This window comes from Aedes aegypti, chromosome 1, assembly GCF_002204515.2.
Source record: "Aedes aegypti strain LVP_AGWG chromosome 1, AaegL5.0 Primary Assembly, whole genome shotgun sequence".
Lineage (NCBI taxonomy): Eukaryota > Metazoa > Arthropoda > Insecta > Diptera > Culicidae > Aedes > Aedes aegypti.
This window is the reverse complement of record NC_035107.1, coordinates 34264015-34408193: the sequence shown is the minus strand read 5'-3', so window position 1 is coordinate 34408193 and position 144179 is coordinate 34264015. Positions and strand designations below refer to the sequence as shown.

The 144179-nt window shown below is 36.4% G+C and overlaps 3 protein-coding genes across 5 annotated transcripts; all 3 read left to right on the top strand.

The window, feature by feature from the left end:
- The first annotated feature begins 23235 nt into the window (after positions 1-23235).
- LOC110674854 lies at positions 23236-24985 on the top strand. The gene is made up of 3 exons (XM_021839367.1): positions 23236-23472; positions 23540-23742; positions 23804-24985. Exons 2-3 carry the CDS (start codon positions 23592-23594, stop codon positions 24700-24702), a joined length of 1050 nt encoding a protein of 349 aa, XP_021695059.1. The 5' UTR covers positions 23236-23472; positions 23540-23591; the 3' UTR covers positions 24703-24985.
- A 16447-nt stretch (positions 24986-41432) lies between these two features.
- Positions 41433-130617, top strand: LOC110674852. Of its 3 annotated transcripts, XM_021839365.1 has the most exons (4): positions 75143-75501; positions 124665-128456; positions 128511-129552; positions 129850-130617. In XM_021839365.1, the coding sequence occupies exons 1-4, from the start codon at positions 75497-75499 to the stop codon at positions 130588-130590; spliced, it is 5580 nt and encodes a 1859-aa protein (XP_021695057.1). In that variant the 5' UTR covers positions 75143-75496; the 3' UTR covers positions 130591-130617. The 3 variants fall into 3 exon arrangements, with proteins under 3 accessions (XP_021695056.1, XP_021695057.1, XP_021695055.1); XM_021839364.1 differs by lacking the exon at positions 75143-75501 and adding an exon at positions 41433-41681 and having other exon boundaries at positions 124665-129552; XM_021839363.1 differs by having other exon boundaries at positions 124665-129552.
- Positions 61142-63160, top strand: LOC110674853 (putative ankyrin repeat protein RF_0381; the record flags this gene model as incomplete). The annotated part of the gene is made up of 1 exon (XM_021839366.1): positions 61142-63160. A coding segment is annotated over exon 1 (2004 nt), but the record flags the coding sequence as incomplete, so codon positions are not given.
- Positions 130618-144179: the final 13562 nt, after the last annotated feature.

The following is a 144179-nucleotide window of genomic DNA, read 5'->3' as shown; positions in this document are numbered from 1 at the left end:
TTGAAAAAAATTTTACGGCCATTTTGAATTTGGCCGCCATCTTGAATTTTGTTAGAAAAATCGATTTTTCACCATTAGCGCATCGCTAGTTTTGAATTCTGGGATCACCATCAGAAAGCTGAGCAAAAATTGCGTGAGATAGGCTACAAAAACTAGGTGAGCAATGGTATTTACCCTATCAAATGAACGATTTTCTAAATCATGTTATACGATTTTGACGTATATGGCGAGTGCAATCAATAAAAACATCATTTTTTGTCAAGTTTCCAACCTTTGGTGTTTTATTCGAGTCGAGTAAAGAATAAGAATATTATTTTTAGTGAAAAAATCTGGCGGCCATCTTGGATTTTGACGCCATCTTGATTTTAGGTAGTAGAATTAATTTTTCACCTTGATAGCACTCAGCATGTCGAATTTAGAGGCTACCAATAAAAAAAGGTTACGTATACTCTTCTTCTTATTATTCTTCATTTTACTAACGTTACGTCCCTACTGGAATCGAGCCTGACACTCAGCTTTATTAGTTATAAATCCAGGTTATTAAACAGGAATTTTCTTTTTAATGCGATTTCTGACAACAGAATAATTCTTCGACATATCTATGATTTCAGTAATAATGAATAAATAAATTCAATAAATGAAAACCGTCAAAAAACATTGATTGTATTAAACAAACATTTTTCTACCCTATGCATTGTTGTTCATTGTATGAAATTTATAGATTGCGTATCGGGACATTAGTAAGCCTTGTGGTAATATTTGTAGCTCTAACGTAACACATTGACAAAAGTGCATTAATTTATAATGAAAGTCTTAAATTTTGAAGCAAAAAACATCCTGGATTTTCTAAGTCATAAGGTATCGTTTTTAGTACCGCTCAACATGCATGTGAAAAATAGCGAAATTGAATGATGAGAAGCAGGTTTTGTTCTAATGTGGACGTAATGCCGAAAGGCAGGTGTATTATTTCGAGGGCAGAAAAACTGACGGCCATCTTGGCTTCCGACGCCATCTTGGTTTTTAGCAGTTGCATGATTTTTTACCATCTCAGTGCTCATCATGTTGAATTATAAGGCCTCCGTTAAAAAAACAATCAGATTCTATCTTTCTTATCTTATCTCAGCTGTTCAACTGATTGTTCATTTGTATCAATGGTTTTAGACCAAATAAATGAAAGAAAAAATGCTATTTTACAACTCGAAGATATGCAGAAGAATCATTCAGGTAGCAAATAAGCGTTAAAAATATCCTATTTGATAATTTGTTTTTAAAACTAGTTAAGCTGAAGGGCTGGCTCTGTTCCAGTAGGAACGTAACGTGAGGAAAAAGAAGAACAAGAAGAAGAATAAGTGTAACGGTAGCATTGAAATTCGACATGCTGAGTGCTAACAAGGTGAAAACTCATTCTACTACTTAAAACCAAGATGGCGTCAAAATCCAAGATGGCCGCCAGATTTTTTCACTCAAATCAATACTCCTATTCTTCATCTGTCTCAAATAATACACCAACGATTGAAAACTTTTTTCTTTGTTGTACAAAAAAATATGTTTGCATTGATTGCACTCGTCATATACGTCAAAATAGTAAAACATGATTTAGAAAATCGTTCATATCATAGGGTAAATACCTTTGCTCACCTAGTTTCTGTAGCCTATCTTACGCAATTTTTGCTCAGCTTTCTGATGGTGATCTCAGAATTCAAAACTAGCGGTGCGCTAATGGTGAAAAATCGATTTTTCTAACAAAATTCAAGATGGCGGCAAAATTCAAAATGGCCGCCAATTTTTTTTCAATTTTAATTGAAAGATATATTCTTTCTCTATACGATGCCACTAAGTTTGCTTAGTGTTCCAAGCGAAATATGCGACATATCCCGTGAAGAAATACCCAAGATTTATCAAAAAATGGGCTTTTTCGCAAACTGTTCAGCTAGCTGGCGTACGAGGGGTCCACCAATTTGAGAAAACAGAAAGGACCACCCTTAAGTTTTATCGGAAACTAGCGATCAGTGACATAAAATAGGAATTCTAACGATGGGTGCCGATGGCGGCCTGGTTTCAGCGAGAATTGCTCATTGGAAGGTCTCGAGTTCGAATCCAGTATCCAGACGATTTTTACATATGGTTGTTATATCATGAAAATTGTGTACACTACATTTGAAGCGCCTGGAAAAATATTGTTTTGTTTTTAATTTGTTTCTAACTAATTATTTTTGGACCAGTCATATAAAAGCTGAACTTAATGCTTGTAAAACGTTTTAAAAACTGAAAAATTCAAAGTTTCTCCAAATTTGTGTGAACAACGCTGAACAAAGGTTGGCCATGAAAATTATTAAAATGTTATTAAACATGATGTTGAATAAATCTGCCATAATGGTGTATGTTAAATGAGTGAATGTTAGTTGGTAGGTCCCCCTCTCGGCACGGTCATTTCGGTATCGTCCTGGGCCGTGCCGATTACGACAATGAAGGAAGACGCCTATTCACCGAAACCATTCCAGCAATGCCCGCTGGATGCAGCCAATCCGCCTTTTCACCAATCCCGAGCAGCCTCGCTGCGAGTTTCTGGCCACACGGTAGTGCAGGAGCAGCCGTGTGGGCCAACGCGAAGAAGGAGTATTCGGTAGCTGCAGCAGTGAGTACAGTATGTCTCAATTAATCTCGCTTACACGCCACACAAAATGTCATACCCACACCCACATGTCACACAAGGCCCAATAAATGTTAGAATTGTGAATATTCTTTGGTTTTCATACGTTGTTCGCGAAGCCCCTCCGATTACCCAGTAAAATGCCGACCCTGCGACCGGGAGTTTACCGGGAGTGGTTGGAAGCCATGAGCTCCCAAGGGAGTCCTCGGGGGGTTATAATTGGCGATCGACGTAAAATTCGTGAAAGGTAATCGGAGGATCGCGTAGAGTATGAAAACCAGAGGATTTTCCAACGGGACGTGGCAGGGATTCGTGCTTAGCACGAATGTCTGAAACCACACGTTAAAAGCGAACCCCATTAGGATTTTTAAAAGTTCGATTGGTTTACATTTACAAAAAAGAGGTCCTGAACGAGAGGACATCTTCTTCGTTCAAACTTTTTAATTTATTCGTGATCGTCTTATTGAAATTTGATTTTAAAATCATAATTTTACTACATACCATGAATACTCAATCCTGTGATCAAGCTTCAATAGCAGCTTACCTGTGATATTTTACCAAATTATTCAAAAACAGCACACTTATACTTACCTGTCACTAATTGACAGATAGATTGACATATTTCTTTCAAAATCTATTGCATTATTTTGCCCAGACCAGAAGGGTCTTGCGGCGTTAAAACTATACTAAATTGCTTTTATTTCATTGTATAGAGTTACCATAAACGTTTTGGAATCGACAGTAGATGTATAGGCAGGAAACCGGGAGTCATCCGTTTTGGTCCTCGGAACTCAGTGCGTAGATTCCACCCAACTCCCACCGCTGGAATCACTACCAACGAGCGAAGAAATTGTTGCGGTATCATTCTGTAATGAAAAAAGAAAGCATTATTAGTAATGTAAACGTTGTCATTCAAATTTTCGTGGAAAATTTATGGGACAATTTTCCACTTGTAGGAGAATAACACTCATTTGGCTTTGATTGTGGATCAATGAATGATCACAATCAATGGTTTCGATGAATGGAATCGGGGAGTTAGACCAGCACTCATGATGGTAAGACTGCTAAACAAACCTCCACTAGTCAACCAAAGTTGACCCATTAGCCAATTTTGCGTTCACTGATTGTGATCGATAACGTTTTAATTTGATTGTAAAGTGCACTTTCATTACTCACCTGCAGTGCATCTCGTTTATTCAAGATGGCTTGCATGGTAATCCTGGGAGTTTGTGGGTTTTCTGCAGGCAAATCTTCGGCGTGAAGATCATTGCACTGGCAGCAAAACAGCCCGACTGTCTTGGAGATCATCCCATCTCCGACACCAATACACCTACAAGAAAAAAAAGATCGAATCATGTTCGATATGTTTAATCGATTTATTACTTACCCTACTCTTTGGATGAAAATTTGGCCGCTTTTCGTCGAAAACATGATCAGTGATCAATTCCAACACATATCTGCATGATCATGTAAACATATATTACGGTTCTTTTGAAAATTTTCCGTTCTGCGGTAGCCGCCAAGTTCTACCGCAGCTGTCAAAGTTCTACCGCAGGTTTGAAAATCATTGAATCATTAAACGAAACCATAATCAAAGTATGCTAGTAGAGTCCAAAGTTTGTAATAACAACAGAAAACAACAGTCATTTGCGTGGTTTCCAAGGTATCATCGCTGCCGATCGAGAATGCTTTGTGAAAATCAGTAATGTGACAGCTGCAGTAGCTCTCTGTTCAACCGTAGAACGGAAAGCAGTCTTCAAAGAGCATCCTTCTACTCCAGGATTCAAACAAGCACACTTTGAATAAATCCCAACAAGTGGGATCGTTTCGAATCCTGATTTTTCAATCTCAGTGAGCGTAATTTTGCTAGGGATTCAATCCCAGGATTGAATCCTTACTCATGAAATGTCATCATTTTATCTCTGTAAGGGAGATGTTTGTTTAAATTTAATGTGGAGTTCTGACAGTTACCCATCTTTTTGCGAACGCTCATGGCCGCCACAAGTGAGCACTCTTCCTGCTAGGAATCAAACGATCTGATATTTGGCTTTGGTTGTTTGAAAACCAAAAGTTTGATGATCGATCCTAAACGACCCAGACCCATCCAGAAAAAGAGCTTACTTGTGGCGGCCATCGACGCTCTTTAAAAACTTAATTGGTCTTGTTTTTATTACTTTTATGAAGTGATAAAAAGGTATTCCTACTAGTTTCTAGATTCTGCTAATTTGAAAAGGTTGAAATGCCTCAGAATCTATGAACTTCTGGGGGTTTTAGTCTTGAGTCTGGCTTTCAAGTTAAGTAAGGGAATAAGATACAATGCTTCAACGTCATTCTTTACAAAATTGTTTAATAATAATAATTTTATTTTTGACATATTCCATTTATTACTTAATATTTTTGGTTACGAATTTTTCAGCGATTAGCACATCTTTCTTAAGGATTCCAACTGCATTCTTGAAAAATATTAGAGTCAGTTTTATTTAAATTCCTGAATAAATGACCTTTGCAAACAGCAAGTTGCTTGGAAGGAAGAGCAAACGATCTAATGCATCCCGTAAGTCTCCGAGCAACGATTCGCTATTTCATTTCAACTATTGATCCATTGTTAATCATAAACACAGGCCCATGACAACCATATATCGATACACAGTGTTTTTCGTAGCCAGGATGTCCCGGGCGATAAATGAATATCGCCTACTGTCAGTTGTGACAACTGTGAAAATAAAGACCATTGCTTTGTTTAATTGTTTGTTATGGTTTGATTATCAATTTTTGATATTGTTAAATCAGCTAATAAAGTGCCAAAAAGTTGAAGCACATTCAACATTTCGATGGTTTTGGAAGGAGAGCAAACATTAAAAGGCATCCTGCAAGCCTCGAAGCAAGCAATCAGTGATTTGATTGCGACACTTGCTCGAGTATGGATCATAAACATTAAACAAAACTTTGCATTCTGATTGCACTCTCGATTCAAATTACCCGAAAATGAGTAAACACATGGAGATGTTGACTACGCTAAAAGTCGTCGCGTGCCATGGGCCTGCATAAACATAAAACAAAACAACACGTTATGATTACACTCTTGATCCAATCTACTCAAAAATGAGTAATTTACATAAAGATGTTGACTACGCTTTAAATGATCCCGTGCCATGGGCCTACATTGATCATGCCGATATGTCGTGATGATTGATCGTTTACCGATGAATGACGTTTCGCGATCTGTCACTGATGATCAATCGAGTGACAGTTTGCCCGCCGATGAATCCCGGCTGCACGAGGGTTACACCGAAGCAAAAGATCGAAAATGATCTGAATGTATAAAATAGAAATATTGCGTAGTTCCCACCTTATTGGACCCCGCACTTCAGAAGTGCGGGCGGGTTCATAAGTGCGGAAACGTCAAACCCTTTGTTTTCGCCGTTAGCGGGCAAGAAAAGGTTGCAGTGAATCGGTTTCGCGCCAACGAAAGTTTTAGCAAAAGCATGTGCTCTCAGCAGGGTTGCTACACAGCAAAAAAAGTTGTTGAATATTACATCGAAACTGCTGCAACCAAGTCATTCTCTCGGTTGTGTAATATTACACAGCCCGACGTACACGCGGGCTATTGGTGTAATAAATGCGACCGATGTAATTTTTCCGATGTAATAGATGCAACGTACCGTCAAACGGGGTAACTTGCAACAATTTTCAACTTCAAAGCTATATGGACGAAAAAATTGAGGATTCAGATGAGACAAAAACCATCTGGTACCCTAATCGCTACGTAAAGAATATCACGTGGTATTAATTTTATCAGTATTTAGTTTTCTGGAATCAGGAGAGACGAAAAATATGCATTTTTAATGCTACCCCTGATGTGGGGTAACATGCAACACATAATGGTACCTGAAGTACACTATTAAAAATTTATCCTAAATTGTGTTATTATGGTCATTTAATAATTGTCTACAGTAAAAGCATGACAATTATCAGAAACAGGCTGCTTTTCTCTTAGAAAAATAATTATTATCGATTGTATTATGAGTATTGAATCAATTTGATTGAAAGCCTAATTGGCATTGCATAGGGTGTCCACACTGGAAAATTCAAGCATATTATAAGTCTTGACAGTTATTGGAAAGCCATCAAAACGTTTTATTGAAACTTTTTTACAAATACAATGGTATTTTAGGCTTTACTTCATATAACTTATTTTTTAGACATATTTAAATCAAAGCAACGTATAACATATTGATATGTAAAATTGGTTTGACATAACTTTCATCATATTTCATGCAGAGTTCCCAATGACTGATCTGTAAGTTAATTTTTTTGTAGATTTTATAAATTATTCTTTATTTTCATGAAAAAAATAAGACTAAATCTAATAATAATACGATTGATTTAAATTTTACAAAAACTAATACAAACAGTGTATTGAATTGATTGATGTACAAACATTTTAATGTTACTGTACAAATATATGTTCAATTTTGCCTTCTCATGTGTTTTCGATGACAAACGGCAGGAAATATCAAACAATTGAGATCAAAATTGCTGTTGCAAGTTACCCCACAAGGGTAGTCAAAAACGTTTTTGAATTTTTATAGTGTTTAAGAAAAAAAATATCAAAACTTTTATGTTGTCAATTTGTACACTACTAAGTACTGTATCTGATAGCAGATGCCTCGAATGACATATTTCTACCGTTTGTGTGGTACGAAGAACGTTTTTCAAGATTAGTTTTATACTATCCAAATTTTAATATGATTTTCACCTCCAGCAAACTCACCAAAAAAGAAACGATACCCAAACCCTTGTCAAAACCTTCTGTTGTATACCTAAGGTCAATAAACGGCGGAATAAATCATAATAATTCAACTCAATGCTGAACGAAACGACTATTCGGTTACATGTCGAAGTGTTGCAAGTTTCACCCCTGTTGCAAGATACCCCGTTTGACGGTACCCAATACGATGTAATCGATGCGATGTAATATAGAAACTGTGTAATCCATGCTATTTCAGAGAAACCCCGATCACAAATCAGCAAAATCAATGGTTGATTAAATTGCTTTCTAATCCTTTTCCGCTCTTAAATCGAATATATGATGTGAATTCGAGTTTTAATTATATTGAATTATCGAGTGTAATATTTTTGAAATTGATGAAAGCAATTTATTCAACCATTGAAAAGAATTTGATGGTGAGAAGATATGATATGTTTAAAAATACAAGAACAAAAACAAAATGAAGTTTAAATTATTTATTTATTTTTTATTATTATTATAGTTATTACATAATGGCTGGGAGGCTCCAGGCTCGGCTTTAGATGACAAATTTAAGGAACCGCAGTAGGACCTTTCAGAACCTGAAGGCACTTGAGGCGGTGTTTGAATTCTCTCAGCAAACAGAGCTCGTTCGAGTTTTTCGTCCCGATCTAAAAAAAGAAAAGAAAATTTAGGATTTTAGTATTTTAGTATTATAGTATATACTTTACAGGAACATCAGTTTCCAAGATTTTAAATTCTTTCTTTGTTTTTGGGGAATTCATATATGCACTGATTGCTACAAACCCACCTGCAAGAAAATAGCCCTGAAATTTTGACAAATTTTGGCCCTTGAGAATTTTAGGTTAATTTGCTCTTGCTTGAAAAGTATTTCAGGAATTCCATCAAAAATTCTACTACAGGTTCAAGTTCCGCAAAAAAATATATTTAGTTTAATGAATTGGAAATTTGCACAATAATTATTGAAATAATTTTATACACTTTTGTTTTGTTATCCAACGAAACTAGTGATACAATTGTAGAACCAGAAACGAATAGACACATAGTAGTCGGGTTCAAATTGGTACCCAAGTTGTACAGATCGCAGTACACTTTTCATGGCATTCTAATTTTTCTCCATTACCTTATGTGCCATAACATTTTGGGCAACTCCATAGAACATGGAGGTTTTTATTTCATCTTTGATAGAACTATTGACTAATCAATCAAATCAGTACCGTTAAGTTACCAGTCACCGTGCGGCCTCCATTCACCGTGCACATATACAAATTGCTACAGAATATTCATACAATATTCACAAATGATGCTTTTGTAAGCAAAATAAGATAAAACTGATGAAATGAAGTACTTTTTGTCACAAAGCATTTTGAAAAACCTAGTTTATGTAATCAAAATCATGTGAATTCTGTTTGATAATGAGATTTTTCAACACTCATCGTATGAGCAATGAGATTTTATGAAAATTAGATATTTTATTGTGTCTTAGTCGAAACCCAAATGCACGGTGAATGGAACCTTTTCCATACATATATATGGTTCCTATTACCATGTATTAGTGTAAAAGGCATGACATTATTCGGTAATATTAGGTTTATTGTTGTGTCGTGGTTTAACTACTTCATATTAAGTTTTTAAGTGAATATGGAATGGTTTGGACAATACAGTCAAACCTACTATAACGATTTTAGTGAAAAAATAATTATTTAGCCAATTTTTAAACTGTTTATGTTTTATTGTAAATGATGATTTGAATACTCTTAAAAATGAGTGCGCACACTACTAGCAACATAGTTGCTCTATCAACAACGTTTCTTTCAAATACGAAATAAAATCATGACGAAAGCTGTACGCACGGTAAATGGTAACATAGAACGGTACGAGGCGACCTTAACATGACATTTTCAAACATAATTTTTAAGTATTTTTTTTTTGTTATGCATCACTAGTTTTAGATTTTTCCCTGAATTATGATATAATTGCACGCTACGTAGTGGTATTCTAGTACGCTTCAAATAATTTGGAAAAGTTATACAATTTTTTTTAAATGCACGGTGAATTGTAGCTTGACGGTATTTATAATAAAAAAGAGTAATTAAAAAAATATATATTTTAGAATTTTTGGCACAAAAAAACAAACAAACCAATTTTTACATAAAAAAGTGCAATTGTGATATATTAAGTAAAGGTAGCGGATGGGCATACGTTTTTTTTTTTTTTAATTTGGCATGTTTTTTATCAAATGCGCGGAATCAGGCAATGCGCTGAATTAGGACTTCAAGAATCCCATAAAGCTCTTTAAGGATACAGAACTTCTCAAACAGGTCATGGAATCTTTGAAGTCTATTTTTGATTTTCCACAACATTTGTGGAAATCCTGTTTGATATTTTTCAAATATTCTTAAATCATCTTAATGTTTATTTTTTCTTTATATTTAAGACTGGTTTGCTGCTGACAAAGATAGTAATCGCCTATTTCGATGCGTGAAAATTGTTTTCTTGAGCTAAACAGCATACTTAGCTTTATTTGGATAAAATATTACAATACTATTTATGCTCAGAAAATGTAGAAACTTATTTTTTTAATTTCAACAACAATCCAAAAATACAGATACTGATATGACCCAAACACATATACCCCTTTAAATCAGCGAAATGAGAACTTACTTCCACCAATTTCTCTAGAAATCACTTAAGGAGCTCCTTTCTAAATTTGTTCTACCAATTCTCATGAACTCAGAGCCGAAAATTTAGAAACAAAATGTTGAGACGGGGTTGGTGGTCTGATGGCTACCGCTTCTGCTTCATATGCAGTAGGTCATGGGTTCAATCCCAGGCCCGTCCTTTTCCTCGTACTTTGTAGTTGTATATCTCTCACTTGCTTCTATCTTCCATTCTAAATATATCACACTCAAACTATTCGTTCATAGCAAACGCTAGAACCAGAGACGGACAAGAAACCGTTTCCCTAACGCTTCCTACTTCCACGCGCACGCCTTTCTTACGCCTGATACATAGGCAGTCTGCTAACCACAAAAGCAAACCTCTCTGCCATGCCTTTCCCCCAATCCATATACACTTCCGCATGAACTGGCGTGGATGCAGTGGAATATACGGTCTACGTGGGAGCCAGTTCAATGCATCATCAATTCCTCCCCCTTCCCCTCATTGGTCTGCATTTTGACGTCGCAGGTGCCATTGTTGCCTAAAAATAGAAGATCACCAGCACTTATATACTGAGGATGCCTGTTAGTCCCAAGCAGTCATTCGGTTGGTTCCTTGTGTAAGTGCAGCTGATCTGGCGATACTGGAGTGCATCCACGGGCGGCCAATCAAGCTCAAGCTTCAGAGCCGAAAATTTAGAAACAAAATGTTGGTATGAGACGACAAGAAAACTGAAAAAAATTCGGCTGAGCCGCCTTGAATAGCACATTTTACTATTAATAAAATATTATTCACCCCCATAACATATATATATATATATATATATATATATATATATATATATATATATATATATATATATATATATATATATATATATATATATATATATATATATATATATATATATATATATATATATATATATATATATATATATATATATATATATATATATATATATATATATATATATATATATATATATATATCGGAAAATTACAGTTGCCTCCATATTTTGTAAAGATAAATATCAGGCAATGTTTGCAACAGGTGTGAAAGCAACAAATAGAGTCTCATTTTTGTAGATGGCAGTATGGATGACAGTATAGCTACAAGTTTGATAGTTATCTTTAGATTATAGAGAACTTTTTCTCAAGGAATCTTGAAAATGATCAATAAGAAGTAGACCGCTTTGCAAGTACGACACAAATTCAAGCGGTACTATTATTTAAGAATATTGGTGTAATGTTATTTTAAAACATCTAAAATAATATTTTTTTTTTTTAGTTTTTCCTAGTTGTATTTTAGAAAAAAAAAAACATTCGAAGTGTAGACTAGACGGGGTTATATTGGAATAATGGGTCTCTCACAAAGACCATTTATTATTTAACCGAACTTCAGATAATTGCATCTTTATAACTACTCGTATTTGCAATAAAGTTTTACGTTTCAATTTCAAATATTCTATGTTTTAGAGTAAACTTCAATGAGTATCACTCACATATTATAATATAAGAGAGCTCTTAAACACTTGATCATCTGATTTTTATTATGATTAGTTATCGTTCGAATTGAACACTCTTCTTAGTTTCTTAGTAAGCATATAACCTTAATTATTTTGAACCTTGTTTCTCAAGAGAAAAAAATAATTTCAATTGAAATTCGGACTAAAATTATTTGCAAAAACTATTTGCTGATTAACCCTCTAATACCCAAATTTTTATTTTCGATCTAAATATCATTTTTAGTTATCTAAAATCGTTCTAACCACGTTTTGGGCAATGATTTATTTTTATTCGCAAATCTATGAATTTTGGTTTTTGATTTTTATAATTTTTATTTTTGAACATCCCTATCCTTTTTCATTTTTTCTTGAAGCCTCTTCTAGTTACTGATTTTTGGCAACAATAAAAATTCAAGTTTTCACGATACTTTTAAAAATAATAAATTTCAAATATTTTTCTGACAATATTTTTATTTTCCGTGTAATTAACGGAAACACAGGTTTGGAATTATTTTAATACCACCAAGCCCTTCTTCTGTTATAGGTTAATAGTAGAAAAATATAAAAGGTACGATTTTTTATATTACACGTTAAATAAACCCCAGGCATTTGTAGGTTATATAAGAATACAATTTTTCAAACAATTTTCAAAAATACAAAAAAGTTTCAAAAGTCATAAAAAACTTTTCTCATATGCGTGTTATGAGTCAAGGTTTAAGCCAAAAATAAAATCATTTTGATTTCCGAGCTACGAAAAAATACACAAAATTCCAAAGTGTACCCCGTCTAAAGGCGGGGTTGGGTATAAGAGGGTTAATATTTGTTAAGACCTTAACAAAAGATTATTCACATATTTTTTCTTGCGCACAAACCATCACAAACTCATATCAATGAGTTAAATTGTGTGTATTTTCAAACAAGTTTAAACCGTATAAGGAATCCATAAATTAAATAAATTTATCATAACTTGTTTGATAAACAAAGTTAAAGCGTTACAAAGTTACCGGAGCAAACATTGATCAGATTTTGAATCTTAAATATTGTATTTCTTAAATTAAACATGGTATCTCTAATATTTTTCAAACAAGTGTTGTTTGAATCAAATTGGTACTATAGAAAGTTTTTTGCATTCTAGAGGACGGGAACATGTTAAAAATGTTTTGGGTTAGAAATAAATGTTGATTTTTTTGTAACTATTAAGTTCTCTATTTCAAAGATTTCTATTTTACATTTTTTTACAACAAGCTTTGGTATCTTAGCTTTCGATTGTAGTTGATAGATTGCATTAAGATCGTTTTGAAAAGATTTATATTTTTTATACAATAGAAAATCGGTTTACTGTTTTGGTGTAACTTTGATAAAGGGTGTGAAAACACATGAAAATCCACAACTAAACTACTGTATGACGTCATTGCAATTGGCACTGAATGGACCTGCTTTGCCCCTGTTCACAGTTAATCAGCACACGTTTTCTCGTTATATTTTGTATGGAGAAAGGCATCTAACGTCAAATTTCTCGTAAATGGAAGCGTTAATCGAAAACATATTTGGTAGACGTGATAGTCATTATCATCACGTACAACCAGCATCAAATATTTTTTTTCGTAAATAGTTTCCAATTTTGAGAAATAATTCGTTAGTAGCATTTCGCCATACAAATATTTTCCGCATTGCCTCTTAGCGATTTTTCGTGCATAGACACTAGTGCATGTGCGTTACTATGTGGCGAGTAGCGAATCAGGGCATGCATGTAACCATTTGGAGAATGTTATAAAGAACGTCGAATACATTTTGAGCAATAACATACATAATTTATAAAAAAAAAACATCTTCAAAAATATTAAACTTAAAATAAATATGCAAAACATTACTTTTGATCTAAATGAGTTTGTACATCATTAAATTTGAGAATGACAAATAATCGATTCCCATTTTTTTTTCACAAAAAAATCAACAGAAATGAATCGATTTTTGAATTCAAATAGGTAAGGACTGTTCATTTTATGAAGTGGACACTTTTTCTATGCTATATCTTTTTAATTAACTGATAAAATCGTAATTCGTTTTCTGTTTCTCGTTCAACTATTATTACACAATGCTACGAAAATATAAAATCCTACAAAATGCTTTTGGTTTGAAAACTAAATAGTTTCTCCAAAAACTCATAAGAAAAACTATTCATCAAAGTTAAGCATCATTTTTCGCATAACAAATATTCTTATTTGTGTGTTGGTATCCTGTACTATTCTAATATAGGTAAAGCTTAAAAATCAATGACCATTCTCACTAAATCGCTCTAGGGGTTTATCCTTCATAGCCAAATTTGATGGAAACCCAGGCGCAGCGGACACGGTTACACTACCGTTCGACCGGATAATATCCGTCCCGGGGTTCGCGTGATAAACAGCAAAGAAAGATTACACGGGATGTAAGTTTTTAAACAACTTTACTTTCTTGCGGACTAGTACGGACTACAATAATAATAAACATTAATATCACACATTTACAATTATGCTACGTCAAACTTCTACATACACATACATATTCAGACACAATGTCATCGTTAACTGTCATCATCATCCAAGGTACTGACACATCTCAATGATTGCTCATCTTACCAGGGGGCTGTCACTACTCTACTCCAACACTCCTCCTTAGTACAGCCCACTGCTCTTCACCTGACTCCTCCTGGATTAAAAATCTACTGCACAAGGTAGTACACACCATCCTTCTTAACACCAACAGCTATTACAGTTTCAGCATCCATAATATGGCAATCCTTCGGACCAAACTTGACATAATAACCTTCATCAGTGATCCGGCTCACTGATAGCACATTCGCTGACAGTCCAGGTACAAACAACAACTCTCTCACTTTTATATCAACGGATTCACCTCCTAATCCGCGACCAACAATTTTTCCTTGACCACTTCCTTTTGCTGTTACTGTTCTTCCATCTGCCAAGGACACTTCTTCAGCACAAGGATTCCACCAACCCAAGCTCGCCGTAGAACTGGTCATGTGCTTTGAACTACCTGTATCGATAATCCACTTTTCGTCGACAGACTCATCACTTTTAGTCGTTATCGTAAAACACACCCCTCTATCACTTCTACTGCCTGAATCCGGATGCTGAACCGCCATCGACTTCTCTTGATCCTGCTGTCTCTTCACTTTTGTTCTTTCTTTTAGGTAGGCAGGACAGTACCACTGAATATGACCTTCTTTCTCACAGTAGTAGCATTTTCGAGAAATTCTCCGATTTTCTGGCAACACTGACGTCTTCATTACTTGTTCTTCACTCGTTTCTTGTCTTCGGTCTACACACCTTCTCCGCCATTCATCCAGAAGCTTCCCCTTCACATAGTCTAATTTGAGATCCTCTTCTGGACGACCTTCAAGAGCGATAACAAGCGGATTGTAGGATTCCGGCAAACTCGACAAAAGAATCGCTACAACCAAATGCTCCTTCAACGACTCTCCCATCCGTTGCAAGCGGTGGACCAACTCCGTAGCTTTCACTAAATGATCGGACATGCTTCCGTTTTCATCAAGTCGCATTGAACACAGTCGACGTAGAACATGGATCTTGTTCGACAACAATCCTCGCTCATGATAGCCCTTGAGCTTCTCCCACATCTCATTAGCACTCACAGCATCCAAAATGTGGCTCAACTGGCTATCTTCCAAAGCCAATCCAATCATCGCTCGAGCTTTCTCATCTTTTCTCGTCCACGCTGATGTTATATCCACTGACTCTGGTTTGGTATCTTTAACAGTCGACCACAAGTCTTCTCTCATCAGCATCAGCTCCATCCGGAATCTCCATGTTCCCCAGTTCGATTCATTAAGCCGATCGAATACAATTTTTGCCTCACTCATTTTCGGTCACTTTTTAACTTTTTCGTTTCGTCTCAAAAAACCTTCCTTATGGACCACTGTGCAACGTTCTTTCTTATTCCACAACAAACTACTTCTTTTTATCAACACCACAATAATCCAATACTAGTCCATGTAGTTGTCCAGACAAACAAAACACAACAAAACGCACAATCCAAGAAACAAAATGGAACAACTACGTAAAGTTTCCGCACAACTATTGGCGCAACAGCAAATCTCGCTCCTCCTCGAACATAAAACAATCACAAATGTCCGTACTAATCCGTAGACGACACTTTTTCCAACATAACTTTCTGCAGTTGCATCATCCGGGATAAAAGAGACGATTCCTCAGATCGTCGATAAAACGCACAACAAACAATATCGCTTCTCGCTACAAACACTTTTTCATCCCACTTTCTTCGCGCATTCTGAGCCCATTACCTGATGGAAACCCAGGCGCAGCGGACACGGTTACACTACCGTTCGACCGGATAATATCCGTCCCGGGGTTCGCGTGATAAACAGCAAAGAAAGATTACACGGGATGTAAGTTTTTAAACAACTTTACTTTCTTGCGGACTAGTACGGACTACAATAATAATAAACATTAATATCACACATTTACAATTATGCTACGTCAAACTTCTACATACACATACATATTCAGACACAATGTCATCGTTAACTGTCATCATCATCCAAGGTACTGACACATCTCAATGATTGCTCATCTTACCAGGGGGCTGTCACTACTCTACTCCAACAAAATTTGCTGATATACCATCCTTTTACTCCAAGAAAAAAAAACATTGAAGCGAAAAGCGTGTTGAAAATTAGTTTAGATTATTAAAGAAACAATAATTGTATAAATGAGAGCCAAATCGGGAGTTTTATCCGCGTTCTTGAGTGTAAATTTTACTCTTTATGGACGTTTTCACATACATACAATCTCATACTTTCAAAATCATTTACGCATATTTTTAGATCTACACAATTTACTGTCTAAGAACAGTATTTTTTTATGAATTGCTTCTGGAATTCCTCCAAAATTTATATATGAGGGGGTTAGAATTATAGTGACAAAAAACTGCAAACATGTGTTTTAAGTTTTCTCAACAATTTTTCATTCCATATATTTAAATTGAATGGAAGAAAAAAAAACATTTTCATTTTGCAGCGTTTGGTGGGGCAATAAGAGCGCAAGTCAATCCAAAGCCGATGATAGGAGGGGTAATGGCTGAATAGTCTATGCTGACCACGCAAACGCCATGGGAGAGGGAAAACAGGATGAGGTTGGGTGTTAGGTAAATGGCATTGACACATCAATGCTGATAATGCTTCAAAATATAATGAGTTTGTAGGCCATCAATGGAATTGATTATTTTGAAACCTACGAGCTAAGTAATTTAATGTTGAAATAATATTTTGAACACATGAACAAGAAAAATCAATATTAAAAAAATGAATAAATAAATTTATGAAAACAACTGATCGAAACAAATAAATTCAAAAATTATCTTAGAATAGCAGCATGAAAATTGTGAAATAAAAACATCTACTTATGTCAAAAAACAAGTAGTAAAGCAACTAATGAAAGTTTAAACTATTTATTAAAACTGAGTGTATTAAAGTTTTGTTGAACTTGCTTCAAAAGTTCACAATGGATTTACTACAAGAAATGAAAGTTTTGTTTGGGATTCTTCCAAGATTTCCCTATTGAAATACTTTCAGATGTTCCTAGAAATTGCTATGGGGATTTTTTGACTGATTTTAAAGTTTCTTTATTTTTTGTAATTGCTGCTGTAGTTCCTACTGGGATTCCTCTACAAAAATAAATTGCTTCCTAAGGAAATCAAACATTTCTTTCAGAAATTGCTCCTGGAATTCGTTCAGCTTTAAGAATTTCAACGTTTGAATTGTGAATTTTGGCTGATGGTGGCCATAAGAATTTAGACCAGAAATTGTCTAATTTATTGAGGAATTTCTGGAAGAATTTTCAATAGATTTCCTAAAATAATCCCTGGAGGATTTTTTAAGCTTTTCATGGCAGAAACCTATTAAACTTCTAAGGAACTTCGTTATGTAAATAGGGGGAAAATAACTGAAAAAATCGGCTTAGGAACTCCTGAAGAATATCATATACGAAAATTGGAGGAAGAATAATCCTTAGGAAAATGTTTAAAAGTAATATCTGTGGAAATTACTAAAAGTAGCGTATAAATGTTTAAATATTACTCGGAGCAACCCTTGATGAATAACTCGAAGAATTGCTGAAGGAAAGCTTGAAGAATGTTTGAAGAACCTGTTGAATAGTTATATGGCTTCCCATTCGGTTTTTCAGGAATTTCTTTACTTTTCTTGAGCAAAACAACATACTTAGCTTTAAGCTAACTAAAACAAAATATTTAACTTAATCAAGCTGATTCATTATCTGCTACTACCTTTCTTTAATGTGTTTAATTTATAGGAAAATACTCAAGGAGTCTCAATTTAGAATTAATAATTTCTTGCAAATATTTTGTGAAAATTCTCAACTTTTTCCTATTAACATTAACATATTAAAAACATAATTTCTAATGAAGTTTTAAAATTTTACAGTATAATTCGAAGAATTCAGGACTAAGTTAAAAATCCGGACGAAATACCAAAGATCTTTGGCAGAAGTCTGTTTTTTAGTTGGACTAAAAGGGTAAAGGCCACACTGGATACGCCCACGTATTTAACTGACCGAAAGTTCCTGCCTGGATTAACAGACATTATAGGTTACAGCCACCGAATAAAGATAATAATAATAATATTCATTTAAAGTTTTATCAATGCGAGGAGTTTGCTAAAAAAAAACTGATATGAAACTCAAAAGAAAATGCCAAACATCTGTTATGTTATCCTGAAATGAATTCTATGATAACTATTATTATCTCACATTTTTTTATGGGAAGTAGCTTGATTTTCTCTATCGATTCCTCAGAAATATTTCAAGATGTATGTTTTTTCTTCCTTTTTTTCCAGAAGTTTATCGTTAATTCAGGGCTGGTAGCAAAAATTGGTACCGAAAAAAGTTATTTTAGTGACCAGATTTGAGAAAAAAGTGACTAAAAAGTGACTTTCCATTCTCGAAAAAGTGACTAAAAGTGACTTGAAAATCCAACCGAAATCAGTATTTCAATTCTAATATACTGTTTTACGATCAATATCCAATAGATTGGGAATATTCAATATGATCTTCTGCAGGTAGTAAGTCTAGTTGAGTACCATATTTGGAAATGTTTATTGTACTTCCAAAATTTTAAGATATTCCCAACAATTTTTCAAACAGAAAAGTTTACTTTTACATAAATATTCCTTTTATAGCAAATTTTCAATCTTTTCAAAATGTTGTGTCTAAGTATCACCAAAGTATTTTATTTTGTAAATTTCAAAACGATTTGGAACATTTGAAAAAATAAAATTTTTGTCGTTTCACATTTCCATCCAAACTCTCCTACCTAATAAGGTTAATATTTTATGTAACCAGATCAAGACTACGGAAAATGTTATACTTGGGCATTAATCAATATTTCAAATAAAAATGATGATAGAAGATCGAATATGATTGAAATACTTAAAACCGCGTCCTTCAAACGCCGACTTAAAAAGAACAAATGGTTGATATAAGTGACATTGGAATTTTCCATCAGTAAGTTTAATGGGAGGTACGTTTGGCTGAATGGACATTTAGCATAAAGACGATAGGTTTAACAGGCTGTTCTTTTGAGTTATTCTTTTAAAGTAGTTAATAGCACTAATCTTCTAATATTTCAATCAAAATTACTTGGACACTTTCATGATTCACTTGACATTGGGGGTTATAGTTGGTCGAATTGGAATAAAAAATACTTCAATACCGCGCATATTATTGTCAAATATAAACTCTGTGGCTTTCAAAAACCTCCTGCCGAAGTGAATCAAAAAAAACCAAGAAGAGGACGCCCCACATTTCTTTGAAGAATGCATGCAAGATTTCATGAACGATTCAATGAAAACGATAAATTGACGATAAATTAATAGTCGAAAAACACGAGTCTTTTTTACGTCGTTTTTAAAAACAACTCGGTTTTACGCCGTTTTTTGAAACAACGCGTTTTTTTTACGCGGGACGTCGACCGACGTAAAAAAAACCTTAGGATATGCTCTAGCTTAGATCTATCCACCCATTTTTAAAGGTATGGTTTGCAAATAAAGTCTATCCTAGGATGCATGATAAGTTTTTACTCTCAAATAGAACATTAAATAATTATTCTTTGTTATTAATATCTGCGATAAAATAACTTAAATATAATCATTTTTTTTATTTACATGATGCAATGGCGTAGCCAGAAATTATTTGTAGGAATATTAGGAGTCTTGAGAAGAAAATAGAAAAATACACTAAAAATAACCTTCTTAAAACACTCTTTTTTACCTACGTTCAAAACAGCTAAACTGTTCATATTGTTTATTGTAATACTAAATTATCTCAAATGCATGTGCATAAAAACTGAACACTAAGAATGTAAAAAACATACTCCGGATAATCGAGTCACCGAATAATCGAATCTCCGGATATTCGAGTCCGACCTGCATTACAAGTTACGTGGAACTCAATGAAAGATTAACTTTTTTACAATTTTTTTTCACATGGAAACCATGAACCACTATTTTGATACCGACAAGAAGATGTTCTGGTGATGACCTAACTTAAAACTTAGCCTAAATTAAAAAAAGGCCGGTGCATTATTTTCTCCCGAAAATTTAGCTCAAAATAGTTGAAAAAAGTGACTTTTTGACGTAAAAAGTGACTTTAGTTGAAATAGCTTCAAAAAAGAGACTTTAAAGTGACTGGCCTCAAAAAAGTGACCAAGTCACTAAAAAGTGACTCGCTACCAGCCTTGTAAGAGTGGCTACGGATCGTTCTGGTTTGCAAAATGCAAACTGATCGTCGCCAACAGTATTAATGTCCACTTCGAATAGATTAATTATTTGAAATGGGCATCAATGCTATCAACGACGCGTCTATGCCATATAAATTATGACGCGGCTTTAAGCAAAAATGCCAAAATTTGATACCACCACTACAGGTTACACCTTTGGTTTCCATCTAATGGGCTAATAGTTTATGCCCTCCCATCGCGGCAAGGTCGCATAAGCAATGAGAGGGATATTATCCTAGCAATTTTTACAATTAGATTGATTGGATTTCTTCAAGGAAATTAGCAAAAAAAAAACAAATCTTCAAATAAAAGAAGGAAAGTTCAGGAATATTCCCTGTATATTTTTCAAAGCATTCCTTCTCGTTTTGATCAAGGAATTACCATTTCAGGTAAAAAAAATATAATGGTTTTTGCAAGAATTTCTTCAGTCATTACTCTGGGATTCCATCTGAGATTTGTCCAAGAATTGTATCTAGAAATTATCCCTGGAGTTATTTTCGAGATTTCTAAAAAAGTTTATCAAAAGTTATATAGACATTTCCCTAATTTGTCCTCAAGAAATTAACCAGAAGCACAAACAAACAAACAAAGTTTATCTAAAACATCTAGCATTGGTTTCTCCTATCAATAAATCCTACGTTTTTATTATAAAGTATTTTTTTCTCAAAATTTCTTTCGAGGATACATTACAAAAAGTTCGGATTAGTTTTTTAGGACTTCATCCAATTCTTCATTCGAATTTTATATATATAATTATAGTTTATAATATCTCTCGGAAAATTACCAACAAATTTTCTGCAGCATCAAAAGGAAATTTCTCAAGACTATCTACCTTAGATTCCATAAATTTTGCAAGGGATATTCTTAGGAAAAATCCGCGATAAATCTGTGTTCGTCCTGAAAGAATTATTGCCGCAGCATTTTTATAAAAAAAAACCTAAAGAAACTTAAAGACGGATTTTCTTGGATTTTTTTAGAAAATGTTTGTAGAAATCTTTAGATAAAATTGAAGATAAATTGGAGGAATCTTTTAAATTATTCTTGAGAAATTTCAGACGGAATCCTCAATACACCCGATTCTGTTTTTGCACGGATTTTTTTTTTACACGGCCGTGCAAAAAAAGTGTCCATACATTTTTTTCCACCAAAACCTTATTTTTGCATGAAACGTCGAGAAACGGTGTTACTTTTTTTGCACGGTTTTTGAAATTTTGAACTGAAAACTTTTTTTGCACGGTACGCATCCCCCGTGTAAAAACAGAATCGGGTGTACTGCGAAAAACAACTTTATGAATGCTTGTAATAATTCGAAAATTATTTTTGGAAGATATGTTGGTTCGGAATCTATCTTAGGAAACCTTGAAGTAGGTAACAGCTAGGACAGGACTTGTCAGGTACTAGTGCAAATTTGAAACCATTTGCCTGTCAAAAAAGACCACTTCTGATTGGTCGTTTTGGCAAAGGCCTACTTTCACATCGTTAAGTTGGATTGCAACAGGGCACTTTGTTGCTAGCCTGGCCGTGTTGCTAGTTCATAAGTTAGAGTTTTTAATTGAAAGTTTGAAAATGTTTCATGAAATCTTTTTGCTACAAATTAATCTATATTCGATGTTTGGTTTACCGCATGTGCTCCTACAATACTAAAATAAATCAAAAATACTTGATTGAGTGCAGTTTAATAGAAATTGTATCAATTTTCTCTAAAAATATCGCCGGTTTTGAATCTAACCTATTTTAAAAATGAAGCTAGCATTCGCTATTGCGCTAAATGAATGAAGCATGCAAGAAACAACCAAATTGTGAGCCTTGATACTTGAATTTGTTCAACTGATTTGCTTAAAAAGGATACTGGTAGCACTGGCAATTGTATCATCAAGGTTATCGATTGAAAAACAACGGGGCAGTCCTTGTTGAGCTGTCACGTCCTGTCCTAGGGTAACAGTATAAACTTATGTTAGACTTTCAACCGGGAGCTGGTTCGTCTCTGTATAAACTTGTTATATCTAGTGTAATAAGCTACCAAGGTCGTTAATGGACATGTACTCAGAAAAGAAAATGAACCAAGACGGTGTTTCGACGACTTTCGTGAATGAAGCGACCTTAAAAGTCGCTCAGTAGTTTAATTTCTCATCATTATTAATTCAGGTACACGAAGTACCGATGGTACACGATAGCCCACTCTTTACCGCGCCATTAGAAAAAGTATATACAGTATTAATATAAATAGTTACCTGCAAAAATCTTTAGGACTTTTACGAAGCTCTATTAAACCAACTAAGGTCTGTTTCTCCCTCTCATTACATCCTGGCTGTAACTGATAACCGGACGTCGTAAATCGAACCTCCAGTTCCAGCAAGTCCTCCAGCTCTAGCTCCAGTTGATTCTCTTCAATCACGAAATGGTCATCATCGTAATTTTCCTCGCCATCCGATTGACTGTCAAGCGCAAAACTCAAGACGATCGAAGCGCCATCTCCGTTTTGACATATGAACTATGTTGGAGGGGATCTTTGTTTATTTCGTACCAAGTGCATATCAGTAGTGAAAAGTATTTTCATTTTTATTAACGAATTACGGAGATAACATCGATAATGCAGCAATCAGGTAATGATAAAAAACATGTTTTATCGATTAGTTCAAACATTCTTTGTTTGTATGTAGTTTTCACCCATATATTTGAGATCCGGATTCAAATCGTGAATAAGAGGTTATGAATTATACTTTCAGATTTGAAAAAGTGCGCCCCGGATGTCGAGCTTGAAGTAACCATAGTGGATATTCTGGATTATGTGGGCGAATCTGTGCGCCCGATCAAAGAAGGTTATGCTGTATATGCCGCAAATCATGTAATCTGCATCGGGTACCGCCAGCAAGATGCAGTAAATACGGAAGTCACTGGTTACGTGACTCAGACCTCGCATCCTGGATTGGCTCCACATGAAGTGTTCTTGAAGCTGCAACAGGACATTTCTAAATGGACACTGAAATGTTCTTGCAAAGCTGGAACAGCTAAATGCAAGCATATTGTTGCATGTTTGCTCCATATAGAGAAGTAAGTACCGTTGTGGGATACAATTAAAACGCCTTCATATAACTAATCAATTTCAAATCCTTAACAGACACCCAAAACTCGAATACCTTTCATGTACAGACGTGAAACAAGCATGGGGTATGACCAAATCGAGGAAACCGGTGCCTTGGAGGGCAAAGCGAATCAAGGACCTATGCTGCGTGACTCAACCATATGGCCTTCCTTGCTCTGTTTCAAACAGTCAAACCGAGGAGGAAATTTTGTCCACGTCGTTCAACCGAATTTTATCAGGTAAAAACAAATGTAGTAAATTACTCAAAATGTATACTGATATCATCTAAATGTGTTTCAGTTTCGAAACAATCAGCAATCTTCAAACATATTGAAGGGCGTTTTTTGAACGAGCTCAAAACGTATCCTAATCGAGCCTTGCAGAATTCAGTTGAAGGTGACGAATTGAATATCTACATCACTGAAGAAGAACTCACACGATGCCTGAACCTGAACTTGTCCAAAATTTATGTTCAGGATTGTAATATGAGTTCATTCGAACAATCGGAATATTATAAAAATTACGTTAATGTTGATATCACTAAGGTAATAAGAATTGCATTGGAAACACGTGACCAATCAACCAATGACTGGAAAATTCACCGTACCAAGAGAATTACGGCAAGTTCGGCTTACAAATTATTCACCTATCTTAAAAATAAAAACCCAGATTGGGGTAAAAAAATTGAGCAATATTGGGATATAAAAGGAATAAATGTTAAAGCCACTAAGTATGGAAAGGACACCGAACAACTTGCATATGACTGCTACAAGAAAAATCGTAATCCTCTTGTGAAAAAATGTGGCTTGGTGGTTCACCCCAATGAGTGTTGGATAGCTGGCTCTCCAGATGGCGTCGACGTTTATTCTCAGGTGCTGCTTGAAATCAAATGTCCAGGCAACGAAGAAATGTCGTTAGCGGACCTCTTGGACTCTGCTGCTGTTAGACGATATATCAAAAATTCTACCACATCAGATATTAAATTGTCCGAGCAGCATATGTACTATTGTCAAATTCAGATAAACATGTGGATATTGAATTGTATTACATGCGACTTCATCATATACTCTAAAAAAGATGATGATTTTATAGTAATCGAAGTTCCGTTTGACAAAAGCTTCACACAAAATATGATAAATGAATTGAAAAAACTGTACTTTAACCGTATGCTGTCACAATTAGTTAAGAATAATGTTTAAATTATGCTGAGAGTAAATATGGTTTGTTTTGCGAATAACTTATTTCTAAAATAAAGAAATCATCAACTAATGGAAATCTTTATTAAGTTTCAGTATTTATAGTGATGGTAAAGAATACAATTGACAATTATATATGTTTATAATGTATATTTTTTATGACAAGGACCTAACCAGGATTGATCTTCTTGGCATACTTTCCTATTTATCTCAAATTCGGTGTAAATATTTCGCTCACTTCTTGATTTTATTTGGTTCTTCACTTGGTTTATGTTTAATTATTCAAATTTTTACAGTATTATTCCCAGTAATACATACATACAGAGCTGGTAGGCAAATATCTCTATTCTTAATGAGGACTCTAAAGTAACTTTTCTCCTCGGTGCAAAAATAACTTCTCCTTGGTGCAAAATTATAGAAACTCTAGAGGTACGCATCTCTCATGTGATAAAAGTAAACAGACCCTTAAGGGACTTTTTTCAGATGTAGTAGGTTCCCGGTGACCACAGTGACCAAATTCGGATCTCCCTTAGTGTTTCTATAACTAGATAGGTGTGTCTTTCATTTAAGCGAAACAGAAATGAAAACGGTTAACCCACTAGTTTTTGCTACTTTTTAAAATTTACGATTTCAATTTGTAACTTTTCGTTAGGGACTAAGTAAGGCGAGGGTGGCAATAGAAGCCACACCTTAAATTTTCAAGGACAGAAATATGGAGTACCAGACAACCGTTCATGCTGAAAACATGGTCGATTGGTCACTCACTAGAGTTGACCAATTGATCAAATTCAGTGCGAACGGATATGGTTCTCCAGATTTGTACTTTTGAAAATTTGAGGCTTTGCTTCGATCCATCTTTGACTTAAGTCTTTATAGTTTTACTAGAATTTATTTATTTTTATTTATAGTGTTACAGCTCATCGAGTTATGGAGAATTGAGTGCAGATGCATTCAATTGAAGTGTTCTCGGTTGTCAAATATTAACTCAGCATCAGAGACTATATAAGTGGGTCGCTGTTCAGGTTAATCTACAGTAAATCTAAGATAAACATTTTTATATGGAGAGGTTTGCTGATGAAAAAAACAATGGTTGAAATTTTAGAAATGGTTTTATTTAAGGAAAATGTCGGATACATGATAATCGCTTTTGACGGTTTCAAATTTTTGGACATCCTGTGCATATTCATATTTATGTTCTACTAAAACTTGCATAAGTCAAAAACGAAACATAATTGAAACCTGATGCATAGTTGGGTGGGTTCTGAAGAACTTCCATAAAACTTATCATCACGTAGTACTGGATTTGTTAAATTTACAATACCGCAAATTGTATCCATAATATCATCAATATGACCAAGCGTTGCTGCATTTACCGTACAGTTCAGAATGCCGAATAATTTTATTCTTTGAATCACACGTTCTACGTGTATGCGTGCCCTAGCAATCGCTTCATTTCTGCTCGCTTCGACCGCTGATAAGCGCTCTCCACGCAGAAATGGAGGCATGTGCAATTTAATACATTTGATTGAGCATTCTTTTTCGATAGACACTCCTTTGTCGACCATAATTTCATCAACATGCGGTACCATTCGATCAATGATCTTTTCTTCATTAAAAATCATTTTATCTGAAGATTTTCCAGAGTATCCTCTGCTGATGAATGTTATTAAGCCAGCTGGAGATACGCCGACTAAAAACTTAACAGTTCGTCTTGATTTATAGTTTGAATAACAGGCGATTCGACAGTTCAAGCACTTCAATGAGCATATTGGAATTTCAGTGGCATCCAAAATAACTGTTACGTTAGGGAAATGCTCCCGGAAACATAACGGTATATTTTTCTTCAACTCGTCTCTAGTCGGCCAATATACGAACCGCTTCATTATTCGTGCGAGCACCTGAATGGTGGCCGAGAAATAATGAGAAACGGTTACACCACTGATTCGGAACAAAGTTCCGAGTGCTTCAAATGATATATTCTGTTTTAACTTTGCAAGAGTTAAAATAACACGATCTGTCGCGTGCATTTTAAACTTTCTTGGGAACAAGCTACTTTCTAAAGAACGATACGCTAGGCAGATTTCTTCGAGTTGCACTATGGTGGGGATGCCAGTCCATACAGACACTTCCTTATCCGTAATAAGCAGATCTGATAAAATTTCCTTATGCTTCAATTTCTTACTGGCACGTTCGACAAGCTGAGAACTCATTCCGGAAGCATCCCATGCGGAATCATTGTCCTCGAGCTGTGAATCGTCTTGGGTCCGGTTATTAATCGAAAGCGACTGCTTCGTAGTTTTTGCAGGGGAACATTCCACATATGCTTCTTCTTCTTCTACCTTATTTTCTTTTGTTCGTTGAGTACTCATTCTGATCATTTCCAACCCGAAAGCGTTTCCACCTAGCCGGGAATCATCTTGTGTTTCATTATCGATTGTAGGCACCTGCTTTTCATTATCTCCTTCCGTATTGTTTCCTGTGATAAGATGAAAGCTTCCGGAACGATCTCCATTGAGCAGCGAATCATCGTGTTTTCGACCAACGATTGAACACTGCTGCTTCGCAATATCATTCACATCCTGATTCACATTATAAATCATTCCCACATTTGAAGAGGCAAAGTCGGTAGCATGAGATGTCGAATCCTTATCTGTCTCTACTTTCGCTTTTGAAGAACGGATATCTTCATTGTTTGCTTCATGATCCACAGAAGAAGTGTGATCATTGTCATCATCGTACCTTTCGGTAGTAGTACATGAACTTGTCGATAAATTCGTCGAAGTGTTCGTTGAAGATGAGTCATTTTCAAAGAGATGCTTCGATGGTACAGCGGTTGTCTTTAGGCGCCTACGACCTGTAATCAAAAATTTTTTACATTTGTATGACGAAAATAAGCTTTTACTTACCTGGAAGATAGTCTGTCGCAACAAAGTGATTACTGCAAATCGTTGAATTTTTCGAGGGAATTTTTCGACATTTAATTGCATTTAGCCAAAGACGGTACTGATTTTCGGTTGGTTTTGGAAATTTGTGAAGAGATGTATCTTTGCTTGCTCTTGAACAACAGCCAGGGATGAAACAAATCTTGTTGCTTTTAGGTGGCATGCTATACCATGCACAGTAGTTGTGGTCGCACAGATAAGTGGGAGGACGCTTCATCCTTTGGACTCGTTTTTTGGATTTCACTATTTTGGGGACCTTTTTAGACGGAACAGCAGAAGGTTTCAGGTACACACTTTCCACTGAAATTAAAAAAATTAATAAATAAACAAATTAGTTTTTTGTTTTTCAAATGTGTTGATCAATTTGTGAAAATTGTCTTTTCACCTGCCGCAAGCTGTGACATATTAAAAATTCACGTTTAATGTTAAATTACGTTCATCCAAATTTTGATCAACGTTTGAAGTCCAACTAAAAATCTTCTGCAAAAGATCCTACCAGACATCTTTTGAAGGTATTATCAACAGTTCACACGGGTCTTGCAATAAATCTGACAATAATTTGTTATAAACCCCTAGAAGTTATTGCCAATCATCTTTAAGTTCTTAGATGAAATGAATTCGTTCAGGAATAGGTACTTCAAGGAATTTGATAAAGGACAACTCCACATATTCGCTAGCAATGCCTTCTAGGATTCCTCTTAATTTTCCACTACACATTATTTCTTAGATTCTTCAAAAAATTTCTCATCGAGCTCTCAGCAATATCTCAAGATAGTTTTCTGCCTCAGCTTTTTTTTCAAGAAAAATTTCAACCCTGAACTTGAAATTGAAGTTTACTATATTTGAGGGGCTTAAACGCAAAGGAGTGTAAGTGACATTTTGGTCGGTTTTGAGTTGGCCATATTTTTAGTCGATTTTTCCACTCAACAGAAAATAAAAGGGTGTTATACTTTCAGTAGTTACCATAATACTAAGAAAGCTTTTCGTCCTTACAGACCTCTTTCTAGAGAAACCTAAAAGGAATTAAAAAGAGGCCGAAAAAAGACTAAGCATGGACTAAAAAAACAATACGAAACCTAATAGGAACCATGAGATAAGAGTATTATTCTTCATAGCATCGAAACATACATTACTCTGAGATCAAAAAAATGTTTTTTTTTTGAGAATTTTTCGTGCCATTACGACAAGGAATTTCAACAGAAATATATTAATATGCTATTATATGCCCAAATGATTGAATATTACTCCGGAAATTTCTCAAAGGTTGGAAAATAATCAATATTTGATTGATTATTTTCCACAGAATTTCACCACTAATTTTCTTGTTTAAAGGTATCAATTAATCCAAGCCATAATTGGCTTGTTTAAAGGTATCCAGTTTTTTTTACATATTCTGATTCTTAATTAAAAATTGAACCAGGATACAAAGTTTCATAATTTTCCATGAACACGTTTGAAATTAGTATGGAAATCACTTATGGTGATGCAAACTTTACTACGGGACGAACTGTTATTATGTAAATTGAAATGTCATTGAATCTACGTATTGAAATCTTCATTTATAAAATTATGATATAGGATCGCAATAAAATTGTGATTTACTTATCAAGCTACAGAAACCTCCCCTTTGAGACATTTTTCAAGAAAGCCCTAACTCTTCAAAGATTTTATCCAGAGATGACTCCAACGATTTTCCTAGGACATTCTCCAAGATTCCCAGTCAAAACATCTTCTGAAATTCACTCAATAACTTAGCCCCAGAGATTCTATCAAAGACTTCTACAAAAAATCCTCCAGTAATTCTTTGAGATTTTCTCAAGTAAGTTATATTTTTTCAGGAATTCTTCTAGGAATGTCTCCAGGGAAATGCCAAAAAAATGTTTCTGCAAAATAAATCCGTGAGCTGTTTGTAAGGAAAATCCTAGAGTAACCTTTGATAAAACTTGTGTAGGTTTTAAAGTCAACCCTAATGAACAAGGATCGCTTAAATACCTCCTGGATCATTAAGGGAGTTTTAAAATATTTTCTAGATAATTTGTTAAGATAAGCGAAGAAAAATTAATCGAATCTCGGGATAGTATTCCACAAGATTTTCTGGAGAAATGTCTCTAAAAACATTGGACAGAATTTTCATAGAAATTTGTGTAGGATGGAGGAATTGCTGTAGTGCAAATATTTTATTAATCTTTTAAAATTGCATGGGATATTTTTTGAGAATTTTTTGGTGAATTTGCATGAGTGGATGATATGTTGGAAAATTTCATGAAATAATATAAATTTGTTCGAAGAAACTATCAGGGAATTTTGGATTTCTGGGAAGAAACGTGTATGAATTTTTGAAGGAATCAACATGAAAATGTAGGATTCATTGGAAAAAACAAAATCCTTAAGCTATTTTTTTCAAACACTCTGGAATATATCTTTGTGGAATTTCTCGGAAGAAATACTTTAGAAATCATTGGAAGATTTACTAGAGTAACTACTGGATAATTTGGTTGAAGGATTTGTGAAAAAATATCTGGAGGAATTTTCTAAGATAGTTTTGGAAAAAATAAAAGTAATACCTGAGGAAATATCTTTGGAGATAGTACTTTAGAGTTCTCAAGGATTTATTTTAGCAAATTATCCTAAGCATTCTTTGAAAAATCGTTAGAAAAAATTCTGGAAGAATTGGTTAAGACATCTCTAGAAGATTTTATGGAGAGATCCATGTAAGAGACGCTAAAAGTATGCTAAATAAATTCACTATGATTATTCTTGAAGCTTTTCTTCGGGTAATCTGAGACGAAGTTCTTGAATAGCCCATTTTCCGTGCCACTGCATCTGAGTATATCAATGAAATCTCTACAAAAATGCCACTAATGATGTCCCACAAGAACATTTAGATATTCATGTATGGAATCTTAACGAAACTTTTTTTAAATGCAAGAAATTGCATCATGAAATGATTCAGTACTCCTAGCAAAAAACATAGTGGAAAGTTTGTAGGGATTCAACCTGATTATTGTCTAAGATGTCACCGTCGGGGGCCGAGATAGCCGTAGCAGTAAACGCGCAGCTATTCAGCATGACCATGCTGAGGGTCGTGGTTTCGAATCCCGCTGGTCGAGGATCTTTTCGTGAAGGAAATTTTCTCGTTTCCCAGGGACTCTATGCCCTCAGTATTGTTACAATTTCGGCTCTCATATAGCAAAATTCTAATGAAATTGCCGTTTTTCATACATATTTTGGCTCTTAACATTTTCAAAAAACTAAAAACAAATAGGGTAGGTGTACCAGTTATGGACATAATGGTTCTCTATTTCGCCATACGTGATAAATCTTTTTTTTTAATATAATCATTTTGATATCAAATATATCTTTATGTTTTAACAAAAGTATACAAAATGTGATGTTGATGTTGTGTCAATGTTGATGGTGTGTCAAAAGTATTCAAAATGTGAAAATGTTCGGAAATTCCCATATGGCTAAATAAGGAACCACTCTAGCCATAACTGGTACCCTTACCCTATGTAGACGAATTTCCGACGGTGACATCTTCTTTCTGCCATTACGTCCCAACTGGGACAAAGCCTACTTCTCAGCTTAGTGTTCTTATGAGCACTTCCACAGTTATTAGCTGTATATCGTGTGGCAGGTACGATGATACTCTATGCCCAGGGAAGTCAAGGAAATTTCCATTACGAAAAGATCCTGGACCGACCGCGATTCGAACCCAGACACCTTCAGCATGGCTTTGGTTTGCAGCCGCGAACTCTAACCACTCGGCTAAGGAAGGCCCCAACGACACAGATTCTGATAAATATATTGAGAAAATTTTCATAATTTTTGTCTGATATTCTCAAAAAAATATTTGGAAAAATCCTTAGATGTACTTTAACAGGAATCTCTAAAGAAGTTCCTCAAAAAAGATTGATGGATGAAACCCTGATAGAATTTTGGCATATCTATGACTGAGTCCAAAAAGAAAAAAAAACATTTGGAGTAATCTGCCGTGAATCGCAAGTCAGTCCCATCTGCATTTTCGTCAAAATTTAGTTGAGTTCAGTTTTCCACATATCTTCCTATGATCTTTCAGCTGCCCTAATGAGATAATAAGATTTGTTCAGAAAAAGTAGGAAAAAACAGCAAGTCAAATTGTCCCATAATGAAAAGTAACCGCATATAAGTCCCACTACAGATTTCAGCACCGTGTAAGACAAAAATGAATCGTGTTTTGATCATCTTTATATTTTTCTCAGAAAGATATCGAAGTGAGAAGCAAATTGAGATTGTTTCATTTAGTTTTAAACATGTTCCAATCCTCTAGAATTTTTTGAATATTCGTATGGAAAACGAGTTTGGAAACTTCACACCCCATTTTCTCAATGCCAACTTTTTTACAGATGGGACTGACTTGCGATTCACGGCAGTAATGTCTACAGAAATTTTTCAACGATATTCTCGGAATTGAGAAGAATCTTAATATTTTAAAATAAGTTTCTGAAATAAACATTGCCAGTTTCCTTGGAATTAATCCCTAAAGGAATTCTGAGTGCAATTCCCAAAGCAATTTAAGTGGGAATATCACAAGGAATCTGTTTAGAAATGGAAGGTATCATTAGTGGAACTCTTAGAAAAATTACATGAGAATTTTTTGCAATAGTTTACAGACGAATCTCTGCGACTTAAGCCTTGTATTTTTCAAGTTTCATATTTGATAGAATCCATAACAGGAGAAAAATCTAAAAACAAAATCCTGGAGAAATCTCCAATGGAATCCTAGACAGTTGTGCTTAATCTGCGCGGCGTGTGAGTCGAGACGTGACGTGAGAGGGCTAAGGGCCTATTCACAAATTTCATGACCCTGTAGGGAGTGGGTGGGTGTCCTTATCGGTGTTACGATATGTACAAAAACGGAAAAAACATCAATACAAAAAGCATTACAAGGGGGTGGGTCGGTGTTTAAAATGACTAATTTTAGCGTTATGAAATATATGAACAAGCCCTAATGTTAATCAAATGGGAGCAAGTCGACAATTGTCATCTCATTCGACTCGTCTCATTTCACACGCCGCGCAGGATAATTTTCTAGGGAAATTTCTGACGGATTTCTTAAAGGAAGTTATTTTTAATGAACAGTTGGAGGAATGTAACTGACCAGGGCTAATGGCTGGACATTAAAATCCATATCAATCAAATTTCCACTGCTTTCCATCTAGAATTTTCCAAACCGTAAATGGACCCGTTACTCAGAAAACAAATTGAATGTCCTTCAAAATTTAAGGTTTCAGGGGTCATGTATAATAAGCGTTTTTGCGCGAAATTCGTGAATGGACTTGTAAGGTCGCTCACACCCTCCCTGACGAAAATCGTGGCTACGTCCATGGTGAAAATTCCACTTGCACAAGGATCACCAGCATAATGCTAATTCAATGTTACCTATTTTGAAGTCCTTCGTGCTGAAATGCCTATGACAAATCATCAACTTGGTTGTGTAATCTATGTCCAAGATCCTCTTCCACGCTTTCAGCCTGCGCGACTGAGATGGAAACTTCAACAAAAATTTTCGCATTTTGATTGGGCATCCTCTTATGCAGCACAACCCGTCTGGATCTACTTTTGTGCCCGTCTTTGGCAGGTGGAATGCTGGAACAGCGTTGGTTTTCATTATTCTTCGGCGATCTATAAGAGTAAGTTGCTACTAAGTGTAAAACAAGACAATTGTTTAGAGATTCTTACATGTTATGAAATCCTTGCTGGTGAAATGAGCCGCACAGATTTTTTCGTTTTGATTACCGGAAAGCGGTATGAATTTCGTCCATTTGTAGAAGAGTTTGCTGGTGGCCCGTGGTACGGCAAAGAACCGAGTTCCCGACTCGATTTCTTCATGCTGGCAAGCTGGTACGACGCACTTCATACTTGCTACTGCATACGTTTCAAAACTGGAAGAGAAAATTATGTCACTAGTACGATGTTTTTTGATGAAAATTATACAGATATGTTTCAGTAACAAGTTTTCTTACCAGCTGGACGTATATTTTTCTGTAGATAGATGCTTGAAGTACACCAAAATTGAACTTTTATTCGCACGAAAATATTTGCCTTCGCGTTTTGACACTTGAAAATGTAAACATCACCTCCATGCACAAGCGCCCTCTGTGAGTGGGTGTCTGACGTTTGATCACGAATATGGAAAAGACGATCGAAACCGATGGTGTCAACGGTTCCAATGCAGAAACGGTGCCCTCGGTTTTCTCGATGTTTTCCATCCATATACAGCTGGACACTTCGGAAAAAATGTTGCCGTTGCAATGCCGAAATGAACCAATCGTGCGGTCAAAAACTGGTCGGCAAATCTGTCCCGTTGGAATAGATCCGGCCTGATCCGGCGAAATCGAGAAGCACAGGTTTCCTTTATGCACCGGAGTGCAACAACTGCTCCAATGGTCGGATCACGGGCTTTTCCCCTTGACCGCTTCCTATAAGACATAATGCACTCGCGAATAATCTGGACCACACATTTTAAAAGTAACTTAAACTATTATTTCCGAATTTTATGCGCGGAAAACATCAAAAAATGACGCGAACTGCCGAGCGAACACATTTTAATTTACCGTCCGCCATTAACTGAAGCAAAACATTGGCAGTGTTGCGTGATTTATTATCGCGTTGGTTTTGAATGCAAAATGACATCGAATTAGTGTGATATTACGAAGTGGATGAGAATGACTTGGTTGCAGCTGTTTCTGTGTAATTTTCAATTTGTTTAGATGTGAATATTACACAAATTCAATGTACTGGAAAATTGTAACGTTGTTTTGGTGTAATTTCAAGGCGATGTAATATAACATCCAGAAGATGCTATTTTGCATATAAAATTAGCGGTTACATCGGATTTTTTATACATCGACATGAATTACATCGATGCGAATTACATTATTTTTTGCTGTGTAGTTTGTTTGTTTTATTTGTTTCACGAAAACTTTGCTTGTAAAACATTTGTAACAGTACACGCAAACAAATTTTGTTGTACAATCTACCGAATCCGTGGTAAAATTAAGAACTGCACCAACGATTTTCAACCGACTACAAAAATCTGTTAAGTTTACTATAATCTGGTGAAAATCACTGAGCAGTGCAGTAAATTTGACTATGTCCATAGAAGCATCCACTACAAAGCATAGTATTTCAATCCGTGACACTCACCGTACAACACAGTGTGGTCAAAAGTATGATGCTAAACTTCTCAAATCAAGAATGTTTCTAGTCAAAAATACTACAACTCTGGTTAAATCAACAGAAGAAATTTTCTTGTGTAGTGATGTTAACTATGTTTTGGTAGAATTAACAGATTAATGTAGTCGGTTGAAAATCGTGGGTGCAGTTCTTAATTTTACCATGGATTCAGTTGTTTCTACAATAAAATTCATTTCAGTGTATGTCAGCCACTTGAAATAGGCTTGTTCGATTATTATTAATTGTGGCAATGATGCAGTCAAGTGCAAATCTGCGTTTGGATAGTAGAACCAGTGTCATTTGTTGCGTAAATGTACATTTGAAGAACTTTGAGTATGGATCCATTTGCATGGAAACATATTTGGAACCACTTCTTGGTGATCTTCGAAGTGCGATACACAACTTTCCCAATAATCCATCTATCAAAGAAAAGCACAATATTAGAAATAGGGTTGTAAAATTGTTTTGCTGTGAATATTGTAAATATGTAAATGAATAGGGTCCTAAAGCCCTGTCCCAATTTTAGTGTCAAACTCCTAAGTTTAGGCCAATTTTTAATGCTTTCCGTTGGTTTAAGTCCAAAAAACATTTTTTCATGTTTCTTTAGATTTTGTCACACCCCTTTGCTTAAACTTCCGAAATGTCAGATAGGAACAACCCCAGTAATAAAACTAAAACCCCTGTGGTGTTTTTGTCGACTAAGCGAACGTCAAACATGATCGAAAGTGTCAAGGTTCAATTACCGACCAAATTTTCAAATTAAAGTTTAAACATTATATAGCCATTATTTGAGTGGCAAAAATTGCTGAAGTAGTTGCAGTAACATGCTCTTTCGTGTTATTAAATAAAAACAAGAGTTAATTAAAAATTTTAGGACCCAATTTATTTACTCATGTTTCGGGATTATTTTTGTTATTAAATCGTAATTGAATGTTTCAAATAGTGCACGTTTTAAATATTGTTTCATTTATTTGTAATAAGGGGTCATGCACAAATTATGTCACGCTCGAAAGGGGGGAGGGGGTTAAGTCAAGTGTGACAAGCCTTACAATTTTTTGGAGGAATCATACAAAAATGTGACAAAGGGAGGTGGAGGTGCTAAAAAAAGTTGAAATTGAGCGTGGCATAATATGTGTACCATCCCTTATTTATTATTTCAATTTGTATGTTATAGTATTAGTATGAGTTCGCGTTACAATACCGTTTGAGCCGAAGATGATATTGTAAATAGTTAACAAAAAATATAAATCATTTAGTGCTTTTACATTTTTTCATCGGGGTAGTGGATAGTGTAACCGGTTTTGTTTTCAGTTTTTAGATTTAATGTGCGTATGAGTTTATGTTGTGAAAATTCACGTTTTTAGATGTATATGCAGTACACGTTAAGATCAGTTTACTCATAAATAGGTAGTTGCTTTACCCATATTTGGGTTTTAGATACAAAACCTATTTTATGGGTAAATTATACTGAGAAAAGTTGGTATTATTTACTCATATAATGAGTAAAGTGAGTTTACCTATTTATGAGTAAATAAATTTACCTTTATTTGGATGAAAGAACAATCTCCCATTCTTCTGTTCACAACACAACTTCAGCATTCGGTACTCTTGTTGCTGTTATTGTCTATCATTATTATTTTTTGATTGCATTATTGCAATATTGCAATGCAATGCATTATTTAGCAAGTATTCTCGATATTCCAGAAGATTGTTTTTTACGCATTACTTTGTTTAATGAAGTTAAACCTCTTTTATATCAGGCATTCGTGTGCTGTGGATAAGTGTTCAGTGCAGTGTAGTTAAAACGTGTATAACCCCCCCCACCCCCCACCCCCCCCCCCCCAACCCTTAGCAGGAGCTAAGTAAATGCTTGGGTGATAATTTACCTCAGGTAATAACATATTTCTGCACTGTTTAAAGGAAATAGTTTGTAACTTGTCTGTGTCCTTTAGGACCTCTTGTACTCTTGTATTTTCATTTCGGACCTTCGGATACGTCGTCCAGCACACGGTTCGGATCGTGAAGCCATTAGGCTTCCGGGCCTAAAAGTAAAGGAGCTTGCCCTTCACAGAGGACCAATATCTCGGGCCGTCGGCCCTAATAACTAAAGAGATTCCCCTCTCGATCGTCCAAGGTGGCCTTAAGTTTTTGTACGCGAAAGCCCTTGATTACCCAGTAGCTAGCCGACCCTGGGATTGCCGAAGAGTCTCTTGTGTCCTGAGTTGGCCTGGCACTGTAAGTTTTCCCGCTTAGTTTCAAAATTGGATCCCAAAAGCATTCGACTCACATTCTTTGGGTATTTGGAGGAGCATAAGATTCTGGAGTTCAATGATGGTTCAGAGATGCATAAGAATACTGATAAGCCATCCTTGGTTACAGATTCGGAGAGTGAAATCGAAATACCGATAAATTCATCAAAGAAGGAGATAGCAGAAGTAAGGCCACACCGGCCGCCCTTGGAGGTAGATAACGGCGATGTTAGCGGTTACGCTAATGACTAAGGGCGCGGCCAGGGTAGATGCGTATTGCAAAGCGAAGCGAAAATTGCACGGGAAGGAATAACAATTATCAATAATGAAATGTCAAACTCCAAAGATTTTTCGCGTCGCTTCGCGTGACGCGTCTACCCTGGCCGACACCTGCGTATTTTCTACCATTAGGGCTTATTCACAAATTTCATAACGCTGAAGGGGGTGGGTGGGTGTCTTCACGATATTACGGCTGATACAAAATTTATAAAATATTCATACAAAAAGCGTTACGAAGGAGTGGATGTGTGGTAAAAATGATCATTTTCAGCGTTATGAAATAAATGAATGAACCCTTACCGAAATTACTTGAGCTGTACGCTGCTGAGAAGTAGAGCTGATTTCATAACGTCGGTAACGTCTGCTGTGCAAATCAATTAATGGAGATGTCACTTTTCCGTACGGAAAAATGTGACGCTCAATTATTCCGCAAGTAAAAGAGACATTTCGCTCATACTGAATCAGCTCTCAAAATTACTTTGGGAAAAAGGAGAAATTTTACTTGAGCGCTTTACGTTTCAGGTGCATACTACGCATAAACCAACTCGATTTTTCACACTTATGGTGGTAAGCTCCATCGCAGTTAATACGCCAATCGCGTATTATCCTCGATTTTATTATAGTAAAATCGAGGGTAATACACGATTGGCGTATTAACTTCGATGGAGCTTACCACCATTAGAACGTTTAATTTCAGGATTTACAAAACGGCGCAAGTAAGATTTTCAACTTTCGCCGCTCCGTTGTATGAAGAGACAAAGTGACAAACTGTTTTCAATAGAATTTGACATCAGGTTTCATACTGTGCAAAACAATCAGGTCCGTCCTACTCGGGCTCAGATTGGGTACCACTTCTAGTACTGCCAGAGCTGCCAGATGATTTGATAGAAAATCTGTATCCAACAGGTTAAAAAATCCGTGTCCCATACAAAGGAATCTGCGTCCACACAAATATTGCCGAAATAAAATCTGTATTCCATACAAATTAAATCTGTGTCAGCATGAAAATATCTGTGTAATACAGATAAATCTGTACATCTGGCAGCCCTGAGTTCTGCATTTGGTCCCTCGGTAGTGCAAAAGGTACCCAAGTTCGACAGATCGCAGTACACTTTTCACGGCATTCTAGATTACCTTAGGAGCCATAAAATTTTGGGGAACTGCAAGGGACATGGAGTTCTTTAATTTGTCCTTGATACAATAGCAACAGTTTGTGGCAAATTGTATTTTTCTATGCGGGTCGTAAGTGAAAACCACCGTCATCATAGTTTTGAGTGTTGCGGTTAATGACATTATAAAACAATTCAATTCCCGGTTGATATGTGTTCTCTTTAGGAAAGTGAATAAAATATATGTTTGGTGGAAATGTTGTGAAAACATTATAAACTGGAAAACATAAATGTGTACTGCAAAATAACAATGGAAAATGTAAGCATCTTCAATTTACAAGTTTATATATGTTTTAGGACACGGTGTGTTTCGTAGAACAACTTTATTACAAAAAAATAGGTAAGTCTGAAACTTTGCCACAATAAAATTTAGGTCTCTCGCGTTCATTTGCTGCAAAAACCAAAATAATCGGTCGGGGGGTCTAGAGTAATTTTTTTTTGTTTGATTTCGAGAGACTTGCACATATGTTTGCATTTGCGTATCCGTGTGTTTATCTAAATTGGGGTGGTTCAAAATTTCAAAATGTTTGAGAATCCAATCTTCCATATGTTCCTTGTCATCCTTACTATATAAATAGTATTCTGTGAAATTTTCAGCTTTCTAGGTGGTGATTTAAAGGTGGCCCAAAGACAATGTAGGTTTATATGGAAATTACTATGAAGAAATTTTGAGATATGTTCTAAACACGCTTGTAATGTAATATAAGTACAAACTTATTATCCCATTATAAAAACTCATTCTTCTACCATAACAAAGAAATTTGCTCAAGAGAGAATTTCAATCCAACGGATAGCAGAAGAGATATTCATGAGTTTGTTTGCTATTATTTAGCTTAATATGGGATTAGAGCCGTGCAAACATGTACAAAAATCCTAAACAAAATTAGCTCAAAGGGATTTGTTTCTTCAGCAACATCCTTCATTAGGATTTGAAGAATGAGTTTTCAATATGGGATGATAAGTTTTTTCTTACATTACAGTAATAGAGTGTTTGAAACATTTCTCAAAAATTCTCCATAGTAATTTCCATATATACCTACATTGTCTTTGGGCCACCTTTAAATCACCACCTAGAAAGCTGAAAATTTCACAGAACACTATTTTTATGGTAACGATGCTAAGGAGCATATGGGAGATTGGATTTTCAAACAGTTTTCAAATTTGAATCGCCCATATGTTTGGATGTATATTTAAATGAATGTACGTATGTATATCTGTAAGAAAAATTTAAGTATACTAGGATTACTGGAAAATAGATATTAGTAAAGATTTCAGCGCATTTTTTCAAATGCGACCAGTCATTTTAGAAAACTGTTATCCTTCTTTAAGTATTCACCTATTAGAATAACAAATAAAGCAACTATTTCCAATAAAAAAAAATAATTATCAAGATTTGTAATTTATGTGCAAGTATGTAATACATTTGAAAAGATTCCAGTATTTCACTTTTGTATCTACGAGTAAAAAGAGAAAATTCGCATAATGTATCATCTCGTCCTAAAAGCCATAGGTGACCAAGTGTGTAGCTTGTTATTACTGAGCAAACGAATGGATTTACACTTTATTTCACAATGCTACGATGAAGAGAAGATCCTCCTCTGTCTCCCAGCGGTATCAGTTTTATTTTTATTCGTTTATCTGCTTAATAACAACGAGCTACACACTCAGTTACCAATGGTTTTAAGGGTGAAGATACATAGAGGCCAAACCTCGAATTCTCAAAAGCACAAGTCTAGAGAAGCAGACAACCGGTAACTCACTGGTCACTCACTGGTGGCGACCGATCAATAAAATGTTCGACGTAAAAGGTTGTCTGGTTCTCTAGATTTGTGCTCTTGAAAATTCGAGGTTTGACTTCGATGCATCTTCACCTTAGGACGAGATCATAAGTTATGCGAGAAATATTTCCTAATAACTTTTTACATCATTATGATCAATTTAGGTACGATTTTCAAGGGCTAATAGGAAAATAATTATAATGATGCTTGAGACAATTTTGCGATTATGCGTATATCATATGTCATTTATGCTTATTACAGCTCTTTTGACCAAGAACAACTTTAATTTCCATGAAAAGGGAATTCAAATGGTTGATCTTGCAGTTTGTCCCGTACCTCCATACGTTCCATGCAATGTGCGTCGGTACAACAACACATATCCATAAACACTTTACACAAAATTAAAAAAAATGTTCTGGACCCCCCGACCGATTATTTTGATTTCGGTCGGAAATGAAAGAGTAAAATCTAATTGTTTTTAGTATGAAATTTCAGACTTACCTATTTTTTTTTGTAATAAAGTTGCTCCACAAAGACACCGTGTAGGAATATATATCTTAAGTTTATTGAATAATATCGTATCTGAAATTGTCGATTAAATGTTCGAATACAACCTGAAGCATTTCTCTTCGAATGAAGAGGGCGATGATCATAACTTTATGTTAACTCTTTTACTTCTGTTTAGCTCATTCATAGGAAATCGAAGCATATTCTAAACACATTTGAATGATGTGTTTCAAGAGCATAACCATTGTTATGAAAATAGGGGATAATTTAATGAATGTTCACTAAAGGTTTTTCGGTATATTTTAATTAACTTTTTAACAAATTATGCTAAATCAGGATTTATGGTAGCCTCCGGTGGTCACCAGTCAGGCCATTTTATGAAACAATATACAATTTCCCGTTTACGTTCGCATCAATTTTAATCATTTTCAAGAAAGGTATACCACTGTTTATCCAGTTTATCTATAATCTCATAATGACTTGCGCTTACATGGTATTGTCAAAGTTCATAAAATAGCAAAAAAATCTTTCAATCGAACTTCGTGTTTTTTATCGGCCAGAACAGCTTAATAGATAAAGACCCAGCTTGTGACGGTCACTACATGAAAAGAGTTCGTGCGGGAAAGACAGCGAGTTTCATTTAACCAACAACATCAAATTGACTTGAGTGCCTCGTGAAATACGAACAAGGTTTGCCTAAGTGAAAATCAATTCGTGAAGTGAAGTGAAAAAACCTATAACTCTACTAAGCACATTGTATGAGCATTTAAACCAAAGGCTACAGTGATTTCCTGTGGGTAGCTTCAGCCAAATATAATTGAAAGACGATAGTTCCATTAGGTATGTAACACCCGTAATCTGATTCACGCGTTTCAATCATTTAGGGTCTTTAAGCCCTATCTTAAGGTGAAACAGTTTTGAACCAACTTCTAAGATTGCACTAAAACTTAAAAGGCACAAATCTCACAAAGAAAGCATCCAACAACCGTGCACTTTTTATTTTGGCTTTGTGCACTATCAGAAAGCTTAAAATAAGAAGATCAGAAACGTTTGCCAACTATTTCTCCAGTTTTGTGCCTTTGAAATCGTGAGTAGGGGCACAAGTCGGCCATTGTGCCGGCCATCTTTGGATTCTGAGATGTTTCACCTTAATGTTTGTATGTATGAGAACTACGTTTTTAAATGTGAAGAGGTTTACTATCTTGCGAGGTACACAACTATAAATGACTGGTTGATCACCTTACAACTGAATAATAATCGCCATAGAAATATCATGATGTTGTCTTGTGGAATGAAAGAAAGTTAAAAAAATCACTATCGTCGGAATATTTTAAATTCGTATGTCAATTTATTTCGGGTTCTGTATGCTTGGTTTCATAAGTGTTTTAAAATCTACAATATTTTAAATTGATTCTCGAGAAATTAGCTAATACTTGAACTAGTTTTTTTGAGGGACCAATCGCAATAAAAAGTATATTATAAAAAGGGTTAATGTTGATAATAGGGTCCTAAAATATTTAATGAATCCTGGTTTTAATTTATTAACACGAAAAAGCATATTACTGCAACTACTTTAGCAAATTACTGAACCACCGCAAATAATAATATTGGGAATCAAAATTCTTCTGAGAGGGATGATGTGGTAGAGGCTCATTCTAATTAATGTTGTCGTTCAATTATGGGGATAAATTAAAATTGTTATTGTTCTATACATACTTATTTATTATAATTACTTGTAAATATTGTTTCAGCAAAATTTAAGTATTTATATATCAAATAACAAACATAGATATGGTCGGTGTTCAGACAGACTGAACCAAGTGTTGTTTTATTTGAGTAAGAAAAATGTACCCCAAACATGTGAAACAAAATAACATGGAAGATTTAAAATTGATTGAGTTTTTTACGTATTCTTAGAGCTCCAAAATTCATCTAGTCTGGTCTGTCTAAACACCGACCATATGATCCTCGAAAACTCATGAGAATGGTGTTTTACTCTTTGAACTGTTATTTTATTTGGATGTGCTTAAAAGATATATAAATTAAATTTATTATTGATGTTACGAGCTGTGTCTGCAGTGAAACTTAATGCTACACAAGAAATATATTTGAATCAAAGTATTCTTATATATAAATCATATAAAAAAATATTGTTCCAGAAACTACTCTAGAAATCTTTGGAAGCTTCTCCCGGGTTTCTTCCTTAAATCACTCATGAATCCTTCAAATCGTCGCTGGGATTGTTCTGAAAATTTTGAGATTATTTCTGAATTTTCTTCCGGATATCGCTTTGGAATTTATCCAAAAAAAAGTTTACCATTCTGGTATTACTTCTGAGATTCTTTCGGATATCCCTTTGCGATTCTTCTGGACATCTTTATGGATTTTTTTTTGCAGAACTCTGTATGTGATTTTCCGTGTATCTCCTTAAGGATTACTTTTAGAATCCAGGAATTTTTTTTTTCTTCTTGAAAATTGTTTTGGAAATACTATGGAAGATTTTACCAAAAATCCTGATGAAATTTTAAGAGGATTTTATCGAAAAATGTATCACTCTACTAGAAATTCTTCGAGAATTCCTCCGAAACTAACTCTAGATTTTTTTTCCGCAAATACTTTTGGTATTCTTATGAGAATGCCTCTGGTATTCACCCAGAAATCACCTGAGATGCTTTCGCAAATCTTTTTAGAACACTTTCGATTTTTTTTCTGAAATTCTTCTAGAAATTTCACTGAGATTTTTACGTCAATATCTTTGAAATACGTCTGGAACTCTTCCAAAAATCCTGTTGGAATTTTTCGGATATCTTTATATTCTTTCGGAAAACCTTCTGGCATTCTTCGAAAATATTTCTGAGGATCCTTCAAATCCTTCGTGCTAGATTATTTGAGGATTCATGCAGAAATTCTTCCCGAATTACCTCTAGGATCCAGGAGCATCCTTAAATTTTCATAAAACTCTCTATTCTTTCGAGTATCTCCCTGGCATTCTTTCGGATTTTTTTTTCTGAAATAAGCTAAGTGCTGTTCAGCTCAAGAAAGTAAAAATTTCTGCGCAAGAAATGGTCAAGAAATTTTGTTCAGTGTGCTCCATTTGAATTGACATTTCTTTTCAACCGCGTACTGCGATCGAAGAAAAATGCTTTTCTTGAGCATTTCTTGCAAGAAATTTCCCACGCATCGAGATAGGCGATTACTTTTCTGTTGAAGTGCATACTTCGCTATTCCCCCAGATTTTTTTCTGTTATTCTCAAATCTTTCAAAGATGCTTCCAGATTTTTTTCAATAAATTTTGCTGGGATTGTGCCGTAAAACCTGCACTGCCCTTAATACCATGGAGAGTCATCAAATGACAAATACTTTCGAGCAACTTAATCAACAATCAATCAGTAAGTTGATCGAAAGTATTTGTCATTTGATGACTTTCCATAGTTAACTCCAATTTGTCAAAAATGTCGAATGTGACTGTTTTGCAGTTATGGGCAGCGCAGAGATTCATCCAAAAATACAACTGTCATTCTTCCGGATATCATTCAAGAATTCTACCGAAAGTTTTCGTGAGATTCAACCGTAGATCGTTCAGGTATTTTCTCATAAATTCCATTGAGATTCTTTGAATTCTTAAAAATATGCTTCAGAAAAATTTTCTGGCAATTGCTTTGGGATTATAGAAGGATTTCTGAAAGAATTCCAGGTCGATTTACAGAAGAATCACTTCTGTATGAAGGATTTTCGTAAATATCAGAAACAATCCCATGAGAATTCTAAATCCAAATTTCAGTGATGTTTAAAAGAGTCCCAGAAGTTATTTCGCAAGAATCCCTGAAAGATTTATAGGAAATTCACAGACATCCAGAAGATTTCATGAACATGTTCTAGAATAATTCCGATGTCCAGATGAACTGCAGAAAGATTCACGGAATAATTTCAAAAGAAATTTCCTTTCGAAAAGTTTGAAAGTTACTTTCAAACTTTTAGAAGATTCTCAGAAAAAGAAATCAGTAATCAATGCTCGTTGGTTCTTGTCGAAGGATCAACATGTTCGGCTTAACGAATCTTAGTTTTAATATTGAATGACACCGCATACAATTAAACTAGTATGTGATTACAATTCTGAATCACCGCAAAAAAAAATATTGAGAATCGAAATCCTTCTGAGAGGGATGATGTGGTGGATGCACATTCTAATTAAAATTGTCGTTCAATTATGACCATAAATTAAAATTGTTACTGTTCCATACATACTTATTTATTATAATTACTTGTAAATATTAATACAGCACATATAAAAGACATTGGTCCAGAAATTACTCTAGAATTCTTTGGAATTTTCCCCCTGGGATTGTCCTTAAATCACTTATGAATCCGTCAAAACCTCTGGATTGTTCTGGAAATCTTGAGATTATTTCTGATTTTTCTCTAAGTTCTTCTGGAAATCACATAATACTTCCATATATCGCTTTTGAATTCATCTAAAAAAAAAAAATCGTTAGCATTCCGGTACTATTTCTGAGATTCTCTTGGATATCCTTTGTGATTCTTCTGGACATCTTATTGGAATGTTGGCAAAAATCTTCTTCTTCTTTTTTTCTGGCGTTACGTCCCCACTGGGACACAGCCTGCTTCTCAGCTTAGTGTTCTTATGAGCACTTCCACAGTTATTAACTGAGAGCTTACTATGCCAATGACCATTTTTGCATGTGTATATCGTGTGGCAGGTACGATGATACTTTATGCCCTGGGAAGTCGAGAAAATTTCCAACCCGAAAAGATCCTCGACCGGTGGGATTCGAACCCACGACCCTCAGCTTGGTCTTGCTGAATAGCTGCGCGTTTACCACTACGGCTATTTGGGCCCAAATCTGTATGTGATTTTGCGTTTATCTCCTTAAGGATTACTTTTGAAATCCTGGAAATTAAATTCGAATTGAAATTCACGAAGATTCTTTCGGAAATTCAGTGGAAAATTCTACCAAAAATCCTTATGCAATTCTTCTGGATATTTTAAGAGTATTTTGCCAAAAAATGTACTACTCTACTAGAAATTCTTCTAGGATTATTATGAGAATACCTCTGGTATTTTTCTGGAAATCACCTGGGATGCTTTCGGAATCCTTTTAGAATACTTTCGAAGATGCTTCGAAATTCTTTCTGAAATTATTCTAGAAATGCCATTGAGATTTTTTCGTCAATATTCTTGAAATTTTTCTGGGACTCTTCCAAAAATCCTGTAGAAAATCTTCCGGATATCTTTCTAGCATTATTTCGGGAAATCTTCTGGGATTCTTTCGAAAATCTTTCTGAGGATCTTTCAAATCCTTCTGTTGAGGGTTCTTGCAGAAATTCTTCCCGAATTACCTCTAGGATCTGGGAGTATCCTGAATTTTTCAAGAAAACTCGGTTATTCTTTCGAGTATCTCTTTAGGATTTTTTCGGAAATTATTCTGAAATACCCCCAGATTTCTTTCTATTATCGTGCTGGAGGGTTTCAAAACATCTTTCGAAGATTCTTCCAGAAATTTTACTGGAATTTTTTAAGAAATTCTGCTGGGATTCTTCCGTGAAACCTGCTGAGATTCATCCGGATATACGACTGGAATTCTGCTCAAATGATAAGCATTCAAGAATTCTACCGGAAGTTTTCGTGAGATTCAACCGTAAATCGTTCTAGTATTTTTTTTTCCAGAAATTGAGATTCTTAGGGAAAAATATCCTTCTGAAAATTCTTCTAGAAATTGCTTTGGAATTGAAGGAGGATTTCCGGAAGAATCCCGGAAGGTCGATTTACAGAAGAACCACAGAGAAATCACTAAAACATTATCAGGGAGATTTCTAAAGGAATTATTTTAAGAATTCTCGTAAATATCTGAAACAATTTCAGGAGAATTCCGAATGGATTTTGAATGTTTTTTTTTTACAGTGATATCCAAAAGAATCCCAGAAGTTATTTCGCAAGAATCCCTGGAAGATTCAAAGAAAAGTCACAGACATCCAGAAGATTTCATGAATATTTTCCAGTATAATTCCGATGTCCAGAAGAACACCAGAAAGATTTACGGAATAATTTCAAATGGCATTTCCGGAACCATTTAAAAGTAACTTTCAAAAGATGCTCAGAAAAAGAAATCTGTAATCAAAGAATTTCATAGGTATTTTTTTTAAAAGTCCCAGTGTGGCTGTCCGGTAGTTTCCTTGAAGGATTTCCATTCAAACTCAAAAGGAATTTTCAGAAGATTCCTCCAAGGGTTTAGGAAAATTTCCAAGAAAATTCACTGATAAATCACGAAAAAAATCAAGAACACTTCCTTATGAATTTCCAAAAGAATCAGTTTTTTGTTCTCAAAAAATCTTCAAAAAATTTTAAAGAATCACGAAGGAATCTTCGGAAAAAATTTTGGATATACAAAATTATCTCAGACAGAAACAATAAATCAATAAAATCAATAACAATAAATCTGTAAGAATATAAGAAGGATTTCTTGATGAGTGCTTGGAGGATTTCCAAACAATTTCAGAGAAATTTTTGGATGATTTCCATAAATAAAGATTTGAAAAAAAAAAAATCCCTCAGAGACATCTGGAAGTTCCTTAACAGGATCTTCGGAAGTATTCCACAGGGATTTCTGAGAGGATTCCATTGAGATTTACAAAAGAATCCCAGAGGAATATCCGAAAGAATCCCAAGAATTTGCACGGAAGAAAGTGAAGTGAAATAATAGATTTTTTTTATTATAGTCTCAGGCGTCTTTCCGAGAATATTCCAGAATAATAGGTATGATCTAAGACATTTTTCTGAAAGAATCCCAGAGGGATTTTCGAAGAAGTTTCAAAGAGTTTCACGGAAGAAATACTGAAGGATAACGAGGAAAATATCAGAATTTGAATAATAATTTCGGTTGGATTTCCAGAAGAAATCCCGAGAAATTTTGTGAGAATCCCCGAACCCAGCTGAAACCTAGATTTTTAAAATAGATTCCATTCCACTGGAAAGCAATCATTAAATCATTTTCGGCAGAATTCCAGGGAAATTTTACGGAAGAATCCTGAAAGGATTTCCATAATAACCCAAGATGGGTTTCCGGGATAATCCAATAGGAAGTCCCAAGGAGGTTATTGGAAGAATCAGAGAGATCAAAGTAATAACTACATATAATAATTTCTGAAAGATTCTCAGTGGATTTTCAAGAAGTCCTCTAGCACCACAACTAATATATTAACATTTAGCTATATATGCACGTACGTACATGAATAATGAGCAATGCTCAATACATAATTATAAATTGCGTTGAGCTGAGTGATTTGTACGCCATCCAGTTTGGGGGCGGATCGATGGTATCAAAGTGGATTGAAAACAATTATAGGAGAGCCACACACGTTTATTTTTCGGATGTTTTTCTCTTCCTACGAGAGAATACAGAACAAAACGCATTGAGCGCAATGAAATCTGCTAAAGCTGTTTGATGGTAATGTGCTACAGAAAAACCAATGTTTCTTCGATAATCAAACCATAGATAACAAACAAAAAAAAATGAAGTGTGAATCAATTTCATTAGGATGAAAAGCAAGTAATGCGTTGAATTTGTGTGCCGTGGTTCATTTACCCACATTCGAACCAGCTACTTTGTTGATTTGCACATTCGTGTGGGTGAGCTCCGCTATCGTTTTATAAGAGGCAACAGAAAAAGATCCTCGTAGCAATCCCTTGATTTCACACGAAAGATGCTGGCCGCCGAGAAAGCCAGACTGGCTTTGTTACTTGTGAAAGAACTGTCAATGATGTCGATACTTTGAAAGTTGCATTAAGCGATTTTGGAATAGATTTGCTCGTTTTAATTAGATTTTTCGGATAATTTAAGATTTTTTCGATTTTTATCATTTTGGTGAGAGGACAACAAAATTAAAAACACAAAATCAGTAAGAATTGGTAAATGTGCTAAAAATGAATAAAATTGAAAATAAAATTAATCCGTATGCGATAAAATTAAAACAACGTGTAGTTAATTTGGTAATTTAAAACAAATGAGTATAATTGTGCGTTAAATTGAAACGAAATTGATTGGTGTCGCACTCCTAGGATATGCTGTTCTGCTCAAGAAAAGTAAAAATTTCTGCTCAATAAATTTCTTACAGTGAGCTCCATTTGAAATGACATTTCTTTTCAACTGCGTACTGCGATCGAAGAAAAATGCTTTTCTTGAGCATTTCTTGCAAGAAATTTCCCACGCGGCAATTACTTTACACAACGAGCGAGTTCCGCGTGTGTAGGAACATGAGATGGATGGATATTGGTTATGAAAGGGGTCCGCGTGGTCTGTAGGAATTGGAATTCTAAACTTGTAACCAACTCAGTTATTGAGTCACCAAGTGGCTCGGTAGCTTAGTTGGTAAAGCGCTCGTCTAGCATACAAGAGTCCTGGGTTCAAATCCCAGCCGAGCACGTGGATTTTTTTCATAATTTCACCCATAATTTGTCCATCTTTACCACGCGTAATGAGTTAATTAATTTAAGATATTTGTTGTTAGAGGCTTTTTCCCATACAAAATGCAATGAGAAAACTTCTGCTGATCAACTGTGGACAAGGACAAAGCAGGTAATCCATTCAAACATTTTCTAATATCTTGCAAATACAGCAAAGCATAAGTAACGTCAGGAACAAAAAAGCTAAGATAAAAATGCCGTTTTAAGCATTTTAGTTTTGAATTTTGGGCAGCTGTACGGATTTCAAATCACCGGTGAATGGATTTCGATCCAAGACAAGTGATTTTTTTTCCCGTTTAGGTTCATGTTGTGATTAATTATGACTGAAAAGATGTGAAAGTTCTCAATTTCGAGGCTCGTTTAAGTAAGCCTTTTTCATAAATATCATTGAAAATTTATAATGCCCAACTACCTTAGATGTCTCTTTAGTGGTTTGACGATTTCAATTGATGATTTGACTGTTCCATTAATGATTATCATGAGCTGTCCGGAATTCGAATCAAAGTGTCCGGAATATGAGGCAAAAGTAAGAAAGCGTCAGAATAAGAATCATTAAAAGGCCACACAATTTGATTTATTCAAAATTATTCAAGTTGCGGAAGCGTATTCTTTACCCACCATTCGAAAGCTAAGGGCTTCCGACGCTCGAAAACGCTAAGGAATCATACAGAATGATTTATTTTGTTTGCTCTATGCTTGGATATAACTTGTGAATAAATCAGTAATAGCATTGATGCATATTGCAGTAAGAACTCATGTATGGTGAAAAAATGTCTATTAATTCGATCAATTGATTAACACTGATCGATTCATAGTTATCGATAATCGGCATTGTTTGACTTTAATCGATTATAAGCTAATAGAATAATTGTGATTTTGCGACTTCCTTATGTGTAAACACTTGAACAGTGGATTTAAATAAGAGTGGCATCAATGTCAAAATTGGAACAGTGGTGGACTGTCATTTCCATACCAACCCGCGTTCCAATCAAGTAGGAGACCTGTCAAAACTGGAACATGACGTCACTTTTGTTTACATGCACTCTAGATCGGAGATTGGTGAAAACCATATTGACTTCGCAGCACCAAACCGTATTTGCACCTCCTCATACGGTGCGAACTTTTCTAGATGCGAAGCTAATGTCAAAGTCGAAACAATGGCACGGCGTCTGTGAAAACTCCGGGCGGCTTTCAGGAATGTAAATAGACGGCTAAACAGATCTCTTACACACTATGTCATTAATGACGAAATTCAAAGAAATGTTGTGCAATTTGGGATAATTACGTCTCAGAAGTATAAATTTCAGTTTAAAAGGGTTGCATTTGTTGACTATATTTGTTTCAGTGTATGTTCAATCGACACCCCTTCGCATTCGAGACAACCTTTATGTTAAGTGGATGAACTAATCTACGATGGCGTCACGCTGCTTCTTCCACCGGGAAGAAAACCTTTAACTGCGGGCCGTGTTTACAAAAAATGAACGATTTCGTTGTGCATTCATCCACTTCATGTTCATCCGGTTAACATTCGTTAACATTTTATGTAAACACGGCCCGCATTTAGAACGGAAAAGAAAAAGAAAATCGACAATAAAAGAAGACCGTGGATAAGTCCATACACCACGCTCATGTTGTGTGTTGTCGAGTTTATTATTGTTTATATAGGCCTTTTCATGTGACAGATCCGTCTATGCATTTGTTTACATCGGTGGAGGACCGGTGCTAACACGGGCCTGTCATTTTCATAGAAGAAATTTCAAAGTGCTTCCCGATCAGCTGATTTGAGACGTCATTTGAATAGGCCTATTTTGTTGAGAATACATATTCGTTCGAGTGTCGTGAAAGCGTACACAAGTGTGTTGCTCTTTCTCCGGTCCGTAAATTTCCTTTCTCGTCTCGCTGTTTGTGTTTCCACTGTGATGCAGTTTCTAACAGCATTTCCATCCATTATTATATGTGGTTATCTAGTCTGGCAGGAAATACGAATCATCAATGTGTATTCCCATCTTTTTAGCTGCTTGTGGTGTTGGACATTGAGGTGAAACTCCTTTGAATCCACTAATAACTATATAAAAGTAGTGGTACTCAAAAAATATTCTCCTATTTGTTGGTAATAGTGAAATTATAATTGATAAGACGTTGTTGCCAGTAATCGCTACTTCAATTTGAGTCTTTTCCCCTTCGACTAAATCAGATTGCTTGATGTCGTACGTAACCATCAACGTATCTGACAGCCCTGCAAGCGAGCAGCAGGCGTAAAATTAGAAAAATAAAAAAAGCGAAATGCTGTGATCAAGTGATTGTTTTTAGCACGGTTTGGTGAAGTTTTAAGTTGTTTTCATCAGTGAATCGTTCTTTTATTAACAAGTAGTGAAAGTAAACTGTGTTGGAGGTTCTACGTTTAGCGAAAGTGGTAAAGTTTGGCGAAAAGTGTTCACCGTTCGCAAGCGGATAAGTGTAAAAAATGTAGCAAAGTTAAACGTCCGTGTTGAAAATTAGCACGGTTTTTGAAATTTCCACCAGCTAGTAGTGTTAAAATTTCGGAAATCGTAAGGTAATAGTCTTCTGATGTCTCGTTAGCAATTTGGGTGAGAACTTAGTGTAGGTGAGTGAAATATTTTGAGAAATAATGTGGACTTCCAGAAATGTGTTTGTATATGTGAGGAAGCCATTTTCACTGCCATGACAGGGATTCCTTCCTATATGTCCTTAACATCGTTTTTATACTATGTAGTGTTCACAGCTTCCAAACTGAGCTGGAATCGCAGTTTGGATTATGGCAAAATATACAATTGACTGTTTAACGATAAACTTGCGACGATCGACGCGCCACCATATTTCATACAACGGAGGCTATTAGAACTAACTTGGAGGTGATGATTTGGAGGTTATTTGGCAAGTTGGAGGTTAAAATCACCTCCAAAAACTAGCGATTTTGCGGTGGGATGTTGACGTTTGATTACGAATAATCAAAATGTCAAAAGCGACTCCAATGGAAACTGAATGTGAATGAAGCCTTTTGTGGAACGTGCTTTTAGTATAACTTATACGCTATTTAATATACACGGAGATATCAGACTACCCAAAAAATAAGTTCTTCAAACTCAAATTTGGGTTAACTGCATTTAGTTATTACCCATGGTTGGGTTGTTTTGCTTCTCTCGCAACACCAATAGTGTCGAAGTTCAATGGAATAAGCCAATTTGAGTTCTTTCGAGTTAACCCAACATTAATGTTTTAACCCACTACGGAGACTTCAAAAGCTAATGCTGGGTAGCTTGTTTTTGCGCTGAGTTGTTTTATTTGCTGTTGTCAAACAAAAACTACCTTATTATAGCTATAAGTCAGTTAACCCAAACTTGGGTATCCCACGGAAGAGCCGAATTGCGTCAAAAGAACACTTGGTTGGGTAGATTTGTGGCTCCGTGTACCATTTTCAAGCGTGCAAGTGGCAACATCGTGGTGGCGCTGCTATCACTGAAGCTGTGATGGTAAGTCCACCAAAATGGCTTTGGTGAGTGATTTTGACGAATAGCGCCGACAATTTTTGTCGCATAGGATTCATCGAATGTAGCGCGGTTGTTGCACCATGGCCAGATTCAGTTCCCGAGCGCGTGCACGGAAAGAAATAACAATTGTGATTTAAAAAAAAAACAGCGGAAAATCAACTGATGATCATTGTCGTTCTACTATTATCGAACGTTTTAATAAAAATAAAATGCTTTTAGAAGTTCGCAGCAATGGTAAATCGGTCTGGTGTATTCTGGGCAGTTCACATGTATTTTCCACACGTTCTCCTATAATTGTTTTTAATCCACTTCGATACCGTCAATTCGCCCCCAAACTGGATGGCGTACACTCAGCTTAACGCAATTTATAATTAAGTATTGAGTTGTTAGTATGTATTAGTCGTGGTGCTAGAGGACATCTTGAAAATCCACTGAGATTCTTTCAGAAACCCTTCCGAAATTATTATATGTAGTAGAGATGGTCGGGTTTCATATTTTTCAAACCCGAACCCGACCCGTACCCGACTTATTTTATTCCTTCGAACCCGGACCCGACCCGAACCCGAGACAAAAATTGAGAAGCAAACCCGGACCCGACCCGAACCCGAAAAATTTTCGTTGATCAAACCCGAACCCGACCCGAAACCCGAAAAAGTTTTCTAAGAAAAACCCGAATGGAACCCGAGTTCGAAAAACTAATAAATTCATCGTTTCTGATGCATAGGGAAGCTTTCTGTTTGTTATTTTGTGAACAATTCTCACCAAACCCGACCCATACCCGAGTAAACCCGTATTTTTTCAAGCCCGAACCCGACCCGTACCCGATAGTTGTTTAGCCTTCAAACCCGACCCGAACCCGAACCCAAAAAAATAAAATTTTCAAACCCGAACCCGACCCGAACCCGTCGGGTTCGGGTTCGGGTCGGGTTTCGGGTTTGAAAACCCGAGACCCGACCATCTCTAATATGTAGTTATTTCTTTGATCGCTCTGATTTTTCCAATAACCTCCTTGGGACTTCCTATTGGACTATCCCAGAAACCCATCTTGGGTTATTATGGAAATCCTTTCAAGATTCTGTTGTAAAATTCTGGAATTCTGCCGTAAAATTCAGGAATTCTGCCGAAAATGTTTTAATGATTGCTTTCCATTGTAATGGAATCTATTTTAAAAATCTGGGTTCGGGGATTCTCACAACATTTCTAAGGATTTCTTCTGGAAATCCAATCGAAATTATTATTAAAAATCTGATATTTTCCTCGTAATCCTTTAGTATTTCTTCCGTGAAGCTCTTTGAAAGTTCTTCAAAAATCCCTTTGAGATTCTTTCCAAAAAATGTCTTAGATTATACCTATTATTCTGGAATACTCTCGGAAAGACGCCTGAGACTATAATTAAAAAATCTATTATTTCACTTCACTTTCTTCCGCGCAAATTTTTGGGATTCTTTCGGAAATTCCTCTGGAATTCTTTTGTAAATCCCAATGGAATTCTCCCAGAAATCCCTGTGGAATACTTCCGAAAATCCTGCTAAGAAGCTTCCAGATGACGGGGATTTTTTTAATCTTTATTTATGGAAATCATCTGAAATTCCTCTGTAATTGTTTGGAAATCCTCCTTATATTCTTACAGAAATCCTTCTTATATTCTTACAGATTTATTGCTATTGATTTTATTGTTTCTGCCTGAGATAATTTTGTATATCCAGAATTTTTCCGAAAATTCCTTCGTGATTCTTAAGAATTTTTTTCTAAGATTTATTGAGAAAAAAACTCTGATTCTTCTGGAAATTCATAAGGAAGTGTTTTTGATTTTTTTCGTGATATATCAGTGATTTTCCTTGGAAATTTTCTTAAATCCTTGACAGAATTTTCTGAAAATCCCTCTTGAGTTCAAATGGAAATCCTCCAAGAAAACTACCGAACAGCCACTGGGACTTTAAAAAAATACCTATGAGATTGTAAGAACAATAAGTGTTGTGTCCTGTCTCGCGTCGTGTATTGTAAATGTACGATAGTTCTTACGTTAGCACAAACCAAGAATTATGAGTGAGATTCTTTGATTACTGATTTCTTTTTCTGAGCATCTTTTGAAAGTAACTTTTAAATGGTTCTGGAAATTCTATTTGAAATTATTCCGTAAATCTTTCTGGAGCTCTTCTGGACATCGTAATTATTCTGGTAAATATTCATGAAATCGTGTGGATAACTGTGACTTTTCCTTGAATCTTTAGGGATTCTTGCGAAATAACTTCTGGGATTCTTTTGGATATCTCTGTAAAAAACATGCAAAATCCATTCAAAATTCTCCTGAGATTGTTTCAGAAATTTACGAGAATCCTTAAAATAATTCCTTTAGAAATCTCCCTGATAATATTTTAGTGATTTCTCTGTGGTTCTTCTGTAAATCGACCTGGGATTCTTCCGGAAATCCTCCTTTAATTCCAAAGCAATTTCTAGAAGAATTTTCAGAAGGATATTTTTAAGAATCTTGTATATTTTTCCCTAATGGAATAAAACAAAATACCAGAACAATTTACGGTTGAATCCCACAAAAACTTCCGGTGGAATTCTTGAATGCTTATCATTCAAGCAGAATTCCAGTCGTATTTCCGGATGAATTTCGGCAGGTTTTACGGAAGAATCCCAGCAGAAATTCCAGTAAAATTTCTGGAAGAATCTTTGAAAGATGTTTTGAAGTCCTCCAGCAGGATAACAGAAAGAAATCTGGGGGTATTTTAGAAGAATTTCCGAAAGAATCCTAGAGAGATAGTCGAAAGAATAACAGTTTTCTTGAAAAATTCAGGATACTCCCAGATTCTAGAGGTAATTCGGGATGAATTTCTGCAAGAATCCAGAACAGAATGATTTGAAGGATCCTCAGAAAGATTTTCGAAAGAATCCCAGAAGACCCCCCCCCCCCCCCAGAGGTATTCTCATAATAATCCCAGAAGTATTTCCGGAAAATGGCCAGAGTTATTTTCGGAGGAATTCTCGACAAAATTGTAGTAGAGTCGTAGTACATTTTTTGGCAAAATCCTCTAAAAATATCTAGAAGAATTGCATAAAGATTTTTGTTAGAATCTTCCATTGAATTTCCGAAAAAATCTTTGAGAATTTCGATTCGAATTTAATTTCCAGGATTTCAAAAGTAATCCTTAAGGAGATAAACGCAAACTCACATACAGATTTATGCAAATATTCCAATAAGATGTCCAGAAGTATCACAAAGGATATCCGAAAGAATCTCAGATATAGTACAGGAATGCTAACGCTCTATTTAGATGAGTCCAAAGGGAAATCTGGAAGTATTCTGTGATTTCCAGAAGAACTTAGAGAAAAATCAGAAATAATCTCAAGATTTCCAGAACAACCCCAGAGAGGTTTTGAATGATTCATAAGTGGTTTAAGGAAGAATCCCAAAAGGGAAATTCCAAAGAATTCTGGAGTAATTTCTGGGCCATTTTCTTGTTTATATATTGTATCAATATTTACAAGTAATTATAATAAATAAGTATTTATGGAACAGTAACAATTTTAATTTATCGCGTCAATAGAACGACAATTTTAATTAGAATGTGCATCCACCACATCATTCCTCTCAGAAGGATTGTGATTCTCAATTTTTTTTGCGGTGATTCAGAATTGTAATCACATACTAGTTTAATTGTATGTGGTGTCATTCAATATTTAAAATAAGATAAGTTAAGCCGAACATGTTGATCCTGCGACATGAACCAACGAGCATTGCTTGAAATAATGAGATTTTTTCGATTACTTTGATTACTGATTTCTTTTTCTGAAAATCTTCTAAAAGTTACTTTCAAATGGTTCCGAAAATTCCGTTTGAAATTATTTCGTGAATCTTTCTGCAGTTCATCTGGAGTTCGGAATTATTCTGGATAACATTCATGAAATCTTCTGGATGTCTACGAATTTCTTTTAAATCTTTCAGCGATTCTGGCGAAATAACTTCTGGGATTCTTTTGAATATCACTGTAATTTGGATTTAGAATTCTCATGGGATTATTTCAGATATTAACGATAATCCTTAATACAGAATTGATGTTTCTGTGAATCGCCTTGGAATTCTTCTGGAAATCCTTCTATAATCTCAAAACAATTCTCAGAAAATTTTTCAGAAGGATATTTTTAAGAATCTCAATGGAATTTCTGAAAAATACCAGAACGATTAACGGTTGAATCTCACGAAAACTTCCGGTAGAATTCTTGAATGATATCCGGAAGAATGACAGTCGTATTTTTGGATGAATCTTAGCAGGTTTTACAGCACAATCCCAGCAAAATTTATTGAAAAATTTAGAATAGAAAGATATCTGAAAAAATCTCCAACAGGATTTTTGGAAGAGTCCCAGATATTGGCGTAAAAATCTCAGTGGAATTTCTTGAAGATTTTCAGATATTTCCGGAAGAATACCAGAGGCATTTCATAAGAATACCAGAAGTATTTCCGGAAAAAAATCAAGAGTAATTTTCGGAGGAATTCTCGAAGAATTTCTAGTAGAATCGTACATTTTTTGATAAAATCCTCTTTAAATATACAAAAGAATTGCATCAGGATTTTTGGTAAAATCTTCCATAGTATTTCGAAAACAATTTTCAAGAATTTCAAAGAATTTAATTCCCTGGATTTCAAAAGTAATCCTTAAGGAGATACACGCAAAATCACATACAGAGTTCTGCAACAAACTCCAAAAAGATGTCCAGAAGAATCGCAATGGGATATCCGAAAGAATCTCAGAAGTAATACCGGAATGGTAACGTTTTTTTTTTTGGATGAATCCCAAAGCGATATCTGGAAGAAAATTTAGAAATAATCTCAAGATTTTCAGAACAATCCCAGCGAGGATTTGAAGGATTCATGAGTGATTTAAGGAAGAATCCCGGGAGATGCTCCCAAAGAATTCTAGAGTAATTTCTGGAATAATTTTTTTTTTCATATGATTTATTTATAAAAATACTTTGATTCAAATATATTTCTTGTGTAGCATTAAGTTTCACTGCAGACACAGCTCGTAACATCAATAATAAATTTAATTTATAAATCTTTTAAGCACATCCAAATTAAATAACAGTTCAAAGAGTATAATACCATTCTCATGAGTTTTTGAGGATCATATGGTCGGTGTTTAGACAGACCAGACTAGATGAATTTTGGAGCTTTAAGGATACGTAAAGAACTCAATCAATTTTAAATCTTCCATGTTATTTTGATACAAATGTATCATCAAATAGATAAGTTCCATTATTACAGTGAATATCTATAATATTTTGATGTTTCACATGTTTGGGGTACATATTTCTTACTCGATTGAAAAAAACACTTGGATCAGTTTGTCTGAACACCGACCATATCTATGTTTGCTATTTGATATTTAAATACTTGAATTATGCTGTATCAATATTTACAGGTAATTATAATAAATAAGTATGTATAGAATAATAACAATTTTAATTTATCCCCATAATTGAACGACAATATTAATTCCACCACATCATTCCTCTCAGGAGAATTTTAATTCCCAATATTTTTTTTGCGGTGGTTCAGAATTGAAAATATCAAAAGTCTATTGTAATCACATCTTTTTCGTTCAATTGCATGTGGTGTTATTCGCTATTTAAAATAAGATTCGTTAAGCCGAGCATGTTGATCCACAAGAACCAACAACGAACATTGCTTATGTTAAGAGATTTTATCGTAATGCACAACCAGCCTAAACGTTCTTCCCCTTTTGTTTATGTACTAATTATAATTTCAAATTATTTTAATTAAATTAGTTGTGTTGTCTACTATTGTACACGGCAACATGTTTCAAAATAAGTGAAGCTGCTTTTAAAACAAACTTTTACATCGATCAACCAAACCATAGAATATCCTATAGCGGAAAAATAATAATAATAACCGATCATTGCAAATCGAGCCGAACTGGCGCTCTTTCCGTGCGCACGCGCTCTGTCCGTGCGCACGCGCTCTGTCCGTGCGCACGCGCTTTCTGCAGAGCTGTCAACAGACTTTTGTGCCTTCCTTCTTTCGCTCACCTTCAACTCAACAACTCAGCACGATCCACCTCGGGGTGGATTGGTGAGCTGTCTGGTTGTTGCAGATGAACACTTATCGTGTAGCGCGACATCATCATTGACACTAAGCTTGCAACTCACCAGACAAACGATAGGTGTAATTAACAACTGCCCTTAAGTTTCCATGACAATGTCAGTGGTGAATATGAAAAGTTTCAAGCTACTGATATTCACCACTGTTTGATGCAATACGCTGGGTGGCGGCGCTAGTGATTTCAACGTGTTTCAGTTTGAATATTTACACAAGTTTTCAGAAGATTTTTGTTCTAGCATATACATCTGTTATCTGTGCCATATCTGTATAAAAATGTTTTTTTTTTTTCAAATTTATTTTTCCGTAGTTGCAATAATATGGAAGCTCAACAGGCATCAACATCTTCTGACTGGTACGAATGTGGAAGTAATCCCGGCAACCATGGCATCAGTTACGAGAAGGATCTCGCATTCGTAACCTTTGTAGCGGCTTCCTTGGAAGAAAGTAAGTTCAAGCTGGCCGTAGAGATGACAGCAGCAGAGAAATTTGATGACGTGGTAGTTTTCAGAGAAGAATCCAAAGAGGTGTTTTTATTCCAGGCCAAACATTCCAATAAAGGAGAGCACGTATTGTTCGACGACCTATTCCCTAATGATCCGAGAAAAAGCAAAGACTTTGCTTTTTCTCGGTATATTCAGTCGTATCTGAGGATTAGAGAAAACAAAGTTTTTGAAGGTTATAAACCAACAATCATTATATTCACTAATAAATCACTGACACGAACTGATAAGCTTAACCAGTTGATGAATATCCAAGTACAAAACGTGAATAGCATCATTAAATGGTGCGATTCTAAGAAAAATCTTTATTTTGAGTCACTTAACGATGAAGCAGTTGTTGAAAAAATGAATTCAGAGCTGTTCCAAATCAAAGAAGACATAGACAAACTTGTGAAAACTGGAAAAATTTCCGATTTGCTGATGCAATACAAGACACCATTGCAAAATATTCTTAAAATTGCTGATGGAATAATAAGTTTCAAAGAGCCTGCAGAGGATAGCAAAGATATGAGAACTTATCGATGGATGCTTGCCAAGTTTAATTTGAAGCCGAATGAAAACTTTCCAATGAGTAGATTAGATGACAAAACTGTTAAAAGCTTGAATAGTTTTTTTACCGGAAAATCGAGGAACAATCTTCTTCCTGTGTATGTCGAAGAAGATCAAATGCGGGAATTTTTTCAAAGTTTAATTTTCTGTACAGAACAACCAACTGACCTAAGAAGTGTTGCCGAGAAAATGATAAGCTCCTGGATGCCACGGTGGGTTGACAGTGATCTCGCACGGGAATTAAAATATTTTGACACAGTCTTCAACAAATGGCACGCACAAATACTGAAACAAAAAGACTATCTTACATTTCAAAAACAGGGTTTGGATTGCATTCAATATATAAAGTCAGAATTGAAGAAAAAATTTAAAAATAAACATTCTTTGGTTGCAGCCAATTTGTCAATATATGTCTCGCGCACCATAATTAAAACAATAAATAAAAAAGACGACGACAAAATAGAATCACAAACTAATCGCTTTACATTGAATCACGAATCATTTGAAGAGAAAAGCGAAGTACAAACTATCCAAATGAGTGATCAGAATTTTATAGAACAGATCTATCAGCAGAATGCGGTATCAGCAGGAACAAAATGTCAAATACTTGTTGGAGAACCCGGTATGGGAAAAACCACATTAATTTATAACTTGTTTTGGCAATCACGAAACCTAAAAAATGTAGCCGTTTATCTAATCCGTTTAAAAAATCTTAATTTTCGCGAAGAAAGAAAAAGTGATCCCCTGCACATCTTTGAACATGAATTGCCCCAAGAGAGTGGGAATATTTTGCGACATTATTTGGAAAGTTCGGAAATTCAAATTGTATTCCTTTTAGATGGGTTTGATGAAATGAATCCAGATCACCAACATTCAGTACTGACAATATTTGAAAAAATTCTGGAGAAAAAGAACACTCAATGCATAATTACGGGAAGGAAACATGTTTGCAAACTGCTCGAGGACAGATTTAAAGCGCATGCGTTGAAGCTGAAACCGTTCGACTACAACGAACAAGTAAAATTTTTAAAATTGTTTTGGAGGGTGGAAGGCAGTAAAGCTCTTTTCATGAAATTTGCTGAACAGCTGCTCAAAAAGTTCCATAACGAAATCAAAGGGAAGGATTAGACTTCGCAGGGCTTCCCCTGATGATACGAATGTTGGCCGAGGTTTATGCTGAAGATTTTCAAAAGTTTCTCAAAACAGAAACAGCTGATGCAACTTGTACATTTGATTCGGAAAAACTTAATGTACTCAATTTGTTTGAAAAGTTTGTGAAAATATCTTTCAACTTAAAAATGAAGAGTAAGGATAGAAAAGCTGTATACACATATGATGAAATTGAGGATGAAATTGATGAGGAAATAGAACCTAGTTTTGATTTCTTTATGGAACAACTTCAATTGTTAGCCATCCAATATTTGGAAATCGAAGTTTTGCAAGATGTTATAAAGAAACCTCCGTTTAATAAAAACAACAATCGACTTCTGGAACGTTTTCGGAAAGGAAATGAAAAATCTATGCTTATCAGTGCCTCATCTGCAGATAAAATAGATTTTATTCATTTGTCGTATGCTGAATACTTGGTTGCAAAATTTATATTTGATCACATAGATGAATGCAAATTTTCACTGATGAAAATAATACAAGATCGAGATGTTGTACGAAAATTTTTCTTCTTAATGGTGGAGCACAAGTGTAATGAAAATTCTGAACAAATGCAAATAGTGCAAAGTCTGTACAGTCAGAACTCATTGGTTGTCATCTGGGCTTGTCTTGGTGGTTACGAGAAAATAGCAATGCGTTTGCTACGAAAGTCTAAAATCAAATCTAATGACCCACACCACAAAATTCTTATGCACGCCGCAGTTGATGGAGGTTCAACCGGTTTAGTTATGGCATTACTCGATGAATTTCAATTATCTGTGAACATTCAATACGGTTATAATTTTATCAATGTCAATGAATTGCTGATAAATAAGTTTGGAGTAAATTCAAAATACATTTTTCATGGAACTCCTCTCCATACAGCCGCTGGCAATGGTTATATTGAAATGGTGAAATTGCTAATTCATCACAATGCAAATATTGACACTAAGGACGATGTAGGAAGGACACCTCTCCATCGTGCATCCCGAAATGGTGATCATGAGGTGGCGAAATTACTGATTGAAAATAGAGCAAATGTTAACCCTAGGGAAGGCTATACAGCAAACACACCTCTCCATATGGCTGCTGAATATGGTCATCTTGAGGTGGTGAAATTACTGATTCATAATGGAGCAAATGTTGACACTACGAACAATGAAGGATGTACACCTCTCAATATAGCATCCCGAAATGGTCATCCTGAGGTGGTGAAATTACTGATTGAAAATAGAGCAACTATTGACACTAAGAATACTAGAGGGTCGACATCTTTACATATAGCATCCCTATATGGTGATCTTGAGGTTGTGAAATTACTAATTGATAATAGAGCAAATGTTGACACTATGGACAATGAAGGATGGACACCTTTGCATTTTGCATCCCAAAATGGTGATCTTGAGGTGGTGAAATTACTGGTTGATAATGGAGCAAATGTTGACACTACGCACAATGAAGGATGGACACATCTCCATTATGCATCCCGAAATGGTGATCTTGAGGTGGTGAAATTTCTGATTGATAATGGAGCAAATGTTGACGCTAAGGACAATGAAGGATGGACACCTCTCCATTATGCATCCCTAAATGGTCATCTTGCGGTTGTGAAATTACTGATTGATAATGGAGCAAATGTTGACACTTCGCAAAATAAAGGATGGACACCTCTCCATTATGCATCCCTAAATGGTCATCTTGCGGTTGTGAAATTACTGATTGATAATGGAGCAAATGTTGACACTTCGCAAAATAAAGGATGGACACCTCTCCATTATGCATCCCAAAATGGTCATCTTGAGGTGGTGAAATTACTGATTCAAAATGGAGCAAATGTTGGCACTACGCACAATGAAGGATGGACACCTCTCCATTATGTATCCCGAAATGGTCGTCTTGAGGTTGTGAAATCACTGATTGATAATAGAGCAAATGTTGACACTACGGACAATAAAGGATGGACACCTCTCAATTATGCATCCCAAGAAGGTCATCTTGAGGTTGTAAAATTATTGATTGATAAATAGTGCGCATCGTACCTTCATGCTGTGCGTACACGAATTCTCTCTGCTCTTGGAAGTTGTTTTTTAAACTACCGAAAGCATTAAAACAGTTCTTCTCAGTGCTTCAAAAATTAATCTTTTCAGTACTATTTTTTTCTACTATTGAACCTTTCGCGATTCTTGTTTGGACCCGTGCCTTCGATTTTTCTTTGGACTAGCGAAAGCTAGCGGTGGTAATTCTTCTTGGACACCGTCTTGGAAAAAAAACCTCTATGCAGGCCACTTTCATCAGGCATCCTTCAATTTTAGTTTTACGGATCGATCGCAAATGTCACAAAAGTTTTTTCCGAACACCACAACAAAGCCCTTAGCAAGCAGCTTTGCCACCGAAAGCAAACAACTGTTCAACGATGTCACAAAAAGTACTTCCGTGCGAGTAATGTCCACTGCGTTTCCGCAGCCGTCAACACCAGTCAGCACTCAGGTGCCGCATCCGACCGATCCGATCACTACGGATCCGTCCGCAAGAACCACTTCTGGGGCGCTCTCTTCACTGAGCGAGGTAAACACACTTCGGTTCTAGCTCATGTCGCTGCTGGCACCGCTAGCCACAATCCAGCAACATCGTCTCTTCTCCCCGGCCATGGACAGCACCGCACTAGAACTTTTCTCCGTAGCCTGTTTAGCCTACGAGCGATGACCATCCCGCTCTAGGAGTCGGGCAAACTCTTCAGGGTCAGCTGATTCTCCCAAGGGAGGTAATCGCGGCTCTTTCTCGCTACCCAAACGTGTTGCTGGTTCTAAAATGTAAACAACCGTACAAAATAACGATAAAATAATGGTGAATGCGTAATCGATTATCTCGAAAAGATCTATTTGATGAATTCAGCTTAATTTGCTGATAAAATCGACAATAACGCACTGCAGTAACACGAAGTATAAAACTGCTTGCAAAGAGTATCTCTCAAGCGCATTGTTTCGTTAAAATCTTGCGAATAACAATTTTCACTTTTTCGCGTTAAGCCTTAAAACTGTTCTGGACTTAGGTGGTCGGCTTTTCAATTGCACTTCCATTTTCAGTTCCAACTCTCCGCTGCAACAATCTTCACTGAACTGAGGTCTCGATCACGAGACACGCGCATTGCAAGTCTCGTGCGCGCTATGAGCCATTTTACGAGACGTTTCGGAACAGCTGATCGCCGCAACGGCGTCAATTGACAGGAGACCTGGGATTAAATCCAGCGTGATTTTCAACAACGCCTCATCTTACCAAACGTGGACATGGAGAAAATGACAAAAATGAGATCCAAAAATGTTCGTTACTGCAACATTACACCTAGTTATTGTATCAGCTACCTCTTTGTTACCCATATTGCACATGAAAAAGCACTTTTGTGATCAGAAATATTTTAATAATTTTTCTCCATTTAAGTTTTCGCCTGGATGAAAAGCTACGCTAGAGATGCGCACAGTCATCAACCATCATCATCGCGAAAACTGACGACGATGATTGAAAAATCCCAGGTCTCCTGTCATTTGACCAGCTTCGTAAAATGGCTTATAAGGAGACCTGGGATTAAAGTTTTCCTTTTTAATCATCGTCATCAATTTTCGCGATGATGATGGTTGATGACTGTGCGCATTTCTAGCGTAGCTTTTCATACAGGCAAAAACATAAATGGAGAATAATTTTTAAAATATTTCTGATCACAAAAGTGCTTTTTTAAATGAAAAATGGGTAACAAAGTGATAGCTGATACAATAACTACCGAGGTAATCATTGAGCACTGTTATAAGCGGTATCTGGGGCCCTTGGCGGATTTTCAGTGCCAACTGGCTTCATATAACAGTTTCAAGTGCACTGTGACCTTCGGGCACTGAAACAAGCCGTATATGGGTATATAACGCTATGCCACGATGCTTGTATGCCTTATGTCTGCAAGCAGCATACAACGGCTGCCAATGCTGTTTTTTTTAATTTCTTTATTAGTATCATTCCAAACATTACATTCATTTTTTCTTATATCTAGGTGTTCTGTGTTATTAGACAACACTATCATCCTAATTTGGTAAAACAAATTTAAGATTTTATTAACATTTTGTTAACCACATATTACGTTTCATTTTCCGTAGCAGTTCAGATTTTTTACAGGTGAGTTGATTTCACCTGCTTATAAGAGAAAAAATAACGCTTTGAATATACTTAACCTAACTTAACCTAAACATGTAACGCATTAATCGTGGCAATAGAAGATTGTAACGATTTTTGCCTGAAATTATTGATTATTTTATTTGACATTTGTTCCAATGTTTCAACATTGGATATTCTATGTAATTCATTGGTACTATACCAGGAAGGAAGCTTCAGAATCATTTTCAAAATTTTATTTTGAATTCTCTGCAGAGCTTTTTTCTTGGTATTACAACAGCTAGTCCATATTGGTACAGCATACAACATGGCTGGCCTGAAAATTTGTTTGAATATCAAAAGCTTGTTCTTAAGACAAAGTTTTGATTTTCTATTAATAAGGGGATAGAGACATTTTACATATTTGTTACATTTGGCTTGAATGCCCTCAATGTGATTTTTGAAAGTTAAATTCTTATCTAGCATGAGCCCTAGATACTTAACTTCATCTGACCAATTTATTGGAACCCCTCTCATCGTGACAACATGTCTACTTGAAGTTTTCAAATAAAGAGCTTTTGGTTTATGTGGGAATATTATTAGTTGAGTTTTGGAAGCATTAGGAGAAATCTTCCATTTTTGCAAGTATGAAGAAAAAATATCCAAACTTTTTTGCAATCGACTACAGATGACACGCAGGCTTCGTCCTTTGGCGGAGAGGCCTGTGTCATCCGCAAATAAAGATTTTTGACATCCCTGAGGTAACTCAGGTAAGTCAGATGTGAAAATATTGTATAATATTGGTCCCAAAATGCTGCCTTGAGGAACACCAGCTCTTACAGGAAGTCTTTCAGATCTGGAGTTCTGATAATTAACCTGAAGTGTACGATTTGACAGATAACTTTGAATTATTCTAACAATGTATGTTGGGAAATTAAAGTTTTTTTAATTTTACGATCAAACCTTCATGCCAAACACTGTCGAATGCTTTTTCTATGTCTAGAAGAGCAAGACCAGTAGAATAGCCTTCAGATTTGTTGGAACGGATCAAATTTGTTACACGTAAAAGTTGATGAGTGGTCGAATGTCCATGGCGGAATCCGAACTGTTCATTGGCAAAAATTGAATTTTCGTTGATGTGGGCCATCATTCTGTTCAAAATAACCTTTTCAAAAAGTTTACTGATGGAGGAAAGCAAACTGATTGGACGATAGCTAGAAGCTTCTGCAGGATTTTTGTCTGGTTTTAAAATTGGAACAACCTTAGCATTTTTCCATTTGTCAGGAAAATATGCTAATTGAAAACATTTGTCAAATATATCAACTAAAAATGATAAGCTACTTTCTGGAAGTTTCTTGATGAGGATGTAGAAAATTCCATCATCGCCAGGAGCTTTCATATTTTTGAACTTTTTAATAATAGTTCTCACTTCTTCCAAATCAGTCTCCCAGGCATTTTCGAAACCGTTCTCTTGATTGAGAATATTTTCGAACTCCTGAGTAACTTGATTTTCAATTGGACTAGTAAGTCCTAAATTAAAATTGTGCGCACTTTCAAACTGCATAGCAAGTTTTTGAGCTTTTTCACAATTAGTTAGTAATAATTTGTTTTCCTCTTTCAATGCCGGTATTGGCTTCTGAGGTTTTTTCAAGATTTTAGAGAATTTCCAAAAGGGCTTAGAGCCAGGGTTCAATTGAGAAATCTTATTTTCAAAATTTTTGTTGTTATTTAATTGAGAAAAACGTTTTTTGATTTCTTTCTGCAAATCCTGCCATATAATTTTCATAGCAGGATCGCGAGTGCGTTGAAATTGACTTCTCCTCACGTTTTTAAGACGGATCAAGAGTTTAAGATCATCGTCTATAATCACGGATTCAAATTTTACTTCACATTTTGGAATTGCAATGCTCCTGGCTTCAACAATGGAATGATTCTTATTCTTTTTCTTCTTCTTCTTGGCACTAACGTCCTCACTGGGACAGAGCCGGCTTCTCTGCTTAGTGTTCTCATGAGCACTTCCACAGTTATTAACTGAGAGCTTTCTTTGCCAAAGTTGCCATTTTCGCATTCGTATATAGTGTGGCAGGTACGATGATACTCTATGTCCTGGACCAGCCGGGAATCGAACCCAGACACTTTCAGCATGGCTTTGCTTTGTAGCCGTGGACTTTAACCACTCGGCTAAGGAAGGCCCCTCAAGGAATAATTCCGCTACCGAAATTACTTGAGCTGTACGCTGCTGAGAAGTAGAGCTGATTTCATAACGTCGGTAACGTCTGCTGTGCAAATCAAATGGAGCTGTCACTTTTCCGTACGGAAAAATGTGACGCTCAATTATTCCGCACTCAGGCAAATGGACTATCGATAAACATAGGAACCATTTATGAAAATTCGCCACAAGAAATCGGGTTGAAATTCATAAATTTGCCTTATGAAACCAAAATTCCAAAACAAAAATATGTTTTCGTGGCAACTTGGAATCGAACCAAGAACCTTGCGATCAATAGGCCCGAGCGTACACCACGCGCCTATCGATGCCTCGATGTGGAATGATGCTAAAACGATACGTAAAGCGTTCGTATTGCAATAATCGTTCCACCTTTCATAAGGCAAAATGTATGAAATTCGATAGTCTAGTTCGCTGCGTGCGCAAGTAAAAGTGACATTTCGCTCACACTGAATCAGCTGTCAAAATTACTTTGGTAAAAAGGAGAAATTTCACTTGAGCGCTTTACGTTTCAGGTGCATACTACGCATAAGCTTTGATTTGAACACCATTGAGGCACCGTCCACAAATTACGTAACGATCCCTCCCCTTCGAGGTAAGCTCGAGCGTTACGACTCATTCAAGGTTTTTAAAACTGTCATACAAAAAGCGTTACGAAAGCAGGGGAGGGATCAAAAATTTACAATTGTAGTATTACGTACTAAATGGATGCTGGCTAATAGACACACTCATATTCTGAATACTTGATTTCGTATTGAGATTTTGTTGAAATATTCCACTAAAATTTGTCGAACTACGCGGAAACGGGAATCTGTTGTGGCTTAATTTTGTTGCCTTCAAAGCTAGTTTAGACACTGAAAGTAGTATCGATTTCTTAGCTCGATGCCAGTAAAACTAACTCAGATGACTTCGTTGGGAAATCATTTGACTACTAAATATTCAACACAAGCGCCTGGAAGAATGGTAGTCGAGAGCTGTCAAAACGTATGGAAAATAATGAAAAACGCAAATTACATGCGATTAGGAAACTGGATCAAAAATGTAGTGATTATAAATCAAGCGTAATGAGAATTCATAACTTCTTGTGTTTAGTTCATCTTCCGTGGTGCTTTTTTGACGTAGAAGTACGTCTCTCTTCTCTATACAGGAGTGAAATTGGAATTTCAAAACCAAGAGCGTTACGTTGGCATGAAATATTTTAAACGTTTATAACTTTTCGCTGGCTTAACGAAATTTCTTGATTAGCATCTCAATCGAAAGCCAAAACATCAAAGCTTCATGTCGTTTACTTACTGAATCCCACATACCTGTCCAAATAGTTTAATAACTGTTTTAAAAGAGAACGTTGATTTCAAGCAAATCTATAAATAGGGGTGGCTAGAGAAAATTTGACGTCATTTGCTTTTCACTCTCCGATTGGCTCGCATCTCAGCAGGCGACAGATCGACTTGTTCTGACCGGGCGTGCTTCGCAGGCACAGACATCGATAGCGAAGGACGCCCCCGTTTGTCTTGCTTCGCTCAAATCAAACTGTCGAACGAGCGAGAGAAGATGCCGTCCGAAGATAAAGCCATCACCGCTGCCGCCGCCTAGAAGAAGAAGAGGAAGCAGTCCACAGGAGAAATTGCGGTCGAACTGTGAACACGGTCGGGCGAGTCATTCTCGCTTTGTGGTTCACCGCTTGTTTGCGTTCACCCAGCCATCGTCATCGCCGCCGCAAATTTCATCGGCCGAGGAGCTGTTGACCCGCGCTTCAAAATTTCGACTCGTGATGAAATCATCTTTGGTGGTCAAGAAGCAATCCCGTTAGGAGCACATACCAGAAGCCCCCTGAGGTTTGCTGGTCCGAGCAGTGTTATTTATCCGTAACAACATCGAAGCTAACAAAGCCATCGGTTCTTTTCAGAGCCATCAAATTTGTGGAAAAGAGTTAAAAGAGAAATATTTCCGACTTTATTTATAACTTCTAGTATTCCTAAATCAATTTCACGGCCTCACACAAAATTTCATTTGTCGTGAATAATTTATGACTCAACCATTTGAGATTGTACTCGCGGACGCTGCTGCAGTGCCGTCGGGGTAAGTGCTCAACATTTCACAACGATTGCAAAATAGAGTGGCTTTCCAACAGCGCCTTTTATGTTCCATATTTTATGGGAACACTTTGATTAGGAAAATTATCCGATGTGACAAAATTGCGACATATTAAGAATGCTTTTGAAAATACATTCTCATTGAACAATTGTAATAATTTTGGCACCCATGGATCAAAAATTTACCGTCATAATTAAGAAAACTATTAATTATCAATAGCTCGTATTGAATATTTAGGGAATGCCAATCATTCCAACAATTCATGTTCGACCAATTTCTCACGTATTAGTATTCTCCACAATTTTCAAATAATTCCAAGCAAAACACATTATTGGCACATACTCATTTCCCAGATTGGTCGATCAGAAAGCGAAGAGCACAAAAGGGAGGAGCATCATCTGCTATTCCAAGGTTATAAAACATGCTGCATTCGTTGGATTCAGTTTCATTCCATTTCCGCTTTCGAGCTGGTAAGAGCTCCTCCGAACTTGCTTAGCGAGAAGTACCTCGCTGCTAGAAGCCTGCTGAGCTGTTAATCCAGAATCTGGTTTGTGAAATCGCTCAAGATTTCAAGATTGAGCTACGTTTCCAGATTTCAACTAAATCCCTTTGTACGCTACTCTGTTGCTGTTGTGTACCCATGAAATATTAAGCTTGTTTGTCGAATAAACAGAGAACTTATTCACATCTTCTTCTTTTTCTTCTTCTTGGCATTAACGTCCTCACTGGGACAGAGCCTGCTTCTCAGCTTAGTGTTCTTATGACACTTCCACAGTTATTAACTGAGAGCTTTCTTTGCCAAAGTTTCCATTTTTGCATTCGTATATCGTGTGACAGGTACGATTATACTCTATGCCCAGGGAAGTCAAGAAAATTTCCATTACGAAAAGATCCTGGACCGACCCGGAATCGAACCCAGACACGTTCAGCATGGCTTTGCTTTGTAGCCGCGGACTCTAACCACTCGGCTAAGGAAGGCCCCAACTTATTCGCATGCATTTGCAACTTTTTCGATTTTCCATACAAAATGACCAACTTTGGTAAGTTAGATCTCAGTTATTTATGGAAATATTTTCGAATGAAACATTCACAGAACATCAGATGTAACTTGAATTTTAACATATATTTTTGAAAATTTTTCCAATCACAAGTTTAAAAGTAATAACGGTTTGACTAAACTGTAATTTTCGACGAAAAATTCAAAACTTTTTATCTTAAAATCTGATAGCCTTACACAAAAACTGTCTTCAACAAACTTATTCATCTCGTCAAAATCTACAACTTTTCTGAAGATTCCATGAAGCTATTCCTTCAATATGTTTTGTTATGTCAATCATAAAAAATCGTCAAAAAATTCACTTTAGTCAAACCGTTAATGCTTTTCAACGTGTGATTGGAAAAATCACTCAAAAACATATGTTAAAATTTAAGTTATGTCTGATATTCTGTTAAAATTTCATTCAAATCAGTCCATAAATAACTGAGATATAGTTTATCAAAGTTGGTCATTTTGCATGAAAAATCAAAAGAGTTGCAGTTTTTATTTCTCAGCGAAGAATCACACCATCAACGAAAATAGCGCGAAAGCAATAACCAATCGCGTGCGAGTAGCGAACGAAGTGACGAAACAACCAAGCGAGAGCCCCACCACTCGCCATCGGTGAACGGAGCTCGAGCAAATAAAACCACTGGTTGTTCTGTTCCCAGCTCATTCACAAATCGAACGGCATAACGAACGGATCAAGCAGCGGAGCAGCAAAGAAGAGCGCGTGAAAGCCACAGCAGTGTGCGAGTAGCGAACGGAACCAGAGATCAACGAAGCGAAAGCAACAACTGAAAATCATTCAGTGGACGGATTAGTAGTCAGCGCCAACCGGCGACCTGTTGGAAAGTAACGTTAGCAAAATATACACCATCTGCCTCTCCTTACCATTCATATTCTTGTACTTGATTAATTCAATGAAATGGTTTGGTTTGGCGATGGAGCAAAGAGTTATTAAGGATGATTTTACTTAACAAAGAGTTGTTGATAAATATTCCAATCAATAAGAGTTGTTTTGGAAAAGTTCACTTTTATCAGAAATTTCTGCTTTACCAAAGAGTTGTTAATGAAATTCCTGCAGCAAAGGGTCGAGTTTCTCCCCACGAATATTTCCAGCCAGGACCAGTCATGGAGGACAATCCATCCCGAGCATCACGGCCCCCGCTTCTAAAATTCTCGAGTACGGAAATTGGAAAATTAATACATAATGCTCATCTTGTACATCCCTTGCCAAGACATCAATTTCATATAGCCTATTTCTCAGATTAACGCAATAGACTAACATGTAGAAAAATTTCAGATCAATAGTTACTTATTACAATTGGTCAGGAAACAGTATATTGAACAGTATTTAAAATCTGTCGCAATTTTAATACATTTTCCAATTTAATACTCGAGAATTTAGGAAGTGTTCCCCCATTATATGATAAATCAACGATGTTGTTTGAAATATTGCTGTTTGCGTTTGACGTGCAAATCCAGTCTAACTGAACTTCAAATGCGGTAACACCAAGTAACCAAAGGATACTTAGCAATCATGATGCATATCACCGCCAACCTAGCAAAGAAAATCAAATTTTGACTTCGCCTTCCTTGTTGAAAATCTTACCGCATTTGGTGTTCCCGCATTTGGTATTTGCATTTCAAATGCACACAGCAATACCATACAAGGTTGAGTAACATGATGTTATTATGGTCCGACGGCGCTGCAGTGGTAAATTCTCAAATTCATGAAATTATGTGGGGTAAATTATGTGAACCAAATTGTAGTATACCGCGATATTTAGATCATTATAGATAAATCAGTAAATAACATCCAATAAACCTTTTTTTGAACGTATGTTGGCCCTGAAAAGGGCCGATTGAGCTTGGATGCTGTGACCACGAGTTTACCACGAGGCGAAATCTAGAAGCGCGGATCGGTCAACCTAGAAATCTTGAGCGATTTCACAAACCAGATGCTGGATTGGCAGCTTGGAGATTAACAGCTCAGCAGATTTCTAGTAGCGAGGTACTTCTCGCTGAGCAAGTTCGGAGGAGCTCTTACCAGCTCGAAAGCGGAATTGGAATGAAACTGAATCCGGCGAAGAAAGCATGTTTCATAACCTCAGAATAGCAGATGATGCTCCTCCCTTTTGTGCTTTTCGCTTTCTGATCGACCAATCTGGGAAATGGGTATGTGCTAATAATGTGTTGGGCTTGGAATTACTTGAAAATTGTGGAGGCTACTAATACGTGAGATATTGGTCGAACATGAATTGTTGGAATGATTGGCATTCCCTAAATATTCAATACGAGCTATTGATAATCAATAATTTTCTTTATTATGACGGTAAATTTCTGATCCATGGGTGCCAAAATTATTACAATTGTTCAATGAGAATGTCTTTTCAAAAGCATTCTTAATATGTCGCAATTTTGTTACACGTGATAATTTTGCTAATCAAAGTGTTCCCATAAAATATGGAACATCAAAGACGCTGTTGGAAATGCCACTCTATTTTACAACTGTTGAAGAATGTTGAGCACTCACCCCGACGGCACTGCAGCGGCGTCCGCGATTACAGTCTCAAAATGTTTAGTCATAAATTATTCATGACAAATGAAATTTTGTATGAAGCTGTGAAATTGATTTAGGAATATTAGAAGCCATATATAAAGTCGGAAATATTTCTCTTTTAACTCTTTTCCACTAATTTGATGGCCCTGAAAAGGGCCGATGGCTTTGTTAGCTTCGATGCTCTTACAGATAAATAACACTGCGGGATGTTATCAGTTGATTGCCATGGTCAAACGGGGAATCCTCAACTCAAATGTATAAATTTGAGCAAGTTATTTGCTTATACGACGAACCTAAAGTTCAATGGTTCTCGGAACCACAGAACGACAAATGGTTATTTTCAGGACTACCAAAATGAGTCCAAAAAGAGTATACTTCTGAAAACTTCATCCGATCAATAACAACACAAAACTAGTACACATACAAATTCATACACATGACAAATCAAATTATTAATCATCGTAGTTCTACGTCAACCCCGCGGTAATGTAATAGACATTACCCACCCCAAATTTTTTTATCTTTTCAATCGCTTAGATTACATAGCTTTCATACTACATCGCATCGATTACATCGTATTGTGTACGTTGAAATTATTACATCGGAAAAAATTACATCGGTCGTGTTTATTACACCAATAGCTCGCGAGTACGTCGGGCTGTGTAATATAACACGACCGAGGGAATGACTTGGTTGCAGCGGTTTCGATGTAATATTCAACAACTTTTTTTGCTGTGTAGTAACACTGAATCGAACGACGAACACTGAACAGTGCTTCTTAATAAAACCATCCTTTAGCAATATCAATACTGTGCGTTTGAAATGCAAATATCAAATGCGGGAACACCAAACGCGGTAGGCGAACCAGGCGAAGTCAAAGAATGATTTTCTTTGTTAGGTTGGCGGTGATATCATGGCTGCTATGGTCCTTTGGCTACACTGTATTACCGCATTTGAAGCTCAGCTGGACAGGATTTGCACGTCAAATGCAAACAGCATTGCGTACCACATATCAATATTTTCTTCGAAATTTCAAATTAGATAAGATAACTGAAAAACTAAGTGACGATAGCACTATGGCTTATCAGGTGGCCAATAATCAAAAAAGTGATGTGCCCAAAATTTCAATTCTTGTTCGCCATTTCATTGTAAACATGTCTGCTAAGAAATCCCCAAAATATTAGGGCATGATTTGCATTGCACACTCAGATATGAGGTGCCAAAGTTGAGCCTATGGAGAAAAACTTGTTTTTATTAACAAAAACTATGGTTTACTCAAATTAATATAACTTTTTTTCTATAATACTTATGTAAAATGTTTTTACACCATTTGAAAGCTTACAAAAAAGGCTTCTTAGAAACAATAAAACAAATAAAAAAAGCTTCAAAATAGTGGCATTTATGATGTTTTTTTTATAAATCGGTTAAAAAAATCGAATAAGCTTATAGTTAACACATCGAGTACTTTTTTGTCCCAAGTTGTCCCAGGCTTAAATTCAGTTCCAAGGGTACTTTGGGATGTAAACTAAAGGATCGTGAAGAATTTAGCTGCACAAATTTGCACTTTTTTAATTTAAGGCTTTTTGAATTTTTCCAATATTTTTAACCATTTTCTATTGAAAACAGCTAAAAACTAATTTAGAAAATAACTGAATTTCGCTAAATCATTCAAATCATCATTTCTATGTAAGTTCTAATATGTATAATGGTTTGCACAACGTTAATCGCATAAATGGCTTATATGCATTATAAGTAACAAAGTTTAATATTTCGCTATAGGCCCTATTCAAAAGTTAGTCTCGAAAACTTGTTTTTGAAAATAAAACATCAAATTTGTATCATTAAACTCATAAATACGACATGAGATGGAAAAAAATATTTTTGGCCGCCAGTCTGTATGGAAACCGCCCATAGTGGATAGGTGAGCTGTGTATTTGAACGCAATAAAAGTGGAAGGAAGGCAACAGTGTTACGCAGCAGATTGAACCATTCGGACTCAAAGCGGTTTGTTCAGTTAAAAATTGTTGGCAAAGTGATACCACATTTTTGGACGATCCCATCATTTTAAGTTTCCATGTGGTGCAGACAGTGCGATCAATTTAACCAAAAGTTGGTAACCTACGAACAAGTATTGCATAGCGGATAAACCATTCGCAAAGTGAAGTGAAATAAACTGTGCATAAGCGAGACAAATCTTTGACTCCACTAGTCCGTTGAAGGATTCCAAAGACTGCAGTTACTACTTGTAAGCAGTTTCAGTTGAATACAAAATTGAGAGAGATATTTCAATGAGGTGAGTGGCACCCATGATTCGATTCACGGGTTTTTCCAGATTTATTCTTATTGAGTGATTCTCGCTGAAACCACGCAGCCATCGGCACAAATCACATGTCTCATATTTCCCTTGAAACACAAATCAAACTCAGTGGTATCGTAAAGAGGAAGGAAGCTTTTATTAGAAAAAAATATTGGAAGTTATCTTGGATTTTGACGCAATCTTGATTTTAAGTAATAGGATGAGCTTTTCACCTTGTTCAAACTCAGCATGTTAAATTTTGTGGCTATTACTAAAAAATAATTTCCGTGGATTTTCAAGCATGCCCGGTCAACCATCCTATGCGCTACTTTAAATATCTTTATCCAATAATATAGATTTCTGTCGTTTGTACTTTACTGTTAATTCTGTTACGTATATTTATGTATCTTCATCGATCCATAAAACTTCATAAGTAACTTCATTTATCAAGCATACGATATAAATCTTCAACAAAATGGTACTAAATTTCGTTCAATCATCTTTTATCGGTAGAACTTTAGTTACCTTTATTAATATTTATCGGAAAATGTGTCACGAATGATGCCAAAATAACGTTATATATTGACAACGAAAAATGAAGCTTGGTATCGAGGCACCTTTATCACTCTTTTCAATATCATTTCGTAAAGCAGCGTAAAGATATTCTAGTACATCGTATGACAGGTTTCGATGTTTTGATTTTGCAGAGATCAAACTATTTGAGACCAATAATGATTCTCCTCGACTCTTTTGAATCATTCTCTTCAGATCCAAAGCATTACAGATTATCGCCTTTCGCAGGACAAGAAGGATGCTATTTAACCAGTAGGTATTATTACAAATATTTTTCGGCAGAAACCATGCCTGCAGCTAGAGTTCTGGCTATTTTTGAGTCCAACTCTTCCCCTGTATTGAACTGCAAATGAATCACAATAGTTTATGAATACTTTTTGCCACCCTTAATTATAAAAGTAAGCATGGCTTATTTGGTAAGTATCATCCGATTTCCCATATCATTAGAGTTCAAATCCCAATTTAAAAAAGTGACAAAAGAGTGCATGATGAACATAAACAAATTGACAAGGTGCGTATAGAATCCCACAAATGTTTTGGTTCACGATCGTTTTTTTTTTTTTGCAAGTCGATAAAGTAGGAGATTTTGGTCTCGAAATTTTGATAAAAATCTGTATCAACATTTCACGATACTACTTAATGAGCGTTGAATTTCTTTATGAATCGATGACGGTCGCTATCGATTTGTTATATGAGCGTCTTTAAAGCTCGACATAAAGAAATGTGAAGAAAATTGAAGAAATGGTTGACCGGGTGGGTCCCACTAAAAGTTGGAGGCTAAGGTTTTGGCAGAGTTAATTGATAATTCCAACACACGGAAACTCTTACTCTTCTTTTTATTCTTCTTTTTTTCCTGGCGTTACGTCCCTACCCTACTGCAACCGAACCTGCCTCTTAGCTTAACCAGTTATAAAAACAGGTTGTTAAATAGAAATTTTCTTCAAGGTGACACGGGAGACCGTGTTATTTTTGTCTCACTCCAACAATTGTCATTAAAATTTTGCAGAAGCAAATCTCGAGTTTCAATGAACCGATGACGCTGAGAATCATACCCGGTCAACCATTTCTTCAATTTTCTTCACATTTCTTTATGTCGAGCTATAAAGACGCTCATATAACAAATCGATAGCGACCGTCATCGATTCATAAAGAAATTCAACGCTCATTAAGTAGTATCGTGAAATGTTGATAGATTTTTATCAAAATTTCGAGACCAAAATCTCCTACTTTATCGACTTGCAAAAAAAAAAAAAAAAAAACGATCGTGAACCAAAACATTTGTGGGATTCTATACGCACCTTGTCAATTTGTTTATGTTCATCATGCACTCTTTTGTCACTTTTTTAAATTGGGATTTGAACTCTAACGATATGGGAAATCGGATGATACTTACCAAATAAGCCATGCTTCCTTTTATAATTAAGGGTGGCAAAAAGTATTCATAAACTATTGTGATTCATTTGCAGTTCAATACAGGGGAAGAGTTGGACTCAAAAATAGCCAGAACTCTAGCTGCAGGCATGGTTTCTGCCGAAAAATATTTGTAATAATACCTACTGGTTAAATAGCATCCTTCTTGTCCTGCGAAAGGCGATAATCCGTAATGCTTTGGATCTGAAGAGAATGATTCAAAAGAGTCGAGGAGAATCATTATTGGTCTCAAATAGTTTGATCTCTGCAAAATCAAAACATCGAAACCTGTCATACGATGTACTAGAATATCTTTACGCTGCTTTACGAAATGATATTGAAAAGAGTGATAAAGGTGCCTCGATACCAAGCTTCATTTTTCGTTGTCAATATATAACGTTATTTTGGCATCATTCGTGACACATTTTCCGATGAATATTAATAAAGGTAACTAAAGTTCTACCGATAAAAGATGATTGAACGAAATTTAGTACCATTTTGTTGAAGATTTATATCGTATGCTTGATAAATGAAGTTACTTATGAAGTTTTATGGATCGATGAAGATACATAAATATACGTAACAGAATTAACAGTAAAGTACAAACGACAGAAATCTATATTATTGGATAAAGATATTTAAAGTAGCGCATAGGATGGTTGACCGGGTAGTGATACAATTTTCGCAGTGGTTCTTGAGATTTGATTCTTCAAATGGATAGGATGATTATGGTGACGTTCCGTGCGACCTTAACAAGGCTTTTTAATAACGGGATGATTCTTCCACATATCCTCGAGTTCAGAAATAATGAATAAATGGATTCAACATATGAAAATTTTCTGAAATCATTGATTGGAATGAACATACATGTTTTTCACCATGCATTTTTGTTCATTGAATGAAGCTAAAAGATTGCGCGTTGGGACTTTAGTGAGCCTTGTAGTGATAAGTATCTGAGGTTCTGATATAAAATATTGCCAGAAGTGCATTAATTTATAGTGTAAACTTTAAGATTTTGAGCCTAAAAATTCCTTATCGCCGTGCAATGTCGATGTAAAGCCAATGCACAGGAGTATCATTTTGAGGTTGAATAACCTGGTGGCCGTCAATCAATGAATTGTTTACCATCTTAGCGCTCACCATGTTGAATTATGAGACCTCCGTTGAAAAAAACAATCGGATTCTTTCATTCTTATCCTATCTCAGCTGTTCAATTGATTGTTCATTTCAATCAACTGCTTCAGACCAAGCTTACTCAAACAGACTCAAGTCAGAAGAAGGGGGAAAACCTATTTTATCACTTCTATGTGTTTCGCAGACGAAATTCTATACGTTCCGCTCTAAACCAGTTCGATTCTTCACTTTTAGAACGTTTGATTTCAAGATTGAAAAAAACGGCTTAGGATTTTCAACTTTCGCAATCTAACCGTAACTCTTACCGCTCCGTTGTATCACGGAGAATAAAGAATGGTAAACACAACCAAATTTTAGGTTGTTTCAACCAAATTTACGTATTAAAATTTTATACAAACAAATTTACACTTAACTTTAACAAACCATCATGTTCAAAACAAACTAGAAATGTAGGTAATATACTGCTTCGCGTTAGAAAATGGGTTAACCAACGTGCGAAGTTTGATTTTTGACCAACTTTGTTGCGTCGCAAGTCGATTCTTAATAGTGCGCACAATGCACTACAGCGAAGTGACTCGTGACGCGACAAAGTTGGTCAAAAATCGAACTTCGCACATTGGTTCATACATTTTTAGTCGCGAAGCAGTATATTTTATATTGATTTGAACTTTATTTCAACAAATAGGGTAAATGATGGCTTCGGCACCCCGAGGGTATTTTCGGCAGCACTAACTTATCGTCTTTGTTTAAATTTGTCTACGGAACAAGAGCTAACTTCAATATACTCAACCTATTCCTTTCTTCCATGTAAATCACATCTTACACAAAAATATTATATAACATAGGTTTTATCATTAAATGAAATAAATGCTTACGAAATTATCGTCATTCGTGAGCTGCCGAATAAAACAACACAAGAACAGCTTACAAAAACTCACCACTTTAAAAGGTCCAATTCTCCACTTAAATGCCAATTTTTTCACAAAAGCTGCCAACCGATCACTTATGCACTATTGAACTTTTGATTTGTATATAAATCACTCGAAAATACTTAATTTTTATGCTTTAAATCACAAATTAAAATTAATGCACTTTGATTTCCTCGGCAATCACTTTTTATTACGGGACCAGGTTGCCAGAAAACCATATTCAATTACGGTGTATTAATTATTCACGATTTAAATTCACAGAAAAAAACGAACATGACTAATTAATTTATTGGAATTAGGCAACGAAGCATGCATTGGTAACAATTGAGCCTTTTAATATTTTCTTATTTAAAGATTGTCGTGCGTAATCTTCAATATACTGAGATACATATAAAATATACGTCTTTTAATAGTTGAACTATTTTGGCAACACTCCTGTTGTTCTACAGGCAATCAGGAGGATGATGTTTTTGTGTCAAGTCATAAGTGAATTGATTTGCAAAGGGCCTATTCTGATTTTCTCATACACTGAGAAGAATAGGAACGCAAATAAATTTTACTGGCAAAGTTTGGATTTTGATCCGAATAAGCCGATCGAACAATATTCATAAACCAAAAAAATCGTGGAACATGGCAATTGGATTTTTTTTTTTAATATTACCATTCATTCTCTTGGGAATAACTTGATGATAGAGCGTTCAAGAGCAGCAACCTTTACAGACCAGAACCATATCGAGCCGTTCAGCGTGTCAGCGAATAGTTCAATTCACGATGACATTATTTACCTTTCGAATTTAAAGAAATTTGAAAACAAATGTGCAAGTACCGTCGTTGGGGGTGAGATTTGGTCAAAAATGCGTAAGTCCTCATTTATTTTTGCACATATTTCGCAATTTGACTTGATGTGTTCGGCTAAATATGAGAATACATTGCAAATTCTGAACAAATAATTGAAATTTGATTATGTTCCTATCTTTTGATGCTATCAACTGATAGTAGGGTAGTGATAGGGATACTATCACTTCTTGAAAAATGATGGATAGAAGATAGACTATATTATCTCTATCAATTGATAGACGGATGGAGATATTATCAGCATTTTTTCAACACTGATGGATCAAGCATGTCTATCTTTGGGGAAAAATATACTATCTGCAAAATTGTAAAGCTATCCCTATCTATCCTATCATTGATACAATAACCGAAACCAAAATCTTGCGTATAATGAGAAAAAGCTAGTAGAAATAACTCAAGGTATGTTCTCATGGATATTTTCGGAACGGGCGCGATGAGGAGATGACGGAAATCGATGTGCAACGCCGTTTTGAAACCCAAGATGGCGGCCTCCGGTTAAGTAAAATCATTGAAATATATGTATATAATGCAATATAAGTATTTTCGGAACGGGTACGATGAAAGGATGACAGAAATCATAAATCATGCTTTTAAAAAAAAAAAATGCAAAAAATAAATGGGATACAAACAAAGTTGCGTTATATCGAGGTAAACATTACGTTATATCGAGATATGACTGTAATTACAATCCCTAGCTATTGCTAGGACATGGCCAGAACAAGTCTCGACTGTAGAAAGATGTATCGATCTTGTCTAGCAGCCCTAGTCAAGCTTGAACATTCTGGGACTGTTTGGATAGCAATCGAGAAGAATGGTACAGGTCGGACTCGATTATCCGGAGACTCGATTATACGGAGACTCAATTATCCGGAATTCGATTATTCGGAATTAATTTTTTGATATTTTTATTTTTCAGTTTTTTTTTTTGCATAAATTTGAGATAATTTATTATTGGAATATATTACGGTTCTTCTTTTCCGTTCTGCGGTAGCCGCCAAGTTCTACCGCAGCTGTCAAATTTTTACCGCAGGCTTGACAACCATTGAACGAACCCATCTAATCAAAGTATTGTCCAAAGCTTTTAAAAACAGCAGATAACAACAGTCATTAGTTTGGTTTCCAAGGTATCATCGCAGCCAATCGATGATGCTCTGAGAAAATTATCCATGTGACTGCTGCGGTAGCTTTCTGTTCAACCGTAGAACGGAAAGTTATCTTCAAAATTGCAATACAATATGAATGGTTTGACAGTTTTGGATGTAAGTAGGAATAGGGGGTTTGAAAAAAAGGGTTTTTTTGTGTATGCTGATCAAAAAATATATTTTCTTCTCAGGAGCCTTAATGTTGATCCCCTCGTCACGCCCGTTCCGGTAATGCCCATACTGCATTAGTTTTCAATGATTATACCAAAGCAGAGGCCGCCATCTTCGATTTCAAAATGGTTATCCCCTCGTCGCGCTCGTTCCGAAAATACCCATATTACATGGGTTTTTAACAATTTTCCTTGACCGAAGGCCGCCATCTTGGATTTCAAAATGACGCCGGATATCGATTTTCGTCATATTCTCATCGTGCCCGTTCCGAAAATACCCATATTGCATGGGTTTCCAACAATTCTTACACTCCTGAAGCCGCCACCTTGGATTGCTAAATATGGAATTCAGTTAATTTTCTATACTAAATGATGCTAAAACGATACATAAAGCTTTCGTATTGCAATAATCGTTCCATCTTTCTTAAGGCAAAATATATGAATTTCTATAGTCCAGATCGGCGCGTGTAGAATTGATACGCAATAAGAACAAATCAAGAGAATCGTGTTCGACAATTCCCTCCTCCGCAATGGTCTTTGTATGGAAAAAATAGATTTTATGTTTAAGCCGCAACGTTTGAGCTTACTCTCCTTCCCCTTAGAGCGTTACGTAATTTGTAGACGGCGCCTTAGTCTGCATAAATTTAGTGGCGTTGTGTGTTGAATATGACTCTCAGCTATTCTATTTATAACTGCAATGCTGTTCTCAGTCTGTATTTTTCTGCATTGGCCCTTTCAACGAGTAGAACATAATGAGTGACGTTTAAATTCATTGTCAACAAATACGAAATTTTACCAATACATAACCTAGTTTTTGTACACTTTTGGATTGCCGATAAAAGAACAAGTGTCTCGTGACTTTGGTGAGGAAAATTACACTGAGAACAGCGTTGCGGTTGAAAATACTATATCAGAGGGTTAAATTAAATACACAACGCCACTTGATTTGTGCAGACTAAATTCGCATTTATTTAGAATATTTTGTGCATTCAATTTTACCATGGCACCATTTGTATAGTAAAAATGACTAAGTCATGGTTAAAAACTTGCAGCAGACCAGAATCGAACCGAGGATCTGGCGATTGTCAAGCGCGAACGCTAGCCGCTCGGCTATCGACGCGGTTGGATTGAGAGGGAACAAAACGCAAATAAAAAGCGTTCATTATAGCTCAATCGTGGTTGGAATAGTAAATTTAAAAACACGTTCATGGTTCTCATTACTGCAACGCTTGTTTCAGTGTAGATGATTTCTCGATTACTTTTTCAAATCGACGTAAGTAACTTTCATACGGTTTTGAGAAAACTAATTGAGAAGAATCACAACCTGTCTTCTAAAACTGTTTTAACATGAATCATCTTTTCAACATTTTTTCGCCGTGTACATCGCTCAAATTTTGAATACAATTAGATCGCGTTCGAAAACTAGGTAGTTTCTATTATCACAGATAACAGATGTTCAAGTCCAATTACAAAACTGTGTAAGACAATAAACGGTCATTTTATTTGGCAACACAAGTAGCAACATCGTGGTGGCGCTGTTATCGCTAAGATCCCATGGCGATGTGAGTGGTGAATATGAAACATTTCAAGATACCTATATTCACCACTGATTGACGCAATTCATTGTGTGGCGGCGCTAGTGATTGCAAGGAGTTTCTGTTTGAATATTTACACAGGTTTTCAGCAAATTTTTGTTCTTGCATAAACATCTGTTATCTGTGCTATTATTTTCAACAAAAATAATTATAACAAAATGATAAGCCATTTCATACAGTTACTTTCAACGTTTTTCTACCAGTGTAAAATCGGCTCAAGAAGTGTTTTGTTTTGATTCGTGGTTAAGTCACTTTGTCTCTCTATGCAGCGGGGCGGCGAAAGTAGTGGTTAGGTTGCGAAAGTTGAAAATCTTACTTTCGTCGTTTTATAAATCCGGAAATTAAACGTTCTAAAAGTGAAAAATCTAGTTGGGTAGGAGCGGAACATGTGGAATTTCGCCTGCGAAACACGTAGGCTCAATAAAGTAAGTTTATTCACTTTTTTGACTTGAGACTATATGAATAAGTTTTTGAGATTTAGAGAACAAAATAGTGTTTTGTGCATAATAATTAATAAATGAAGAGTGCTCAAGTGTAGTTCAGGTGTCTCCTGTTAATTGTTGTGTATAATTTCTTTGTTCAAAGTTCAGCTGCTTAGGCTGCCGACAATACGTAAGCTCCCCTATATATTAACAACAAACAAAATATTTTTTTTTTATTTTGACAGTTCAAAGGCAATACCGTGCACCCCCGTTAATTTGAATGGTACCTCATGCAAACCATAGGGGTTCATTTTTAATTTGAACATCTAGTCACCCTGGAAACGTGTTTCTGGTTACCTCTTTCACTGTTTTGTTTTGATTCTGGGTTCCGTTCCACAGCGTTCCATGAGCTAAATGACGTTTGAACAATTTTTAATCTGAACGATGTGCAAATTAGCGGGGTACAGATTTAAAAGTGTTCAGATTAAATGTGGTCAAACCAACGGGGGTACCCGGTAACGGTTTGACTATAGTAAATATTTTTTACAAATTTAAATAATTACAACAATAAATAAAATAATTGAAGGACTATTTCACCCATAATTTGTCCATCTTTTTGACCACGAGTAATGAGTTAATAAATTTAATAACCATGCGGACTGGAGTACCGAACAGCTCAATATAAGCGTCTATTTCCATATAATGTTAAACGCGTAAAGGTATGCAATATTTTTAATATTCCAAAAACGTTTGATTTATGTTGAACTCAATGTCGAAACGTCAATAATCGATATCTTTTCAGATATATCATTTTATACCAATTCATACAGACATATAATCGTGTTTGTCATACACTTTCGTAGGTGATTTTTTCCATAAATTCTGTTATTTTATGCACAACATCTAATTTGTTCAATTATCAGTTACCTATTTTCTACATGCTAATGCTGGATCTAAGTGTGCGTTGACAGAAAGTGGAAGCAAAAATTTTCTGCAGCGTCAGTTTTTTGAAGTCCTATTTGAAGTTTTATTTTGTTTTATACACGCGAAGAAAAGTTTGTGTACTCATTTTGAAATCTTCAAGTTAGTTCGTGTTGGTTTAAGTACGTTCATTTCGGGATATGATGTGCCAACCGTGATATTGTGCAGCAATACCCCCACTAAGGATTACCGCTACACGTTGGACTGTCAGCGCGCTCATGTTTCCTCTTGAACGATGCCGCGACGACGGAACGTTTCAGCTGAATGTTGGATCCGGTGAGTTCGTTTCAATTGGGCCTTACATGGCCTGTGTTTAATTAAGGGCTATTGGTGATCGGGTTTGTTCCGATCAACTCAGATCGGCAAGCTGCACAATCTGCGGTCAATTTCGCTTCTGAGCATTTCAAAAATTATGCGAGAGTTATACTTATGACTACTTCACTACTCTGGTGATCATAACTAAACTTGTTAACTGAAAAATGGGTTCTTGTTAGTCTACCCTGGGAATTTGATAGAGCTGGTTGAAGCAGATTTTACAATTTCGAACTACAGGATACTTTATACTGCTTCGCGTTAGAAAATGGGTTAACCAACGTGCGAAGTTTGATTTTTGACCAACTTCGCCGCGTCGCAACCCGATTCTCAATAATGCGCATAATGCACACGGTGACGGGCATAGATGCGCACTATAGCGAAGTGACTCGCGACGCGGCGAAGTTGGTCAAAAATCGAACTTCGCACGTTGGTTCATCCATTTTTAGTCGCGAAGCAGTATAATAACACTATATATGATATATTACTATATATTGGGTATTGAGGAGGGGTAGCATAAGGGAGTTAATTGAACTGTTGACTGGATGAAAGTGCGTGGGGTCGCCAGCCTTTTGTCATGAGAAAACAGCCTTAGTGTTGTCTTCCGAAAGTCTTCAAAGATATTAACTAGCCCTGCTACAACAAACCATCAGGTAGATCATTCCATCCCGATATGATTCTGCAGCCATAGGTAATCCTTGCGCTGATGGTGGCTAAATAATCATCATCATCATCATCATCAATATCTAATCTATTCGATTATCTCTATCTCAATTAACATTCTCCAATCAAGTTCCAACTGCAATAATGCCAAACAGTAGTTTTTGTTGTCGATTTTTATGTGTTTACACACCCATTATCAATGTTACCCAAACATCGAATATAGACTTTCGATTATATTGAAAAATATCGGTCCATTCAACATGAATCGTTATTCAATCTTCCATCTGCAATCGATTATTGACATATTAGTACTTGTTTTAAAACTATTAATGTTATCCCGTTTATCACCGTTATAATGACCAAGTAATAAATTTACCTACTTTGAACATGATGAGCTCCAAAAAGGCCCACAGAAATGTTGAGATTAACAGGATTGGTGATCGATCCATGATTCCTTTTGTGTACATACATTTAGTTTGTCCCAGAGGAAAATTGAGTTGTATTGAGTAATGAATAACGATCATATTATGTCTGTAGATTCGATTACAAAAAAACTTTGAGACAATAAAAAAATGTTGCTAAAACCGAATGGCGTTTTGTCCAAATCGAATCGTAGCAAAATCGAACTGTGTCAAACCCGAACCGTGCCAAAATCGAACGGGCACTGTAAATCACTGTAAAAATTTCTAGATTGTAAAAATTACACAAATATATAAGTTAAAATTCAAGTTATGTTTGACGTTCTGTAAAAATTCCACTCAAATCTATTCATAAATAACTGAGCCTTAGCCTACCGAATTGCATATGTAAAATATAAAAAGTTGCAAATGTAATGTCCAATACTGTACATACTATAACTGATTCTATACCATTTCCCGGATATCCCATTTCCCGAAAAGACGTTTCCCGGAATGACCTATTTCCCGGATAATCATTTCCCGGAATACCCCATTTCCCGGAAAGGTATTCAAAAAAATAATGAAAATAATCAACTTCTGAGAAAACTTTTAAACAAATTGTATTCCGTCGTTTGGGCTGACATTGAGCCAAAAAGGTGGCTTTGGGCCACTATTTTTACAGTAAAATAATATCAGAGTCATGAAAAAACATAACAAGTTTCAAGAATCCTTTTTAAATAGACACTATATTGTCATAGTTTAGTTTTTTGATGTTCATGCTCGCCATGAGCTGCATCGAAAAGGGTAGTCAAAGTCACCCCCTAGGCCCAATGTCACCCCGCACGCCGATTATACTTCATTGATGTATCGTTTAGAAAATCCATGCTCAATTGCATCCTCACCTTTTTATGTTGAATTGGAATATTAAAAAAACTATTAGTTTAACAACAGGCAACGTAACTTTAATTTTTGTTCTCCTATTTGATATTCTGATTTGTAAAGTTCCTGGCTTATTTAGTGCTATAGCAATAAAACATATTCCAGTGGTTTGCCTGTAGTTATAATGATTCTATCCACCATATTTTTAGTTAGTGAGCTAGGTTAAGGGTTGTTTATTAAATCGATATTTTTTACGGGTAGGATTTCTTTTTCCAGACAATCCGATTGCAAGCTTAGTTTAGTCTATTTATGAATCATGTGGTCCTATTTTCTAGATCCCAAATCCCTTCCAATTGTAGACTTACTGTAAGAGTAAATAATCTCATGACATTTTGAACCTCCACTATGGTACTTTGTGCAGTCTGTGAGGAACTTTTCGGTCGGTCTATTTTCGTGTTACTCTGGTAGAGTTTTTATTGTCCATCCTATCTACATTTTCATTGGATAATTGCCCTTCTTTCATGCATAGGCATAGGCATCCCGGCAATCTTTAACAAAAGAATTCAACAGAGTTGTATTGTCAGTTAATTGAATATTAAACTATTTACCTTCACTTAGTTCACCTTCCAGTTGATTCAGAATAGTTTTGCAGCTTTAATCGCTCACATCGGCAACGAGAATAGGCTTGAGCGATTCGATGAAAGAATTCCATTTCTCGAATAATGCGGAGCTTTTGGTCGGGAACTTTGTATCGAAATCAATTTGTCCCAGTTGGCATCCGTCGGGACTGCGCAGTGTCGGAAATAAATCCAAAATCAAACCACACGTTCGTTTTTCCAATTTTTAAATCTCGTACAATCGAATTACGCTTAATGCCCACTTTTGCATTACTGCTGGCCATTCGTCTTGATGCCGTTCCAAGATCCATTCGTTGATTCGTTCCATGATGCCTGATCCATGTTTTCGTTTGTTGGTATTCAACCCATGAAAATACGTTGTCAATTAGATTGACTGTTTAACGATAAACTTGCGACGATCGACGCGCCACCATATTGCATATAACGGAGGTTTTTACAACTAACTTGGAGGTGATGATTTGGAGGTTATTTGGCAATTTGGAGGTTAAAATCACCTCCAAACACTAGCGATTTTGCGGTGGGATGTTGACGTTTGATCACGAATAGATAACATAGACAATTGTAATTGAAACTTACATCCAGCTTCAGAAGGCGAACATAACGGTGTAATATTTTCACTTTCGTTAGACTTTCGCTGCGAGACTTTCGGAATAGTATAGTTGCAGTTTCGGTCATAAAGGCAACGTTTTGGCAAACGACTTATTCTAGTCCTTCTCCCGCCGACAAGCGAAAAAGTTGGCTGGTACCAAGACTCCTGAAAATAAAACATGGATTCAAACTATTAGGCATTTTGAAATGGAAAAGAGCCCTACATTAATTACGTAAAATAATTGTCCATTAACCCAGTAAATAAAAGTTTCCTTAATAACATGTAAATTTGAAAATGTCACCTTCAAAATCTCAAACAATCCCATCTACCAGAAATCCTTACGTAATTAATGAATGACTAAGTATCGATAAGTTTTTGCTGGAGTATATCGACCAATCGTGGACTTCTAGCTATTTCACTGCAGAGTATGTCTGGATAGTTTTAAACGGTTGGATCAAGTTGAAATACTATTTCGAATGTTATGTCAATTTATGTAACGAGGATTTTTAAAGACAAAAATGTGTTGTAACTAAATGGTTCAGTTTCATTGATAGTAAACATAAGCTATTTTAACGGATCTACCATTGGTAAATTTACCCTTTAAGGTATGATAAATGAATGGATTCTCACCTTTGATTCTGGCTGAAAAAGTTCGTTTCGCTCGGATGCTCGACTCAAAAGCTCATTATGTGAGATTTTGCCAAAAACAGCTTTAAATTCGTTTGCGACAGTATGAGTTATGATTTTCTTTTGTAATTTTGTGAGAATTTTTGATGAGTTGTAGTTTGCGAGGATTTGCTTTCCTTTGGCCGAGTTATGAATGAGGAATCGTGGTGAATAATTTTGTCGATCCATAGCTCGATTCATAATCTCTGGATGTTGTTTACTCTGAATTACATATTGAACGGATTTCAGCGGAGGGGATACGGGAGGAAGGTTCTTAAATAATATGGTATTATTGTATCGAAACTTTTCAGTTGAATGTGAAATAACTTCCTACCTGTGATTTTCGCCATGGATAACTTTTGTCCTATCTCCAAGATACGGTTCACAAAGAAGTACCTCAATTTCTTGTCTTTCAATAACTCGTAGAGATTTCAAATCATATTCATTTGCTATATCGATAAGTTACTTTAAATATAATTTTAGTATTGCAAAGTAAATCCTACCAAGAAACTTGTTTATTACGTCTATCGAGACCCGGAATGATTGCAGTAGTTGTGCGACAGCAATGTTTTCAACACTTACTTCTTCGTACGATATTTCTGCCTCTTCGTTATCATCGTCTTCGTGGGCCATTGGGTCCGATCCCTCCGAAGCAATTTTTTCGGGCTCTACTTCTTTTTCGGGATTCTCGGGATTCATAGTTGCTCGAAATCAAGAGTTAATGCACCCTATTTCAAAAAATTTAAACACATGAAAAATTGTTTTTAACCTTGGAGGCTCTTTGTGAAGTGGGTAATGGGCTCCCAAGACGACAATTCGTCCGGTGGGGTGTGCTGTTGTCGTCATGATGATGGTTGACGAGAGCAATGTCAAACCCATACATGGTTTCAAAACATTCGGAACAAAATATTTATTTTCACCGCTCAAATGAAGTTATGCACGAAATTGAATGAGATCCAATGGTAGAGAATTCATTTATCTACCCAATGATATTTTTAGGGGCAGCGGGGAATGTCCCGAAACGTGTTTTATTCAAGCGCAAAAATCGCTCAGGCGAAAGTTCCAATGAAACTAACCTCACATATCCTGGTTTTCCAACCTCAAACTAGTGCTCCTACCAGCCGGATCTCAATTTTTAAGAAAGTAGTGCAATAATACAAAAAACAAACGTATGTAGAACATAGAGAATGGATATTCCTACCTTTTCCGCCTAACTATTTCACTGTTAACCGTCTTTAATCAGGAAAATAAAACATTTTTCCCCACAGCGGCGTGTGATGGATGCGTGAAAAATCAAATCTCTCATCATCTGACTAGTTGCGCTACCAAAGTATAGATGGCTAACAGTATGTTGCGTTTCGCGATTGGGAGCGTATATGGTATCGGTCATTCCATAACAAAAAATATTGCAAACGAGACGACATAAACGAACTTCAGCTACTTCTTATGAAATGCAGGGCTGATAGCGACTGACTGCTTTGAAAATAGAAACATTAGAGACTTCATGTCTGAAAAATGAGTCCAGACAAGACGCAAAAAAAACCCAACAGAAACCAGGAGATGATACTTTTCAAGTGTTTGTTTTAGATAAACCGACCACACATTTATCTAATCATGTTTTAACAGTGTTTGGAATTTCGTCGTGACATCACGACAAAAATGACTGCTTGTAATACTGTATGTTTTTCATGATTTTCTCCAGGAATTTAACCAGGAACTAATTCTGGTATTTTGAAAGATCCCTGTAGATATTTATCGGAAGATTTCTGCAGGAGTTCATATAGTGATTTTACGAACTTTTACAGAAATTCCTCCAAGAATTTCGTTTAAGATATGCATAAGAGTTCAATCAGCTTTGTTCTCCGAGGATTATCCCAGAAATCAGTTCAGAAAAAGGCTTCACGAACAGTTTCAGCAAATTCTCCAAATAATCGTACAGAAATTTCCCAAGGAAGCCCAAAAGTGCTTCAGGAATTGATCCATTGATAATTTTATTTATTTTCCTATGAATGCGTCCAAAAATAATTTCGGAAATTTTTTGGGAGTTAAATTTTAAATGTTACAAAATAACACTTACAAATGACAGAGATGGCTTTACGGATTTCTTATAAATTCTTACAACATTTTGCTCATGATTTCTTTAAGATTTATGCAAGAAGTTTCTGTAAGAAATTCAGAAATTATCTGAAGCATTCCTTTACAAAAAAAATCAAATATTTATATGTCCAATAAATATGTCTCTATGTAGAAAATTATCAAGGAATTTATTGAAAAAATTCTGAAAAATGGCGGAAATTTTTTCTAAAGAAAATTCTTAAGTAAACCCTAATTAGGGCTGGTAGCGACTGAGTGCATTGATAATAGGAACTTCAGTCTTATGCTTGCAAATATAGGTCAATAAGAAACCAAACAGGTACAAACAGGAACAAACAAGAAACCGAATGTGAACCAATATTATGTAGAATATACAGGAACCACTAACACAAAAAGAATCAAAACTGGAATGAGGAGATAAAAGTTTCCATTTTTTTCTCAGAAAATCCGACCAGACATTTTTGTATGAGTTTATTTTTTGGAATTACAAGTATTACAGCTCATATTGATGTCTGCATTATTTTTTTTCAGCAATTTCATCAAGCGTATACTGGTATTTTTCCAAGAAATATATTTACTGATTCTTCAAAGGCCTTCTTGAGAAATTCTTCATGAAATTTGTTTAGGATATCTTCAAGACCTTAAATCTGAAATTTTCTAAGCATAACCCCAGAAATTACTCTACAGACTCTACCATGAACTTCTTCAGGAATTCGTCCAAAGAATTTTTCACAAATGTTTCAAGAAAACCTGGAGTTCATCCAGTGATTCTTCAGTGTCTTAAAGATTTCAATCAAGAATTTCTATAAGGATACATGTAAAAATTACTTTAAAGATGCCTCCTATGATTTCTTCAGAAAGTCTAGCAGAAGTTTTCCAGATATTCACCACGTAATCTCTCGTAGAATTTACTCAGGATTTTTTTCCAGGGCAGAGGCGCGTCCACGTTCGGAACCATGGGTAGGACTAACCTTAGCAATTTTTTTGTGTGTGGTGATGCTAAGAAAATTTGTAACCCTGGGCTGAAAAATGAAAGTTAATATATATAAGGGGCTCAAATACAAAGCAGTGTAAGTGACATTTCGGTCGTTTTGAGTTGAGTTTAGTTAAGTTGAGGAAATTCTTCTGTTTCCAATCGTTCTAACGATTTTTTCCGCTCAACTAAAAAATAGCGTAATTCTTGAAATACAAGTTTGCTTTTTTTACTCCCATACAATTTTATAGAACGAAAAATTGCTGAAAAAAATTCAAAGTAGATTATCACAAAACTAGCTTTTTGTCACTGACATCCCTTTGCTTCTAACCCCTCAATTTCATGTCAGCCTTTACTACAAGACTACGAAAGCTTTTCGTCGGGCTGGTAGCGACTGAGTGCCTTCAAAGGAACCAAAAGGAGACCAAAAAGAGACCAAACAGGAACCAAAAAAAAATTGGAATCTAATAGGAGCCAGGAGATAAAATTTTGACGCTTCATAGCATCAGAGTATACATTTCTCTAATATCCTGGATTCTGGAACAGAAATGTAATTTCTCTAAAAAATATTTCAGAAAACATCTGAAATCCTCCAAAAATTTTAAATCGAGATTTTTTTCAAGAAAGTCATAACTCCTCCAAGATTTTATCTATTGATTCATCAATCGATTTACCTGGGACATCCTCCAAGATTCTCGGTCAAAACGAATGTTTTTTCCAGGGAAATGCCATGGATTTTTTTCTGAAAAATAAATTAGTGACGTTATTCTTTAAAAAACTTATATAGTAACTTCTGACAAAACTTGGGTAAGTTTTGAAGTCACCCTTAATTAACAAGGATCTCTGGAATAATTCCTGGACTTTTTAAGAAATTCCAGAAGATTTCCCAGATAATTTATTAAGATAATAAAAAAAAAACAAACGAATCTTGGGATAGTATTCTGCAGGTTTTCTGAAGAAATTTCTTGAACAACGTTGTATAGAAACTCTATAGAAATGTGTGGAGTAATCGGATGAATTATTGTAAAAATTACTGTAGTGTAAACTGGTGTGAAAACTTAAACAAACTTTTGCAGATTTCATGGGAATTTTTTGAGAAACTTTTTTAAGTAATGGAGCAAGTTCTGGAGAAAATCTTCTAGACATCCTTTGAAAAATCGTTGAAATAATTTCTGGTGAAATGGTAGAGAAATTTCTACAAAAAAACTTCTGAAGAGAACCCTATTGAAGACTGAAGCTTTTCTGATCCTGGGAATTCTGATACGAAATTCTTGAAGAGCCTGTTGAACCCGTTATAGTCTCTGAAAGGTTTTTTGGAGCCTGTAAAATTCTGCATAAGGATTCAATGCAAGCAGTATATGGAAGAAGAGAGACTTCAGATACCATTTTGGTTGAAAAAGATACTCTATAGGCCTTTCGTTAAAAGTGGAGACTTCTTGCTCTTACTATCATTGTGGTTGTTATAATTTTCTCATTTATTTCTAGACAACAAATGGATGAACAGAGAAAAATCGGTGGATTTGAGTATTTTTTTTTTCTTTGCACCGAAGAGACTTGGCTATTCGCAAAAGTTTTCAGGTGAAACTTGATGATTGAGATGCTTGAAAAATGCTTCATCGAGCAGAAACTCCAATAAATTAATCGCTGAAATTTCTTTAACAATTCTGCAAAAAAAATCTTTGGAGAAATCATCATAATCTGCTTTAAATATTTTGATGAATGATGCCACAAAATACCAGTTGGAATTTGATCAACAAAATTTTAAGGAATTAACTAAGAATTACTGTGTGCTGTGTGATATCTATAGGAATTGCTGCGTCAAGAGACTCAGCAATGCTTTGATAGATTATATCAAGAGAGATCGCACTTTCTGAAATCGCTAGCACCATCACACTTGTGCTGTTTATAACACGATGCGACTGGTATTAGATTTTTTTCATCTAAAGATTCTTCTATAATCTTCTAATAATTATCTATGGATGTTCCAGAAACTACTCAAGAATCACTTCCAGGAATGCTCACGGCAATTTGTCCCAGAACATATACAGGGTTGGCCGTAGATATATGTAAGGAACCATGTATTGATTAATTCAGAAATGCCATAGAGGATGCTCCATTTGTTTTTCGAATGGATTAAGACATTTCTTGTAGCAATTATTACAGTTGGTTTCCCATGATTTTCATTACAGATTTTAATCATTCTTCTCGCGAGTCAGATCATTTGGGGGGTACAAACCATGTCATTCTTTACTAGGTATGAGAAAACAATGAAAACCCTTACGACGTTGAGCGTGTTTCTGCTGATCTAGTGTTTTGTTTTGTTGAATCGTGGGTAGGACAATCCTTCGACTGTCCTACCCAGGTGTTTTCATGCGTAGTACATGTCCTACCTGTTCTACGCAATTCCCGCGCCACTGTTCCAGGGCATTGTAAAAAAATAAAACATTTATGAAGAAATCCCTTAAAAACCTAAAAGTATCACTATAAAAAAAATCGAAGAAACTTCTGTAGAAATTCCTGATGATCTCTCGCGATGATCCCTGAAAAACTCCCTAACTTCTGAAGGAAGTCTTGCAGGTTTTAGTAGATGAAGTGGTAGGATGGTTTAATAAAAAAAATCATTTGAATCCTTCGATGAAATCCTTTCTGGATGTGGATGCACTAGGGAAATTACTCGAGAAATTATTGGAAGAACTGCAACAGTAATTACTACGTGAAGTGAATGTGGAATGTAGAAATGCATCTAGTTCGTTCTTGAGGAACCTCTGACTCAATTTATTGAGAAAATAAAAAAAAAAGATTTTGATAGATTTCTTTAAATAACCCTGACGGATTTTATCATGCAATTTCTGGAAGAAACTCCTTATGATTTTTTTTAAGAAATCTATAACATCAACTGGAACAATAACTGAATACAAAATCGGCATATAAGCTCCTGAATGGACTTTTGTTAAGTTTCCTGAAAAATACTAGAACGTTTTTTTTAAATAATCTGAATTTTTTTTTATTTTCTTGGGAAACCCCGGTACAAACTGTAGAAACTGGTTGAACCTCAATTGTAGAAAAAGCTAGAAGAAAATCTGGGACAATGCGTGGGTAATTTATTAGAGTATTTCCTGTTAACATTTGCAAACAAATTAACGTGGGATAGCTAAAGAATTTTTCAGCATCCCTTGAGAAATTGCTGGATGAATCTCTAAACAATTGAGAGAATCCCTCTGAATGAAATACCTAGAAATATTGCTAGACAGATCCCTGGAGGAGTTCTTGAACATATTCTAGAAGAAATGTTTGACACCAGGAGAAAAAGGAAAATAAAGTGACTTCACAGACCTACATCAAAAATAGAGACCGTTTCGAGACTTACATTAAACTAGGGATCAAGTCCTTAACAAGAGAGATACTACCAGCCCTGCAAATGTACAAAATACGCTAAATCGAATGCAGTTCATACGAATCCTACAAAATTGGGAAAATGGTGTTTAAAATCGAATTGTGCATAAGCAGAACAACACTGTCATTACGGAAAAGATTATACCGCTACCCCTAACCTCAACAATGACAATCTCGCATCGCGGTAGTATTTTCGGCACATAATTTTGTAATCCAGTAATACTGGTAATACTTTTTTCTCTTACCTTGTGTGTAGTATGTATTTCCGATGATAAACTTGAAGTTTTGTTGTAATTTAAGAGTAGAAACTGCCTCGATGCAGCCGGATTTTTTCACTCACGGACCAACGAGTTGAACGAGTTGAAGAATTGAACACAGAGTGTCGAACAAACCAAAACAAAACATATATTTTCATGCGTAAATTTAGTTGAAACAACCTAAAATTTGGTTGTGTTTATCATTCTTTTTTCTCCGTGATAATAAACCGACATCGCGATTGACAGCGTTATGAACAAACTAAACAACTAGTTTGTTTTGAACTATTTTTAAGGTTGGTATTCACCAAACCAAAAAATCAGTTTATTTGTACCGAAAGTTTCAATTTTATTAAACCTAAGATTACAGTTTATCTTTTTCAAAACAAACTGTTTTCTTCAATATAATTTTTGATAAATACAAATTAGTTTTTGGTTGAATATAGCAACGTTCTTAGTTTGAAACAACTAAAGCTATCAGTACACACTTTGCCAAATGTGCAAATTTTTGCCAAATTTTGACAAATTTGTTTGTCATATGTGTACTGACCAAATATATTTGCACAAACATTGATGTGCAAATATTTGTCTAACTTTGTAATAGCCAATACTTGAAGATATGAGGAAATATATATTGTAAAAGTATGCCAAAACAAGTTTTATTTGGTCAACTTTGCAACTCCGTTCAGTTCTCGAGTGGCAAACATGGACAAATAAGAGTTTGTCAAATGTTTGTCCACCGTGTACTGACCTTTGGCAAACAATAGTCAAACGGCAAACGTTAGGCAAACGTCTGAAACGTCAAATAGCCAAATATTTGCACACTTGACAAAGTGTGTACTGATAGCTTAAGATACAATTAAAAACAAATGTTTATTTTAGATGAAAATTACCCAAAAAAAAGTTTGCTTTAACCTATACAGCAAGGTTGAAACAAATAATTTTCCATTTGAAAACAACCATGTTCGTAGTTTGAATTTCAATCAAATTTTTAGTTGTTTCAAACTAGCTTCATTTCTCTCCGTGATGGAGAGACAAAGCGACCTAACCAACAAAGCATTACTTGAGTCTGGTTACATTACACTGGTTACACTGGTTCAAAAACGTCGTAAGTAACTGAATGAAACGGCTTATCATTTTTGTGCAAGAAAATGACAGCAAAGAGAGAGTAAATAAGAAATGCTATGCAGTAATTACCCGTTGAAGGTCGGGTCAGTTAATAGGAGATTGTTGCGAGCAACGGACGTTGTCTCGGGGAGATACGACAATTTTGTCATACAATTTTTGTGGGAAACAATATGAACTACCTAGTATTTTAACGCGAACTGATTGTATACAAAATTTAAGCAATGTACACGGCGAAAACATTTTAAAAAGAAGATTCATTTTGAAAAATGTTTTAGGAGGCAGGTTGTGATTCTCAAACTTCTCAAAACCGTTTGAAAATTAATTACGTCGATTTGAGAAATAAAGTGATCGAGAAATAAAGTAAATAATGAATTGCTTTCCTGAACTCAAAGATATGCCAAATAATATCATGTTAGTGCAATATAAGCATTTTAAAAGAAAATTCCTAGTTAAGAACCTGTTTTTATAACCACCAGTTAGGTTCAGGCAAACTTTGTTTTGCCATCAAGTAGGCTGTTGAAAAACGCCACTAAGCGTCCCATGCAAAACGACAGTTTCGTCCGCTTTCGTTTTTTTTTTACTTTCCTATTCAATATATGTTTTTATACACACATATATATATATATATATATATATATATATATATATATATATATATATATATATATATAATATATATATATATATATATATATATATATATATATATATATATATATATATATATATATATATATATATATATATATATATATATATATATATATATATATATATATATATATATATATATATATATATATATATATATATATATATATATATATATATATATATATATATATATATATATATATATATATATATATATATATATATATATATATATATATATATATATATATATATATATATATATATATTATATATATATATATATATATATATATATATATATATATATATATATATATATATATATATATATATATATATATATATATATATATATATATATATAGATTCTGCTGAGAAGTAGGCTCGTTTCTAGTAGGGATGTAACGCCGGAAAAAAGAAGAAAAAGAAGAATATACGTAACCTGTTTTTAGTAGTAGTCTCGGAATTCAACATGTTGAGTAGTAGCAACAAGGTGAAAAACTCGTTCTACTACTTCCCGCATTGAAAATTACCGTATATACGGTAGTTTGCGAATACCCTACCCACAGAAAACAGATGTTTATGCTAGAACAAAATTTTTCTGAAAGCCTGTGTAAATATTCAAATAGAAACTCCTTGCAATCTCAAGTGCCGCCACACAGCGAATTGCGTCAATCAGTGGTGAATATCAGTATCTTGAAATATTTCATATTCACCACTGACATCGTCATGGGAACTTAGCGATGACAGCACCACCACGATGTTGCTACTTGTGTTTTCATTCAAAATGACCATTAATTATCTTACACAGTTTTACAATCGGACTTCAACGTCTGTTATCTGTGCCCTACCCTTTAATGGGTAAAAATTCGGCTTCCACGACCGATCGTGGCAAGCCATGCGCGCGGATGGCAGCTTTTTGAATTACCTGTCACAGTTTTTTCTCGGTATCGCGTTATTTTCGGCTGATGGTAGTATGCCACCCGGCACTAATTTCGAAGTGAAAAAAATGCAAAAGAGTGAAAAGCGGAATACCCGGTAAATTAGCAGTGCTATAATTTTGTACCACATTCAATATATAATCGTTTAGAAGTCCCTATGGACGCAAGGATCGTAAAGTGATGGACTGATTGCCGAAGATATATGTGTTTGTGTTTGTTTTTCGAACGAGCTGACGTACTTATAAGCAGTGTTGTTCAGATTCATTTCCCCGAAAATAACATTTTGCGAACAACGAAGCCACGAACTACTACAACCATGCTCTATCCTCCTAAGATAGAAAAGCAGATGGTTAAGCTTGAGTTCTGCACACAAAATCGATCAATTTTGATCCCAGAGAGCAACAATTCAAGTTTCGGTGAAATGAAATGAGCGAGTGAGTGAGTGCGAATCATTTCACCGAATCTTGAATTGGGTTGTTTAGTGAAGAAAAATTCACAGTTTGTTGCAGCTTGATCGAAAGAGCACATCATTCTAAGTATAACACGATTTTATTGCACTCCAATATCTCAATGTTGATATTATAAATGATTAACAAAAATTTCAATCCGTTGGCTCAATGACGTTTCAATTTACACAATGACAGTTCGTCCCGTAGTAAAATTTGCCGAGGGGTGATTCAAAAGTGATTTCCATACTAATTTCAAACGTGTTTTAAAAATAGTTCCAGGTAACGGAAAATTATAAAACTTTGGATTCTAGTTCGATTTTTAGCGTAGATTCGGAATATGTAAGAAAATTGATACCCCTAAACAAGCCAATTGCGGCCCACCGAGATCGAAACTGTCGGATCCCATGTGCAACACTCAAGCCCAACCACCTCCCCCTCCATCTCAGGAAAACAACGCACAGTTATAACTGTTCATGGCTTCACAATTCGAATTTCGGGGAAATGAGTCTGGTCAACACTGCTTATAAGTGGAAGTATGGTTTAGAAAATTGTGTTCGTTGGAATGCTAGTAGACTATTGTATCGCTAGGCTGGCTTCCTGCGATATTATACCTCTGAAATAGGAACGGTTGGATTATCCGGTGAGTTTGTTCCATATAAGGCAATCCATGAGACAGCTGTGATCAGCTGGTTTTTTTGTTTACCAAGAGCTTTTGACGTTTTGCGTTCGGAGTGACCGTTCGATTACAAAGGAAAATGTAAAGCTCCGGCAACACTCGCATGCTTTGTTTACGCATTCGTTTCGGTTGCATTCACACTTTTAGCTGTCAGCACTATTGCGGAAAGTCCTCATGGATAGCCTTATTATTCTACACTTTTTATTTTAAACTAGTGGGCCCGGCAAACTTCGTCTTGCCATCAAGTAGGCTGTTGAAAAACGCTATGGATCGTCCCATACAAAATGACAGTTCCGTTCACGCTCGTTTTTCCGACTTTCCCGGTGAATATCCTGAGACTTTTATAAACACAAACACGTCGGAACACTTGACGAACAAAACGGAAAAATAATCATTCAAATCAGTTGACCCGTTCGGAAGCCATTTCGTGACATACGAACACCATTCCATTTTTATTTATATAGATAGCTCTACACGCTAAGATCAGTCTACCCAAATATGAGTAAACTTTACCCATTATCGCCGAAAAGTGCACACACTCATTTTATGGGTAAAGTGACTTTACTCATAAATAGGTTAACGGGTACATTGTTTGCAAGAAAAATCATAGAAAAAATTCCCAAACATGATAATACCTATTTGAATAATTTATCAAAAATAAATCATATGCATGAACTACAGTTATAGCTTTATTGAAATAACATAACATAAACAATAGAATAACAAAGAAAATATAAAGAAAAGTTCAACATACTAAACTGGTTCCTTTTTGTATTAACGTAACCCGTGCGATTGTGTACGCACATTCCTATTTCCGTGATCCATCTATTGTTATATCGACATCATTCTGTAGTGTTGCGATGCTGCTGGCAAAATGGTTTCTCCTGTTTGGTCACTGGTTCCGGCGAGGGCTCCGGATCACCGTTAGAAAATTTGCTGGTCGAAAAACTTAACTTACTTAACACAATGGTCACTTATATACGATTCTGTTTTACTTACTTTCAGTATAAAAAGATTACCCTGCCACCCAATTCCAAGTTAACTGCTCCAAGACTGTGGCTGACGTGCCGCACAGCGAGTAAAGCGAGTTCACCAAAGATATGGGTGAACTTTACCAATTTTTATTGGTACATTTTACCCATATAATAAGTTTTACATCAAAAACCCATAAATGGGTAATTTCATTACCTATTTTTGCGTAATCTGATCTTAGCGTGTAGATAAACCTTGTTAAAAGCGGAGGAAAAGAATCGGTTTTGTTTTATTTGAAAATTTGTGTGTAGCAGGTTTAATTTCACTAAAATCAAGTAGCTCACGTCCGCGCTTTTTTTTAAATTTGTTTCCGTTTTTGCTTTTCTTCGTTCTTTTTTTTTTGTTTTCTTAGCAATACTAGGGTGCCGGTACCAGTAGATTGGACTATGGAATAAAACGTACATTTTTTGATAAAAACAACATGTGATATTTTTGATGGATAGATCGCCTCTAGTTTAGTCGATTTGCCAAATTTCAGCTTTTTATTTTATCAAAAAGTCATATAAATAATTAAGTTTACACAAAAAAAATTGCTCCCTTGCACCAATAGTTGCCGTCGTGCTCCAGTAGTGGATCAACGGATGGAAGCAGTTTATAAAATGGATGTATAAAAATGAAGAAAAGTCCCAGAGATGATCTTTTTGCTTCTTTCGAAAGATACTAGTTGCTGTTCCGAGGGAGAAATGTTAAACCCATGTAAAAAATTATCACATTGTTTAAAATTCCTTGTATCATTCCAGAACGTCTACTACTGGAGCATTAGTGCAACTACTGGATCACGTGTACGTACAAATAGTGGCTGAAGTGATTTTATGTTAAAAAATAGTTTTATCACTCTTTCTATATTTTTCTCATATAGTAGAGGTTGAAATCTTTCTGTTAACGTCAAAAGATCTTTGTTAAGGCTTTTCGTTATTTTGTTATGATTTTTTCTAGCTTACACACTTAGAATTAATCACAGATGAAATTTAACCGAATTCTCAACAGCAGATTTTTCGGTAATCCGTTCGGTGATTTTTTACTTCACCGAACGATCTGTAAATCTTGAAAAAAAAAAATCATCTGTCAAAAGCACCGAATAGTTCGGTGATTTTGTACAGATTTTCTGTGGAATTGTTAATTGCTTTTGGAGGTTTTACTGAGCAGTTCGGTGATTTTTTACAGATCTACTGGTATTTAACCGATTGAACCTCCCGGATAAAAACGTATCATTCAGTGAATGGAATAAACCATTAATGTACAATATAACGTATTGGATACAATACAGCGTATTGTAATTGAATGTCGAAGCAATATTATTCATGTTTGGATATACAATTCAAAAACAATATAATATGTTGTAACAGAACATTGTATTGTTTTTAATTGGTTTTATACCTTACTATTTTGGTCAAATTCCTATTTTCGCGTAAAACAACTGTTGCTTTTTTCTATGTAGCTTTGCTGAAAGAAATAAACAAAACAAGTTCAAAAAGCAAGAAATGTTGGGTGGAAAATATTCAAAAAGTCAAAATAAGTAGTTTTTTAGAAGTCACTTGACATTAGCTGACATGCAACCATGATACAGTTTGTTGAATTGTTTTTGTATTGTACAACAATACACGAATTGTTTATCAAGACAATACATGAACAATATATCATATTGTGTTTTCAAAATATTTGTATGAGAAAATATCTATATTTGTATTGTTACGATACTTAACCACCCATACATCATATTGCAAAAATCTCATATACCATACAGTGAACTGTTGAAAACAATATATTGTACTGTAATTGTATTGTCATTTCACAAAATACTGTATTGTATTTCCAATATATTGAATGGTACTGTTTCAATACGTTATATTGTTTTTGTATTGTATTTTTTATCCGGGCTGTGTAATTTTACAGAACTTCTGTGAAAAGGGAAAAAGTTTCCTTTCGGATTTTTGATGACATTCTATTATTGCAATAATTTCGAAGCGCTTGCTGCATTCTAAATATACCTACACAATGAATGGCGCGAACGGGTTAAACGAATTGATTGAAACAAAACATTTAACGATGATTGCGAAATAAAACATTTTATTCCCTTTTTTACACATGTGCACCTTAATTTTATTGGAATTCTAATACATTCCTCACAATTATTATACAAATATTTATCAGCCTCATTATTTTGGATGCCCATTTTCTATTTTAAAATAGTCACTTGGTTCTTATTCTATTCAACTTTTTCACTTGAAACAGCACCAATTTTGGTTTAAGCCACGGTTGGTAATTGACAATTGATTTCACAGATTTTCGGTGCAAACAATGAAATATTTCATCTTCACCGAACAGCATGTGAAAATTTTACAGAATTTTGTACTTTTTCTGCCTTTACAGAATATTCTGTTAATATTTGACAGTTCTGTTCAAAACATTAGTGTTTCAAAGAAAAATCCGTAAAAGCGTATTTTAAAGTTCAGACTCCGTGCTAGGATTTAAAACTGTCACTAAACGTGGCAAGAATGGTAGAAAGGACGTTTACCCGGAATGCGAACTTTCTTCCAAGGGTGAAATGAATAATTGTATCGAAATGAGCAATCAGTTCGATGCTCTAGGCAAATTTTCCAAACACCAAATCAAAGCAGCCTCTAACCCAGGCTCTTTGATTCAAGTGAGGAAGCAAAGAGTGCCGCCTATCGTGGTCAGTTGTTCCGAATTTGGGAAATTTAGGCAGGAGATCTTGAACTCCATTAGGGGAATCAAGGTTTCCTTCCAAATCGCAAAGAAAGGAGACTGTCGCGTTTTGCCGGAAACTCTTAAAGATCGTGAACTTCTTCTCAGACATCTTGAAGAGAAGAAACACAATTTTTTTACTTATGACGACAAAACTGAACGTTTGTTCAAAGTTGTCTTGAAAGGTCTCTCAAGTGACTATAAGTCACCAGAAGAGATCAAAAATCGAATAAATGATTTACTTGGTTTTTCCCCGGTCCAAGTAATCATTATGAAAAAGAGAACCCAATCTGGCATTGTTCGGAAAGGGCTTTATCAAGAATATAGCTCACTTTAACAAAAAAGAACTAAATCTGGCAACTTTTTTCAAATGGGCGAATCTAACAAAAGTAAACAAATCGAGCTTAAAGCTTTACTAGCATCAGTTCGCTACATAGTTTCATAAAAAGCTGAAAAATCGTAAATTTACTTGATTTTTCATTAAATAAAACACAAAAACAAATAGGCGCAATTGAAATTTGGTTTGCTATTTTTTACAGTGCTATTGCGCCCATTTTCCCGCACACCCAATATATGGTGACAAAAGGGCTAATCTAACATCTCATTTCAATTTTGAGCGTTTCATAAAATTGCCCCAATTTTGCGTTTAACTTAACTCATAATTGATGTCAGTAGTGTGTTAATGATAGTTAATGTGCATACCACTATTAGCATTGCTTACAAGACCCCAAAACACATGCTAACTTAGGGAACGGACGGAGAGAAGGCTACCGTCATACGATAGTCTACATGTTTACCACCTACGCATTTTTGCAGCTTCTTTATGCTCATACAAGTCAAGTAGAGGGAGGGCTGCTTGAATACACCTGGTGTTTGCATTGCACTTGTCATAAGGAGGTTAAAAGTTCGTCATCATCGAAGTCATCAAATCGATGCAATGATAACCCGTACTCTTTTACCAGTATCAGGTTTTCAGCTGCACACATTTTAAACAATCAAATAGTAATATATTTACTTACCGCACTTTGCAAATCACTGATGAATCGAAACATAATGGTTAATTATTAAACTAAAACACCAAAAGAACAACGTTCGGCCAGAATCCAATCACCTTAGCTGAAAGGATTAGTGTCGTCGACAATATAAACAGGTTTGATGCTTTACAGTGACGATTTTCTTACCTGTAGCAGGGTCAGATCTTCTGAAGCAGCAAGAGACGTGATAATATCAGTGAACAGCATTATTTTTGATTGATAAATCACTGATAACACCGAAAATACTAATGCGTGCAGAAGGGCGCAATTGAATCTACTAAAAACAGAAAGTCAAAACAAACAGGCTTATTTGACAGCTGACATTCCAATTGGACTCGCCAGGCGGGCGAAATTGGATTCGATATTTGACAGAAGGCGAAATATTTCAAGGGCGCAATCACAAATCATGTTCATTAAAAGGCGCAATTTTATTTTCTTTAATTTAAATGTACAAAATCAAAGTAAATTATTTGGGTATTGTTAAACTTATAGAACTACTGCTATTCAATATGGTGAATGATAATGCGGATCAAGAATGCACACCATAATAAATAGAGAATTGATTTTCATTGGGTAAATTTCATTCTTCGATTACACAATTCAACGTTGATGTCAATATCACCCTTTTGAAGAAAGCACACAGAAATCATATTAAAGCTTTAGAAAAAGCAAGACTTATGTTCGATGTCCGTGTGACATGGGAACATTTCCAGAAACCTGGAGGAAATTACCAAAACCCCACTCAGTGCCGTCGGTGCCAAAAGTGGGGTCATGGTACAAAAAATAGACCATATCCGTGAAAAAATTTTATTGGTCCATATGCTTCCTTTAAATTCACTGAACAAACTTTCCTAAGGAACCCATATGTTTTGAAGCCTCTAACTATTGGAAAACAATGAAAAACTTGCGGCACGCCGTTTTACCCCACGATCTCCAAAAAAATATTTCATGCTGATTTCCCTCTCGACCCCCTGTTCCCTCATGATTTTCAACACGTCGTGGTGAATTTATGATCAACTGGCCTAACAGCTGACTGTCAATCATGATTGTTTTTGTTAATGTTTTCATAACATTTTTTTCATAACGGAAACATCCTCCGTCGCCTTGATTTTGGCCGCAAAAGTTCCGGCTCCATCGCCGAAGCAGGATTCTTGTGTATTTCGTGTCGTATGAAGTGCGCTTTGGCGACTGTTCGCAAAACAGTCTCGACTCAAAACTTCCGAGCAAAATTTCCAGAAAAAAAGCGAACAACAAAATATTTAATGTAGAAGATGAAAGCTAAATAGATTGCAATCTTGCACAATAGACCATTTCCGTGAAATTTTTTTATTGGTTTATATGCTTTCTGTCAATTTACTGAATAAACTTTCCTAAGGAACCGATATGTTTTGAAGCCTCTAAGTATTGGAAAACAACGAAAAACTGGCGGCACGTTAGTTTACCCCTCGGTCTCCTACAATTTATTTCTCTCCGATTTTTATTCGACCCCATTTTTCCCTATGATTTTTTCTCCACATCGTGGTGAATATTGATCAGCTGGTTTGGATCAATCATGACAGATAGAAGCGCTCAAGCAGACGTCGCGGAAAATTCTCCGTCTCTATCCCTCTTACATAAGCCTCAATTGACTGTCTTGCTCTTGACGTTCCTGCTGGAAACGTTTTGATTTGTTTATATGGAGTTGACATTCACTGCGGGAAATGTTGACATTTTTTATATGGAGAATCGATGTTATGCCAGACGTGCAACGATCTACCTTTATTTATGTTTTCATCCGTTATCATTGCTGTTCTATTTGCTCAAAATATGCTTTTTGTCATCATCTGATCACAAGCAGCAGCTTCACCAAGAGGAAAGAAGATAAGAAGCTGTTCCTGTGCAGTCACCACTTTAGGGACTATCCATTAATTACGTAAGAGTTTATGGGGGGAGGGGGGCAATTTATTTTTAATTTTCATACAAAAAATCTTACCATGGGGGGAGGGGGGTGTTGAAAACCCCCGAAAATTGTCTTACGTAATTAATGGACCGCCCCTTATTAATATTATTTGGTTGCCGTTTTGGTTTGATGATAGTGAAAGGGAAAGATCACGAAAAAACATTTCGCAACCACCATCTCCTTCGCCTGGGACTGCTGTGATGCTCCTTGGATATTTATAAAAGCAGTTCTGCTTCCGGTTTTATGGTCGATGGCGATGAGGATTTCACGGCGTAATACAACAGTATACTGTTTTTGAAGCTGGTTTATCCCAACTGGAAAACCGGAAGACTGCAAGAGGTCCTCGATTGGCACCTCCATCTTTTGGTTTAGATTCCCCCAGCTTCCATGGGTATCAAGTGACGAGAACAAAATGTCGGGAGGAGAAATCTGCGTCTCTACCACAATTTTGCCGGAGAGCAGAACCATTTTTATGAACAATCGTGAAGCACCGCAGCAGCTGCGGGCGGGGAGATAAAGAGGATTTTTGTTTTGCTAGTGAAGAATTTCGTGGTGACGGAGGACCATCAGATTGTAGAACTGCGAAAATTACATTTATTCAGGGAGATTTATTAGAAGAGTAAATCAAATGGGGATTATGGTCCCAGTAAATAAACGGGGATGCGGCCTTATAGTTCCGGCGATCGTTTGGCCACATAAATACTTCTGAGCTTGCCACAAATTTCTTCGCAATGTTCTGGATTTATTCAGGTGTCGAAGATAATGGATGCGTGTCACTATTTCTCTCTTTTATTCTTTCACTGTGCTTGTGCAGAGCGAATAGTGACGTCACTAGTTGCTCAGCATAAGCATAGCGGAAGAATAAAAAAGAAAACTATTGGCACGTATCCATAGTCTTCGTCACCTGAGCTGATCCAGAACATGAATTTCTCCGTTTCTATCGTGTATCAGATATGACACTGACATTTCATTATGTCTACAAACACTCAACGCAGGGGTGAGATCGGAATTTGTGGAAAAATCTCCACTTTGTATACCCACAGGGTTGAAACAACTGTGCCGCACGACAGTTTCCACATAAAAAAGTGGTGAATATCCAAGTTTTCAAAAAATTATAATAAAATAAGGATTTCATATATATTAGTTCTAAAAGCGTCAATAATCATTAAAAATAATCGACTTTCGAAGAAAAATATAAAAATAGGGGGTAAGATCTGACGGAAATGGTCTATTGCAAAATTGTGGATGAGGACGAGATTTTTACTAGCAAACTGCTGCACATAATCGACCGGCACCTACACTCAGGAGCGCAAAACAGCAACGGTAAGAATAGTACAGCAAAAATGTGCAATGAGATAAATTGGTTCTGTTTTCTTATGTGTTTGCAGTCAGAAGATCTGCTGCAAGAGGACGAATCGGACCATTTTTTATTATTAAATTTCTTTATTAGTATCATTCCAAACATTACATTCATTTCTTATATCTAGGTGTTCTGTGTTATTTGACAACACTATCATCCTAATTTGGTAAAACAAATTTAAGATTTAATTAACATTTTGTTAACAACATATTACATTTCATTTGCCGTAGCAGTTCAGTTTTTTTTTACAGGTGAGTTGATTTCACCTGCTTATAAGAGAAAAAAAAATGTTTTTAATATACTTAACCTAACTTAACCTAAACATATGACGCATTAATCGTGGCAATAGAAGATTGTAACGATTTTTGCCTGAAATTATTAATTATTTTATTTGACATTTGTTCCAATGTTTCAACATTGGATATTCTATGTAACTCATTGGTACTATACCAGGGAGGAAGCCTCAGAATTATTTTCAAAATTTTATTTTGAATTCTCTGCAGAGCTTTCTTCCTGGTATTACAACAGCTAGTCCATATTGGTACAGCATACAACATGGCTGGCCTGAAAATTTGTTTGAATATCAACAGCTTGTTCTTAAGACAAAGTTTTGATTTTCTATTAATAAGGGGATAGAGACATTTTACATATTTATTACATTTGGCTTGAATGCCCTCAATGTGATTTTTGAAAGTTAAATTCTTATCTAGCATGAGCCCTAGATACTTAACTTCATCTGACCAATTTATTGGAACCCCTCTCATCGTGACAACATGTCTACTTGAAGGTTTCAAATAAAGAGCTTTTGGTTTATGTGGGAATATTATTAGTTGAGTTTTGGAAGCATTAGGAGAAATCTTCCATTTTTGCAAGTATGAAGAAAAAATATCCAAACTTTTTTTGCAATCGACTACAGATGACACGCAGGCTTCGTCCTTTGGCGGAGAGGCCTGTGTCATCCGCAAATAAAGATTTTTGACATCCCTGAGGTAGCTCAGGTAAGTCAGATGTGAAAATATTGTATAATATTGGTCCCAAAATGCTGCCTTGAGGAACACCAGCTCTTACAGGAAGTCTTTCAGATCTGGAGTTCTGATAATTAACCTGAAGTGTACGATTTGACAGATAACTTTGAATTATTCTAACAATGTATGTTGGAAAATTAAAGTTTTTTAATTTTACAATCAAACCTTCATGCCAAACACTGTCGAATGCTTTTTCTATGTCTAGAAGAGCAAGACCAGTAGAATAGCCTTCAGATTTGTTGGAACGGATCAAATTTGTTACACGTAAAAGTTGATGAGTGGTCGAATGTCCATGGCGGAATCCGAACTGTTCATTGGCAAAAATTGAATTTTCGTTGATGTGGGCCATCATTCTGTTCAAAATAACCTTTTCAAAAAGTTTACTGATGGAGGAAAGCAAACTGATCGGACGATAGCTAGAAGCTTCTGCAGGTTTTTTGTCTGGTTTTAAAATTGGAACAACCTTAGCATTTTTCCATTTGTCAGGAAAATATGCTAATTGAAAACATTTGTTAAATATATCAACTAAAAATGATAAGCTACTTTCTGGGAGTTTCTTGATGAGGATGTAGAAAATTCCATCATCGCCAGGAGCTTTCATGTTTTTGAATTTTTTAATAATAGTTCTCACTTCTTCCAAATCAGTCTCCCAGGCATTTTCGAAAACGTTCTCTTGATTGAGAATATTTTCGAACTCCTGAGTAACTTCATTTTCAATTGGACTAGTAAGTCCTAAATTAAAATTGTGCGCACTTTCAAACTGCATAGCAAGTTTTTGAGCTTTTTCGCAATTAGTTAGTAATAATTTGTTTTCCTCTTTCAATGCCGGTATTGGCTTCTGAGGTTTTTTTAAGATTTTCGATAATTTCCAAAAGGGCTTAGAGCCGGGGTCCAATTGAGAAATTTTATTTTCAAAATTTTTGTTTCTTAATTGAGCAAAACGTTTCTTGATTTCTTTCTGCAAATCCTGCCATATAATTTTCATAGCAGGATCGCGAGTGCGTTGAAATTGCCTTCTCCTCACGTTTTTAAGACGGATCAAGAGTTTAAGATCATCGTCTATAATCACGGATTCAAATTTTACTTCACATTTTGGAATTGCAATGCTCCGGGCTTCAACAATGGAATTTGTTAAAGTTTCAAGAGCATTGTCAATATCAAGTTTAGTTTCTAAAGAAATGTTAACATCAAGATTGGAGTCAACATACGTTTTATATATATTCCAGTCGGCTCGTAAATAATTGAAAGTGGAGCTGATAGGATTGAGAATCGCTTCTTGGGATATTTGAAATGTAACAGGGACATGATCAGAATCAAAATCAGCATGAGTAATCAGTTGGCTACAAAGATGACTAGAGTCGGTTAAGACCAAATCAATCGTAGATGGATTTCTAGAAAAGGAAAAACATGTGGGGCTATCAGGGTATTGAATTGAGAAATTTCCTGAAGAGCACTCATCAAATAAAATTCTGCCGTTGGAATTACTTTGAGAATTATTCCATGACCGATGTTTGGCATTAAAGTCACCAATGACAAAAAATTTTGACTTATTGCGAGTCAATTTACGCAAGTCAGTTTGGAGCAAATTAACTTGCTGCCCAGAGCATTGAAAAGGCAAATAGGCAGCTATGAAAGTATATTTACCAAACTGTGTTTCAACAGAAACACCTAAAGTTTCAAAAACTTTAGTTTCAAATGATGAAAACAGTTGATGTTTTATACGCCTATGAATGATGATTGCAACTCCCCCACATGCCCCATCAAGTCGATCATTACGATAAACAAAAAAGTTAGGATCTCTTTTGAGTTTAGATCCAGGTTTTAAATACGTTTCGGTAATAACTGCTATATGCACGTTATTAACCGTAAGAAAATTAAACAGCTCGTCCTCTTTACCATTCAGAGAACGAGCATTCCAATTTAAAATATTTAAATTATTATTTGGATCCATTAGAAAAACGTAATCCAATAACAATTTGATTTGTAAATTTTACACCTACTTGGACTGCTTCAGTCATAGTGGTGGCTTTGAACATTGCATCAATCATTAGATTCAATTGTTCAGTTAGAAAATTAAAATCAGAGGCAGACATATCATCTGATGATTTCCCATTGGAATTTTCGGTAGACGAAGAAGCGGGGTAGGAGTTACCTGTGGCGGTAGGGTTTTTTCCATTTGATTTGAAACAAGTAGAATGGGTACCCATGGATCGAACAGGGGAGGAGTTCGAATTTCCTGCTACGATATCGGCAAAGGATTTACCGTGGGTAGATACATTCGAAATAGAAAGATTCGAACGGCTACCCGACGGATTAAAATTAGTTTGTGAATGAGCATGATTATGATCTTCCTGATGGGTATGATTCATGATCAAGCGATCGTTAACTGAAAAATGAGCATTGTTCGATACTCTTCCAGGCAAATTCCGGAAACGACCGTTATCGTAACGGATATTATCTTTCATCTGCCTGGCACGAGCCTCAATGACCTTTTTGCGTGAAGGACAATTCCAAAAATTGGACTTATGGTTAGCCCCGCAATTACAACATATGAATTTGGTGGTATCTTCCTTCACTGGACAGACGTCTTTGGCGTGAGAAGAACCTCCGCAAATCATGCATTTAGCATCCATGCGACAATTTTTTGTACCATGACCCCACTTTTGGCACCGACGGCACTGAGTGGGGTTCTGGTAATTTCCTCCAGGTTTCTGGAAATGTTCCCACGTCACACGGACATCGAACAAAAGTTTTGCTTTTTCTAAAGCTTTAATATTATTTAGTTCTTTTTTGTTAAAGTGAACTAAATAAAATTCTTGAGAAAGCCCTTTCCGAACAATGCCAGATTGGGTTCTCTTTTTCATAATGATTACTTGGACTGGGGAAAATCCAAGCAAATCGTTTATTCCATTTTTGATCTCTTCAGGTGACTTATAGTCACTTGAGAGACCTTTCAAGACAACTTTGAACAAACGTTCAGTTTTGTCGTCATAAGTAAAAAAATTGTGCTTCTTCTCTTCAAGATGTCTGAGAAGAAGTTCACGATCTTTAAGAGTTTCCGGCAAAACGCGACAGTCTCCTTTCTTTGCGATTTGGAAGGAAACCTTGATTCCCCTAATGGAGTTCAAGATCTCCTGCCTAAATCCCCCAAATTCGGAACAACTGACCACGATAGGCGGCACTCTTTGCTTCCTCACTTGAAGCAAAGAGCCTGGGCTAGAGGCTGCTTCGATTTGGTGTTCGGAAAATTTGTCTAGAGCATCGAACTGATTGCTCATTTCGATACAATTATTCATTTCACCCTTGGAAGAAAGTTCGCATTCCGGAGAAACGTCCTTTCTTCCATTCTTGCCACGTTTAGTGACAGTTTTAAATCCCACTTTTTTGGAAGAAAGTTGTAAATTCAGAGATTCACCCTTCCTTTTGTTTGTTGTTGATACCATGATTAGTTAATAGAGGAAAGAAAACGTGACCTTCGAGAGGTTTTTTCCCAAGACGGTGTCCAAGAAGGATTACCACCGCAAGCTTTCGCCAACGGGTCCAACGAAAAATCGAAGGCACGGGTCCAAACAAGGATCGTAAAGGGATCAATAGTAGAAAAAATAGTACTGTTTCAGTAGCACTGAAAAGTATCGTTTTTAATTTTAGCACTGAAAAGTACTGATTTATTGCTTTAGGCAGTTTTTAAGAAAACTTCCAAGAGCAGAGAGAATTCGTGTACGCACAGCACACTATGGGCGGTTTCCATACAGACTGGCGGCCAAAAATATTTTTTTCCATCTCATGTCGTATTTATGAGTTTAATGATACAAATTTGATGTTTTATTTTCAAAAACAAGTTTTCGAGACTAACTTTTGAATAGGGCCTATAGCGAAATATTAAACTTTGTTACTTATAATGCATATAAGCCATTTATGCGATTAACGTTGTGCAAACCATTATACATATTAGAACTTACATAGAAATGATGATTTGAATGATTTAGCGAAATTCAGTTATTTTCTAAATTAGTTTTTAGCTGTTTTCAATAGAAAATGGTTAAAAATATTGGAAAAATTCAAAAAGCCTTAAATTAAAAAAGTGCAAATTTGTGCAGCTAAATTCTTCACGATCCTTTAGTTTACATCCCAAAGTACCCTTGGAACTGAATTTAAGCCTGGGACAACTTGGGACAAAAAAGTACTCGATGTGTTAACTATAAGCTTATTCGATTTTTTTAACCGATTTATAAAAAAAACATCATAAATGCCACTATTTTGAAGCTTTTTTTATTTGTTTTATTGTTTCTAAGAAGCCTTTTTTGTAAGCTTTCAAATGGTGTAAAAACATTTTACATAAGTATTATAGAAAAAAAGTTATATTAATTTGAGTAAACCATAGTTTTTGTTAATAAAAACAAGTTTTTCTCCATAGGCTCAACTTTGGCACCTCATATCTGAGTGTGCAATGCAAATCATGCCCTAATATTTTGGGGATTTCTTAGCAGACATGTTTACAATGAAATGGCGAACAAGAATTGAAATTTTGGGCACATCACTTTTTTGATTATTGGCCACCTGATAAGCCATAGTGCAGCACGAAGGTACGATGCGCACTGAGATTCTTCGCTTTATCATCACCAACAATGAGACATTTTGCTGAAAGAAGTGACTTTTTGTTTCAAATAGAGACTGTTTAGTGATCAGGTCGAAAATTCGCTCTAACGAAGGTACGGTGCTGCCATCTGGAAAAAGTTTACTCTATGTGTGAAGCGTCGAAAATTTAACCCGGCAAGGTATAGGAAGTGAAATTTCATATGCTTATATAAAAAAAATTGCAATAGCTATTTAAATTCTTTTCAGTACAAGTTGATAGACTATTGATGGGCTACGTTATGGACACATTATTTTGATTTTTATATTTTTTCCTCAATATTTTGCGGATTCTATAACTTATCATAAATCTAACCCCGTACACTTAACATAATTTAATTAATTTTAGTTGTTAATTTTTAAGAAGCATTTAAAAATTGACTTCCTATGCTTTGCCATGCAAAAAAAATGGAGCTTCACGCGTAGGGTCAACTGTGGTAATTGCCTCCGTCATCGCGAATACTGACCAAATCACTAAAAAGTGACTCGCTACCAGTTCTGTTATCGGCTTCAACCTTCTTGTCTGACTTTCGTCCATCTTTCTTGGCAGCCTTAGCTAGCAATGGCATCTCGTAGATGAGACCGATGACGACGCTGGTGCGTAATCTTCATATATTCAGCATCGGCTTCCTTGTGAGGCTCTACTCGGGGCTTCTTGATAGGCTTTTTGCGCTGGAATAATGGGACGCTGAATCTCTGGTGCTTACGTTTGCGCTTTTCGGTACGATGCGGGCGTTGGTCACGATGCTCTGCTAAATCGGTATAACTTGCATGTCGTTCCCTCCGGCAATCTTAAAACGGTAGTCCTTCCATTCATCACCGAGATGATCAGCGGTGATTTCGGCACCCATACTTTAGAAGTAACACAACTTTTGGCTACTACTTTTGGTTTGGGAAAGTCTTCTGTGCCCGGTAGCGAAGAAACGATACGTATCTATCTGCATTTTTATCATAGATTATCTGCTCATGCCTGTTTTGCTCTACCGGCTTCTGTATGCTGAGGCATAGTCAAACAGATTCGTCAAAATATTCCAAAGAATTCCCTTCCAAGTTCCAACCATCAACCCATTAGAATGTCAAAGGGTACTCGATATCCTCGGCTCGGCTGCTGCTGGAGTGCCCTGAAAGCATTGAATCGCTGTTTAAATGCGTTCAGCATGATCTTTTACAACGTTTGCCGTTTGTAGTAAACGAAGAGGAACTTACCTTGCTTGTCGAAGTCCTATTTTCTCCAGTATCAGATTTACAGCAGAAGCCAGAGGATCTTGTTTACAAATTCGATTTTGGAAATTGTGTGGGTGCGAAAGGGTTAGTTATGTGAAGTGTACCCCAACCTTAACTTCCAGTGGATGGCACTCAATATGAGTGCCATCGCAGTAGGCTTATGCAGGCAGCAAATATCTCTGTCCTCACTTTTCTATCACCGACCGGCGTTGAGGTAAGACATGCTGTGCGAAGACACTAGTTAATTCCTTTTCGGCTGGTATCAGGGTACGCACAATGGCGATCCATAGCCAGGCGTTGCTGCTTCCTTGCAGTAACGTAAACTCAGAACCTAATCACACTTGATTACCTATATCAGCGTTGAAAAGGAATTAACTAGTTGGTAAAAGCTCCTTCGCTAGAAAGCAAATCGAAGGTTAACAATTTGTCATTAAAACATGGCGGATTGCGAAAACGTGCTTGGTAAAGGCGACCTATAATCAGCGGATCACTTCGATCGCGCATTTTAAAGCGGACCATAAGCGTCGCGCACTTGCAATCAAAAATAAATGAATAAGCGGAAAAAACAGTCGCGCACTTTATAATGCATAGGATGACCGCGCTCCAGAGAAGTGGACAACGCATTTGTCGCGCATAAGAGAAGCGGGTCAGTTTAATCAATAAGCGGACGAAACGTCGTGCATTAAAAGAGAAGCGGACTAGGTCGCGCATTGAAGAGCGGACTAGGTCGCGCATTGAAGAGCGGACTAGGTCACGCACTGAAAAGCGGACTAAGTCGCGCATTATAGAGCGGACCAGAAAGATCGCGCATCTTAGGACCAAAAAAAAAAAACATAATAATGAGTATAAAGCAAAAATCTAACAGAATTACGGTTAATCCTCATTACAGGCGTGACACAATGGCGAACAATGGCAAATATATCCGACCTATCGACCCGACCATCGTCGAAGATGATGACACGTCGTCCGGTGATGAATCAGCAAACCAGCCCGACGATGAACACTCTTCAAGCCCGAACTCTTCAAGCAGCAGTAGTGACAGCAGTAGCAGCTCGGATAGCGACACCGACAATGAGGAGAATCAGGAGGAATTGACATGTGTCTCGGAAACGAATGCTCCAGTAGCCCTGCAAATTCCTTCGCCAGTCGCTCTTTCGGCGTCAGAAACAGGTTCCATCGAAAATCCCCCCCGTGATGCAGTAGTACAAGCAATACACGAGGAGCGCATCGAGCGAATGGAAAAAATGCTCACAAGCATCAACGAAACATTGAGTCATTTTCAACCCAGCTCTCGACCGGCAGTGAACGAAACCCCTGATGACAGCTGGAATGTATCCAATCAAGCAAACACATGTGCCAATACCGGCGGAAGCTCCTCCTTCAACATTCGTTGGGACCATTTAAAACCATTCCCGAGCGGAGTAGCCGCTAACAAAATGTGGGAGGAGTGGAACCGCTACATCGAGAACTTTGAGTTAGCGGTTTCACTCAGCAACCTGTACGACCCTGTCAAAAGGACGCAACTGTTATTTCTGTCCATTGGCAGTGAGCTTCAAGAAGTTATCAAAGCGGCCAAGCTGCGCCCAAGTTTGAAAACCCCAGATTGTTACACCACTTTTGTCTCGAACATAAAAAGCTACTTCCGTTCGATGACAGATACCGCCGCCAAGCACGAGGCTTTTGCACGAATGAAGCAGAAGAACGGAGAACCAGCCGTCGCTTTTCATGCACGATTGATGGGGAAAGTGCGCTCATGCAACTACAATGTTGACGACGAAGACCGGTTTGTGCGAGCACAACTACTAAGTGGACTAAGGAATCGAGAACTGGTTAAACAAGCTCGAACCTACGGACATGATACAAACTTCATTGTCCAGTCGGCAGCACGGAGCGAAGCGTTTGAGGCTGAGACATACCAGCGCGAAGGAACTAGTGTCTTCGCACAGCATGTCTTACCTCAACGCCGGTCGGTGATAGAAAAGTGAGGACAGAGATATTTGCTGCCTGCATAAGCCTACTGCGATGGCACTCATATTGAGTGCCATCCACTGGAAGTTAAGGTTGGGGTACACTTCACATAACTAACCCTTTCGCACCCACACAGAAATGGACATGAATAAAAACAAAAACAAGGTCTGTTATGAATGACAGTCAGCTGATCAAAAATTCACCACTGCGGGTCGGTAAAACCATATGGGAAAAAGGGGTCTCGTAAAAATCGTGGTGAAGAAAATTATAGAGGACCATAGTGGTTATCACGCCCAATGGTATGGGTACCCTAGTGTGGATGTAGTTGTGAACCTTAGAGGAAAACAATGTGCACTTTGTTTCGAAAAACACCCAGAATCCGGGTATAAATTTTTCAAATTGGGTAATATTTCCATATGCATTTTGATGAGTCTGGAAAGCGTGTGTAAGTTTCTTTGAGGAAAACAAAAACAAACTGTGCATGACGAGCGTATGCTAGTCTTCGTGCATTCAAATGTCACTAAGCTCTATAGGGCGCAACAGCGTGCCGCCAGTTTTTCATTGTTTTTCAATAGTTAGAGGCTTTGAAACATATGAGTTTCTTAGGAAAGTTTGTCCTATAAATAGACGGCTAAACAGATCTCTTACACACTATATCATTAATGACGAAATTCAAAGAAATGTTGTGCAATTTGGGATAATTACGTCTCAGAAGTATAAATTTCAGTTTAAAAGGGTTGCATTTGTTGAATATATTTGTTTCAGTGTATGTTCAATCGACACCCCTTCGCATTCGAGACAACCTTTATGTTAAGTGCACACACCATGCTCATGTTGCGTGTTGTCGAGTTTATTATTGTTTATATTTTGTTGAGAAACATATTCGTTCGAGTGTCGTGATAGCATACACAAGTGTGTTGCTCTTTCTCCGGTCCGTAAAGTTCTTTTATCGTCCCGCTCTGTTTGTGTTTCCACTGTGGTGAAATTTCCAACAGGTTATCGGCCCAGGGATGGACGAGAAAGTGAAAGTTGCCGCGTTCGACGGTGCCGAATTCCACAACTGGAAGTTCCGGATGGAGACCGTCCTCGACACGTACGATCTGCTCGATTGTGGGGTCTATTTTGTAGTTCGAGCGAATTCACGTGACTCGTCTGTAGTCATTGTCGATCAAAGTAAGCATGCATATTTCAGATGTCACCCGTCGACTCCCATAGTAATCCAGTCACATAGAGTGACAACTGTCGATAAACTATAGTGACAGAGCCAAGTCGAGCAGAATTTTTGGTCGACAGTGACTCCAGTCGAGTCGTTTTTGATCGACTTGACTTATAAAATAGGGCCCTGTGTCCACCGATCGCCGAGATCGACGAGTTGCGTGAGATGGCCACCGAAGATCGAGAAGATAAGGCAAATGGTGAAACGAATTGCCGCTACGAAAAAGTGCAAGGCGATGATAATTTCGGCCATCGCGGATAGCCAGCTGGAGTTAGTGAAAGACTGCGCGAATCCGAAACAAATATGGGACACGCTGAAGGCAGTGTTTGAGCGTTGCGGTGTTGCCGGGCAATTTTTCATTCGGAAACAGCTCCTACGGTTGAAATATGAAGAGGGGGCTGTTGATGGTTTGCCGGGACACTTGTTACAGTTTGATCGGTTGATTCGCGAGTTGAAGGAGAGTGGTGCGGCAGTGGAAGAATCCGACGCGATATGCCATTTGTTGTTGACGATGCCGTCGTCGTTCGATTCGGTGGCTACCGCTAAAGAAACGCTTCCAGGCGGCGTGACACTGGCGTTTATGAAGAAGCGGTTGCTTGATGTGGGCATGAAGAGGAAGAACTTTTTGACCCCCGACGCCGAAAGTGAAAATGTCGCCAAGGCCAGTTGGCATGTGCAACGAAAGTTGCGGTGTTTTCGGTGTGGAAAAATTGGGCACAAGCAAGCCGATTGTCGTGTGCGTTTGCCCGTGAGTCCAAGTAAGAGCGAATTTGTGAAACGGCGAAACAATAAAACAGACATGGTAGTTGAAGAAGATCGTTCCTCGGACCGCGCCGGCGTTTGCTTCGTGGCGTCAAAACAAGAAGAAGAAGAGCTGGTGAAAATGCAGTGGTTCCTAGACTCTGGTGCGACGGACCACATGGTGAAGGATCCCAGTGTCTTCAGAGAGATGCGACGATCGGAGCAACCGGTGCTAGTGAGTGTGGCGAACGGAGAAAAGATGTTGGCGGAATTCTGTGGCGATGTGGTGGTGCATGCTGTCGTCGGCGAGAAAATGAAGAAATATGAAGTGAGAAATGCCCTGTATGTCCCCCCACAATTTGTTTTCGGTGAACCGTGTGGCGAGATCAGGAATGCTGGTGATCTTCACCGGTGATAAAGCTGAAATTGTGAAGCAAGAGATAGTGATGGCTGTCGGCCGCTACACAGGAAGACTGTACGAGTTGGAGGTTTGGTGTGAGTGCAACCGACGAAAAGTGGTAGCGGTCATGCCTATAAGTTAAGGGTTTGCCAAAGGCCAAAGAGAGCATGCAGACTTACCTTTTTATCCCCAGGGGCTGCCTAGCCTACGTTCTCTAACGGTACGACGGCCTATGCCGCCGGATGCTGGCCCCCTTTGCTCACACCACTTCACCGCGCGGACACTTCAATTCAGCGGGCCAGCAAAATTGACTCACCGCACTATTCCCACACTAATTTCGGGTTTCGGATCTCGTTTAGAGGTTTAGTTTCTTCCTCCACCGGTACACCACACTGGCTACTTTCGGGGCACGCCAGAAACACGCGGTCACACCTCAGGGCCTTTTCACCTGGTCCCTGACACTTCTCGACTGCGCTGGGCACTCCCGGGTAACTATTCACTCCACTCCGTTCCACTAATCTTCTTCGCGGCCAAATTAGGCTATTAGGGTTTTCATTGATATTTTGGTATTCACTTTCGGCTACGCACACTGAATATCGGGTATCCTTTAATCTCGCCAAACACGTCCGTATTCCACGAGACACAAGTACCAAGAGAGCGATCTTCTATCCCTCCGATCGAGTCGGAAACAGCGTCGCATGGTCTAAACTTTTTGACCTTCCCATATTCGCCCATTCGTATCGCGAGTGGGGTTTTAGAACAGCGGGGGATACTGAGCTTGAGACGTTTTTCCGACGGCGTGTTGATAGGCGAGTTTTTCAAAATAAATTTAGTTTTTATTGGATTGGGAGTATATATAATTTTTGTTTTGTAGTTTTATGGTACATTAGAAATGTAACATGCCGGCCGTAAGAAATGCAGATGTGAAGAAGTGCAACATGGCGGCGAGGAGCAATGTGATGGACTTTACCAAGGTGGCGCAGATCATTGATGCGTGCCACTAGTTCTCTATTCCATTCTCCCGATGTTCTTATGCAGCGCAAATAGTGACGTCACTTTTCGTGCTGCATAAGAACAGCGGGAGAATTAAAGAGAGAACTAGAGGCACGCATCAATGATCTGCGCCACCTTAGTAAAATCCATCACATTGGGCGAGGAGTCCGGAGCTACCATTAAACGGAGAAGAGGAAAATGTGATGAAATTAGAAGAAAATCAAGAACAAATAGTGCAGAGTAGAGCAGACGCGAGAACTGGAGCGAAAAGAAGATGTAGAAGGTGTCGCCGTAGGAAGAAATGTGTTTGGACAATGCAGTTGACGATTTTAAAATGCTTACCTTGATGTGTAATAGGCAGAAATGAAATGTTTTGTACTGTTTTTTGACGTTGTGAGCGTGTATGAAGTTTTGTTATTGTGCCAAGAATTGGCGGTCTAACTGGATGTAGATTTTTTTGAGAATGTGACGACAACAATTATTATGTGGACTATCAATGATAGGATCTGTGATAGATGAACTGTGATTTTTGGGTTGTCGACTTGACAGGGGGTGTTGAATATATTTGTTTCAGTGTATGTTCAATCGACACCCCTTTGCATTCGCGGCAACCTTTATGTTAAGTGAATACACCATGGTCATGTTGTGTGTTGTCGAGTTTATTATTGTTTATATTTTGTTGAGAATAAAAATTCATTCGAGTGTCGTGAAAGCGTACACAAGTGTGTTGCTCTTTCTCCGGTCCGTAAATTTCCTTTCTCGTCCCGCTGTTTGTGTTTCCACTGTGATGAAGTTTCTAACAGCATTTCCAACCATTATTATATGTAGTTATCTAGTCTGGTAGGAAATACGAATCATCAATGTGTATTCCCATCTTTTAAGCTGCTTGTGGTGTTGAAAATTAACATCGTTTTTATACTATGTAGTGGCCAATTTTCTCTCAACGTGCAAATAAGTTCACAGCTTCCAAACTGAGTTGCGATCGCAGTTTGGATTATGGCAAAATATACAATAATCAAAATGTCAAAAGCGACTCCAATGGAAACTGAATGTGAATGAAGCCTTTTGTGGAACGTGCTTTTAGTATAACTTATACGCTATTTAATATACACGGAGACATCAGACTGTTGGGAATATCAGCAAACTATACAAATCCGTCCCGGGATGCGTGATATGAAGAAAGTTGAAAACATACTCGAATCGCGTTTGCACTCTACAACTTTAATCGTCAACGATCTAGTACGGACTAAATAAACAAAACATACAATAATTATGCATCGGCAATTTCGCTTCGTCAACGTCTACAACACATACACATATATGGCAATTGTCATTATCAACCAGGGAGCTGCTACGTCTACCTTTTTCATTGGACCTTAACAATGGGCTGTCACTACCAAGGTATCTAGAAGGAAGGTACTTCAATGTGTCAGAATGTTGAATTCGCCATTTTGAAATACAGGGGACAGCTGGCGGGTTTGTTTTGGTTAGAAGACGTACCTCCAAACATTTTTCACAGCCACACTCCATCTCGTTTCTTTCGGCTTTTAATTTCACTAGTCATAGAAGAAATGTAGCTTTCTAGTAGCTTTTCCTCACTTTAATTAATAAAACACTTCCATTTTACATACTCTAAAACACACGAAGAATGTAAACGTAACTCAGAAATGCGGGAGAAAATTTTCACTTACCGGTAGGATTTGTTTTCTGTGGTAAACAATCCCTAACATTCCCATAGAAACGATACATGAAAACATACTCGCCAGCTAGCCAGCTCACCAGCTGTCACTTTCACCTCCCCTGTAGCTGACCTCACTTCGCACCCACTGACTGCTTAGGTCACTGAACCTCCCTTCAATCAATCTTGGTCACTACTTTAATCCAACACAGACTACCCAAAAATAAGTTCTTTGAACTCAAATTTGGGTTAACTGCATTTAGTTATTACCCATGGTTGGGTTGTTTTGCCTCTCTCGCAACAGCAACAGCGTCGAAGTTCAATGGAATAAGCCAATTTGAGTTCTTTCTAGTTTACCCAACTTTAATGTTTTAACCCACTACGGTGACTTCAAAAGCTAATGCTGTGTAGCTTGTTTTTGTACTGAGTTGTTTTATTTGCTGTTGTCAAACGAAAACTACCTAATTCTAGCTATAAGTCAGTAACCCAAACTTTTGTTATCCCACGGAAGAGCCGAATTGCCTCAAAAAAAGTCAAAGTTGGGTAGATTTGTGGCTCCGTGTACCTTTTTCAAGCGTGCAAGTGGCAACATCGTGGTGGCGCTGCTATCACTAAGTTTCCATGACGATGTCAGTGGTAAATATGAAAAGTTTCAAGCTACTGATATTCACCACTGTTTGATGCAATACGCTGGGTGGCGGCGGTAGTGATTTCAACGTGATTCAGTTTGAATATTTACACAGGTTTTCAGAAGATTTTTGTTCTAGCATAAACATCTGTTATCTAAGCCATATCTGTATTCCCTAATGAATTTACAGACGAAATCCCCAGAAGAATTCTTGGATGGAATCCTCCGAGAAAATGCCATTGGAAATCCACATGGAGAAAATAACCAGAAGAGTTCTTGGAAGAATTTCTGGAATCCCCAGAGCAAACTTCCGGAGGAATTCCTGGACCACATTTCGTGGAGAAATACCTGGTGGAGATCTCCAAATAAATTCTCTGAATAAATCCTCGAAGGAATTAAAAATTTTTGAAGGAATTTCATAATGAAATCGCCGAAGGAATTTCTAGACAAAATACCCGAAAACATTCATGCTGCAAATCCCTAGAAACATTATCGGATGAAATCTCTGAAAAAATCCCCGAAGCAATTTCCGGAAAAATGCCTGAAATTTTTGAAAGAATTCCTGTATAAATCCCCAGAGGAATTCCTGGAAAAAATCCGCGGAGACATTCCTGAATGAAATGAATGAACCAAAGCGGTTACCACCACCATTATCCAAACGAGGGAACTTATTCGCGTTCGATAGAGCCTGGTCCAAAGGTGTCAAACCGGTTTCTCGCTGAATTCCCTCATCGCCTGCACTGAACACGCACAGATCTTTTACCACATCGATTAGGTTTTGATAGCATTCTTCCAGCGCGTTGGCTTCTTCGGGATTTTCGGACACCCGGATCAAAAGATCCTGCAGCATTGCACGCAGGGTGACAATCAGCGCAGCCTGGTGGGGATCCATTTCAAAGTTCATCCAATTATCGACCCATTCGACCTTCTTGCTACCGAACAGCAGGATATGGATCGGGGAAACCATGGGCATCTGCTTACAGGACACGGCTCTGGTACGAATCTTTTCCCGGAACACGAACATCGGATACGGGAAAGTCACCTGCAGGTTGCTGCAGTTGACCGAAATCTTGTGCATCAGGACGGCCTTCGATTCCGTGGTCAGCACCTTACGTTTCTCGTTGTGAACGCACACGTTCGGATATAGACCAACGCAAAGCAGTAAAGGGCCATATCTAGGCGGGGATCGTCATCGTTTTGATCGAAGCCCATCTCAACCATTGTCACTTCGGGGAACCCAGCCTGCGATAGCAGTTCCAACAGTTGGCGCTTGGCTTCCGACATGACTCGGAGCGTCGATAGCTGCAGTCCCTCCCATTCGCAGTATTGGATTTCCGCTTCCTCGCCACACATCCGGTAAGCAGTCAACATGGCAACGTAGTCGGAATTCCTCTTTCCGCTTAACGCCTTCTGGTGCAGCATCAAACGGCGTTGTTCAACGTCCAGTTGGACGTTCCCGACGGAATCCCTGAAGGAAACCCACGGAGGGATTCCTGGTGAAAATCCTAAAAGTAATTTTTTGGGGGAAATGCTGAGAACTACTGGCGCAAATTGATGGAGGAATTTGGAAGAAATTCACGAAGAAATTTCTGAAGAAAGTACATACCCGAAGGGATTCCAGGAGCAAATCCCTGGCGTAATTCTTGCAGCAAATCCCGGACGAATGTCTGGAAGAAAACCTCAGAGGAAATTGTTTTTCGGCGTTCCTTCACTTTTTTTTCACTTCGTAGCCTTCATAGACTATTCGCGACGAGGAAGAAAAAAGAGATTCCACAAAGTACACGCACCAACGGAAAACCTCGTAAGGAGCTGTCACCGTGTGCGTGACAAAAAAGCAAAAATATCTCTCTCCTTGTTTTTCTGTGTCAAATCAGATTTGGAACAGCTCAAATCTTGTTCCAAATCCGACCAAAAATGGACCAGGCAGTTAGCCTGTTCCAAAAAAATAGACCAGAAAACTGGTATAAAATAGAATTGGAACATAATTTGCAACACCGGTGCAAGCTCCAATTTTAAACATGGTCCAAAAATTTGGAACCAACCGGTGATTTGGACCACCGGTGAAGTTGCCCTTATCTGTGCCATATCTGTATAAATGTACAAATCTCGAAAACTTATTCAAACAGCCTCTAGTCAGAAAAGTTAATAAAATAACTTTATCAATCCTACGTGTTTCACAGATCAAATTCTACTCGTTTCACTCTAAACCAACTCGATTTTTCACTTTTACAACGTTTAATTTTCGGATTTACAAAACGACGAAAGTAAGATTCTCCACTTTCACAACCTAACCGCTACTTTCGTCGCTCTATGGTATGGAAGACAAAGTGACTTGACCACGAATCAAAACACTACTTGAGTCGATTTTACACCGGTACAAAAACGTCGTAAGTACCTGATCGAAACGGCTCATCATTTTGTCATACAATTTTTGTGGGAAATTAAACGAACTACCTAGTATTTAAACGTGAGCTGATTGCATGCAAAATTTAAGCGATGTACACGGTAAAAAAAAGTTAAAAAAGGGGATTCATTTTAAAACAGTTTTAGAAGAAAGGTTGTGATTCTTATTAATTTACTTCCTCAAAACCGCATGATAGTTACTTACGTCGATTTGAAAAAATAATCGAGAAATGTTTTTTTTTTCTAAATTTTTTCCGTAGTTACCATAATATGGCAGCTCAACAGGCATCAACATCTTCTGACTGCTACGAATGTGGAAGTAATCCCGGCAACCATGGCATCAATTACGAGAAGGATCTCGCATTCGTAACCTTTGTAGCGGCTTCCTTGGAAGAAAGTAAGTTCAAGCTGGCCGTAGAGATGACAGCAGCAGAGAAATTCGATGACGTGGTAGTTTTCAAAGAAGAATCCAAAGAGGTGTTGTTATTCCAGGCCAAACATTCCAATAATGAAGAGCACGTAATGTTCGACAACCTATTCCCTAATGATCCGAGAAAAAGCAAAGACTTTGCTTTTCCTCGGTATATTCAATCGTATCTGAGGATTAGAGAAAACAAAGTTTTTGAAGGTTATAAACCAACAATCATTATATTCACTAATAAAACACTGACACGAACTGAAAACCAGTTGATGAATATCCAAGTACAAAACGTGAACAGCATCATTAAATGGTGCGATTCTAATAAAAATCTTTATTTTGAGTCACTTAACGATATAGCAGTTGTTGAAAAAATGAATTCAGAGCTGTTCAAAATCAAAGCAGACATAGAAAAACTTGTAGAAACTGGAAAAATATCAGATTTGCTGATGCAATACAAGACACCATTGCAAAATATTCTTCAAATTGCTGATGGAATAATAAGTTTCAAAGAGCCTGAAGTGGATAGCAAAGATATGAGAACTCATCGATGGATGCTTGCCAAGTTAGCCAAGTTGAAGCCGATTAGATTAGATGACAAAACTGTTAAAAGCTTGAATAGTTTTTTTACCGGAAAATCGAGGAACAATCTTCTTCCTGTGTATGTCGAAGAAGAACAAATGCGGGAATTTTTTCAAAGTTTAATTTTCTGTGCAGAACAACCAACTGACCTAAGAAGTGTTGCCGAGAAAATGATAAGCTCCTGGATGCCACGGTGGGTTGACAGCGATCTTGCACGGGAATCAAAATATTTTTTAGCCTGTTTCGACGAAGTATTCAACAAATGGCACGCACAGATATTGAAACAAAAAGACTATCTTACATTTCAAAAACAGGGTTTGGATTGCATTCAAAATATGAAGTCAGAATTAGAGAAAAAATTTGAAAGGAAACATTCTTCGATTGCAGCCAATTTGTCAATATATGTCTCGCGCACCATAATCAAAACAATAAATAAAAAAGACGACAACGAAATAGAACCACAAACTAATCGCTTTACATTGAATCACGAATCATTTGTAGGGAGAAGCAAAGTACAAACTATCCAAATGAGTGATCAGGATTTTATAGAACAGATCTATCAGCAGAATGCGGTATCAGCAGGAACAAAATGTCAAATACTTATTGGAGAACCCGGTATGGGAAAAACCACATTAATTTATAACTTGTTTTGGCAATCACGAAACCTAAAAAATGTAGCCGTTTATCTAATCCGTTTAAAAAATCTTAATTTTTGCGAAGAAAAAAAAAGTGATCCCCTGCACATCTTCGAACATGAATTGCCCCAAGAGAGTGGGAATATTTTGCGAAATTATTTGGAAAGTTCGGAAATTCAAATTGTATTCCTTTTAGATGGGTTTGATGAAATGAATCCAAATCACCAACAATCAGTACTGACAATATTTGAACAAATTCTGGAGAAAAAGAACACTCAATGCATAATTACAGGAAGGAAACATGTTTGCAAACTGCTGGAGGACAGATTTAAAGCGCATGCGTTGAAGCTGAAACCGTTCGACTACAACGAACAAGTAAAATTTTTAAAATTATTTTGGAGGGGCGAAAGCAGTGAAGCTCTTTCCATGAAATTTGCCGAGCAGCTGCTCAAAAAGTTCCATAACGAAATCAAAGGGAACGATTACGACTTCGCAGGGCTTCCCCTGATGATACGAATGTTGGCCGAGGTTTATGCGGATGATTTTCAGAAGTTTCTCAAAACTGAAACAGCTGATGCAACTTGTATATTTGAGTCGGAAAAACTTAATGTACTCAATTTGTTTGAAAAGTTTGTGAAAATATCCTTCAACTTAACAGTGAAGAGTACGTATAGAACAGCTGTATACGCATATGATGAAATTGAGGATGAAATTGATAAGCTAAAAGAACCTAGTTTTGACTTCTTTATGGAACAACTTCAATTGTTAGCCATCCAATATTTGGAAATCGAAGAGTTGCAAGATGTTATAAAGAAACCTCAACCGTTTAATAAAAACAACAATCGACTTCTGGAACGTTTTCGGAAAGGAGAAGAAAAATCTATGCTAATCAGTGCCTCATCTGCAGATAAAATAGATTTCATTCATTTGTCGTATGCTGAATACTTTGTTGCAAAATTTATATTTGATCACATAGATGAATGCAAATTTTCACTGATGAAAATAATACAAGATCGAGATGTTGTACGAAAATTTTTCTTCCTTATGTTGGAGCACATGCGTAATGAAAATTCTGAACAAATGCAAATAGTGCAAAGTCTGTATAGTCAGAACTCAGTGGTTGTCGTCTGGGCTTGTCTTGGTGGTAACGAGAAAATAGCAATGCGTTTGCTACGAAAGTCGAAAATCAAATCTAATGACCCATACCACAAAATTCTTATGCTTGCCGCAGCTGATGGAGGTTCAATCGGTTTAGTTAAGGCATTACTTAATGAGTTTCAATTATCTGTGAACATTAAATACGGTTATGATTTTATTGAGGACAATAAATTGCTGATAGATAAGTTTGGAGTAGATTCTGAATACATTTTTTTTGGAACTCCTCTCCATATAGCCGCTCACAATGGTTATATTGAAATGGTGAAATTTCTAATTGATCACAACGCAAATATTGACACTGAGGATGATGAAGGAACGACACCTCTCCATCGTGCATCCCGAAATGGTCATCTTGAGATGGCGAAATTACTGATTGATAATAGAGCAACTGTTGACACTACGGACATTGAAGGATTGACACCTCTCCATTCTGCATCCCGATTTGGTCTTCTTGAGGTGGTGAAATTACTGATTGATAAAGAAGCAAATGTTAACTTTAGGGATGTCTATAGAGGAATCACACCTCTCCATATGGCTGCTAAAAATGGACATCTTGAGGTGGTGAAATTATTGATTGATAAAGGAGCAAATGTTAACATTAGGGAAGGCCATAAAGAAATTACACCTCTCCATATGGCTGCTGAAAATGGACATCTTGAGGTGGTGAAATTACTGATTGATAATGGAGTAAATGTTAACACTAGGAAAGGCCATGAAGAAATTACACCTCTCCATATGGCTGCTGAAAATGGACATCTTGAGGTTGTGAAATTACTGATTGATAAAGGAGCAAATGTTAACATTAGGGAAGGCCATAAAGAAATTACACCTCTCCATATGGCTGCTGAAAATGGACATCTTGAGGTTGTGAAATTACTGATTGATAAAGGAGCAAATGTTAACATTAGGGAAGGCCATAAAGAAATTACACCTCTCCATATGGCTGCTGAAAATGGACATCTTGGGGTGGTGAAATTACTGATAGATAATGGAGCAAATGTTGACGCTAAGGAAGACTATAGAGGAAGGACACCTCTCCATTATGCATCCTACAAAGGTCATCTTGAGGTGGTGAAATCACTAATTGATAATGGAGCAAATGTTGACACTACGCAAAATGAAGGATGGACACCTCTCAATATGGCAGCCCAAAATGGTCATCCTGAGATGGTGAAATTACTGATTGATAATAGAGCAAATGTTGACACTAGGCAAAACGAAGGATGGACACCTCTACATGATGCATCCCGAAATGGTCTACTTGAGTTTGTGAAATTACCGATTGATAATAGAGCTTACGTTGACACTACGCGAGATAAAGGATGGACACCTCTCCATTATGCATCCCGATATGGTCTTCTTGAGTTTGTGAAATTACTGATTGATAATGGAGCAATTGTTGACACTACGCAAAATGCAGGATGGACACCTCTCCATATGGCTGTGAAAAATGGTCATCTTGAGGTTGTAAAATTACTGATTGATAATGGAGCATATGTTGATACTGCGCAAAATGAAGGATGGACACCTCTCCATTATGCATCCCGAAATGGTCATCTTGAGGTGGTGAAATTACTGATTGATAATAGAGCAAATGTTGACACTACGCAAAACGAAGGATGTACACCTCTCTATATGGCTGCTGAAAATGGTCATCTTGAGGTGGTGAAATCACTAATTGATAATGGAGCAAATGTTGGCACTACGGACAATGAAGGATGGACACCTCTCCATTTTGCATCCCGAAATGGTCATCTTGAGGTGGTGAAATTACTGATTGATAATAGAGCAAATGTTGACACTACGCAAAACGAAGAATGTACACCTCTCCATATGGCTGCTGAAAATGGTCATCTTGAGGTGGTGAAATCACTAATTGATAATGGAGCAAATGTTGACACTACGGACAATGAAGGATGGACACCTCTCCATTATGCATCCCGAAATGGTCATCTTGAGGTGGTGAAATTACTGATTGATAATGGAGCATATGTTGACACTACGCAAAACGAAGGATGTACACCTCTCCATATGGCTGCTGAAAATGGTCATCTTGAGGTGGTGAAATCACTAATTGATAATGGAGCAAATGTTGACACTACGGACAATGAAGGATGGACACCTCTCCATTATGCATCCCGAAATGGTCATCTTGAGGTGGTGAAATTACTGATTGATAATGGAGCATATGTTGACACTACGCAAAATGAAGGATGGACACCTCTCAATATGGCAGCCCAAAATGGTCATCCTGAGATGGTGAAATTACTGATTGATAATAGAGCAAATGTTGACACTACGCAAAACGAAGGATGGACACCTCTCCATTTTGCATCCCGAAATGGTCATCTTGAGGTGGTGAAATTACCGATTAATAATAGAGCAAATGTTGACACTACGGGAGGTGAAGGATGGACACCTCTCCATTATGCATCCCGATATGGTCTACTTGAGTTTGTGAAATTACTGATTGACAATGGAGCAAATGTTGACACTACGCAAAATAAAGGATGGACACCTCTCCATATGGCTGCCCAAAATGGTTATCTTGAGATGATGAAATTACTGATTGATAATGGAGCAAATGTTGACACTACGCAAAATAAAGGATGGACACCTCTCCATATGGCTGCTGAAAATGGTTATCTTGAGGTTGTGAAATTTCTGATTGATAATGGAGCAAATGTTCACACTGCGGAAAATGAAGGATGGACACCTCTCCATTATGCATCCCGAAATGGTCATCTTGAGGTTGTGAAATTTCTGATTGACAATGGAGCAAATGTTGACACTACGCAAAATAAAGGATGGACACCTCTCCATATGGCTGCCCAAAATGGTTATCTTGAGATGATGAAATTACTGATTGATAATGGAGCAAATGTTGACACTACGGACAATGAAGGATGGACACCTCTTCATATGGCTGCTGAAAATGGTGATCTTGAGGTGGTGAAATTACTGATTGATAATGGAGCAAATGTTGACACTACGGAAAATGAAGGATGGACACCTCTCCATATGGCTGCCCAAAATGGTTATCTTGAGATGATGAAATTACTGATTGATAATGGAGCAAATGTTGACACTACGGAAAATGAAGGATGGACACCTCTCCATATGGCTGCTGAAAATGGTTATCTTGAGGTTGTGAAATTTCTGATTGATAATGGAGCAAATGTTCACACTGCGGAAAATGAAGGATGGACACCTCTCCATTATGCATCCCGAAATGGTCATCTTGAGGTTGTGAAATTTCTGATTGATAATGGAGCAAATGTTGACACCACGACTAATAACGGGTCGACACCTCTCGATATTGCATCCCAAGAAGGTCATCTTGTGGTTGTGAAATTCTTCTTCTTCTTCTTCTTGGCGTTACGTCCTCACTAGGACAGAGCCTGCTGCTCAGCTTAGTGTTTTTACGAGCACTTCCACAGTTATTAACTGAGAGCTTTCTTTGCCAAAGTTGCCATTTTTCGCATTCGTATATCGTGTGGCAAGTACGAGGATACTCTATGCTCAGGAAAGTAAGGAAATTTTCTTTACGAAAAGATTTTGGACCGACCGGGAATCGAACCCGGACACCTTCAGCATGGCTTTGCTTTGTAGCCGTGGACTCTAACCGCTCGGCTAAGGAAGGCCCCCTCGGCTAAAGAAGGTTGTGAAATTAATAATTGATAATGGAGCAAATGTTGACACTACGGACAATGATGGATTGACACTTCTCAATATAGCATCCCAAGAAGGTCATCTTGAGGTTGTGAAATTATTGATTGATAATAAGTGCACATCGTACCTTCATGCTGTGCGTACACAAATTCTCTCTGGTCTTGGAAGTTTTTTTAAAAAAAAGTGTGCAACAGGATATAATGTTGATCTTGTGAAAAATGGCATGCAAAACGATCTGGGTGAAAACTACAGCGCTGTTGTCCCAACATCGGTGCCAAGATTGAAAGTTTTGGGTATGAGCTATAAATATTCCTCCGATGTCATCATTGACTATTTAAAAAGTCATAATGAAGATATCGCGATTAATGATGTGAAAGTATTAAATGTTTATGAAAATCCACGCTTCCGATACAAGCAATACAATGCCGTAATCGAAGTAGATGTTGATACGTATAACTGTCTCTTAACTGCCAAAAAAGTTAATGTAAAATTTGATCGGTGCCTTGTAGTTCCCGCGGTTAGTGTATTAAGATGCTTCGAATGTGGAGAATTCGGCACATGAGTACGAAGTGCAACAATAGCACTGCGTGCTCTAAGTGCAGCGGAAGTCACAAAACATCGGAGTGTACGTCAACCGTATTGAAATGTGTAAATTGTATAAAAATGAATAATGAACGTAACATGAACTTGAATATTAATCATCCAGCTTTCAGTAGGAATGAATGTATGGCATATAAGAAGCGATTTGATCAGAAAAAAAGTAGCTTGCATTTCAATAAATAGCAAACAAGTTCCAGTAATAATGTGAACCAATTAGACATTTTGTATTTTAACATTGCTGGATTATCTACAAACTACGTTGCATTACGTCAGATTGTAGAGGAAAAACGTCCATTTTTGGTACTTCTTGCGGAAACACATATTGTAGACATTGACGCATTTAATCAGTATAATATTCCGGGTTACAATATTGCTGCTTGTTTGTCACATTCAAGACATACTGGCGGAGTTGCTATTCATGTCAAAGAATCAGTTCAATTCAAGCTTCAATCGAACGAGGCGCATGATGGTAATTGGTTCTTAGGCATTACGGTTGTACGTGGCATGAAGATGGGTAATTATGGTATTTTGTATCATTCTCCCAGTTCAAGCGACCAGCGTTTTATTGAACTTTTAAAAAACTGGTTTGAGACATTTATAGATCCTAGTAAACTTAACGTACTTGCTGGCGATTTTAATATCAATTGGAGTGATGCGAATTCGAATCATTTGAGGCGTTTGGCTGAGTATTTTAATTTGAAACAAAAAGTTACCGATTACACTCGAATTTCCCGGCACAATAGAACAATTATTGATCATGTTTATTCTAATTTCGATACAGTAAACTCAGTCACATGTTCAGATTTGAAAATAACCGATCATGAAACTTTAGGTATAAATATTGAAGATAACAGTAGTAGTCGAGATAATCTTGTAAGAAAAAAGTGCTGGAGGAAATATTCAAAACAGGCGGTATCAAATCTTGTTGAAAGAAGTATGGGTTTGCATAATAGTGCGGGCAGTTTGGATCATAAAGCAGCTGTTTTAACGGAAATATTAAAAACCAGTACCAATAAGTTAGTTGAACAAAAGTTTGTATCTCTAGAAAACTCAAACAGCTGGTACAGTTTAGAGCTACTTCGTCTTAAACGCAAGAGGGATAAACTGTACAAAAAGTGTTTAAGGAGAAATAATGATAATAACTGGAGAAGGTACAAGTTAGCGCGAAATATATATTCACAAACGTTGAAAAAGACCCGCTGTGAATATATTCAGAGGAAAATCGATCAGCATCAGAACAACAGCAAGGAGTTATGGAAAATTTTAAAGTCTTTATTGAAACCTAATAATTGTAATCCGCGATCCATAACTTTTGATGGCACATTAGAACAGTCAGAACAAGAAATAGCATGTAATTTTAACAAATATTTTGTCGATAGCGTCAATTATCCATTTTAGGTCTACAATAGCCCTATTTAGCACGAGACATGAAAAATGAACTGTCGCACGATATGTATTGGAGTTCAATATCAATTGTCCCTAATTACAGGTTCCCTCTGGAACATCCGGTGGTCCCGGAAGTAGTCACTGTAGTCAACTATCCATTTTGAGTCTACAGTTGCCCTATTTACGACAAGACATGAAGAATGAGCCGTCGCATGATATGCTTTGGTGTCAAAATCGAAATGTCCCCTATGCAAAGTTCCCCCGGGGCACTGGGCGGCGCCATGAGTGGCCAAATCTGTACAAGACTCATTTTCAACTTATAATAGGGTATTTTATGATAAGCTAGGGAGAAAACAATATTGCGCGGCATATTTTGAGTGAATCAATTGTTTGATCCCAATTCGGATCCACTACCGGCACCGATTCCGGGGAAATGGCCATATTTTGGTTGTTTCTGGACCAATATTAATACTTGGCGCACCAATCGCTTCAGAATTAGATCTTCTATCTTCATTTGTAGTAAAATTTTGATTTTTAGCCGAGACCTTTGCTAAAAACACGTCATAATTTTACTGCATTAGACATGCTTCCGGAAATCCGGATTATCACCGGTATCCGGTGGTCATAGTTCATCTCCGTGGATGCACCTCAAAACTAAATTAGTTGACCCGTCCATTACTTCTTAAATAATTGAAATCGGTCAATTTTTGTCAAAGTTACAGCATTCCAAAGTTGGCCCAATTTTTGCCTGTCCCAGTTATTTTGACAACCCCCTGTATATCAAATATTCCATCATTTGCGATACTTTAAAAATGGGGAGGGTACAAAAAAGGTACAAAAGGGCTCCCTGCAAATCTTATTACAACTCTTCATATTGTATTTAAAGTTGAAAACATTATATGGCACATGAATTCCCCTGTCCTGAATATAAAACACTGTGTCGGTTTATTGATTAGATTAGATTTTTAAATAAAAATGCAAAAAGTTCAAGTATATTTTAAAAATGACCTGGGGCAGACACGAACATTCTGAAAACGCCATTATTTTTGTTTATTTTTATACTTTCAAGCCCGGGGTGTCCGGTCTCTGTGCATTCATATCGACTTTTTTTGTCGAACTGTGATTATTGATGATAAACTTAAATTTGCCACTCATATTAACAATGTCATCAAGAAAATAGCCAAGAAGTACGGTATTCTTTGTTGATTAAAAAACGAATTAACCATTGCTAGTAAGATATTGTTGTACAAATCAATCATCTCTCCTCACTTGGATTTTTGTCCTTCCATTTTGTTTTTGGCTAATGAAACACAAATATCGAGATTGCAGCGCTTGCAAAATAAAATTATGCGCTTGTTTTTAAGATGTGATAGACTCACTTCCTCACTTTTTTGTTAGACGCTCTACACTGGTTGTCAGTGAAGCAAAGAATTGTTTATTTGACAATGGTGTTCGTTTTTAAAGTAGTCAACGGTTTGCTGCCTCGATATTTGTGTGACAGGATTGAAAGAGGAAGTGACATTCATAGATATAACACAAGGAACGCGGACGAAATCAGAACACCCAATTTTCTGCATGATGCTTCACAAAACTCATTATACGACAAAGGAATAAATGTTTTCAATTCTATGCCAACACAAATAGAGCGTGCAACGACTCTGTCACAGTTCAAGAGACTATGCATTTCTCACGTAAAAGCTGTATTTTGAGCAGCCAAATGGTAATTTTTTAATAATGACTAATTTTGTATCTTGACGATGTTTTACAAACAGATTGTTTGATTGCAGAATTTATTTGTTTTATTTCATTAGGGTATAGACAAACTATTATGTTCACTCTGATGATGATGGATTTTTATATTGTTGACGTAGCTTTAGCTTGAAACCTATTTTTTTTGTGAAGTCTACAAAAGTTTGAGTCTCGCGCGCGGTATACAGGTATAAATTACTATTTTATGATTTGTAAACAAAATTGGACAATTGCACTGTTGAAGGATTCTTTGGATTATTAGTAGGCTCGCTGATTGAATGTCGGAAACTTCTTGAAAATGCGAATGTTGTCGATAGTTTTGAAATCGTCTTGCGGAGTTTTCAATCCTGACAAGGTTTTGGATTTTGTTGGAATTTCATGATCACTGGTTATGCTTATGAACATCTGTGGTTAAGATCAATGGTGTTTACAAAATTTCTTTGTTGCTGTATTGTATGAAAATTTCTATGTTATTTATATCTGTAAAAAATAATCAGACCGTTTCGTTTTGCAATATCTGATTAAATTAATCATAATAATTATCTTAAAGACATATCGTCTAGCTCAAACCTTTGTAGGGGTATGTGGCGGGACCATCATCATCATCATCATCACCTAGAGCAGTAGAACAGTGTTTCTCAGTGCTTTAAAAATTAAACTTTTCAGTACTATTTTTTCTGCTATTGAACCCTTCACGATCCTTGTTTGGAACCGTGCCTTTGATTTTTCGTTGGACTAGCGAAAGCTAGCGATGGTAATCTTTCTTGGACACCGTCTTGGAAAACAGGCCACTCTCAACAGGCATCCCTAAATTTTAGTTTTACTGATCGATCGCAAATGTCACAAAAGTCTTGTCCGAACACCACAACAAAGCCCTTAGCAAGCAGCTTTGCCACCGAAAGCAAACAACTGTTCAACGATGTCACAAAAAGTACTTCCGTGCGACTAATGTCCACTGTATTTCCGCAGCCGTCAACACCAGTCAGCACACAGGTGCCGCATCCGACCGATCCGATCACTACGGATCCGTCCACAAGAACCACTTCTGGGGCGCTCTCTTCACTGAGCGAGGTAAACACACTTCGGTTATAGCTCATGTTGCTGTTGGCAGGTAAGCTCAAGCGACTCATTCATGGTTTTTAAAACTGTCATACAAAAAGCATTACGTACTAAATGGATACTGGCTAATAGGCACACTCATATTCTCAGTACTTGATTTCGTATTGAGATTTTGTTGAAATATTCCACTAAAATATGTCGTACTACGTGGAAACGGGAATCTGTTGTGTCTCAATTTTGTTGCCTTCAAAGCTAGTTTAGACACTGAAAGTAGTATCGATTTCTTAGCTCGATGCCCTGTAAAACGAACTCAGATGACTTCGTTGGGAAATCATGCATTTGACTACTAAATATTCATCTTATTCTCTCTGGTGTTATGTTCCAACGAGGACAAAGCCTTTTTTTCAGCTTTGTGTTCTTTTGAGCAGCCATTAACTAACGAACGTGTTCCGAATGTCAAACAAAATGAGAATCATTCAATGTTTAAAGTGAAACCCTGCTTCAACTCTTGCAAAAGATTGTATTGATAAAGTTAAATTATTACTTTTATCAGTAAACTCAATAGTTTACAGTAAAATAAGCAATGAAATTGCCTTTTTGGCAAATATTAGCTGATTTATGCCTATTAGATGCATTTATGGCACTGTTGGCCTGTTCAAAGTAACTCGTCTTCAAATACAATTATATGTAGATTCACTATGTTTGAGTCTCTCAGTCAATTTTTACCATACATTTTTTCAAATGTGTCTTATTTGAGTTGTAAATTTCCAAAAAATAAAAAAATTTCTATTGTGTAGGCCCTTTCAAAAACATTTTGTAAAATTTACACGTCAAAGTTGATAAACATGAGCAAAAATAAAATGTCCCAATTTTGTCAGCCTAAAATTCATCGAGGGGCTGACAAAATCGGGTCCTTGCTTGTGCTTTATATATAAATCGACATTGTAGTGAAAATTTTCGCATCATATTGGGCCTGAACTCACTATACGCGATCAAACTTGAGGTTCGGTAGCGAATTTTTTGCAAATTCAAATGAATATTTACGGTTCTCTGTGCTTTGAATATGGTAACGACTGTTTATTTTGTTCTTGAACGCCGCCGAGCGGCGACACTGATGTTTGTATTCCACTCACTGATCGCGCTACGCTGGATTCTCAAATTTCTCAAACTTTCAACACAAGCGCATGGAAGAATGGTAGTCGAGAGCTGTCAAAACGTATAGGGCTCTCGCACCCTTCTCTTTCCAGCAACAAGATCAAATGGGATTTTTTGTTTAGTGTTTTCATATGGATACGGTTTCCGTATGAAAACAAACCATATGCATGCATGTGCAGGAAAGAGAAAGATGGATAAACGTCAGATTGCCTAATGTAAAATAATGAAAAACGTAAATTACTTGCAATTAGGAAACTAGATCAAAAATTTAGTGATTATAAATCAAGGGTAATGAGAATACATAACTTCTTGTGTTTAGTTCATCTTCCGTGGTGCTTTATTTGCTACAGCATTTCGTTTTTACTGTCACTGAAATTTTCAATTTTGGATATCGCCCTGTTGCCAAAATCTTATCAGTTTAATGATTGTGGCGATTTTTCTTCCTACGTTATCATTAGTAACTTCAACTGGGGTGCATCAATCATCATTCTAGTACAGCGTCACCTTCGCATTTTAGCTTTTCGTTAGATCACTAATAGTAAATATATGGTAAAGAAATTGAACTGATTTTCCATCCAAGCAGATCGAACCCACCGTCCATCATCTTACTAATTTGACTAATTTGGTATTCAACTCAAATTTCACCTCGATTGTTCAGTTGGTTTGTTTCAGAAAAATATAGGTAATTGTGTAACAGGCCCTGCAGAGGGCGATTGTCGCCACCAAAATAGAGAAGATGTGAGAGAGTAGTAATCGATTTCACGCTGCAATAGAGATTATTTATAAAATGATATGAAAAAAAAGAAAAAAAAACAAACATATTATTTTGTAATCAACAGTCAGGTGTTAGGTAGCATCAAAGACAAAATAAAGACGTTCTTGTTACTCGCAGTTGCCCGAGATTTTACGGCGGTAAAAGATCTCTACACAGCGAACTGGACTGTCGAAATTCATACATTTTTCCTTATGAAATGTGGAGCGATTAATGCAATCCGAACGCGTTATGTGTCGCTTTAGCATCATTCCACATCAAGGCGTCGATAGGCACGTGGTGTACGAACGGGCCTTTTGATAGCAAGGTTTATGTTTTGATTTCCTGGTTTCATAGGGCAAATTTATGAATTTCAACCCGATTTCTTGTGTAGTTCTAGAATGCTGAGAAAGATGGAACCGCGATCTTTCAAACAAGGGCACCTATGAGGACCGAATGTAGTACTAGAAGTAGAACCCATTAAGGGTCCTACTAGTTTGTCTTTGTTTCGTCTTCGGTGGCATTGCATTCAAGTTCATTTTGAAAAACGGAAAAGAACCGATCGATCAATTCAAATGGCAACATAAATAGCAGCCTAGTAAAGAAGCCTGTTGCCAAATTCTCTAAAAATGAATAAAAGTGGACTTTTCTAGTTAATAAGTTTTTTTCATGTGATTATATGCAAAAATGAAGACAGTATCAATAATTTGAAAATAAATAGAACTAATCAATCAGATATAAAATAAGCAAACGTGATTGATGAATAGAAAACATTAAATACATTAAATGATCAAGTTAAAAGGAAGCTGAATGAGATTTGAACTGTGTATATATATGCCTAGGTTTTATTTTCAGTTTAAATAAAGTTACTTTGAAGGAGAACCAAATTTCGTTAAATTGAAAGAAATTCCTTTTCTTCGTTTTATACTTCCGCCATCTAAACTCAGTCACCAAAAAATAAAGGTGTAAACTGGGCGATGGATTTTAAAGAAATTTGTTACGTGTTACGTCTGTTTGGCTGTGGCTACTGACATACTGAGCAGGTTCCGTGGAGCAGTGGAATATATGGGCGGATAGAGATTTCGTATGAGCCATTTTACGAAGCAGGTCAAATGACAGGAGACCTGGGATTTTTCAATCATCGTCGTCAGTTATGGCCTTTTGGTGCGTCATCACAAAATGGCTTCTTCCAAAATCATTAACATATTGTTATGATAGTATTGGTATTTGCAACATCGTTGAAATATAACTGCTTATCACCTGATTTAATGCATAATTTATGCGAAGAAAAATGCTTCAGGTGGTATTTCAATATTTAATCAACACTTTCAGATACAGCATTATCAATTTAGCGACAATATACATGAGATTTATATTCTCAAAAAAAAAATCTCCGATTTCATGCCGCATTTCATTGCCTCACACAACTACACTTGTAAATAGAAGGTGCTTACCTTTTCGATTGTAATTCAGCGGCAAGCATTTGTGTTTTGGATCCCATATTGCGTTCACTACACTTCCACTAAACAAATCTTTTATTTACTTTCCTTAAAGGAACACATTTCCACCGGGATTTCAATATTTATAAAGTTATATCAACCGCATCACTCAAAACTATTATGGCGATGGTTTTCACTTTTTGCGAATCGACGCCGCCACCGCACACTGAGACATGCCTGTGTTTATAGTCTAAAATATCCAACTTTTTTTTCTGTTGTATTAATTTTCAGTGCGGAAAGGTTGGGCAAAGCATAGAAACTTGAAACTCATACGTTGTTTGTTTTTCGATTCTCTCAAATTACAGAAACCATCTCTACGAAGCATAAAATCATACCAAGTGTTTATCAATTTGGACCACCCAAAATAATTGAAAAGCTCCACAGTGCGATGCGTCGGGATGCGTCGGGACGCGTCTATCGTGTATGCACAATCATCGCGATCGTTGAGCGCAGTGATGTCAGAGTTGCTATCTGTAAAATCATAGCATTTAATGTGGCTTGATCACACAAATCATTAAACTTTGATTTAATCAGTGATCTTATGATCGAAAACTATTTGCAAAATGATAAGTTTTTATAATATACAGCAAATGTTCCGAAAACAAGCATATAACAATTGCTAGAAAAATCTGTCATCAATCACCTGGCAACACCGTCATCCCTTGCAAACATAAACCGTACCGATGCATAACAAAAATATGCGATAAATCCAATAAAAAACAGAGAAATTCCGTTGCCCTTTATTGAATTGTAATGTTTTCTTTTGATATGTACGATTGAACAGTTGATTTTGATTTCCAATACTCGTCAATCTACTAAATTTCCCATGTGTTTACATAAAATATGCTTAACACAAATGTTATATTTTTTGTTTGTTTGTTTTGAAAATGTACATGGAAAGGCGACACTACTACTGTTACATCAATGATGACTCTAATGATTCTTTGAGTTACACGCCGCTTCACCTTATGGCGATGATGATGGTTGATGACTGTGCGCATTTCTAGCGTAGCTTTTCATCGAGGCGAAAACTTAAATGGAGAAAAATTATTTAAATATTTGTGATCAGAAAGTGCTTTTTTATGTGCAATATGGGTAACAAAGAGGTAGCTGATACAATAACTAGGTGTAATGTTGCAGTAACGAACATTTTTGGATCTCATTTTTGTCATTTTCTCCATGTCCTCGTTTGGTAAGATGAGGCGTTATTAAAAATCACGCTGGATTTAATCCCAGGTCTCCTGTCAGTTGACGCCGTTGCGGCGATCAGCTGTTCCGAAACGTCTCGTAAAATGGCTCATAGGGAAAAGCCAATTGAGTTCTTGGAACTTTTACAGCGCGTGTTCATTGATCGGACTTTCTTGTAACAATGCACTATGGTCCAGGAATCAGTTTTACGCGGAAAGATGCATTTTGAGCTTTAGAATGAAACATTAGACAAAAACGGTCTTCTACAAAGTTGTTTGTATTAGTTGAGCCCTTTGTTTGGTTTTATTGAAAATTAGGGTGGACCACATTTTCAAAGAAATTGTGTAACTAACTTTCTTATTTGTAGAAAGTATATTATACATGCTTCAGCAAAGTTGTAGACCATTCAATTTCAGGCAACTTTGCCAAAAAAAGTTTTTTTGTATCTCTTGAATTGACCGATTTAGAGCTTTTTTCCTACGGTGACATAGGGTGGTCCGAACAAAACTGGTTTTCTGGCTCTAGAGTTTTCAATTCAAATTTCTCATCAAAGTAGTCTATGAAACACTTTTAGAGCTTTAAAAAATGCGTAATTTGGTGAGTGAAACTCGCTATCTCCTTTCGTTTAGGAGTTATTGTTGTTTTTCTCTCAAAAACATGCCTACTTTGATTGTGAATATCTCTTATTGGGGCAAACATAAAAAATATCTTTTGACGGCGTTCGAAAGACAAAATAAAATTCAATATTATATCAAAAAATTACAGATGTGTTATTTTTGTAACATTAATAAAACGTCTTGAAAGTCAAATATTTTTATCACAAAAACTTCAATAACTTTTGAATTAAAATATCAACAATCTTTATGCGTGAAAATTTGCGTTTTGTTAAGTTCTAAAAGTCATTCATAGACAACTTTGACGAGAAAATAATATTAAAAAATCTAGAGTTGAAAAACTTATTTTTGTTGGACCACCCTGCGATGATTAGGAAAAAATGCTCTAGATTGGTCAAATTTTGAGCAACAGAAAAGCTTTTTTTGGCAAAGTTGATCAAAATTTCAAGTTCTACCGCTTTGCCAAAGAGCATATACCAGTATTTTTGCAAATAAAAAAGCTGATTATATGATATGTGTGATATTGTGGACCACCCTAGTTTCAAATGACACAGTATGAAAGCTTACATTTTTAGAAACAATTTTGTAGAAGATCATTTTTGTCTAAAATTTAATTTCCATGCTCAAAATGCAAAATAATAAAGAAATACATACTATAAAAATCTTCAAAATAGTTTTAGAGCCCTATCTTTCTTAATTCAGATTTCTCGTCAAAACGGTCTATGAAAGACTTTAAGGTGATTATAAAACGAAGTCAAACTTTGAATTTTCAAGTGCACAAGACCAGAGGATCTGATGACAGTTCGCGTTGAAAACCAATCAAATTGCTTGCTTGCGAGTGGTTACCAATGGGATAAATTTTCTACTCTGAGCGCTGTTTGGTTCTCAAGTCTTGTGCTCTTAAAAATTTGAGGTTTGGCTTCGTTCTATAATCACCTTAAGAACTTAACAAAACGCAAATTTCCATGCAAAAGTATTGATGATATCTATTTTAGTTCAAAAGTTATTAAAGTTTTTCTGCTTAAAATCCTTTGTTTTTCAAGGCATTTTATTAAAGTTGCAGAAATAACAAATCTGTAATTTTTGATATAATGTACAATTTTATTTTGTCTTTTGAATGCCGTAAAAAGATATTTTTTATGTTTGCCCTAATCAGAGATATTCACAATCAAAGTAGGCATGTTTTTAAAGGAAAAACAACAATAACTCCTAAACAAAAGGAGATAGCGAGTTTCTTCACTCACCAAATTACGCATTTTTTAAAGGTCTAAAAGTGTTTCATGGACTACTTTGATGGGAAATTTGAATTGAAAACTCTAGAGCCAGAAAACCCGTTTTGTTCGGACCACCCTATGTCACCGTAGGAAAAAAGCTCCAAATCGGTCAATTTAAGAGATACAAAAAAACTTTTGGCAAAGTTGCTTGAAATTGAATGGTCTATAACTTTGCTGAAGCATGTATAATATAATTTCTACAAATAAGAAAGTTAGTTACACAATTTCTTTGAAAATGTGGTCCACCCTAATTTTCAATAACACCAAACAAAGGGCTTAAATAATACAAACAACTTTGTAGAAGACCGTTTTTGTCTAATGTTTCATTCTAAAGCTCAAAATGCATCTTTCCGCGTAAAACTGATTCCTGGACCACTGTGCAATGGTTCGTGAAAAAGGAACAGGAAATCATCATTTGTCATTAAGGTTGGCAGTATTGTCTGCACACCGAGGGGCATTTCAATAGTGGTTTTCACGCTCAATGGTATGGGTGCCCTAGTGTAGATGTATTTGTGAACTTTAGAGGAAAACAATATGCACTCTGTCTCGAAAAACACCCAGAACCCGGGTAAATTTTTTTGAAAATTGGGTAATATTTCCATATGCATTTTGATGAGTCTGGAAAGCGTGTGCAAGTTTCTTTGAGGAAAACAAAAACAAACTGTGTATGACGAGCGTATGCTAGTCTACGTGTGTTCAAATGTCACTAAGCTCTATAGTAAAATTACATACACTGGGCGAAAATTGCACTCTCAATATCCCTGCTAAAAAATTTGGCTGATAGACTAAAGTTGTTCTCTGAGTCGACAAAACTGGCCTGCGGGATCATTCTTAGTCATTTTATCCGCTACCTCGTGATCTACCCCTGCTGAACCAAATCACTGAAAAACTGGTTCTTAACATCTATATGCCTCTGTCCGCTTCTAGCCTTTGGTTCACAAACAATTCTGATCGTACTTTGGTCATCGCTGAAGCCACATCCCTTAACACATAGCAGTAGACAGCGCAAAGAGCTCAGCCTCCGTCAATGACAACGGCACGGACTGAAGATGTATACTGTAACTAAAGGGTCGTTGTTAATTGTAGCTGTGATGGTAAATCCATCAAAATGGCTTTGGTGAGCGAATTTGACGAATAGCGTCGACATCGACATCGCATAGGATTCATCGAATGTAGCGCGGTTGTTGCACCATGGTCAGATTCATTTGCCGAGCGCGTGCACGGAGAGAAATAACAATTGTTATTGAAAACAAATCTGTAGGGGAAAATCAACTGGTGATCATTGTCGTTCTACTATTATCAAACGTTGCGTGAAAAAATATTGCAAACAATATTTTTAATAAAAATAAAATGTTTAAAGAAGTGCGCAACAATGGTAAATCGGTCTGATGTATTCTGCGCAGTTCAAACTTATTTTCCACACACTCTCCTATAATTGTTTTTAATCCACTTCGATACCGTCAATCCGCCCCCAAACTGGATGGCGTACAAACCACTCAGCTCAACGCAATTTATAATTATGTTTTGAGTTGTATATATTAGTATATATTAGTTGAGGTGCTAACGGACTTCTTGAAAATCCACTGAGATTCTTTCAGAAACCCTTCTGAAATTATTATATGTAGTTATTTCTTTGATCGCTATGATTCTCCCAATAACCTCCTTGGGACTTCCTATTGGATTATCCCGGAAACCCATCTTGGGTTATTATGGAAATCCTTTCAGGATTCTTCTGTAAAAATCTGAAATTCTGCCGAAAATGATTTAATGATTGCTTTCCAGTGGAATGGAATCTATTTCAAAAATCTGGGTTTCGTCTGGGTTCGGGGATTCTCACAAAATTTCTCAGGATTTCTTCTGGAAATCCAACCGAAAATATTATTTGAATAGGGTCCTAAAGCCCTGTCCCAATTTTGATACCAAACGCTTATGTTTAGGCTAAAAACACATGTTTACTCAATTTACAAATGATTTTCATTGGTTGAATTCAATAAAATTTTGTTTTATTGTTTTTGAGATTTTATCTTACCCCTTG

What these genes read in the sequence shown, in the direction of transcription:
- LOC110674854 (XM_021839367.1), top strand. Translation starts at nt 23,592, where the DNA reads ATGACCAAATCGAGGAAACCGGTGCCTTGGAGGGCAAAGCGAATCAAG. An exon ending in GTTCAACCGAATTTTATCAG is followed by an intron (nt 23,743 to 23,803) that starts GTAAAAACAAAT and finishes AATGTGTTTCAG; the next exon opens with TTTCGAAACAATCAGCAATC.
- LOC110674852 (XM_021839363.1), top strand. An exon ending in CCCGAAATGGTCATCTTGAG is followed by an intron (nt 129,553 to 129,849) that starts GTGGTGAAATTA and finishes GGTTATCTTGAG; the next exon opens with GTTGTGAAATTTCTGATTGA.